We start from the raw sequence: 118,060 nt of genomic DNA, 5'->3' as shown, positions 1-118,060 counted from the left end.
TCTTACTGTTCTTCCTTTTCACTGGAATATACTTTTGCTGGGCACTTTGAAAAAGTGCTTTGGAAGTCCTCCACTGCCCGTCAACTGTCCCACCATAAAATCTTTGTTTCCAGTCTATTTTAGCCAAGTCCTCCCTCATTATATTGCAGTCTCCCTTGTTCAAGCATAGGACCCTGATATTGGATTTTATCTTCACACTATCCAGCTGTATTTTAAATTCAATCATACTGTGATCACTCCTTCCAAGAGGATCCCTGACTATGAGGTCATTAATTATTCCTGTTGCATTACATAGGACCAAGTCTAGGATAGCTTGCTCCCTCGTCGGTTCCAATACATACTATTCATGAAAACTATCATGGATACACTCGACAAAATCCTCCTCAAGGCTGCCCTGACCGAGTTGGTTCGATCAACCTACATGCAGATTAAAAGCCCCCGTGATAATAGCCGTACCATTTTTCCAGGCGTTAGTTATTTCCTTGTTTATTGCCTGCCCCGATATGATGTTATTAGTTGGTGGCCTATAGACTATGCCTATCAGTTACCTTTTCCTCGTAGGATTTTTAATTTCCACCCAATGGATTCAATCTTATTCTCCATAGAACCTATATCATCTCTCAGCACCACCCTGATGCCATTCTTGAATATCAGATCTACACCATCTCCCTTACCTTCCTGTCTGTCCTTCTGAGTAGTCTGGTACCCCTGGATATTTAATTCTCAGGCATGACCATCCTGTAACCATGTCTCCATAATGGCTACCAAATCATATATATTCGCAATGATTTGTACCGTTAACTCATCAACCTTGTTACGAATGCTACAAGCATTCAGGTAAAGTGCCTTTACACTAGCTTTCTTACCCTCATGATTTCCAACATCTGTAATAATATCTCCTGAGTTATCCTACCTTTTTGCTTCTTTCACAGCCTGCATGCAAATCTGCTGCTTACCTTTTTACTTACCATCATAGTCCCTGTCGTTTTCCCTTTCCCTCCCCCCGCCTCCCCACCCCCACTCACTTGTCCTCATGACCACCCTATTTATCCTTTTCACTAGAACCCTGGTTCCAGATCTGTTCGGTACAGATCCCCCCCAGTCCCAAAACTAATGCCAATGCCCCATGAAATGGAACCCCTCTTTCCCAAACCACTCCCTTAGCCATGTGTTTACTTTTCAGTTTTCTTACCCCTGAGCCAGTTTGCACATGGCTCAGGCAGTAATCCTGAGATTCTGACCCTTGAGGACCTGTTCCTTAATTTCATTTCTAGTGCTTGATAATCCCCAAACAGGTCCTCCATCCTAGCCTTGCCTATGTTATTAGTCCCAATGTGGAACACAATGACTGGATCTTCTCCCTCCTGCTCCAATATCCTTTGAAGCTGGTCAGAGGTGTTTTGCACCCTGACACCAGGCAGGCAATACATCATGCGGGACTCCCAATTTGGCTTGCAAAGGATACTTTCTATTCCCCTAATTATAAAATCCACTATAACTACCCTTCAGTTCATCTCGTCTATGCCAACCATGTTCCCAAACTAAACTAATCCCACCTGCCTGCATTTGCCTCATATCCCTACAATTTTGTCCTATTCATGTATCTATCCAAATGTCTTTTAAACATTATAACTGTACCTGGATCCACCACTTCCTCTGGCAGCTCATTCTACACACTAACCACTCTCTGTGTAAAAAGGTTGCCTCTCATGTCCTTTTTAAATCTTTCTCCTCTCACCTCAAAAATATGCTCCTTTGTTTTGAACTCCCCCACCTTAGAGAAAATACCTGGACTATTCATCTTATCTATGCCCCTCATGGTTTTACAAAACTCTATAAGGTCACCCCTCAACCTCTTATGCTCCTGTGGAAAAGGGTCCCAACCTACTTTTATAACTCAAACCCTCCATTCCTAGTGATATCCTGGTAAATCTTTTCTGAACCCTCCCTAGTATAATAATATCCTTCCTATAACAGGGTAACCAGAAGCACATACAATACTCCACTGAAGGCCTCATCAACATCTTGTACAACTTCAACATGAAACCCCAACTTGAAAGGTCTGAGTAATGAAGGCAAGAGTACTAAATGCCTTCTTAACCACCCTGTCTACCTGTGATACAAAGTTCAAAGAATTATGTACCTGAACCCCTTGGTCTCTCTGTTCGATAACACTACCATGGACCCTAGCATTAATTGTATAAGTCTTGCCCTTGTTGTGAGATTATACTCGCTTATTCAGGACTGTCACACCAGTAGAAATTGTTTTGCTCTGTCTATCCTTCGAATGCTTTAGTCATTTTAAGTTGCTGAATTATGTCAAAACTCAAACCTCCATATTCAAGACAATGAGGAAACCTGGTTTTGTGAAGGCCAGTCCTACTCTTCTAATCATGATGAATCAGTCCAAATCACTTGCAACTATTGGTTAGCTTCTAATCTTGAGTGATATTGTGCCTAATCCTGCCTGTGTTACCATCTCTATTTCATAAATGTACAGAGACAACCATGTTTTTGGATGATTTATTATTCTGAAGGACGAGGATTGACTCTCAGATCTTGACCATCTTTTGTTGCCAAACAAAATGTATTCTGTCTGTTTTTGAGTTCAGGGTTCAAACTCAATACCACTTATGGTAGTATATGGAAGCCTGCTTTCTTATCTTGCCCCATGTTTGATGTGGAGTGGGATCCCTCAAGCAGTATACCAATTATGTGTTGCTGAAAAACATGTATTTTGTTGAAGCCTTTGTCTTGCACTCATCAAGACAATTTTCAAGAATACCTGTTCAAGGGGAAACTAACATTTATACAGCATGATGGGAGAGTATAGAACATTTTGCAAGTTGATTTTGATTGGCAGAGGTGTTGTGAATGGAAAATGCACCAAACTTTAAATTTAATTAAATTTTAAAACATTAAATTTAATCAAAACCTGGATGTTAACTGACAATCATCACTAATTGTAGCTGGTTGCAGAAATAATTAGAGATGTCCATTATGCTTGTTCGTGATGACTGATTGAGTGCAAGATGCTATCAAAGTCTGAGAAGATATGACAGAAGATAAGATCATTTGAAATGCAAGTTGTTAGTGACAGTATTTGTATCTAATGAATGAGATTAGACTTTGAGTGCTTGCTGCTGTGTTTGAATGACGTCAGCTTTAATTGTCAATAGCGATATTTGTGAATATTTTGTGATGAATTATGTTCTGACTGTCGAAGATAATCTAAGCAGTGGGTATGGAATGATAACTAGTCCTGTGAATGCATTGCGTGATCTAGAATTGGATTTGTTTAGGATACGTAGTACTCTGTGGGCATGGGGTCGGCGGGGGCTGGGTGGGGGAGGGGGAAGTAATGACTAGAAATTGTACAGATTGGTTTTCACTAACAAGTTGCTATTATCTCTCTAAGTTCACTTCTCATTTGCTTTTTATTCCTATTACAGGCCAATGATGGTGATAAGAAAAGATGCCAGTTTTCTGATGGTATAGTCCTGAGTAACATTTCATTGTCTTCAATATCATAAAGTGGTGCAATCTGCAAGATCACTGAACATCCCATTGTATTTCCATCTGTAGATGGTCAATATAGAATCATGTATTTTGTTAATCATGCATTATATTTGTTCAACACATAAAAAGACATTTTATGGATAGAAATGCACATCTTTTTAATTAGAAGCTACAACTTGAATCTTAGAATGGGAGTTCTTCTATGCTTCAGGAAACAACAGGTTAATAATTTAATGGAATTCTACATGGTCTTCTTTATTTTATCATGGTTACGTAGACTGATGCCACAGGAACAGCACCTGAAGTTCATGTTGATTTCCCTTGTGCCTCAAAACCTCCTTATCTATAACTCCCAGATATTTTGCATAATACTTTTTTCATTTGCCCAACCATCCCAGGACGCCCTCTTGAACAGTTAATTTGTCTTAACAAAGTTCAGCTCCATTAGCAGACATTAAATATAGGCTCCCCTTAATCTATTAGAATTCTTAAACTGATACTGAAAAGTCCAAAAATTATTCAATGTGAGCCAATGTGAAAATGAATATTGAATGGGTACTATTTAGAGCCTTTCAATTCTATCTTGAATATACGGACCAAATGACTGGAAATGCAATCAGTCCTGTTAACAATGAAGAAAGCAATATAATGTAAATACATTAAATGTTTGGAAATTAATTATGTAATGTGCAGCCACTACTGTGATTAATCAAATTACAGGTGATACCTAATTGGGATCAAGCCTTCTTCATTTTGGAAATGACGAACTGTTCAAAGTAACACTGTCAAGGTTATGAAGGTGATTAACAAAGTACCTTTGGGAAATTCAACACTCCAATCCCATGGAAAATAAGCGAAGAAAATAACAAAGCTATGAATAAGAACTTCATGATTTAAAATTGAAGCATATAATTGCATCCATTTGTTTTATTTCTAAAATTAGCCAGGAAAAGTATCCATCCTTCCCATTCCAACACCACCCCTCCCCTTCCCTTCCCACCCTCACCTCCAATCCCCTATCCCACCCTTGCTGAAGCATATTGAAATTATTTAATTCTGTACTGAGTTAGCATAGAAACTGACCAGGGCTCAGTGAATAACTGCCTAATGGACTTCATTCTTCAGCAAAACCATCCTTTCACATTTAAAAGACAATTCCATGGAAGTGTATGCAGAGGTTGAGGGATTCTGTCACTCTGTTAGCAATATCTTTACTACTGGGACAAAACCCTTCCATATCATTAGTAGTTAGTGTTACACTTAGGTTGCTCATGCTGAGAAGCTAAACATAAGTGTAAGATGTTCCTTGCAATTTGGTTAAAGATTATGATACCCTGATCACAATTTCCAGGAAATTGTAAACAAATCATTTAACAGAACTTGCCAATATTAATAAATGGACATTATGTTTCATTCTATTCTTTCACAAGATGTTTGCATCACATGTAAGGCCAGCATTTGTTGCCCATCCCTAATTGCTCTTAAACTGAGAGGCTCGCATATCAGAGGGCAGTTATGTGTCAACTATAGTGGGTCTAGAGTCATATATAGGCTAGACAAGGTAAGGATGGCAGTTTTTCTCCCTAAATGACATCAGTGAACCAGATGGGTTTTTTTTCCAACAATCAATAGTGGTTTCATGGTCAACACAAAGCACTTATTTCTCTACTGGATTCAAATTTCATCATCTGCTATGGCAAGATCTGAACACGTGCGCCTAAACGTTACATGATTAGTAGTCTAATGAAAGTACCACTAAGCTATCATCTCCCAGTTACTAATCAACAGATCCAGGCTAATGCTCTGGGTGTATGGGCTCAATCCCACCACAGCAACAAGTGGAATTTGAATTTAATTCATAAGTATGGAATATAAGATGGGTCTCAGCAATGGTGATTATGAAATGACCATCAGTTGTTGCAAAATCCCATCTAGTCACTAACGTCCTTTTACAAAATAAATCTGCAATCATTACTCAATCTGATGTATACGTAACTCCAGACCTGCAGCAATGTGGTTAACAAATAACCACCTAACAAGACACCCAGTTCAAGGATAATTCAGGATGAACAATAAATGCTGTGAGGCTTATAGCCCGTGGGAGAATTTAAAAATAATTTCCTTCCCATAACTGGGTGCAAATTGGGTTTATGTGAAACCATTCAAATTAATATTTATAAGGTGAAGATTATTCCTTTTGAGTAGTTGGTTATAGTTTCCATTTCAATACTCAACAGCCTATGATTAATGGTAGCTCTGCTGGTAGAACTTTCACCCCAAAATCAGAAGTCTGTAATTGTTTACTCTCTACTGAAGACTTAGGTTCATAATCAAAGCTAATACTCCAGTGAAGTAGAGAAAAAATACTGCACTGTCTGGAGATTCCAGTTTACAGATTTCAAACTTTCTTCCCAGTGAATATACCCCTTGACTAACACCTAAAATAAAGCCAGTCATTATCAAATTAGTTCTGGTGTTTTGAGTGTAAATTTGCAGCTGTGCTTCCTTACATTAAAATGGTGCCTCTACTTCAAAAGGACGACTTTGGTTGTAAAACTCTTTGAGATGTCCTGGGGGGATAAAAGATGCCACATCAATGTGAGAGACAGGACAGAAGAGTGAGGAGGAAAGTTGCTTTTTCATCAAAATGAATTTGAAGGGCAGAGATTAGACATTCAGCACACAAGCAGAAAACTGAGGTCAGTAAATGAAAGAGAGAAATTCATTATAGCAAAGAGCAATTACTGACAAAAGAATCCTGTCACAAATATCAAAACTGCATGGGAATTGATTAATTTGCAGCACTGTACATGGGTGTGGAGTAGAGTGTATGACCAGACTGTTAATTGACATGCAATTTCACTTTCAAATTCTGATAACAATATAATGTGTAATTATGCTGTCTAAATTCTATCCACTGTAAGTTTAAAAACATTGCCACTTTTCCATAATCTGTGCTGTGTATTTTTTTTTCGATTGCTCAATAAATTAAGTCTCACCCATTCAGTGAATCAGCTTGACGGAACTCTTGTGATTTATTTCTGATTCATTCTTGCATGGCTTTCAGTTTTCAACTTTGTATAGAGCTGTGTTCAGAAACTCATGTGTTCCAGGTAAAAGCACAATTGTCCTTCTGTTGATTTGAATGATTAAATGTATTAAAAATATAACATTAATAAGACCATAAGACATAGAAGTGGAAGTAAGGCCATTCAGCCCATCGAGTCCACTCCGCCATTTAATCATGGCTGATGGGCATTTCAACTCCACTTACCAGCATTCTCCCCGTAGCCCTTAATTCCTTGTGACATCAAGAATTTATCAATCTCGGCCTTGAAGCTATTTAGCGTCCCGGCCTCCACTGCACTTTGCGGCAATGAATTCCTCAGGCCCACCACTCTCTGGCTGAAGAAATGTCTCTGCATTTCTGTTCTGAATTTACCCCCTCTAATTCTAAGGCTGTGTCCACGGGTCCTAGTCTCCTCACCTAACGGAAACAATTTCTTAGCGTCCACCCTTTCCAAACCATGTATTATCTTGTAAGTTTCTATTGGATCTCCCCTTAACCTTCTAAACTCCAATGAATACAATCCCAGGATCCTCAGCCATTCCTCGTATGTTAGACCTGCCATTCCAGGAATCATCTGTGTGAATCTCCGCTGGACACGTTCCAGTGTCAGTATGTCCCTCCTGAGGTGTGGGGCCCAAAACTGGACACTGTACTCCAAATGGGGCCTAATCAGAGCTTTATAAAGGCGCAGTAGCACATCACTGCTTTTATATTCCAACCCTCTTGAGATAAATGACAACATTGCATTCGCTTTCTTAATCACGGATTCAACCTGCATGTTTACCTTTAGAGAATCCTCAACTAGCACTCCCAGATCCCTTTGTACTTTGGCTTTATGAATTTTCTCACCATTTAGAAAGTAGTCCATGCTTGTTCTTTTTTCCAAAGTGTAAGACCTCACATTTGCTCATGTTGAATTTCATCAGCCATTTCCTGGACCACTCTCCCAAACTGTCTAGATTCTTCTGCAGCCTCCCCACTTCCTCAGTACTACCTGCCTGTCCACCTAACTTTGTATCATCGGCAAACTTCGCTAGAATGCCCCCAGTCCCTTCATCCAGATCATTAATATATAACGTGAACAGCTGCGGCCCCAACACTGAACCCTGTGGGACACTGCTTGTCACTGGCTGCCATTCCAAAAAAGAACCTTTTATCCCAACTCTCTGCCTTCTGTCAGACAGCCAATCCTCAATCCATGCCAGTAGCTCACCTTGAACACCATGGGCCCTCACCTCACCCATGTGGCACCTTATCAAAGACCTTTTGAAGTCTAGATAGACCACATCCACTGGGTTTCCCTGGTCTAACCTACTTGTCACCTTTTCAAAGAATTCTAACACTCTGTGTGAAAAAGTTGCCCCGTAGGTCTCTTTTATATCTTTCCCCTCTCACCCTAAACCCTCTAGTTCTGGACTCCCCAACCCCAGGGAAAAGACTTTGCCTGTAGCTACGCTGGTTACTCACTTCACCTCTTCGGACACTTGTCCCCTTTATGAAAGAGATCATTTCCCGCCGATGGAAATGGTTGAAACTCGGGCAGAACCCGGAGAACACTCCGCCCTCAAAGGCAAGACCTTTGGCAGAACCGCCAGATCAAATCCGGTGGAGCTACCCGGCCTAGAAGTCTCAAAGTCGGTTTTTGCAGTCTGATTTGCTCCCATCCCCATTTGGAGCACTTCCCATGATCAGAAATGGCTGAAATTTGACCAGGTGAGCAGGAATTCAACACAGCAGTTAATTGTTCTTAGAAAGCAAAGTGAAGTTTTTCTGAAATGAATTCCACTGACTTTAAATTTAATGTTTTTAGACTCAGATTTCCCAGCAATCAACAAGCCCTGCAAATGAAGGGAGACTATTGAGATCAGTATCCCTCCCATCTCCTATTTCCCATCAATTGAAGTTGCTCCTCCCTGCATTTGTAGAGCACCATAGATCCTTGCGAGATCTCGGTTACATTCAAGGCTGCACTATGGATCTAATAGGAATGAGTGTCACAATATTAAATAAAGTGTTAAAGAAACAATTTTGTGAAATAATAATAAACGATACATTAAAAACAATGAAGGAAAGAAAGAAACTCTTTGCATGAATATGTGCATAGATTGAAGAAAGAAAGAAAAAAATTTATTGCAGTAAAAACAATAGTCTCAAATTCATCTGTTCATGATAGCTCCCTGAAATGGTATTATCCCTCTTGGTCCATACATCACCAAGTCTCCCAATAACTTCCTATAGGGGGACTCTCCGGTAATCAGTATCAATGATCTTTCCTCTCTAGACTTTAGTATTCACCTCGACCACTCCAGCTACAGCACCAAACTCTGGAGGCTGTGTCCCTGTAGGTCTGATTTTTGGCTCCTTTCCTGACATTCTGGGGCTTTTCTGGATTTTCCCCAAAAAATTGTCTGTCAAATAAGAGTCCTTCCCAAAGGACTTTTTCTTTATTCTTTCATGGGATCTGGGCATCACTGACAAGGCAAGCAGTTGTTGCCCATACCTAATTGCTCGGAATTAGGTAGCTTGCTATCGTTTGATGGTGTGTTTCATCTTCCACAAGTTAGGTGTCCAAAGTGGATTCCTACGGTATAGAAGTAACCCTTCGGCTCATCGTATCTGTGCCAACCTCCCTACACGAATCCCACTTTCCAGCACTTGGCCAAAAACCTTAAATATTCATGACAGTTCAAGTGCTCATCCATGTACTTCTTAAAGATTGTGAGTTTTCAACCTCCGCTGCCCTCCAAGGCAGTGCATTCCATATTTCCATCACCCAATGGGTGTGAAGGTTTTTCCTCAAATCTCCTGTAAACCTCATGCCTTTCAGATTCAAACTGTGTGCCCTCATCAAACCAACTTCATCTGCAGAGTCTACACTATTGTTGACCGTTCCATGTGCAAGATAATTCATTGTTCTGAATCAAATAAAAATAGAAATTGCTGAACAAACTCACCAGGTTGGACAGTGAACTGGATATAGTTCAAATAGAAAACAGCCTTTATTTTTAACCATCAATGGAGAAAAACAATAGTTTAACTAAACAACTGTCAGAAACACATGGTCTGCTTTGATCTGAATAAAACCAATAGCAAGATGCCTTTCAAGAAAGGCAAGTTCAAATTCAATAATGGAACCACTGATTACATAATTGATTAATTACTTGACTTGAGCAAAGCATTCCTGATGAAGGGCTTATGTCCAAAATGTCAACTCTCCTGCTATTCAGATGCTGCCTGACCTGCTGTGCTTTTCCAGTGCCACCCTTTTTGACTTTGACCAAAGCATATTCAAATTGGGGTATGATTATCCCCTCGCTGCAGGCAGCAAGGAAGGTAGTGAGAGGGGGAAATAATTGGGTGGGTTGACACTGGACAGAAACCTGCCCCCTTCTTGCAATGAAATGCTGGGTGAGATTGTCAATTAAGGGTCTCAACTTGCAACGGACTGGTTTAGTGATTCATATGCACAGTTAGGGCCAACTGGGGTCAGGAATGGAGTCGAAGAGGTGGTCACTAAATGCTACCCCTTGTCTCTGATACCCCTGTTCGCCATTTCTCCACTACAGCCCTCCTCCCACATCCCAGCCCCATGAGTGATAAAATGCCACTGCTGGATCCTGGAAATCTGGGACTTGATCAATAATCTCTCTAGTCTCGAATTTACTGGCCCCTGATAGCTGGCTGTAGATCTGATCCTCTACCCCACACCTGCCACAACCCATGATCATTCACTCTTCCTCCTGCATACTGACTACCTCCCACAATTGAATCCCCTTCTCTGTTATACTGTCAATGCCACTGCCCACTTGCCAATACCTAATTCACCTCCTGACCTAAACATCAAATTCTCCCCATTCCCCAGTTCAACAGCATCCATAAAATCTTCATTGTTGGTCAGGTTTCCCAGCTAATAAATCTGTCTCTCACCCAATTCACCCAACCACTATATCCTCAGCCAATTCCAAGCTCACAGATATTGTCAGGGGCTGCTGATAAAATTTCTATCATTTGAAATAGCAAAAGAACTGTAGAGCATTATTTTCCACATGTACTTTGGGTTATTGAAATGTGACTTTGCATCAACATTTTAGAATAAAGTAATTGACAAGTATGATTACTTGCTCCTAGTGAAAGAAAACACAGTAAAAATTAAGTTAATCTTTGGGTGATAGAAACAGAATCGCAGATTCACCAAGTTGGATTTGAGCATTGTGCCTCCTTAGACTAACCAAGAGGCAATCTTTTGATCAGCAATAACTGTTTCAATGAGCAGCTCCGGATGTTTTATGAACAAAGTGAAGATTTGGACAGATTGTTTTGCTCATCACTGCAAGGCAGATGAACTGTTCTCTGTAGCCTACTTTATTCTGTTGATCTAATTGGACACCACAGCATGACTCATGAGTGTTGTATCATTTTATATCAGAATCATTTATTTGGATGATGAGTAATAAAAGACTTGGCAGACAGTTAGGCTGAAAATAAGAAAAATCCGACATGCCTATCTGGAGCTGATCATCCAGACAATTAACTTTTTCCGCATGATTACTTTGTTCATGGAAACTGTGATTTATCCTTAATGATTTTAACTTTCAAATTGATCCTCCGCTTACTTTTATAAAAGGGCATGTATCTGAATCACTTAATGCAATAGTAGGTCCATGTCCATTCTTTTCATACCATCAAGTGTGAGTTCAAGGATGTCTGGAAATCATGAACATTCATCTGAAGAAGAACTCAGAGAATGGAGTCTGAGACATATTCAGCTATCAGTCTCTAATTCACGATGTCAGAAGTCACACAACACCAAATTATAGTCCAACATGTTTATTTAAAATCACTACCTTTCAGAGCGCTGCTCCTTTGTCATAATTCACCACAGTGGCTTGGTGGTACATCAAACCCAAATATGTGCAGTGGACAGATTCTGCTCATTTCTTATTATTTATTTGTCTTTGGCATGTGGGTAACACTGGTAGTTCCACATATTTCCTCATCCTAATTGCTGCAATTGGTAAATCTACAAAGGAGGATGCACATTTTGCTCAGAGTTCGATCATATTATTTCTATAATCTGGCTGTGCAAAATTGGCCGATATAAAAGACTTCTATTTTTATAGCTTTCTCCAATATTTCAAATTGCCTGAAAACACTTTACACTATTGAAGTATAGGCACTGTTCTAACGTCAGCCAATACGCATGTATCAGGGGAACATTCTGTTCTTTTTTGAAGTAGTGAAATGAGATTCTTTATGTTGGGTGAGAGCACATTAGGCCTTGGTTCGACAGAAGATACCACTTCTGACTATGCAATATCCTCAGCACTGCATAGGCACTGTCAAGCAAAACTTTGAGTTCAAGTCTTGGGGCTTAAAGCTCACAAGCTCCTGACACAAACCAAGAGTGATACCCATTGAGTTACATCTGGCTGTACTTTGTATAAATTAACAGCAGTATTAATGACACTTTGTAAGAATATGGATATGTTCTTACAAGTATTTTATAATGAACATTATTATGACTAAATTACATGAATAAATCAGCGTTCACTTAAACTGTGCTTGCAAATCACAGCCATTGATCATAACGACACTATTGACATTGAAGAACGATAAATTTCAGGGCTGAAAGCATGTTACTCTTAAAGAATTGGCACATATGGCAAATTAAATAGAATACACTAATTGGTTTTGTCTCGAAGAAAGTAATATTGAGCTAGGATAAACCAGAAAAGCAGACACTGCACAGTTGGAAGAGACCGACTTTTTTAATCACAGCATGGGGCAGCCTTAAAAAAAATTTGATTGGCATTGTAGCAAAGGAAGTGTTTCCTTTGCAATAAAGATCAGGACACGGCAGGGATGTACATGACAGGGAGTAACAACTAACAAATTGAACCGCAGCAGTTACATCAAATGGAGGTATGATATCCATATTTGTCCTTGTAATGAAACATAAGCTTTCAACTCTCAGAGCTCAGACTTCAAGGAGAATTGTCATATAGGATTCTGGATAAGTAGCACCAATGATTCTCAAGTATTCCTTTACCTGTAGAAGAGGCAGCCATGTCTTACTCTACATGTAGTCTTATGATGAATGTTCTAAATTTGTAACAACCAATATAGTTAATGATGAAACATAGTAAAGTCATTCATTTTTCAAACTTGTTCTTAAAAAATTATAAAGAAATTATTATCCTCTAATATACTTTGAAAGGAACTCATTAAATGTGCAACACATGGAATATCCTCAGGATATGAATGATGTCACATCAGTGCAAGTTCATTCTTTCTTCTCTCTGCGAGAGCTATTACCTGCTCCATTGATAGCATTATTGCCAGGACCACAAGATTAGAGGCTCTCATCCGATGAAAAGCTGAATTACCTGGTCTATAACTTAGTCCAGTAATTAGGGAACATTGCATTGTCAAAGAAGATCCCTAACAGTATCAAAAGTCACATAGATAACACCTTTAATGAAGTAAATTGTTTCAAGGAGCTTCACAGCAGCATTGTGTCATGCCCCAACATATCGTGAAAGTTCAGTCAATACTTTTAAAATTGGACCCAAATACAATACAGAAACTCTGACATGCCGAAAAGGGATTTGAAGCTTTATAAAGAGTGGATCCCATTTGCACCCCACATAGCCCTATCTTGCTTTTTATGGGCCCTGAATTTAAAGAACTGCAGAGAGTTATACTAAAACAGAAAAACAATTTTTGAAACTTCCAGTCAGTGATCAACACATAGCTTGTGAAGGTGCAGTTTAACAAAAACATAGCATACAATAAGCCTATCAAGGAAGTATTTGAAATAAAATTGGAGTATGTTAATTGGCATAATTTGCATGAGAAACTGACAAGATTACAGCTCACTGAAGCTAATTTCCTGTGTTTGTAGATGTGAAAATAGTCCAAGACAGAATAGAAATAACAAAAATGCATGGCACATAAGAAAGAAAATTAAATGATCAATCTTCTCAAAATATTGTCCATAACTACTTTAGCCCTGAAATCCCTCTTCCACAAGCTCTGCTAGGTTTTCTGCTTTCACTAAATATTTTCAATCACATGGATACCGAATATTAATGCAACAGTCTTTCTGCGTAAATAATAGACTGAGCAGCAGATATTGAAGGTAGAATGTTTATTACTGAATAGAACAATCACTAATAAATACAATTCAGTGAATTGTATAATACAATTTATGAATGCTCTGACATGAATTTCCAGTTCACTCAACTGCAATACTATATTGTTCTATTGTGTGCAAGTATGACTTTTTTTAAAAAGTAGGTTTGCAAATATAAGTCTGGTTAAAATGGTTGGGAGGTCCATGGATATCTCAGATAGTGTGTAATAGAGACGAGATACTACTAGGCTTTTTGCCCAATCTTTAATTAATTATCTTGTTGAGGACAGCAGTAAAACCAGTCACAGTGAATCTGCATGAGCTACTGAATCATGGGGCTGGATTTCATGTTCCCATGGTGTGAATTTAAAATCCAGCAAGTGACCTTTCCCCTCGACCTGTCTGAAATGTTAAGGGTCGGAAGGATGGCCCACTTGCGCTTGGGCCCATTCAGTCTGTTATATATTCATGTAATTACTCAAATGGTAATTCTTATTTTTATCCATTCACAGGATGAGGGCATCACTGGCTAGACCAATATTTTATGCCCATCCCTAATTGCCCAGAGGACAGTTAAGAGTCAAACACATTGCTGTGTGTCTGGAGTCACATGTTGGTCAGACCAGGTAAAGATGGCAGCTTCCTTCTCTAAAGGACATTAGTGAACCAGATGGGTTTTTAACAACAAATAGATGGATTCATGGTCATCATTAGACTCTTAATTCCAGATTTTTATTGAAGTCAAGTTCCTCCAGCTGCTGTTGTGGGATTTGAATCTGAGTGCCCAGGACATTACCTGGGTCTCCGCATCAACAGCCCAAGAATAATACCAGTAGGCCATTGCTTCCCTCAGTTCATAGCCATTTAAAGCTGTTATTGCCCCCATCCAATACAATACCTGCAGTGAGGGATGTAGTGGTGTACCTTCCCTATCTCTAAGCTAGAAGGTCTGGGTTCAAGCCCTGCCTACTCCAGAGATGTGTAATAATATGGAATCATAGAATCAGACATTTCAAAAGAGGCCCTTTGGCTCATTGAGTCTCTACCATGAAAAATATACTACTACCTGGACTAGAGCCCCTTTCTCACACTACGCCCACGGCCTTGATTGCTACAACTCTTCATGTGTTCAGCCAAGTACTTTTTAAAGGTTCTGAGGTTTCCTTCTTTCCACTCTCTCTAAGGCAGTGCATTCCAGACATCGCTGGACAGGTTAATGTATATTAAAAATTTACTGACCTTCAAGCGAATTGGGGACAGAGGTGAGTGCAGTGGAAATCACTAAAGAGCAGGTGCTGGGGAAAATGAGAGGTCTGAAGGTGGATGAATCATCTGGACCAGATATGGACTACATCCCAGGCTTCTGAAGGAGAGAGCTGAGGAGATCATAAAGGCATCGGTGGTGATCTTTGAGGAATCACTGGTGTCAAAGAGGGTTCCCAAAGGACTGGAAAATGGCTAATGTCATATTCCTGGTTAAGAAGGGATGGAGGCAGATGACAGGAAATTATAGGACAGTTAGCCTGACCTAGATAGTTGGTAAAATTTTAGAATTCATTATTAAGGATGCGATTGTAGAGTCCTTGGAAGCGCATAGTAAAATAGGGCTGCATCAGCACGGCTTTGTCAAGGAGAGGTCATGCCTAACAAATCTGTTAGAATTGTTTGAGGAGGGAACAAGCAAGTTAGACAAATGAGAGCCAGAGAATGTGATCTATTTGGATTTATAGAAAGCTTTTGACAAGATGTCATGCGGGAGCCAGCAAAATAGGAGACCATGATGCTTGGGCCAAGATTCTAGCATGGGTAGAGGGTTGGCTGACTGGTAGAAGGCAGAGAGTAGGGATAAATGGATCTTTTTCAGTATGGCAGCCTGTGACTAGTGGAGTTCCACTGAGGTATTTGGGACCACTACTGTTCATGTTATACATTAAATATCTGGACAAAAGAACTGAGGGCGTTGTTGACCATATTGCAGATGACACAAAGATGGTTGGAGGAGCAGGTAGTGTTGAGAAAGTGCGAGGCAGCAGAAGGACATGGACAGGCTAGGATGGTGGGCAAAGAAATGGCAGATAGAATAAAATGTGGGAAAGTGTGTTGTTATGCACTTTGGTAGGAAGAATAGAGGTATAGATTATTTTCTAAATGGGAAAAGGCTTTGGGAATCTGAAGCACAAAGGGACTTAGGAGTCTTAGTTCAGGATTCTCTTCACGTTAACATGCAGGTTCAGTTGGCAGTTGGGAAGGCAAATGCAATGCTAACTTTCATTTCAATTTTTATTATTCATTCACAGCATGAGGGAATTACTGGCTAGGACAGCATTTAATGCCAATCTCTAATTGTTCAGGAGGCAGTTAGACTCAACCGCATTGCTGTGGGAGTAGAGTGACATGTAGGCCAGATCACGTAAGGATGGCAGTTTCCTTCTCTAAAGGATATTAGTGAACCAGATGGCTCTTCTGACAATCAGCAATGGATTCATTGTCATCATTAGACTCTTACTTCCAGATTTGTTTCATTGAATTCAAATTCCTCCATCTTCCATGGCAGGACTTAAACCCAGGTCCCCAGAACATATCTGGGTCTCTGGATTAACAATTCAGCAATAATACACCAGGCCATTCTCTCCTCATTCTGCTCAAATGCAACAGCAGGGATGTACTGCTGAAGTTATGTAAGGCTCTGGTCACACTTCATTTGGAATATTGTGAGCAGTTCTGGGCCCTGTATCTAAGGAAGGATGCACTGGCTTTGGAGCGTGTGCAGAGAAAGGTGACAAGAATGATCCACAGGATGAAGGGCATGTCACACGAGGAATGGTTGAGGACTATGAGTTTGTTCTAAATGAAATTTATAAGAATGAGGGGAGTCCAATTGAAACTTACAGGGTATGGAGAGGCCTGGAGAGTCTGGATACAGAGGGCGTGTTTTCACAAGTAGGAGAGACTAGGATCTGAGGGCACAACCTCAGAGCAAAGGGTTGACCCTTTAGAACTGACATAAGGAGGATTCCTGATGAAGGGCTTTTGCCCGAAATGTCGATTTTCCTGCTCCTCAGATGCTGCCTGACCAGCTGTGCTTTTCCAGCACCACTCTGATCAAAACATAAGGAGGAATGTCCTCAGCTAGAGGGAGGTTAATCTGTCGCACTTCTTACCATATAGGACTGTGCAGGCCAAGTCATTGAGTGTATTTAAGTTAGAGATAGATAGGTTCTTAATCAGTAAGGGAATTAAGGATTATGGGGAGAAGGCAGAGAATGGAGTTGAGAAACAGCAGTCATGATCGAATGACAGAACAGACATGATGGGCCAAATGGGCCAAACTCTGCTCCTGTATCCTATGGTCAATATACCCCTGTTGGACCCCTATAATACACTAATACAGATGAGGCTGAACCAGTGTTTTATAAAAGATTTATCAAAACCTCCTTGTGTGGTTTGGATACTTTGCTCTTGTCAGTAAAACTCACGATCCCATATGTTTCACTAACCACTTTCTCAGTTTTGGTTTTTGCAAGGTAAAATCAACCACACTTCCTTTTCATTTGTCATTCAGTGACCATTTGTATGTTTCGTTTGAAATGTTGGTGGGTTGCTGACATTCCAGCATGAGTTAAAGCCTTCAGGAGAGTAGAATGACTCTAGAGGCAAAGATATAGAACACAAGCCTTGCAGCTTTGAACTACTGGAATTGCTTCACAAAATAGACCAAAGTGCACCCAATATACTGTTCACAAGCTTGATTTACGTATGTGTGTACAGAGAGAATGCATATGTATGTTACAATCCCAGACCAGGCCACCAAATTTATGTTCTATCTAGTTGGGCAGCAGGAAGTATTTTCTTTTAAAATGTAGACCAAGTGTGAGATCCATGGAATTTGCTAACAAAAAGCCACAACATTTTCTAGTTTTGAACAAGGAACAATAAAATTTGTCATACAATGTTACAATAGTTATACAGTCTACAGTACATATATAACCCATTTTTTTAACATCCAGAATTAACATGTAGTAAATATAAATAATGCATGGATTTCACCATGCAAACAAGACAACGTAAAACCTACAACAGCAGTCACATGTCATGGAATCTCTGAGAAGAAAAGACAGATTAATCATTCTTGAGACCGTAATGCAAAGATCAGTATTGGTTACAATAGTGTGAAAATAAAAGAGTTTATTGGCATTCCAGAGAATGAAATGTAATTCACACTGAAGTACATCAAAGACAAAGATGCTCTGTGCTCACAATACACAGTACAGTACCGTTTACAAGGAAGCTCACCATCATCTTTTCCAGAGTGATTTGGGATGGGCAATAAATGCTATCCCAGCAAATGGTACCCATGGAAAAGTAATTTTTAAAAAAGAGTTTCTTAATAGTGCAGGACCAAAATTTAATACCCAAACTTCATGGCAGGCAGAATCCATGAGTCTGATTAACAAAGTGTAGTATCCATGATGGTAAAGTACTTCTTAGTCATCTCAAGCTGTGTGATTGTTATTTTAATCAAACTCTTCAGACATTTTATAAGATACATGGGACTTGAACCTAGTCCTTCTGGTTCATAGGTAAGGACACTGTCACCATACCACAATGGAGCTGTCAATGGATCAGAGCAAGCAATGTCTATCATTTAATCTACAACAAATTCAGACATGGGATGAAAAAAACCCAGTCATGGAGAGTTTTGGCAACCAAAGGTCTAAAATCGCTTTTGTCCTCTCAAACATATACCATAAAAACTGACAACATGTCATGGCTCAAATATTGTTTCTCAAAATGTTATTTTCTGGAAAAGGTTTATTTAATTTATTTTTGAATGGATGTACACTAACTGCTTTAATCTATTTCATTGGGAATCTTCAACTGATTAACCACTCAATGAAATATTGCTTCCACAGATTAGTTTTGGATGTATCCCTAGCATGGTCATACCTTCAGATTCCACCATTGTGAACAATAGACAATTTGCGCAGGAGTAGGCCATTCGGCCCTTCAAGCCAGCACCACCATTCATTATGATCATGGCCTCCATTTGGCCTCCACTTCCTTCTGGGGCAGAGCATTCTATATACCCACTACTCTCTGGGTGAAGAAGGTTATCTTCAACTCTGTTCTAAAGGGCCTACCTCTTATTTTTAAACTGTGTCCTCTGGTTCTGGACTCACCCATCAGCGGAAACATGCTTTCTGCCTCCAGAGTGTCCAATCCATTAATAATTTTACACGTCCTAATCAGATTCCCCTCATCCTTCTAAACTCAAGCCCAGTCGCTCCAATTTTTCAACATATGATAGTCCTGCCATTCCAGGAATTGACTCCGTGAACCTACGCTGTACTCACTCAATAGCCAGAATGTCCTTCCTCCAATTTGGAGACTAAAACTGCACACAATGCTCCAGGTGCGGTCTCATCAGGGCCTTGTACAGTGCAGAAGGATCTCTTTACTCCTATACTCAACTCCTCTTTTTATGAAGGCCAGCATGCTATTAGCTTTCTTTCTGCCTGCTGTACCTGCATGCTTGCTTTCATTGACTGATGTACAAGAACACTTAGATCTCATTGTACTTCCCCTTTACCTAACCTGACTCCATTTAGATAGTAATCTGCCTTCCTGTTCTTGCCACCAAAGTGGATAACCACACATTTATCCACATTAAACTGCATCTGCCATGCATCCATCCACTCACCTAGCCTGTCCAAGTCACCCTGTATTCTCTTTACATCCTCCTCACATTTCACCCTGCCACCCAGCATTGTGTCATCAGCAAATTTGCTAATATTACTTCTCAGGCCTTCATCTATATCATTAATATACATTGTAAACAGCTGCAGTCCCAGCACCGAACCTAGCGGTACCCCACTGGTCATCGCTTGCCATTCCAAAAGGGACCCATTTATCACTACTCTTTGTTTCCTGTCAGCCAGCCAATTTTCAATCCAAGTCAGTACCTTGCTCCCAATACCATGTGCCCTAATTTTGCTCACTAAACTCCTGTGTGGGACCTTATCAAAGGCTTTCTGCAAGTCCAGGTACATTATATCCACTGGTTCTCCCTTATCCATCTTCATAATTACATCCTCAAAAATTTCCAGAGATTAGCCACAAGGTTATGGTCGACAATAACTATCTAGTCTCTTCAACATCCTAAAAGAAGCTATCATATCAGCTCTCACCCCACTCTTTTCTCCTAAGAATGTGATGAATTTGCATAATCACTCCTCATTATCCGAACTATGAATCATTCTGGATGATCCCTTCTGAGTTCACTCAATAATTGTAATATCCTTTTCTAAAATAACACTAGTTATTTTAGTATTGACAGACTTGCCTCACTAGCTCTGGTTAACATTGATCTTTTATTATATCCTGATCTTGATACCTTGGAAACGTCTCTGACTTAAAGGGGCAGCAGCAAAAGAACTTTGAGGTCAGGCATAATCTCATAGAATGTGTGATGGAAGGAAGATACACAATGTTTTCAGAAGGATTTGGTCAGGCTTAATGCTTGGACAAGAACATGGCAGATGAAATATAATGCGCACAATGCAAGGTTAGAAGAACCAAAAATGTAAATAAATGCTTGGTAGCACAGTAATCAAACATTGCTCAAGAGAGTCCAGATGTTGAAGCTTTTCATCTTGCACTTGTCAAAATTAGGATGCAAAACGTAGATTTGAAAACAAAAGGCATTATTTCTACAGAATTAGAAAAAGGTATTGATTGATTGGACCATAATTGATATGGAAATATAGCAGGAACAGTTATTGTTAATCTTAATTCCCAGACAAGGGACATAGTTTCTGATTGGTTTGGATGTTGTCATGGGGATCCAGTAGTGTTTGGCTATTTATATGACCTCATTATTTGACAAAGGTGCAATGTATGTACACATCCCTGACACAAAAGGATCACACTGAGTCCAGCTGATGATCATAATTGCTTTCTGGTGTAACCCTGAGTACAGTCCAGATTATTTGATAAATGATTTCCAATTGCAGAATCATACATACATTTTTTCTGAGGCTTGCAAACACAAGCTGGTTGGGAATAAGTGCCATAAAAATGATCAATATTATGTATCGTTTGATATAGCCTAGCAGTTGTTGAGATGTGTCGTCTACTTACCTGACACCACACTGGCACTGGAAGTCAAATATTACACTTCTCATGTGTTTGGAAGGCAAAATATCTTTTTGGCTTGATGGTAGCAAACTTTTAATGGAGGAAGAACTGGTGTGCCTTTACTTCATGCATGTTGTTTAAATTTTGAGACACCTTTCCCTTTCAGGGTAATCTGCAGGACACTGGGCACTGTTCAGGGCCAAAAGCAGCGGATGGAATGGCTTTGAATACACTCTGGTGATATAAGAAAGATAATTTGATATACGTATGCATTGTCATGCAAGGTAATTTTGATATGACAGGTGGTGACAGCCAACTGGTATCATCACTGAACTGTTAATCTCAGCACTCAGGTAATATTCTGGGGACCGCGGTTGGAATTCTGCCACAACAGATGGGAGAATTTGAAATTTGAATCCAATAAATATCTGGAATTAAGAGTCTAACGAGGACCACAAATCGATTATCAGAATAACTCATGTAGTGCCCTTATGTCCATTAGGGAAGGAAGCTGACCATCCTTACCAGGTCAGGCCTACTTAGGACTCCAGACCCACAGCATTGTTGTTGAGGGGAGTTCCTATTGGGGGGAATGATCTTGAAATCATTATTCCGGGGGTGGAGGGGGTTCCTGTTGGGGGGAATGGTCTCGAGATCATTATTCTGGAGCAGACAGTAATGGAAAGGGCTCCTGTTAGGGGTAATGGACTTGAGGTTATTATTTTGGGGGTCAGGCTATTGGAGGGTGTTCCTGTTGGGGAGAATGGTTTTGTGATCATTATTCTAGGGAAGCGGGTATGGGGAGGATTCCTGTTGGGGGGAATGGTCTTGAAATCATTGTTCTGGGAGGGGGCTATTGGAGGGAGTGCCTGTTGGAGCGAATGGTTTTGAGATCATTACCCTAGGGAAGGGGGTATTGGTGGGCGGATTCCTGTTTGGGAAAATTATCTTGAGACCATTATTCTGGGGGAGGGGGTAATGTAGTGTAGTGGGTTACTGTTTGGGGGAATGGTCTTGAGATCATTATTCTGGGGGAGGGGGTATTGTAGTGGGTTACTGTTTGTGGGGAATGGTCTTGAGATCAATATTCTGGGGAGGGGGTATTGTGGTGTAGTCAGTTACTGTTGGGGGAATGGTCTTGAGATCATTATTCTGGGGTAAGGGGTATTGTAGTGTAGTGGGTTTCTGTTGGGGGGAATGGTCTTGAAATCATTATTCTGGAGAGGGACTATTGTAGTGGGTTACTGTTTGGGGGAATGGTCTTGTGATCCTTATTCTGGGGAGGGAGTATTGTAGTGGGTTACCCGCACTGCCCGGTTCTACCTCCTTCCCAAGATCCACAAGCCTGAACACCCTGGCCGACACATTGTCTAAGCATGCTCCTGCCCCACTGAACTCATCACTACCTACCTCGACACTGTCCTATCCCCCCTAGTCCAGAAACTCCCCACATACGTTCGAGACACCACCCATGTCCTCCACTTCCTCCAAGACTTCCGTTTCCCCGGCCCCCAATGCCTCATCTTCACCATGGATATTCAATCCCTCTATACCTCCATCCGCCATGACCAGAGCCTCCAAGCCCTCCGTTTTTTCCTCTCCAGACGTCCCCAACAGTACCCTTCCACCGACACTCTCATTCGTTTGGCTGAACTGGTCCTCACCCTTAACAATTTCTCCTTTGAATCCCACTTCCTCCAGACCAAAGGGGTAGCCATGGGCACACGTATGGGGCCCAGCTATGCCTGCCTCTTTGTTGGCTATGGAGAACAGTTGATCTTCCGTAATTACACTGGCACCACTCCCCACCTCTTCCTCTACTACATTGATGACTGCATTGGCGCCACCTCGTGCTCCCGCGAGGAGGTTGAGCAATTCATCAACTTCACCAACACATTCCACCCTGACCTTAAATTTACCTGGACCATCTCTGACACCTCCCTCCCCTTCCTGGACCTCTCCATCTCCATTAGTGACGACCGACTTGACACTGACATTTTTTACAAACCCACCGACTCCCACAGCTGCCTGGATTACACCTCTTCCCACCCTATCTCTTGCAAAAATGTCATCCCGTATTCCCAATTTCTCCGCCTCCGCCGTATCTGCTCCCAGGAGGACCAGTTCCACTATAGAACACACCAGATGGCCTCCTTCTTTAGAGATCGCAATTTCCCTTCCCACGTGGTTAAAGATGCCCTCCAACGCATCTCGTCCACATCCCGCACCTCCGCCCTCAGACCCCACCCCTCCAACCGTAACAAGGACAGAACGCCCCTGGTGCTCATCTTCCACCCTACAAACCTTCGCATAAACCAAATCGTCCGCTGACATTTCTGCCACCTCCAAAAAGACCCCACCACCAGGGCTATATTTCCCTCCCCACTCCTTTACACCTTCCGCAAAGACTGTTCCCTCCGTGACGACCGGGTCAGGTCCACGCCCCCCTACGACCCACCCTCCCATTCTGGCACTTTCCCCTGCCACCGCAGGAACTGTAAAATCTGTGCCCACACCTCCTCCCTCACCTCTATCCAAGGCCCTAAAGGAGCCTTCCATATCCATCAAAGTTTTACCTGCACATCCACTAATATCATGTATTATAACTGTTGCTCCCGATGTGGTCTCCTCTACATTGGGGAGACTAGGCACCTCCTAGCAGAACGCTTTAGGGAACATCTCCGAGACACCCGCACCAATCAACCAAACTGCCCCGTGGCCCAACATTTCAACTCCCCTCACACTCTGCCGAGGACATGGAGGTCCTGGGCCTTCTTCACCGCTGCTCCCTCACCACCAGACGCCTGGAGGAAGAACACCTCGTCTTCCACTTCGGAACACTTCAACCCCAGGGCATCAATGTGGACTTCAACAGCTTCCTCATTTCCCCTTCCCCCACCTCATCCTAGTTTCAAACTTCCAGCTCAGCACTGTCCCCTTGACTTGTCCAGACTTGTCCGACCTGCCTAGCTCCTTTTCCACCTATCCTCTCCACCCTCCCCTCCCTGACCTAACACCTTCATCTCCTCCCCCACTCACCCATTGTACTCTATGCTACTCTCTCCCCACCCCCACCCTCCTCTAGCTTATCTCTCTACGCGTCAGGCTCACTGCCTTTATTCCTGATGAAGGGCTTTTGCCTGAAACGTCGATTTCGCTGCTCGTTGGATGCTGCCTGAATTGCTGTGCTCTTCCAGCACCACTCATCCAAAACTTGGTTTCCAGCATCTGCCGTTATTGTTTTTACCTTATTGTTTGTGGGGAATGGTCTTGAGATCGTTATTCTGTGTCGGGGGGGTGGGGTATTGTAGTATATTGGGTTACTGTTGGGAATGGTCTTGAGATCATTATTCTGGGGGAGGGAGTATTGTAGTGGGTTACTGTTTGGGGGAATGATCTTGAGATCATTATTCTGGGGAGGGGGTATTGTAGTGGGTTACTGTTTGGGGGAATGGTCTTGAGATCATTTTTCTGGGGAGGGAGTATTGTAGTGGGTTACTGTTTGGGGATTGGTCTTGAGATCATTATTCTGGGGAGGGGGTATTGTAGTGTAGTGGGTTACTGTTGGGGGGAATGGTCTTGAGATCATTATTCTGGGGAGCGGAGTATTGTAGTGTATTGGGTTACTGTTAGAAATGGCCTTGCGATCATTATTCTGGGAAGGGAGTATTGTAGTGGGTTACTGTTTGGGGGAATGGTCTTGAGATCATTATTCTGGGGGAGGGGGTATTGTAGTGGGTTACTGTTTGTGGGGAATGGTCTTGAGATCATTACTTTGGGGAGGGGGTAGTGTAATGTATTGGGTTCCTGTTGGAAATGGACTTGAGATCATTATTCTGGGGGAGGGAATATTGTAGTGGGTTACTGTTTGTGGGGAATGGTCTTGAGATCATTATTCTGGAGACGGAGTATTGTAGTAGGTTACTGTTGGGTAGAATGGTCTTGAGATCATTTTTCTGGGGAGGGTGTATTGTAGTGGGTTACTGTTGGTAGGAATGGTCGTGAGAACATTATTCTAGGGAAGGAGTATTGTAGTGGGTTATTGTTTGTGCGGAATGGTCTTGAGATCATTATTCTGGGGGAGGGGATATTGTAGTGTATTGGGTTACAGTTGGGAATGGTCTTGAGATCATTATTCTGGGGAGGGGGTATTGTAGTGGGTTACAGTTGGGGGGAATGGTCTTGAGATCATTATTCTGGGTAGGGGTATTGTAGTGGGTTACTGTTTGGGGCAATGGTCTTGAGATCATTATTCTGGGGAGAGGGTATTGTAGTATAGTCAGTTACTGTTAGGGGGAATGGTCTTGAGATCATTATTCTGGGGGAGGGGGTATTGTAGTGTATTGGATTACTGTTGGAAATGGTCTTGAGATCATTATTGTGGAGGGGGAGTATTGTCGTGGGTTACTGTTGGGGGGAATGGTCTTGAAGTCATTTTTCTGGGGAGGGAGTATTGTAGTAGGTTATTGTTGCGGGGAACGGTCTTGAGGTCATTATTCTTGGTGGGGTATTGTAGTGGGTTACTGTTTGTGGGGAATGGTCGTGAGATCATTATTCTGGGGAGGGAGTATTGTAGTGGGTTACTGTTTGGGGGAATGGTCTTGAGGTCATTATTCTGGGGAGGGGGTATTGTAGTGTATTGGGTTACATTTGGGAATGGTCTTGAGATCATTATTCTGGGGGAGGGGGTATTGTAGTGGTTTACTGTTTGTGGAGAATGGTCTTGAGATCAATATTAGATTAGATTACTTACAGTGTGGAAACAGGCCCTTCGGCCCACCAAGTCCACACCGACCCGCCGAAGCGCAACCCACCCATACCCGTACATGTACCCCTATTTTTATTACCTAACACTATGGGCAATTTAGCATAGCCAATTCACTTGACCTGCACATCTTTTAGACTGTGGGAGGAAACCGGAGCACCCGGAGGAAACCCACGCAGACATGGGGAGAATGTGCAAACTCCACACAGTCAGTCGCCTGAGTCGGGAATTGAACCCAGGTCTCTGGCGCTGTGAGGCAGCAGTGTTAACCACTGTGCCACCATGCCACCCACAATATTCTGGGGAGGGAGTATTGTAGTGGGTTACTGTTGGGGGGAATGGTCTTGAGATCATTATTCTGGGGAGGGAGTATTGTAGTGGGTTACTGTTTGGGGGAATGGTCTTGAGATCATTATTCTGGGGGGAGGTATTTAAGTGCATTGGGTCACTGTTGGGAATGGTCTTGAGATCATTATTCTGGGGGGGTATTGTAGGGTAGTGGGTTACTGTTGGGGGGAATGGTCTTGAGATCATTATTCTGGGAAGGGGGTATTGTAGTGTATTGGGTTACAGTTGGGAATGGTCTTGAGATCATTATTCTGGGGGAAGGGATATTGTAGTGTATTGGGTTACAGTTGGGAATGGTCTTGAGATCACTATTCTGGGGAGGGAGTATTGTAGTGGGTTACTTTTTGGGGGAATGGTCTTAAGATCATTATTCTGGGGGGAGGTATTTAAGTGCATTTGGTCACTGTTGGGAATGGTCTTGAGATCATTATTCTGGGGGGGTATTGTAGTGTAGTCAGTTACTGTTGGGGGGAATGGTCTTGAGATCATTATTCTGGGAAGGGGGTATTGTGGTGTAGTCAGTTACTGTTGGGGGGAATGGTCTTGAAATCATTATTGTGGGGGAGGGAGTACTGTAGTCAGTTTCTGTTGGAAATGGTCTTGAGATCATTATTCTAGGGAGGGAGTATTGTCTTGGGTTACTGTTTGGGGGAATGATCTTGAGATAATTATTCTGGGGGAAGGGGTATTGTAGTGTATTCAGTTACAGTTGGGAATGGTCTTGAGATCATTATTCTGGGGGAAGGGGTATTGTAGTGTATTGGGTTACAGTTGGGAATGGTCTTGAGATCAGTATTCTGGGGAGGGAGTATTGTAGTGGGTTACTGTTTGGGGGAATGATCTTGAGATCATTATTCTGGGGAGGGGGTATTGTAGTGGGTTACTGTTTGGGGGAATGGTCTTGAGGTCATTATTCTGGGGAGGAGGTTTGTAATGTAGTCGGTTACTGTTTGGGGGAATGGTCTTGAGATCATTATTCTGGGGAGGGGGTATTGTAGTGTATTGGGTTACTTTGGGAATGGTCTTGAGATCATTATTCTGGGGGAGGGGGTATTGTAGTGGGTTACTGTTTGTCGAGAATGGTCTTGATATCAATATTCTGGGGAGGGAGTATTGTAGTGGGTTACTGTTGGGGGGAATGGTCTTGAGATCATTATTCTGGGGAGGGAGTATTGTAGTGGGTTACTGTTAGGGGGAATGGTCTTAAGATCATTATTCTGGGGAGGGAGTATTGTAGTGGGTTACTGTTTGGGGGAATGGTCTTGAGATCATTATTCTGGGGGGAGGTATTTAAGTGTATTGGGTCATTGTTGGGAATGGTCTTGAGATCATTAGTCTGGGGAGGGAGTATTGTAGTGGGTTATTGTTTCTGGGGAATGGTCTTGAGATCATTATTCTGGGGTGGGGATTGTAGGGTAGTGGGTTACTGTTGGGGGAAATGGTCTTGAGATCATTATTCTGAGGGAGGGGGTATTGCTGTGGGTTACTGTTTGTGGGGAATGGTCTTGAGATCATTATTCTGGGGGGAGGTATTGTAGTGTATTGGGTCACTGTTGGGAATGGCCTTGAGATCATTATTCTGGGGGAGGGGGTATTGCTGTGGGTTACTGTTTGTGGGGAATGGTCTTGAGAGTATTATTCTGGGGGCGGGTTGGGTTAAAGTTGATTCTGCATCATGATGACGTCATAGACGTCAACCAGAACCATCTGTGACATCACTATCCGGCGACTGACGCTTGTGACGCCATCAAGGTGCGCCGGCCGCTTTCTCCTCCGGTTCCCGGTGGCGGCGGTTACTTGGCTCCAGCCTCTGGGCGCGTTTCGTTGTTGGTAAAATCATGAGTTCGCGTTACTGGAGGAGTGGAGGAGGAGGAGGAGGAGGAGGAGGATCAGGAGGATCAGGAGGATCGTCTTCGGCGGGATGGGAACAGTCTGGCGGTGGCAGAGGCCGGGGCCGGCATCCTGCGCACCTGAAAGGCAAAGACATCGGCCTGTGGTACGCCAAGCGGCAGGGCCAGAAGAGCAAGGAGCAGGAGCGGAGCGAGGTGAGAGTCCGCCCCGTTACTTAACCCCTCCCCGTTACCTAACCCTAACCCCTCTCCCGCCCCCACATCCGCCCCCTCCCCCCTCCCGCACCCCACCCGCACCCCACCTCCTCCCCCTTCCCCGCCCCCTTCCCCGCCCCCTTCCCCTCCCCCGCCCCCGCCCCCTCCCCCTCCCCCTCCCCCTCCTCCTCCGCCCCCGCCCCCGCCCCCTCCTCCACCTCCGCCCCCGCCCCCTTCCCCTCCTGCACCCCCACCCCCACCCCCACCCCCTCCTGCACCCCCACCCCCACCCCCTCCTGCACCCCCACCCCCTCCTGCACCCCCACCCCCCTCCCCCTCCTGCATCCCACCCCCTGCATCCCCACCCCCTCCTGCACCCCCCACCCCCCTCCCCCTCCTGCATCCCACCTCCTCCCGCACCCCACCTCCTCCCCCTTCCCCGCCCCCTTCCCCTCCTCCGCCCCCGCCCCCGCCCCCTTCCCCTCCTGCACCCCCACCCCCCACCCCCTCCTGCACCCCCACCCCCTCCCCCCCCCTGCATCCCACCCCCTGCACCCCCACCCCCCTCCCCCCCCCTGCATCCCACCCCCTGCATCCCCTCCCCCTCCTGCATCTCCTCCCCCTCCTGCATCCCCTCCAACACCCCCACCCCCTCCCTCGACTCCAACTCCCCCTCCACCCTACACCCTCAGCCCCATCCAAATCCCTCTGCTCACCCACCCCACAGATATCCCAACCCAATCTAGTCCCACCTACCAGCACCCAGCCCATATCCTTCCAAACCCTTCCTATTCATATACCCATCCAAATGCCTCTTAAATGTTGCAATTGTACCAGCCTCCACCACTTCTTCTGGCTGTTCATTCCATACACGTACCACCCTCTGCGTGAAGAGGTTGCCCCGTAGGCCTCTTTTATTCCCTCTGTCTTCTACCTTTTGAGCTAGTTCTCCCTGTATTCCAAGAGATTTAACCTTGATAATCAGTCTCCCATGGGGAACCTTGTCGAACGCCTTACTGAAGTCCATATGGATCACATCTATTGCTCTGCCCTCATCAATCTTCTTTGTTGCTTCTTCAAGTGAGCCATGATTTCTCACGCACAAAGCCAGATTGACTATCCCGAATCAGTCCTTGCCTTTCCAAATACATGTACATCCTGTTCCTCCGGATTCCCTCCAACAACTTGCCCACCACCGAGGTCAGGCTCACCGGTCTGTAGTTCCCTGGTTTGTCTTTACCGCCCTTCTTAAACAGTGGCACCACGTTTGCCAACCTCTCGTCTTCCGGCACCTCACCTGCAACTATCGATGATACAAATATCTCAGCAAGAGGCCCAGCAATCTAGTATTTAGCCTCTTGATTCCCCTTTGTCATTCATTATATTGTGACTGAATCTCTATTTGCCTTTCTATGCTCCATAAGCCTTAATAACTTTGTCTAACAATATTTACTACAGACCTAAAAGGAGCAATTGTTCCCTAGATCCGCAGCCTTTTGTGGCTGTGTGTTCCAATTTGGCGTCAAGATTAAAGTGGTGCTGGAAAAACACAGCAGGTCAGGCATCATCCGAAGAGCAGGAAAATCAACGTTATGGGCAGGAGCCCTTCATCAGGAACAAATTTCCTGTTCCTCAGATGCTGCCTGACCTGCTGTGCTTTTCCAGCACCATTCGAATCTTGACTGATCTCTAGCATCTGCAGTTCTCACTTTCGCCGAATTGACTTTAACCTTAGTGTGAATCCTCTTGCAAGGATGCCTGCCTTGAAGAAGTTCTCCTTTTCCTCTCTACAAGAATCTGAGAGTCTCTCTCTCACTGCAACCCCCAGTTCATCTCCTCTGCCCTTTCCCGGTGAAGGGCTTTTGCTCGAAATGTCGATTTTCCTGCTTCTCGGATGCTGCCTGACCTGTTGTGCTTTTCCGGCACGGCTCTAATCTTGACTCTGATCTGCAGCATCTCTAGTCCTCACTTTTGCCCTGTTCCAATTTGGCATCAGAGTGCCCTTGCGAAACTGGAGTACATGGGAATGAGGGGGAAAACTCTGGCTGCAGTCATACCTGACCCATTGGAAGATGTTTGTGGTTGTTGGCAGTTATTTGAGGGCATCTATATTAGAGTTCCTTAAGGTAATATCCTAGGCCTGACCATTTTCAGCTGCTTCATCAGTAACCTCTCCATTATAAGGTTGTTCACCTAGGATTGCATGTTGTTCAGCACTATTTGTGACTCCTTAGATACTGAAGCATTCCTTGGACAAATTACCATGACTTGGACACTATTCAGGCTTGGCTGAAAAGCAACAAGTAAGAGTATGGAGTGAGCTGCCAGAGGAAGTGGTGGAGTCTGGTACACTTGGAACATTTAAAAGGCATCTAGAAAGGTATATGAATGAGAAGGGTTTGGAGTGATATGGGCCAAGTGCTGGCAAATGGAACTGGATTACTTTAGGATATCTGGTCGTATTGGACAGAAGGGTCTGTTTCGATACTGTACATCTCTATAACTTGGTTGGTTTGAAGTGAGTCCATTTCAATGCAGGAGCATCTGGAATAAGGTGGGTGAACTTGCAGTGTGGGTTGGACCCTGGGATTTCGAAGTTGTGGCCATTTCAGAGAAATAGAGCAGGGGCAGAAATAGTTATTGCAGGTTCCGGGATTTTGATGTTTCAGCAAGCACAGAGAAAATGGTAAAAGATGGGGTGGAGGGGCATTGTTGTCAAGGGCAGTGTTACTACTGCAGAAAGGACATTTGAGGGCTCGTCTACTGAGGTAGTATGGGCTGAAGTTCAAAACAGGAAAGGAAAGATTACGCTGTTAGGAGTTTTCTATTGGCCTCCAAATAGTTTGAGATGTAGAGGATAGGAAAGCAAAGATGATCTTCGATCGGAGTGGGAGTGACGGGTTGGTTGTTATGGGGAGCTTTAACTTTTCAAATATTGACTGGGAATACTATAGTTTAAAAACATCAGATGGATCAGTTTTTGTCCAATGTGTGCAGGAGCGTTTCCTGACATAGTATGCAGACAGACCAACAAGGGGCGAGGCCCACATTAGATTTGGTACTGGGAAATGAAACCGGCCAGGTGTTAGATTTGGAGGTAGGTGAGCACTTTGGTGATAGAGTCATAGAGATGTACAACACGGAAACAGACCCTTCGGTCCAACCCGTCCATACTGACCAGATATCCCAACCCAATCTAGTCCCACCTGCCAGCACCCAGGCCATATCCCTCCAAACCCTTCCTATTCATATACCCATCCAGATGCCTCTTAAAGGTTGCAATTGTACCAGCCTCCACCACTTCCTCTGGCAGCTCATTCCATACTCGCACCACCGTCTGCGGGAAAAGGTTGCCCCTTAGGTCTCTTTGATATCTTTCACCTCTCACCCTAAACCTATGCCCTCTAGTTCTGGACTCCCTGACCCCAGGGAAAAGTCTTTGCCTATTTACCCTATCCATGCCCCTCATAATTTTGTAAGCCTCTGTAAGGTCACCCCTTAGCCACCGCTCCAGGGAAAACAACCCCAGACTGTTCAGCCTCTTCCTATATCTCAAGTCCTCCAACCCTGGCAACATCCTTGTAAATCTTTTCTGAACCCTTTCAAGATTCACAGCATCTTTTCGATAGGAAGGAGACCAGAATTGCACGCAGTATTCCAACAGTGGCCTGACCAATGTCCTGTACAACCAAAACATGACCTCCCAACTCCTGTACTCAATACTCTGACCAATAAAGGAAAGTATACCAAAGGCCGCCTTCACTATCCTATCTACCGGCAACTCCACTTTCAAGGAGCTATGAACCTGCACTCCAAGGTCTCTTTGTTCAGGATACAATTTGGTTATGTTTACTTTAATGATGGAAAGGGATTAGCATATACCGCAGGGCACGATTATAGCTGGTGGAAGGGATTAGGCAGAATTTAGGATGCATAGAATGGGGAAGGAAACTGCATGGGATGGGCACAATTGAATTGTGGAGCTTATGCAGGGAACAGCTGCTGCAGATCCTTGATAAGTATGTACCGGTCAAGCACAGGAGCCATGGTTTACTAAGGAAGTTGAATCTCTTGTGAAGAGGAAGAAGAAGGCTTATGTTAGGATGAGATGTGATGGTTCAGCTAGGGTGCATGAGAGTGACAAGTTAGTCAGGAAAGACCTAAAGAGAGAGCTAAGAAGAGCCAGGAGGGGACGTGAAAAGTTGTTGGTGCTAGGATCAAGGAAAACCCTAAGGCTTTCTGTAGGTATATTAGGAATGACCAGAGTAAGGTTAGGGGGCAATCAAGGGTAGTAGTGGGAAGGTGTGCGTGGAGTCAAAGAAGATGGGGAAATGCTAAATGAATACTTTTTGTCAGTATTCACGCGAGAAAAAGACAATGTTGTTGAGGAGAGTACTGAGATAAGGCTACTAGACTAGATGGGGTTGAAGTTCACAAGGAGGAGGTGTTAGCAATTCTAGAAAGTGGGCTGGATGGGATTTATCCTAGGATTCTCTGGGAAACCAGGGAGGAGATTGCTCAGCCTTTGGCTTTGATCTTTGTCATCATGTCTACAGGAATAGTATCAGAAGACTGGAGGACTGCAAATGTTGTTCCCTTGTTCAAGAAAGAGAATAGAGGCAAACCTGGTAATTATAGACCAGGGGGCTTTCCTTCGGTTGTGGGCAAAAGATTATGAGAGATAGGATTTATAATCCTCTTGAAAGGAATAAGTTGATTAGGGATAGTCAACATGGTTTTGTGATGGGTAGGACATGCCTCACAAACCTTATTGAGTTCTTTGAGAAAGTGACCAAACAGGTGGATGAGGGTAAAGCAGTCGATGTGGTGCATATGATTTCAGCAAGGTGTTTGATGAGGTTCCCCAAGGTAGGCTATTTCACAATATGAGGCGTGAAATTGAGGGTGATTTATGGTTTGGATCAGAGAGGGTGGTGGTTGATGGGAAATGTTTATCCTGGAGTCCAGTTACTAGTGGTGTACTGCAAGGATCTGTTTTGGGTCCACTGCTGTTTGTCATTTTTATTAATGGCCTGGATGAGGGATGGGTTAGTAAATTTGCAGATGACATAAGGTCAGTAAAGTTGTGGATAGTGCCCAAAGATGTTGTACATTACAGAGGGACGTAGATAAGATGCCAAATTGGGCTGAGAGATGGCAAATGGAGTTTAGTGGGCGGAAGAGTGTGAGGTGATTTACTTTGGAAGGAGTAACAGGAAGGCAGAATACTCTTAAGAGTGGAGATGAGCAGAGGGATCCCAGTGTCTAAGGACATAGATCCTTGAAAGTTGCCACCCAGGTTGGTCGGGCTGTTAAGAAGGCATACGGTGTGTTGGCTTTTATTGGTAGAGGAATTGAGTTTCAGAACCATGAGGTCATGCAGCTGGACAAAACTCTGGTGCGGCTGCCCTTGGAGTATTGAGTACAGTTTGGGTCACTCCGTTATAGGAAGAATGTGGAAGCTTTGGAAAGGCTTCAGAGGAGATTTACTCGGATGTTGCCTGGTATGGAGGGAAGATCTTACGAGGAAAGGCTGAGGGACTTGAGGCTGTTTTCGTTAGAGAGAAGTAGGTTGAGGGGTGACTTAATTGAGACATATAAGACAATCAGAAGGTGAGATAGGGTGGATGGTGAGAGCCTTTTTCCTTGGATGTGATGGCTAGCATGGGGGGTTATAGCTTTAAATTGAGGGGTGATCGATATAGGACAGATGGCAGAGGTAGTTTCTTTATTCAATAGTAGTGGAGTGGCACGCACTGCCTGAAATAGTAGTTGACTCGCCAACTTTAAAGGCATTTAAATGGAACGATAGGCGTATGGACGAGAATGGAATAGAGTCGGTTAGATGGGCTTCAGATTGATTTCATAGGTTGGTGCAACATTGAGGACCGAAGGACCTGTACTGCACTGTAATGTTCTATGTTCCTGACTCTACATAAATGTATTGGCCATATGAGCACGTCAGAAGCTAGGAATATTGCAGAGAGTAATTCTCCCCAAGCTTGTTCACCATTTACAGCCTAAAGTCAAGAGTGTGATGGAGTACTTCCCACTTGCTTGGATGAGTACAGCTTTGACAACACTTAAGAAACTTTAAATTATCCAGAACAAAGCAATCTGTCTGATTAGCATCACATCGGCAAGCATTCAATCATTTCACCAATGCTTAGTAGGAGCAGTGTGTACTGGTTACATGATGAACTGTGGAAATTGACCAAAGCCAATTGTACTGCACCTTCTAACCCCATAACCACTTCCATCTAGAAGGATAAGGATAGCAGATACATGGGAACACGACTTGCAAATTACTGTCCAAGTCACTCGCTATCCTGACTTGGAAATGTATCGCTGTTTATTGCAGTGTTGCTGTGTCAAAATTATGGAATTTCTTCCCCAATGGCATTATTGTGTACCTACAGCACTTCAGTGGTTCAAGAACCAGCTCACTATCTTTTGCTCAAGGATAACCATGCATAATAAATATTGGCCTGTCCAACAGCGTCCAGGTTCCTGAGAGAATTTCAAAAAACAATTGTGAAATCTTTAATGTGAGGGAGTGTTTCCTAATTTTTCTTCTGAAAGGCCTCACTGTAATTTTCTCTCGTTTTTTCCTGATTTTTCTCCGCCATTTCAGTAGTTACCTCAGCAAATTAAAACAAAAAAGTTGCCATAGTCTCAATATTTCATCCTCACTAACTGGAGCCCCTAGGGGTGTGTACTCAGCTCCCTACTGTACTCCCTGTATACCCATGACTGCATCGCTAAATACTAGACTAATGCCATTTACAAGTTCACTGATGACACCACCATAGTCGATTGAATCTCAGATGGCGATGACACAGACTACAAATGGGAGGTGGAAGACCTGGAAAAATGGTGCACTGAAAACAACCTAGCTCTCAATGCTGGCAAAACCAAGAAACTCATTATTGACTTTTGGCGGGATGTTACTTATGCCCTCCCTACACGTTAACAACACAGAGGTGGAGCGAGTGAGAGTGTCAAGCTCCTGGGAGTGGTCATCTACAACAAGCTTTCTTGGACTCTTCATGTGGATGCACTGATTACAAAGGCCCACCAACACCTCTTCTTCCTCAGGCAGCTGAGGAAATTTGTTATGACGGTGAATACCCTTGCCAACTTTTTTTAGATGCGCCATCGAGAACATTCTGTATGGATGGCGGCTGTATCATTCAAGATCAGAGATGGGTCACAGAGAGTGGTGTACTCAGCCTGGACAATCACATAGGCCAACCTCCCATCTATAGAGTCCATCTACTAGGCCCACTGTCAAGGAAAGGCCGCCAGCATTCTCAAAGGTCCATCCCACCCTGGCAATGTTTTTCTACAACCTCTACCATCGGGGAGAAGGTACAGAAGCCTGAGCACGGAACAGTTTCTACCCTATTGTTGTTAGAATACTGAATGGACTTGCAAACTCTTAACATTCGCCTGTACCTGTGTTTTTTTGTTTTTTGCTGCTACTTACCTATTACTTACTTATCTTTGCTATTTAACTGTGTGATCTGCCTGTATTACTCGCAAGACGAAGCTTTTCACTGTGTCGCGGTACTCGTGACAATAAATTCAATTCAATTCAATTCAGAGCCTGTTTTAAGTCATTAGAAAGAGACAATGGCGATAAGTTTAATCTGAGGGTCACCACACCTCAGGTGAGGGGTGAAGATGAAAAGGCAGGGCCTAATATTAATATCAACATTGATCTCATGCTGTTCAGCCAATTGAGCTAACTGACTCCTGAACAAGTGTTCTACTTATGATTACTACAGTTAGTAGATTGATCGTTTAATTGTGCTCTCAAATAAAAGAATACTGCTGGAATTCTGAAAGCTAGAAGGTGCTGCAGAAAAATAGCCAGCTGGCATCTCTGGAGAGTGAAACACAGTTAACATTTCCTAAACTTGGCAATCTTAACAATTTTAATTATTCTTTGCATATTCAAGATGCTACAGTTTAATTGTGGTAACATGTTTACCAATATTGTTCTGCCCTTTCTGCCTTATTGTAGAGGGCAGTTGTGCAGATGGATGAAGCAAGAGAGGAGCACATCACCCGACTGCTGAATTCTGTCCAGACACGGGGTGATTACAAAGACCAGCGTGCCTCAGTGTCAGCTGACTCTAGCAAGAACTGGAGGTAAGTAGATCAGCTTTTATTTTAGAAGTGTTTCTCTAAAATATAGCCATTTCGCATTCAATCCTCTATTGGGGTACACATTAGTGTAGTGGTTTGTTGAAAAAAAAGTCTTCCTTGTCAGTAAGCTACAGGAAGCTCATGCTGAGACTAGTTCACGGCAATATAGCAGTCACACTTGAAAGTTATGTACCCTTTTCCCATGTTAATTCCTGGGTTGGTGTGGTATTCCATACACCAACCTGGAGGGAACATTGTGGGCAAAGCCCTCCAGCCACTACTAAAATGAGCAATAAGAATAAATCGGATGGGTTTCCTGGTATCGATCCATATACCCAATATGACAAAAGTACAATCTGCACAGACAACTTTACAATGTCGTTCTCACTAACATCTGGGAACTCATGTCAAATTTGGGAGATCTGTACCACTGATTTCTCAAGCAACAACCTGACAAAGTAATATTCACCAAATCAGCAACACCAAAGAGTAATGACTATAGGCTGGTGAGCCTAACATCTGTCATAGATATATTGTTAGAATCCATTAAGGAGACTAACACGATGCATAGAAAATCATAAGGTCAGGCACAGTTACCATGACTTTGTGAAAGGGAATAGGTGCTTAACAAATTGATTTGAGTTTTTAGAGGGAGTAACATGGTAGGTGACAGAGGTGTACTTGAATTTCCAAAAGGCATTTGATAAGGTTCCAAATCAGAGGTTTCTGTGTATTTAAGTGTGTAGGAGTAACATGTGAACGTAGATGGGGGGGATTGGCTAACAAATAGAGATTAATGGAGATTTTTCTGGTTTGCGTTGTAACAGGGATCAGTTTGGGGCTTCAACTATTTCCAATCTATGCACCACTGTGAAACAATAGAGAGAATACTGGTTGAGACTAGAGCCAGGTCAATTATGTTCTAATGATGCAATTTACCCGATGGCTGAATCGCCTCCTTAATCCTACTCCTAAATTCTGTGTTCCTATATCTCACAGCTACAGTCCCAACTATCTCTACTATTCCAATCCCTGGTTCAGTCCTGCACCATTGGCAACACACTGCAGTACAATAGAGAGGAAGTGATTCTGGGAGTTGGACATTAATTCCAAGTCTCGTGGTAAAGTCACACTGGGGCAAAGAAATCTGTTGGTCATCACCTCCTGCCTTCCCTGCTGAATACCACTAAGTGAATGAGCATAACCAAAGAACAGAACTCTCTTGGGGAGGTCTACAAAATCTTGCTTTCAGAGTAAGGTTAGTCTCAACTTTGCTGCATTGCCCCACAAAAGATCGATTCATAACACATCCAGCAGTAGGCATCATTGTCTCAATAATTTGTAATTTTATGGTTTAGGATTTTCTTCATTCTACTGTCACCATTTTAAAAAAAAGGTAACACTTAACCCTAATTCAGTGAGGCATGCAGGAGAACATGCTCGGAGCAATATTTAGCATACCTAAAAATGAGGTGTTTGATTGATGCAGCTACAAGATAGGACTCCAACATACTAATTTGTGGAAGCAGCATGCTGCAGACAAAGCTAAACTAAAAGATTTTGTGTGATCAAAGGTCTACTTGAGTATTGATGAAGCATGTGCCCAAGTCGCCGTTGATTTTTGGCTAAAAGCGCCTTCGTCTGTCACAATTCATTGTTCATGAAAATAATACACACACAAGCAAACTTGGTAAAATCCCTGTGCCACATCAAAGGCAGTGTGACGTTTTCCAGTGGCGTGATCCTTCCTTCCCCAATCCCTGATCAGCATTGAAATCACAGACCCAGCCAGTGTCAGTGCTTCCATTTTAGTGGTTTGATGAGGCTCTCTCAAGTGGGAGCATGTCAGAGAGTAAATTCAGGTTTAATGTGACAGTTGGATTTTGGTGGGTGCACTTTGTTCATAGGACATTTTGTTTGCCTGCTGTTCGATGAGTGTAGTAAAAACAGATCTCAAACTGAGTACCGTGCTCCATGAAAGACTAGAGGCCTAATGGCCAGTTGAAAATTCATCAGACTGGATAAAGGAATCTTTTCAGCTGTGGTTTTTGAATGTTCATAAACACATGTATTTGAGGGCACTGATCAAGTTTTTCCATAAATCGCATTACCTTTTATTTAGAAGTAAATCCCTCAAAAACGTTACCTGGGTAAAAGTTGATACTAACTTTTTGCTTAAAAAATGGATCACCAAACCTCTTTTGGTGCATACATAAGTCCTGTTCACAAAAAGGACGATATTCAGTTCAGTTTTCATTGGCTCACATTTTGCTTTTAATCATTAACAAAGTGATGAAAAGTTCCATTGTTGTCAAGTGGCACTGAGTCGTCAATAATCTGCTCACTGTGCTCTGTTTGGGTAGGCAAGAACCATATCTCAACACCATATCTCAATACAATTTTGGTCTAAACGTAAACAAGGTGTTCCGATCAACATTGAACAGAAACTTTGTATCACCCTTTACATTAATTGTGCCAGCAGTGCAAGTCAGAAGATGGGAATTCTGCAACGAGTATTGCACCACCTGACTCCATAAACCTTGACTCCCATTAGATGGCACAATCGTAGTTAAGGGAATACTCTTAATAGTGAGTAGCACTCCAACAGCAGCCCAGAAGCTAAACATCTGTGTATGACAAAGCAGTCTGCTTCAGGAATAATCCATCTGTCACCTGAAACATTGTCTCTCAGTACCGTCAGCATACAGTGGTTGCAGTGTGTACTATTTGCAAGATGCACTACAGCAACTCACTAAGCATTCTTCAGAAGCACCTTCCAAACGTAATCTTACAACCATGAAGATCAAGAGCAACAGGCACATGAGGTTAACACGACTTCCTTCGGTGCTGGGTTAAAATCTTGGAATTCCTGCCTTACAACATAATGGGAGTATTCTTCAGATCAACCACTCTTGTTCAAGAGCTCTACTTTCATAAACACAACTTGTGGGCACTAAATGATGACCTTACCAGTGAGGCCCACATTTGTGAATGATTCGTATTTCTAAAAATTGTAGGAACTTCCAGAACACCTTACTAAGGTGTTTGTCCCCATATCTGGTCTAGTTAAAAGGCTTTTAAATTTACTGTGAGGTTGTTCTTGGTCCACTTTTTATTTGTCTACTTTAAATGTTTGCCCTCCTTTCCTGCTTACCATTTCCAGATGGATGCAAATGCCACTCTAATTTCGTTGGAAGTATATTTTATGCAGTGCGGTGATAAGTTACTTCCTTTGTTTTGTCTTAACCTGACATGTTGAAGCTGGGTAAATATGAACTTCTGTTCTATTAATCTTGGCCTGAACACTCAGGGATGATATGGGATTCACCGCAGACCTGGCTGATAAGGGTGTGTGCATTATGCCCTCCTGGGATGCAAGGCTGAATTTATTTTAGCATCTGATGCATTTTGCCAGTGAATCCTCAAGGGGAAGGTGACAGATGTTTGTGAAGGAATCTGTACTGAGGGGCGATCTGTTTTTGGGCAGTTGAGCAAGAGTGAGCATTGTTGATTTAGTTTTGGTGAAATCTGATGGGTTTTGTGGGGGTTGGGGAAAGCAAGTGCTGAAAGTATGGAATTAAACAGCAAATGTTTAAAATACATATTGAAGTGGTTAACACAGATGGAGTGTCTGTCTGTAATGTTAACGTACCTATTCAGGTACTCACTTATTTACATTTCCAAATAAGTCTGTCCAATGTAACTTATTAATGACAGTTTTTCCTCTGCGGGTCTCTGCACATATTCCAGGCTGGCACTTTGGTTCAAAATAATTTGAGAACTGCATTATTTGATTTGCTACCTTTTGGCTGAAAGGTTGGCAAGGGTACCCTGGACCTGTTTGCCTGTTCAGGCAGGTGCAAACGTTCCCATGGCGGAATTCAAAAAGGAGGGAGTTCTGACTTTTAATTAAGATATATCCTTCAACCAACATCAATAAAACACATCATCTGGTTACTTATGTCCACAATGTTTGTGGGACCTTGCTTTTTTCACATTGACTTGCTTTTCCCTATATTACAACAATTCAAAAAATATGATGTGTTGTGTAATGTTTTGCAATATCCTGAGGTTATGGAAAGCACGATAAAAATGTTCTTTATTTATCCGCCACCATCACTGAAGCAGATTAGCTGGTTTTCTAACTCATTACTTTCTCTAGCAAACTTTTGATAGGTTTCTGAATATAATTTCTCCCCTCGCCCCTTCCCACAACCCACAGGAGTGCATGTCCCTCTACATCAACCATCAAGGAAATTAAACCAGAGACCAGTGCTGATCTAGAGTACCTCTTTGAAACCATTACTCAGGATGTGTTTTTGGATGAAGAACTGCGGGAAGACCTTATGAAGAAGAAATCGAGCTTGAGATACCTGGATATGAAGGTAATAACGTTAGTGTTTTGATCAGTTAAGATGATGGCATGTCACAAAAAATAAATGGTGGGGAACATAATCAATCCATGGTCTAACCAGTGAAGCCCAACCCTTAATAGTTTGTCATCCTGTATTTCTTTCCTCTCCAAAAAAGTGTCAGTGATTTGTAACCCATTCCATATTACCAGTGTGATATGACGTGTAGAGTTGCTAGCTGCTCAGAAGGAAATTTTATATACTGGCTGGTGCAGTTGGTTAAATGCACTCTACTTTCACCTTGGGATTTAAATTCATCCAGATTCACAAACGAAAATCATCTTTGGTCTGTTTGTAAGTGGTCCATGTGAATTGAGCTCGCAACGGTTCCTTTGTGGTCATCTATGTCACACAGCTGTACATAATTCAAAAGCTTCTTTCAGAGCACATAGAATTCTTGCAGGAAATAGAAAGGAGATTAAAACATCTTACTGAGACAATTGAAAGGCAATCTTCAGAGGAATGTCATTCAACTAGAGTTGGAATCACACATAATAAGAGGTCCTTTGGCCCATTGTGCCTATGCTAGTTCTTTGAAAGAAGTATTCAATTAGTCCCATATCATCATCTGCTATTTCTGAAGACCCTGCCGATGACTTCATGGTCAGTTCATGTAACGTACCAGGTGACCACTCAATCCATTATTTTGTGTTTGTAGTAACATTTGATAGAATCTAGTGTTATTTTAACTAGACAACCAGATGGTCAGAATGATGAGCAATCTTCAGTAAGATTTTTTTAATGGTTAAATTTTAATATCTTTGAAAAGCTCTTGTGTAGAGGTACCAATTGGATCTGAATATATCTTAGTAAAAGCTTCAAGAACCTGCAAGCACCATCAAGCTGAAATTTCCCACAGAAAATGGTGGCAGTATTGTGCCATTCCGTCAACTTCTGTGAAGAGGAAAAATCTGACAATAATACGAGCTGAAGAGTCTAAAACTGGACTGTTTAATTTCTCTTTGCAACTGAAACATCAGTAACAGCTCTCGCTTACAAAGTTCCTTCAATATAGCCATAAAAAAGTCCCAATGTGCTTCACAGCAATGATGAAACAAAAATAGGCTTTGGTACTAAACCACCTAGGGTAAAACATGTACCGTTTAGGGAGGGAATTCCGCAGTTAAAGGCAGAAACAACAGTGGTGAAGGAAATCTGTGACTGACTAATGAATTGCTTTTTTTTATTTCCAATAGATTTATTTCTGGGTTTAGTTTTGCTTTTCCTGGTGCTGGCCACAGTCTGAATCCAATCAGCCAAAATAAAACATTGGATTGACATTGTAAAAACTAGACATATAGAATTTATTTCACAACTGTGGAGCACTTTAGTCAGAATCTAACTTCCTTGCTTTAGATGTTTATATATGATGGCAGTAACATTGTAACTTCTTAATCTATATTATTTCTATTTTATTTTCTCCAGAGATTTCGGGAGAAACTCCCTTCTTACGGTATGAAGAAAGTAAGTGATTTATCTTTGTATTAATTATCTTAAGTGGGCAGTTTGCTGTTGTATTTTAGAAAGTATACAAATCAAAGAAAGCCATGAAGTTTGCTGGAGCACCATATCTGACTTTCCCAGGGAACTCCCTCAATCTGATGGTAACACTGAGGTAATTTGGCTCCATAGTGTTTATTTTTATATACCTCATAGAATTTCACAGTATGGAAGGAAGCTGTTTGGCCCATCGTGTCGGTATGGTTGGCCTCATTCTCAATTGCCCTCTGAATTCGTCAATTTCAAATATATATCCTGCACTTTATTTTTTTTTAAATGCCTCTGTAGAATCTACCTTCGTCACTCTCCCAGGCAGTGTATTTGAAATCCTACGACACTGAATTACCATATATACTCGAGTGATAGTCCAAGTTTTTGACTAGTTTTTAAGTTAAATTTATTACTTGGATACTATCTTTGAGGTGCTGAAACTCATGCCTGTCAAAATTCATACCGTAACATTAGCAGCAGCCCAATATATCTGTAAATGAATACAGAAAAAAAAAATGCATTATGGTAATTCTGAACACCTGGAGCAGAACACAACAGCCAAGAACTTGAAGACCGGGACTGGAGGGAAACAACTGGCAAGCTGGAGCGTAATGTGATCGCTGGCACACTGACTCATAAACATTGATCTGTTATCTGTGAAGAACTAGGGCTGGATTTTACAGGAGATATATGAAAAGTTCCAGATTATTTGGCCAAAAAAAAAAGAGGATCGACTTTTACAAGAGATTGACTACTACTCTAGTATATATGGTAAAAGGTTTCTTCTTATCTCTTTCCTAGCTGTCTTGCTGACAGTATTGACATTGTGACCTCTAGTTACTGAAGTACCAACTCGTGGAAACATAAATCCTTCTGTACCCTGTGAAAATTATTCATAATTTTGGACACCTCAATAGAGTTGCCTCTTAATCTTCTCTGCTTCAATGAGAATAAATCCATTTTTTCTGAAATTTGCATGAATCTAAAATCATTCATTCATGCTATTATTCTAGTAAACTCCATTGCCTTTGCCTTTGCTTCAGGGCTTTGACATCTTTCCTTAAATAATTTGTTTTATAGTATATATTGATGTCCCCATAGTTGCAGTCATAGTAAAGGTTATTAATCTAACAACAGTAACTTTGCTAATGATGAGCAATTGAATTGGATTTTTTAATATTTACAGACAGCCATCTTTTTTTAAGAGGTAATCTTGCACAGACAGCTGGGGAGATGATCATATGGAAATTCATAAGGAAGTTGGGGCAAAGTAAATGGAAGAGATGCTAGTTTTAGAAAACAGGTAGGAGTATGCCAAAATAATCAAGGAGAAGTTTTGCAATCCAAGCCCTAATATAAATCAATTGACATCCGCTGTAGTAAAACTGGATATAGTAAAGCCAATTGCTGCAAGTTAAATGGCAGATTTATTGCAGTTGTAAAATGTTGGAGGAATCTTCAGAAAGCAGGACATTTGAAAAGGAAATTGATGTTAATATTGGCAGTAATACAAAGAACATATTTTGTTTGAAGTTACTAAGAAGGGAGAAATAGTTCAGGGTAGTCATGAAAATTCTTTTTGTAAATATTGGCAAGGAAAATCAGCTTTTTGGACGGTCTGGGTTTTTATCACAAAAAGAGGAGATATTTCGTTTTGCTTTGAATCAAGGAAATAAGCCATTTAAAAATTGAGATACACTTGAACAAGCTGGTAATGGATACTGGCTGATGACAGTTTTGGTGTTCCAGAGCGTTCACAGAATGTTTTGCAGGTATACACAGAGCTTTCAAACCAGTCTCGTGATGAAATATTATTGGATATTGTGTAACCAATTCCAGTAGAAGCATTTGACTTCATTCTGGGAAATGACCAGGCAATTTCTAGGAAATTGGTGTCAACAAGGATGACGGAAGGACCAGCAGAGATATTTTTTAAAAAAGCTGCAATGTTACGAGAGCTACACGCGGATTGTTTCGGACTCTGGTGTGGCTAGATCTCAGGCCCGTAGATTTTCTTTCTTTCATTCTATGAAGCAGGGAGATGTTTTGGAAATTTATTTATTAGATACATTTTTCAGAAATTTAACTGAAAAGGATGAAGGTAAAGCCAATGAGTGTGATGTATTTAGCCCATCTTCTATAATGCCACAAACTGATTCAGCATTGATAGAGTTGTACTAGAAATTGAATCAGAATCCATATCAGTGTGTTCTTTCTTGAAAAGCAAAATGTTAATGAGGAAACAAAGACTACTTCAAACACCAGCAGATGAGGAATGAACAGTGATTCATCAAGTAGTAGTTGCATCTTAGTATTGTATTTTACATGCATGGCTCATGAAATTCCAAAGGTTGGACACTTGGGTATTAGGAAAACACAGGCTAAAATATTGAAACCTGATTATTGGAGAAAATGAGGACTGCAGATGCTGGAGATCAGAGCTGAAAATGTGTTGTTGGAAAAGCGCAGCAGGTCAGGCAGCATCCAAGGAGCAGGAGAATCGACGTTTCGGGCATAAGCCCTGACCTGCTGCGCTTTTCCAGCAACACATTTTTCAAACCTGATTATTGGCCAAGATTGCATGAAAATGTGGTAAGTTTACGAATAAAGCCGTTTGTATCTTTTGCTTATCATTCACAGTTCCAAGATGCATTGAAAATGTGATATAAAATTTTAATCATGATTAGAACTTACTGTCAGGAATTCTTTTGTTATTGTTCTCCATTGTGGATGTTCCTAATGAGTCCAAGGATTTAGTCCTTTGAACTACTATTTGGGCAGGAAGTGAAAAGACTCACCTTTTAAGTTAAAGAAACATTCTTCAACCAGAGACTCCGAAATTATGCTTCTAGTCTATATTGCGAATTTGGCCAATGGATGTGATTTGGCTAAAAAGCATCTGAAATGAGCATAACAGTGAAACCTAGAGCAGATAAAAATGCTAAAGTTTGAAATTTTTGCAGCTGCAGCTAAGGTACCGAAGGGGCTGTGTTACCTGAAGGACACAGGAGCAGGAGTATTTCGTTTGGGTAATCGAATTCTGAGTAACACAGTCAGCCACGTGTCGGGACCTTGCAATCTTTTTTCGAAAATTTGAAGTTCAATTAATTGAATACCAGATAATCAAAGTTCCTGTGTGTTTGTGTTTCTATCTTTCTCTGGGGAATCATTAAAAGCAAGGTTCACAAGGTCTTAACAAATCAAAAAGAAATTGAGAGATGTGAAATATGTGGTGAGTACTGAAGGAGAGAAATCAGTGCTTGTAATATTAATTTGTTAAGTATATACGATGACAGATGGCGTGCTTCTGGTTTATCTTTCAAAGACGCTCTTGCAGTTAAACTTAAGAGGGCTATTATAGAATTTTAAATCAGTTTCTTTGAATAGGCCAGAAAAAATGGTTTTGCTCATTGTGATACTAATGTGGAGGATGCATTAACTGTGAGACATCTTTATAGACTCAATCGAGAGGGCTTAGCTCAAGTGAGGGGATTAAGTGCATGATGGACAATATTATTGAACCAGATCAAGGTAGCTGAACATAAACAATCATGATGGAGCCAAATCAGGGTGGGTCACAAAGGTTGTGAAGCTTCTCGCAATGTCAACAAGATAATAAAAGTGGGCTTGTATTCTATTACGAAATTGGAAAATGCTTTGAACAAATTAGTCATGTATGAATATCACAAAAGCAAAAGGATACTAGCAAATTCCATTAACGAATATAGCCAAAAAAAATCAGCTTTTGTAGCATTGGGTAGAGTTGATCAGTGCAAAGTCATGCTGTTTGAAATTTTATTGTGTTTTTTGAAGAAATAGCAAAGCGGATTGATGAGAGCAGAGCGCTTGACTTCAGTAAGGTAATCGACAAGATTCCCCATGGGATGTTGGTTAGCAAGGTTAGATCTCTTGAAATACAGGGAGAACTAGCTATTTGGATACAGAACTGGCTCAAGATAGAAGACAGGGTGGTAATGGAGGGTTGTTTTTCAGACTAGAGGCCTGTGATCAGTGTAGTGCCACAAGGATCTGTGCTGGGTCCACTACTTTTCATCATTTTAGATAAATGATTTGGATGTGAGCATAAGAGGTATGGGTAGTAAGCTTGCAGATGACACCAAAATTGGAGGTGTAGTGGACAGCGAAGAAGCTTCCCTCTGATTACAACAGGATCTTAATCAGATGGGCCAGTGGGCTGAGGAGTGGCAGATGGAGTTTAATTTAGATAAATGCGAGGTGCTGCATTTTGGGAAAGTAAATCTTAGCAGGACTTATACACAGAATGGTAAGGTCCTGGGAATGTTGCTGAACAAAGAAACCTTGGAGTGCAGGTTCTTAGCTTCTTGAAAGTGGAGTCACAGGTAGATAGGATAGTGAAGAAGGCATTTGGTATGCTTTCCTTAATTGGTCAGAGTATTGAGTGCAGGAGTTGGGAGGTCATGCTGCAGCTGTACAGAACGTTGGTTGGGCCACTGTTGGCATATTGCATGCAGTTCTGGTCTTCCCATCGGAAAGATGTTGTGAAACTTGAAAGGATTCAGAAAAGGTTTACAAGAATGTTGCCAGAATTAGAGGATTTGAGCTATAGAGAGAGGTTAAATAGGCTGGACTGTCGGAGGCTGAGGGTTGCCCTTCTAGAGGTTTATAAAATCATGAGAGACATGGATAGGGTAAATAGACAAAATCTTTTCCCAGGGTTCAGGGAGTCCAGGACTAGAGGGCATAGGTTTAGGGTGAGAGGGGAAAGACATAAAAGAACCCTAAGAAGCAACTTTTTCACTCCGAGGGTGGTATGTGTATGGAGTGAGCTGCCAGAGCAAGTGGTGGAGACTAGTTTAATTGCAACATTTAAAAGGCATTTGGATGGGTATATGAATAGGAAGGGTTTGGAGAGATATGGGCTGGGTGCTGGCAGGTGGGACTAGATTGGGTTGGGATATCTGGTCAGTCTGGACAAGTTGGACTGAAGGGTCTGTTTCCGTGTTGTATATCTTTATGACTCTAAATGAAAACACATCAGTGTTCCAACAATTAACTAGTAATGTTGTTGAAGGATTACTTAACTGTTCGTTACATCAACAAATAGGCTGTTGGTAGCCAAACCTAGTAGGAACATTTACATCTTTGGCTGAACTGTTTGAGCAGCTGCAGAGAACCAGTTTGGATATAAGACCATAAGACATAGGAGTGGAAGTAAGGCTATTCGGCCCATCGAGTCCACTCCGCCATTCAATCATGGCTGATGCGCATTTCAGCTCCACTTGCCAGCGTTCTCCCCGTAGCCCTTAATTCCTCTAGACAACAAGAACCTATCAATCTCGGCCTTGAAGACATTTAGCGTCCCGGCTTCCACTGTACTCCGTGGCAATGAATTCCACAGGCCCACCACTCTCTGGCTGAAGAAATGTCTCCGCATTTCCGTTCTGAAATGACCCCCTCTAATTCTAAGGCTGTGTCCACGGGTCCTAGTCTCCTCGCCTAACAGAAACAATTGGCTAACAATATATCTGGCTAAGTGTGCATTTTCCTTGGCAAAGCTGATTTATTTGGGCTACACTGCAATAAGGCCAAGCAGCACCATAAAAATGTTAAAGTGCAGGCTGTTTTGGAATTTCCTGTGCCAAAGACAAAATGCTCGATTTTTGTTTAATTTTGGCATGAGTGGTTTTTGTTGCAAGATTGTTTTGGACTTCTTTGCTGCATGTTTAATAGGTTTGTTGAAGAGAGGCAAAACATTTGATTGAATGCAAAAGTGTCAGTGTTTTTGAAAACATGAAAATTGTACTGACAACCACATTGATTTTTAATTGTGTTGAATTGCACAAGACCATTCAAACTGGCTGTCAATGCCAGTGACACTGGGACTGTTTGTTGGAAGATGACAAAATGAAGATTGAATGGCTTGTGATTTGATTTTTCAATGAAACTGACTGCATGTCAGCAAAATTATTTTACAGCGGAGATAAAGATGTTTCAGTCTTGGCTCTATAGCATTTGTCACCTATAGTGTGGAAGATTCCATTGTTTATTCTGATTGCAATCCTTTAATTTTCTTGGAAAAATTTGGGATAAGAATTTAAAATTATTCAGTGGAGCTTAATTCTGCAGCCATATAATTTGAAAGTTCTTCATGAGCCTGGAAAACAAATCTTAACAATGGGCACTTTATCAAAAGCACATTTAGAAGGACAGAGTGATGGAGTGCACATAGACTTATGCAAAATATAGTTGCTGTATAACTCCTTGTATGCTTAATGTTAATATATTACTACTGTTAGTGCGACATGGAAGTAGTTCTAAACGTAAGTTTTGCTGAGTAATAAATGCCTCTGAAACTTAGATCACAGCTCCCCAAAGAAAAATGAAAACATAAGGTGTGTGATTTATATTTATTTTAGTATCATTTTGTTTGGAGATTGGATTGTGAGCTAGTGGTGTGTTGGTCTTTGTCTATTGATTTTATTGATTAAATAGAAGTCTATTGATTAAATTGATTAAATTTGTAAGTAGCCATGACCATTTTGTTTAAAATGCAGTATGACAGAGGGAGTGCTGGTGGAGACTGAGATTTTATTTTTGTTGGGAGAGTTTTTACTTCTGAGACAGAACCAGGTCTGGTATCGCTCATTAGGCTTTGGCTAGAAGATTCTGGATTTTTTCTGACTTTGGGAGGTGACACTGATACCATGAAGAAAGCCCTTTCAGCTCAGATTGGCAGAAGTCATGGCTAAAACCAGACAGTTGTGCCTGAAGAACAGGGACAATATTGAGCCATTCAGAAATCACATCCATCATTGTATGTTTAGTTTTAGTTTGAAAGTTCAGATAAAAAGTGGGGTTGGTCTAAAGCCCTGAATGAGTTATTTGAAGGGTGGAACATTGAAGATCAGACATATGAAGACTTGAATAGCCCATCAGATTCTTGAGACTGGAAATTGAAACCACAGTTAAATAAGGCCCTGTCGGGTATGGTGGAGAAGGGAATTCCCTCCATCTGAGTACTGAGCAAGGGTGCTGTTGGGCAATCCATAGGATTGTATTTTACCATGAGTTTCAAAAATTTTAAATTTGAGTTGTATGTAAATAGCTTGGTTTATTCTATTTTGTTCTTCTCATTGGGAGAATAAATGATTGCTTAATTGTTAAACTCAAATCTACAGCATTGTGTGCTTGTGCTTTAGTGAAAGACCACCTTGTTTAAAGCAAAACAAAAAGAAAATGCACAGTGTTGTCCCACCAACAACACTGAGATAAAGGTCCAACCATTCTTTAAAGGTGTTGAATTAGTAATAAATATTTTGTCAGGACACTGGAATGAACTCCCCTCTTATTGTTCAGGTTATGCTGTGGGATCCTTTGCACCTGTTAAAGGGGCAGACAGGGGCCTCAGTCTTATCTGAAAGATAGCGCCAATAGGAATGAAACTCAAAAGTAGCACAATAGCATTGACAGGCTTCAGACAGAGGCAAGAATTTGGATCCTACAATAATCAGATTGAATAACAAGCAATGATAATTTGAGTGTGAGCACCGTAGTATCTTGAATGTAGGCCTTGACTAACCTTGTATTTTCTTTCATACTACATTTGCACTGCAGGAAGTTGTAGACTTGATCAATGAAAATCAGGTGCTTGTCATAAGTGGAGAAACAGGTTGTGGGAAAACCACACAGGTGACCCAGTTCATTCTGGATGACTACATTGAGAAAGGCAAGGGTTCTCTGTGCAGGGTTGTGTGTACCCAGCCTCGACGGATCAGCGCAATCTCGGTAAGTCTGGCTAATTGTTTTGGCTTTTGTTTGTTTCAAGTACTTGATTTGGCTAGGATGTCCAGACAGTAGCCTGTGGCCCATGTGCTGCATACAAGCCTTGGTTTTTCACACTGCGCTCCAGTAACTGATGCTTAGTGCACCGGGGAGCAAAGTTATCATCCAGCAGCACAGATCAAGCACTGGCTTTTAGAACGAGTTCGGTTTCCAAAATATGAATGTATGAGCACAGTTTAGAAATTACCTTCTAAATTGGCAGTGCACTTCATAGATTTTTTTTAAAAACTTAATTCAAGCAAATAACTGATCTTTGAGGAAGCATTTTAGTATAATGAGAATAAATAATGATGCATTTTTAATTGTAATAATTGAAAGATGCCTTTTCTAAACTAAAGCAGTCCTTAACTTTGACATACACAAAAGCATCAAGTTAATTTGTTTGGACCCCATAATGTGGGCACATATGAGGTTGTGCACTTTAGCAGGACCAATAGAGGAAATGATTGTTATTTAAATAGGGAAAGGTTGCAAAAAGCTACAGCATGGATTTGGAGGTCCTCAAGCATAAGTCACGAAGCTAGCCGAGAAGTTCAGGTGATGGGGAAGGCAAATGGAATAGTGGCCTTTAATTCAAAGGGAATGGTGTACAAAAATAGAGAAGTCTTGCAGCTAAAGCTTTTCAAGATGCTAATTAGGCTACAGCTGGAATACCATGCATAGTTTTGGTTTCCTCATGTAAGGCATTGGAAGCAGTCCAGAGAAGATTCACTCGGCTGCTCACAGGTTTGGAGGGACTGCTTCAGGAGGGGAGGTTGGGTCTGTACTCATGGGTGTTCAGAAAAATGATGGATGACCTCATTGAAACATATAAGCTTCTTCTGGGTCAAATTCCTGCAAATCCTAAGATTATAGCCTGGAGTCGTGTCATTTTCTCAATACTAATTATTGCGTGAAAGTGTTGTTAGCTTTGAAATAGTTTTGCTGCTAAGTTTACCATTCTGCAATCCCAGTGCCTGTTTACAAATGAGGTCTGGTCATTTATGTTCTGACATAAATGGCAATGTTCCCAAAGAGCTGAATGTGGATTTGCATGGTCCAATTTAAATGGCAGCAGTAAGTAACATTACCTCTTGCAGTTCAATTCACCCTGTAAAGCTCTTTTCCTCGTGGAGAATTAAGATTCACTGATGTTTTTAATTTTCTCTGGGAGTGTGTGTATCGCTGGTAAGGTCAGTAGTTGCCTATCTAAAATTGTCCTTGAAATGAGTGGTAGGATGTTTGAGGCAAGTAAGAGGCAACCACGTTACTGTGACACTGGAGTCACGTGTAGGCTAGACCAGATAAGTTTGGCAAATTCCTTTCTCTAAAGGGCATTGGTGAATTGGATGGATTATTGTGACAGGTAATGATAGCTTCATGATTCCAGAATGCATCCATTGAATGGAACTTCCCCAGCTGCCGTGATGGGATTTGAACCTGTATCAATAGAGCATTCTCCTCTGCCTCTGGACTCCTGCTCCTGTGAAATTGCCATCACCGCACTGTTTATTCCATTGGGTAGATACAGAGAAGTTTCTGAGGAGGGATTTGAACACAAAAAAAAAACTTAAAATTAAAGCCAGGGCATGCAGGAGTGAAATCGGGAATCACCTTTTCAGTAGGTAGTGCAAAGCAAGTCAGCCCAGGAGCTCTTTTGGACCTTTCAAAACTGAAAACAATGGATTTTGTTTGGGTGAGAATATTGTGAAATAATGAGCAAAGGCTGTAAGGTTAGGGCTGAATGGCCTACTCTTATTGTTGCCTGTAAGTGTTGTTTTATTTTTGCACTTTCAGATAGCTGAGAGGGTCGCAGCAGAAAGAGCTGAAGCCTGCGGTGAAGGGAACAGTACTGGCTACCAGATCAGGTTACAGAGGTTAGTACCACCTGTTTGTTAACTCATGGGAGTTGGATTAAGGCATGATTAGTGCTCGTGAATTGTTCATTAGGATAGAAGTTGGCCATTCAGCCTATTGAGCCTACCCCACCATTCAGTACGATCAGAGCTGATCAATCACTTCACTGCCTTTTACCTGCCACGTCCCCTTAGTGGCATTGCACTTAGTGCCCCCGGTTTTAGCCTTCCCAACCAGGGGAAACATGTGCATCCACCCTAACTATCCCATTAAATATTTTGTAAATTGTTGTGAGTCATTCCTCGAAGCTATGGAGGATACAAGCCCAGTTTGCCCAAAATCTGTTTGGAGGGCAGTCTTGCCATCTTGCGATCAAGTCTGGTGAATCTTTGTTACACTCCCTTAATGGCAATAGTATCCTTCCTGATTTAAGGAGTCCAATATGCATACAGTACATAATCTAACTCAGCTTCTCTCCAGTTGCATCAAGATTTCACTATAACTCAATTGAAATCCTGTTGTGAATAAGGCTAGCATTCCATTAGCCTTCCTAATACCTTGCTGCATCTGCATATTTACCTTCAATGCATTACTGACAAGGGCACCCAGGACCCCTTGCTCATCTACACTTTCTAACCTTCTGCCATTTAAACAAATATTCTGTACCTTTCTTCCACTTCCCAAAGTAGATAGCCTAATATTTTTCCACATTACCTTCTCCTGTCACATTATTGTTCATTCATTAAGCCTGTCCAAAACCTCTTGAAGCAGTTGTCTATCTTCCTCACCACATGCATTCTTTCTTAGTTTTGTATCATCTGCAAATTGGAAAGTATTACATTTGGCCCACCTCCAAATGATTCCTGAGGGCCTGAAGTACTGGTGCTTGCTATACCCCACTGCTCGCAACCTGCCAATGCAAGAAAGACCCTTTTAATTCCAACTCTTTCAGTTGTGCCACGGATGAACTTGGTTACCAGATGCTGTACAGTCTGTTTTGATATAATATGATAGTTCCATTCCCATGCAAGCCCCGTTATAAGAAAATAGAGTAATAGCAGCACCATCCAAACCAATGGGACTGGAATTGCATTGTAGCCAATATAGTTAAGAAAAGTTCGCATTCTATAAATAATGGTCTAAATTCTTCAGTTGTGTTATAGCCAATCTGCATTGAAGAAACTTGCGTTCTAGCAGAACTGACTCTAGTTCAAAGCATCAGGTGCCGCCCAATAATGTGTACATGTCAGGTGATTTGAGCGTGTCCATTGATCAAATAGTTCCTTTTGGTTTGTGATCAGGCAAACTAAATGCGTAACAGCAATAGCACTAGGTGAGATGGTTTCTATTCCTCTAGTCACTATTGTTATCCTGCCTGTTTTACTGGTTATAGATCTGTAAACTAATACATGGCCTGACGAAGAGAAAAACTGCTTGTATTTGCAAGAAGCAAGCTTCCTGTTGGAACATCACTATCTGGAATTGCATGATGTATATTCACAGTACTTCTCAGTTGACATCTTTAATAGAAATGTAAAGGACATTGATTAGGCCACCTTTGGAGTGCTGTGTACAATTCTAGTCTCCCCTGCTACAGGAAAGACGTTGTGAAACTTGAAAGGGTTCAGAAAAGTTGTAAAAGGATTTTGCCAGGGTTAGAGGGTTTGAGCTATAGGGAGAGGTTGAATAAGCTGGGGCTGTTTTCCCTGGAGCGTCGGAGGCTGAGGGTTGACCTTACAAAAGTTTATGAAGTCATGAGGGACATGGATAGGGTAAATAGACAAGGTCTTTTCCCTGGGGTGGGGTGTCCAGAACTAGAGGGCATAAGTTTAAGATGAGAAGAGAAAGCTTTAAAGGGACCTAAGAGGCAAATTGTTTCATGCAGAGGGTGGTGTGTGTATGGAATGAGCTGCCAGAGGGAGCGGTGGAGACTGGTACAATTACAAGATTTTACAACATTTGAAAGACATTTGGATGGGTATATTAATAGGAAGGATTTAGAGGGGTTTGGACCAAATGCTGGCAAATGGGACTGGATTTATCTTGTATATCTGGTCGGCATGGGCGAGTTGGACTGAATGTTCTGTTTCTGTGCTGTACATCTCTAACTCTGGCATTCTGCTTTGGGAAAACAAACATCAATTGTAAACAGTGAGAAAGAATTTGCATTGAAATCATAGATGATCTGATGACTCCGCTTGCGTTCTCTCCCACTCTGTCTCCCTCTCTTTTCTTCCCCCTCCCCCACTCTTACCTTTCACCCACTTTCTTATCATGAATCAATTAATCTCTGCCTTAAGTAATCAAAGACTTTCTTCCTTCCAAAGCAGAGTTCCAAAGACACTCAATTCTCAGAAAAAGACTCCTCGTCTGTCTGTGTTAAATGGATGATCTGTTATTTTTAAACAGTAATTTTGCGTTCTAGGTTCTCGTGAGAAAGGAAGCATCCTTTGCATATCTATCCTGTCAAGACCCTCAGGATCTTTTATGTTTCAAATGCAGTTGCTTCTTGATAAAGTTGCCAAACAATAGCCTATTCTCCGAATCATACTTACAATGTTCCAGACAACACCATCGGTCACCTTGGATATGCCCTGTCTCACTATCAGTACAGATGTGGTATCTGTGTAATACACGGCCAAACAGGGATTGTCCTGGAAGTCCTCAGCACTGACTGTGGACCTGTGAAGCCCGATGGCACCAGGTCAGAACATGGTCAAGGAAACATCTTGCTGATTACAATGTGATTGTGAATCAGCACCATTTGGAGAAAGCACTGAGGATGGAAAGGGACTTCACTCTCCATCCCCAAGAGTGGCTCAGCAGCACTGCTACTGACTGAGCTTAATGAGTCCTAAAGGACTCACCTGCTGGATCTGCCATGTCTGTGGCAATTGGTGAAGAAATTAAAAAGTAAAAAGTACTTGATCTCATCCTATCAGATTGACCTGCTACAGATGTATTTGTCCTTGACATAGTGACCATCGCACAGTCCTTTCAGAGGCAAAGTCCCGTCTTCATGGTGAAGATATCCTCTGTGTTATGAGGCACTACTGCTTTTCTAAATGGGATAGAGTTTAAACAGATTTGTCAACTCAAGATTGGGCATGAATGAGGTGCTGTGAACTGTCAGCAGCAGCAGGATTGTACTCTGATATAATGTCGTAACCTCAAGTCCTGACTTATCTTCATTCCTCTGCAACATCAAGCCAGTGATCAACTCTGGTTCAATGAAGAGTGCAGGAAGGCATGCCAAGAGCAGCACCAGCAGATATAGCAATGACAAGTCAGCCTGGTGAAGCTATAACACAAGGTAAGCAGCAAGTGATTGGTAGGAATAAGCAATTCTACAGCCAGCTAATAAGATCTAGGTTCGCCAGTCCTGTTACATCCAGTCATGAATGGTGCAGGAAAATTAAGCTGCTCATCAGCAGAGGAGGCTTCACAAATATCCCCATTCTCTAAAATGGGAGAGCCCAACACGTTAGTGTATTTGCAACAAACTTCAGCTAGAAGTGCCAAGTGGATGATCCATTTCGATCTGTTTCAGAAGTCCACAGCAACAGTTGCAGGTTTTTGGCCAATTTGATTCACTCCCCATGATATCAAGAAATGGCTGAAGATACTGGATCCTGAAAGGCTATTGGTTCTGCCAGCATGCCAGGGAAAGTACTGAAGGCATGTGCTCCAGTCTTGCAGTTGTAGCTAAGGTGTAGCAGTATGATCACAACACTGGAAAATGACCTAGGTTTCTATTCTCAGCTATTAGGAGAGTAATGGAAAGAGACATTAACATTGTCTAGCAGCACTTGCTGAGTTTGTGTTTTGCTAGGGCTTCTCAGCTCATGACCTTAGTTCAAGCTTGAACCAAAGACCTGAGCTTCAGAGATGAAATGAAAGTGACCGCCTTTGCTACCAGGACCATGTTTGACCAAAATCAACATCAAGTAAACTGAGCAAAAGTGGAAACAGGAAATGTCTCTGGTCGTAGTTGTACCAGTGTAAAGCAAGAGTGGTTGTGGATGTTGGAGGTTGGTTATCTCAGCTCCAGAACATCTTTGCAGGGGCTTGTCAGGATAGTGCCTTAGCCCAAACATCTTCAGATGCATCATCAATGACTTTCAATGTCTTTCTGGTCAGAAGTGGGGATGTTTACTGGTTGCATAATGTTGAGCACCATTTATGACTTTGCATATACTGAAACAGTTCATGTCCAAATACAGCAAGAACTGGACAATATTCCAACTTAGGCTCACAGGTAGCAAATAATATTGATCTCACATAGGCAGTGACCATCTACAGCAAGAGTAAACCTAACGATCATCCCATTACGGTTTGATGGCATTACCATCACTGAATACTCACCATCAGCATCTAGAGTGTTACCACTAATCAGAAACCAAATTGGGGTATTCACATAAATACTGTGATGACAAAAAGCTGGTCCATGGCAAGTAATCCTGCTGTGAGTCACTCATCACCCAGGCCCCAAATCCTACCCACCATCAACAAGGCACAGGAGTGTGGTAGAATACACTTCGATGAATGATTGCAGGTCCAACAACACTCAAGAAGTATTATGCCATCCAGAATAAAGTAGCCTGTGTGATTTGCACTACATCCACAAACACTCACTCCTCTCACCAACTATCAATAGCAACAGTGTGTACGATGTACAAGATGTACAATAGAAGTTCACCAAGGCTCATTAGATAACACCTTCCAAATCCATGATCGCCCCTATTTAGAGGGAACAAGGGCAACAACTACATGGGAGAACCTCCAACTGCAATTGCCCCTTGAAGCCACTCACCATCCTGATTTGGAAATGCGTTGCTCTTTTATCACTGTCACTGGGTCACAATTCTGCAACTCCCTCCCTAACACATTGGGTGCATCTACACCAAAGAAATTTCATCAAGAAGCTCATCAACCCTTTTCCCAAGGGCAGCTATGGATATGCAGTAGCCCAACCAGCAATGTCCACATCCATGAATGAATAAAAATCTCTCTTCTGAACTTGTGGATATTAGTTGAGCTTTTCTCCATTCCAAGTGTTAGTTTAGTGCACTTGCTTATCACCTCAAAGTTTTCCAAAGTGCTTTAGAACAACAAAGTACGTTTATTTTTAAAAGTTCCTGCAAACGTAAAATATGATAATGACCACATAATCCAGCGTCTTGATGTCATTCGTGAGCCATGTATTGACTAAGAAACTGCAAATAGGACTGATCATAAAGTTGATTGTGTGAATGGAATAATTATAGAACAACCTAGTATCCAATGTCGTTTCGAATGTAGAAGCGAATATTGGATTTTGAGCACTGCTTTCTTTTCGCTGTTCTTCCTGTGCAATGATGACCCCTTGCACTGATTAATGAAACTATATTAGGTTTTTCATTATGTCCTGAGTTTGACCTGAGATGTTTTCAGTTCAGTTGTATAAATTACTTTCAGTTAATGTTCTGCACATAAAAGGTTTCTTGTGAATCTTTTTGTGAATTTGATCAGGATTATGCCAGACTTTCTTAGAGTTGTGTTTAATGGCTCATTCAGTCTATATCAGCTGTAGCAGTCTGTATCAACTGATAGCACTCCTACCACTGAGGAAGTTGTTGGTTCGAGTCCCACTGGAGCATGAAGTATAGGCTGACATTCCAGAGCAGTACTGAAGAATGTGCTGTACTGTATGGAATGCTTTCACACAAAATACCAAATCTAGTCCCTATTTGTGTGTTCAGGTGAACATAAAAGACCCATTCACTATTTTGAAGGAAAACAAGGGAGTTTTCTCAAGTGTCTCCCTTTATCCATTCTTGCACTGAATTTGCTTTCTCTCTGGACCTGAGCCCACCCATTTATTTAATCTCTATATATTCTAATTGTCATGCCTCTTTGCCACTGTGCCAGTGCACAGTGAAATGTCACTGGGTGAGCAATTGAGAATCCAAGGACTTGGTATCGAATCTCACTGTGGCAGATGGTGAAATTTGAATTTAATAAAGTCTGGAATCAACAGCTGACATAATGGTGGTCAAGTAATCACTGTCAGCCATCAGGGAAAGAAAAACCTCATCTGGTTCTCTGGCCTCCTTCAGGAGAGGAAATTTACCATCCTCTTGGCCTGATCTATGTGCAACTCCAGACTTACAGCAATGTGGTTTTTGCTTAACTGCCCTCTGTGCAATAATATTGGCCTAGCCAGAAATGCCTGCATCCTGGGAATGAATAACTGTTTGAAAGAATTCCTGAAATGTGGAATGTTTGCTTCTGTCATCCTGGCTGTCAAAGGAACTTCCCTGTCATATACTCGGCCCCCCCAATTCATTATTCTGGGGTCCTCGTACCTGCAACTGATTTGATGGCCTTGATGTTGGCTAACTGTGTTGTGGATATCTTTATCTAATTGTGTAACCAGATATGTAAGCTACCAGTTGTCCAATGATATTAACCTGATGTGTTTGAATTAGACCACTAGGTGTGCAGATATATAAATGGAACTTGCACTCAATACAACCATCTGTTTACATGATGTGTTGTCCCACAAACAGCGCTGTGATGATCTGTTTTTTAAACTGCTGGTTAGAAGATAAAAATTAAACTGAATTCCCCTCCTCCTCTTTGAAGTGGTATCTTGGGATCTTTTGTGTACTCTTGAGGGGGCAAACAGGGCCTGGGTTTAACATCTCACCTGTAAAATGGTTTATGGGCTGTGCTGGTATTGCACTAGAATGTCCGCCTAAACTTTAGTGGTCAAGACACGAAGTGACACATTAACCTGCATTATTCTGACACAGATGAGTGGTACCCACTCAGCGCTGCTGCTACTGAATTTCTCCTTCTGTATCAATTGATACAGACTGCTACAGGTGATAGAGACTGAATGAGCCAATTAAACACAACTCGAAGAAAATCTACAACAAGGTTCACAAGAAACCTTTTACGTGCAGAACACGTGCTTTTAGTTAATTTATACAACTGACTTAGGAGCTGTTTGATGGAAAGTATGTTTTCCAACGTTTATTTAAACATTTTCTGTCTTGCTTAACAGCCGCCTGCCACGGAAACAAGGTTCCATCTTGTACTGCACGACTGGAATCATTCTCCAGTGGCTACAGTCAGACTCGTAAGTACAGAACTAATTATTATGGTATATAGTTCATTTTATTCAGGATAAGTTCTTAATTATATATCCCCAATTCCAAGCATCACCTACTTACTCTCTAATTCCAATTTGTCTCTCAAAATAATATAGTTGGTGCAGTCTTAATAACACTTAGTTTAAAAAAAATCTCCTTTCCACAGTCTTCTATCTACTGTCAGTCACCTTGTTTTGGACGAGGTCCATGAGAGGAGTTTGCAGTCAGATGTCCTGATGACAATTGTGAAGGACATCCTGCCTTTTAGGCCAGATCTGAAGGTGATATTGATGAGTGCAACTCTAAATGCTGACAAGTTTTCAGAATATTTTGGTAAGTAGGATTAGCAAATTCTTGTTGAGACTTCGGTGAACTCAGTCTGTTGGTTTTTTAAAATTAACTATTATTCAGCACTGAAGGAAACCTATCTTGGCTGTTTGAGAGAGCAATCCGGTTAGTCTCTTTACTGTTCCTCCAGAGACCTGCAAATTCCTCCTCGTCTATGTCTCCTCATTCTTCCGAATGTTTTTTGCCGTGTGTATAATGTTTATGCTGTCATTCTGCCTGGTAACCAGGGTGTCTGATTTTGGGGCATAACCAGTGAACCTTCATAAACCTTGGTCAAACAAAGCATTTGCAGTCAGTCCTTCCTTTGGTTACACAGATTAACTCTTAACAGCTGTGCGAAGTGGTTTAGCAAGCTACTCCCATACGTCTTCCTTTCTTTTTAGTAAGCTTAATGGGGCATGAGGGTGTGTAGGATGTGTAACAAAGGTCAACCTCGCCAGCAATGTTTATATCCAGAGAATGCATGCAGTATCAATGTAACAAGAATGTAGAATGAAGTGGATACTTTGATCTCGGGCTGTGTTTTCCCAAAATCTGGAAAGTGCAATAAAATGGTTCAGCACTCTGTTGTCTTGATACTGAAGTTAAATTTACAGCAAGAGATTCATCTTTTAATTTTCTTTCCTGGGGTTAGAATGAAGATTTACTAGCAAAAAGCATTTTGTTTTTTTTTAATATTGTGCAAGCTATTTGCTTGTGATTCTGGCTTCCTGGACTTTTTGTGGGTGTTGGTCAGAATGATTGGACTGTTTTGGTGGAATTGTGAGCTTACAAGTGGAAACTCGCTTATTGCTGTCACTGAGCATTGAGACACTTCCAGGGTCAGGCACTGCTGCTGTTGGTTTCACTGCACAAGCTGACCATTGGTTGTGCCTTTGGTATAAGAGATGTCAACAGCAGCTCTTAAAATCTGACCCATGGTGGTAGTCCATTAGCATAAATAGGAGATTTGCCAACTAATAGGAGAGTTGGGATAAGGGGCCGTTTTTAGAAAGGAGTTGAGTGCCAAAGAGGTTAGTTCCAGGGCCATGGTTATTTACTATATATATTCATGACTTGGCTGAAGCAAATGAATGTATGTAACCAAATTTGCATATGAACCAAAAATATATTGGAACTAAAGTGGTGAGGGAGATAGATAGGTTAAGCAAGTAGGCAAAAACTTGGCAGATGGAATATAATGTGGGAAGATATAAGGTTATGCACTTGCAAGAAGAAAAGAAGAGCTGAATATTATTTAAATAGTCATAGAGATTTTCAGCGTGGGAACAGACCCTACGGTCAAACTCAACTGTGTGGACCAGATATCCTAAATAAATCTAGTCCTATTTGCCCTGTATCCCTCAACACATTTCCTGCTCGTATACCCATTCCAGATGCCTTTCAAATGTTGTAATTGTACCAGCCAGCACCACCTTCCTCTGGCAGCTCATTCCATGCATGCACCACACTGTGTGAAAACTTTGCCCCTTAGGTCCCTTTTAAATCTTTCCCCTTTCACCTTAAACCTATTCCCTTTAGTTTTGGACTTTTTTGTCCCCCCCCTCCCCCCCTACCCTGTCTTTTACCTATCCATGCCACCATGATTTCCTAAACCTCTATAAGATCACAGCCCTCCTCTTCCAATGCTCCAGAGAAAATAGCCCCAGTCTATTCAGCTTCTCCCTATAGCTCAAACCGTCTGACATAAAGATGTTTGTAGCATCCTTGTAAATCTTTTACAAACCCTTCCAAGTTTCACAACATCCTTCCTTTAGCAGGGAGACCAGAATTGCACACAGTATTCCAATAGTGGCATTACCAATGTCCTGTATAGCCACAACATGCGTCTCAACTCTTACACTCAATGCACTGACCAACAAATGCTGGAGAAAAACTTGCAAAAAGCTACAGCACAAAGGGGTTTGGGAATCCTCATCCATGAATCATAAAAAGTTAGCATTCAGTTTCAGCAGGTAATTGGGAAGGCAAATGAAATGCTGGCCTTTCATTCAAAGGGAATGACAGTATAACAGTCATTCCAAAGAGTATAACAGTGAGAAGTTTTGCTAAAACTACAAGGCACTAGTCCAAGTAGAATTGAAAGAATAGGCAAAATGAATGCATGGCTTGAGAGATGGTGCAGGAGGGAGGGCTTCAGATTTTTGGGACATTGGGACAGGTTCTGGGAGAGGTGGGGCTTTGTTAAATTGGACAGTCTACACGTAGGCAGGACTGGAACCAATGTCCTAGGGGAACCTTTTGCTAGCACTGTTGGGGAGGGTTTAAAACTAATATGGTGAGCCGGGGTTGGGGGACGTGGGAACTACACTAGGTTAGTGACAGTAAAGGGGTAGTAACTAAAACCTGTAAGTAAGGAGAAAATGTAGTCAGTGTAACGTAGGGGAAGAGTAGACAGGGAGCAGATGATGAATGCAAAGGGACAGGTGGTCTGAGGTGCTTTTTTTTAATGTGAGATGTGTACTAGGTAAGGCAGATTAATTTAGGGCTTGGATTACTACCTGGGAATATGATGATATTGCTATTACTGAAACTTGGTTAATGGAAGGGCAAGATTGGCAGCCAAATATCCGAGAATATGGATGATTCAGGTGCAATAGAGAGGGAGGTAAAAGGGATGGAGGAGTTGCATTACTGGTCAAAGAAGATATCACAGCTGTGCTGAAGGAGGGCAGGTGGAGGGCTTGAGCAGTGAGGCAATATGGGCAGACCTCAGAAATAGGAAGGGTGTGGTAACAATGCTGGGGCTGTACCACAGGCCTCCCAACAATGAGCATGAGAGAGAGGGACAAATAAGGAAACCGATTATAGAAAGGTGTCAGAGCAACAGGGTGGTGGTGATGGGAGATTTTAATTTTCCCAACATTGACTGGGATTCATTTTGTTTTAGAGGTTTAGATGGAGCAGAGTTTGTAAGGAACATCCAGGAGGGTTTTATAGAGCAGTGTGTGAATAGTTCAACTCTGGAAGGGGCCACACTGGTCCTGGTGTTGGGGAATGAGCCCAGCCAGGTGGCTGAAGTTTCATTAGCGGATTACTTTGGGAATAGTGATCATGATTCTGTAAATTTTAGAATACTTCTGGACAAAGAAGAGAGTGGTCCCAAAGGAAGAGTGCTAAATTGAGGCAAGGACAACTATAGCAAAATTTGGTAGGAGCTGGGGAATGTGGATTGGGAGCAGCTGTTTGAAGGTGAATCCACATTTGATATGTGGGAGGCTTTTAAAGAGACGTTGAATAGAGTGTAGGACAGACATGTCCCTCTGAAAATGAGGTATGGAAATGATGAGATTAGGGAACTATGGATGACTGGTGAAATTGAGACTAGTTCAGAGGAAAAAGCACACAAAGCTTTGGAAGAACATTAAGGAAAGTGGAACCACTCTGAAACAAAGAAATAAGAGTGCTCAAAGGAATCATGAGATATCTTTAGCAAACAGGGTTAAGAAAAATCAGTCTTCTATTCATATATAAGGAGCAAAAGGGTTGGCCCACTCAAGGACAAAGGAGAAAGTTACGTATGGAGTCAGAGAAAATGGGTGAGATTCTTATTGAGTACTTAGTGTCTGTATTCACCAAGGAGAGGGACATGATGGATGTTACTTTTAGGGATAGCTGTTTGATTACTCTGTCAAGTTGGCATAAGGAGGGAGACAGTATTGTGTTCTCTAAAAGTCATTATGGTGAACAAATCCCCAGATCTGGATGGGATCTATCGTAGGTTACTGAGGGGAGCGAGAGAGAAAATAGTTGGGGCCCTAACTTTGCAGCATCCTTGAGCATGGGTGAGGTCTTGGAGGACTGTGGAGTTGCTAATGTTGTTTCCTTGTTTTAGAACAGTAGTAGGGGTAATCCAGGTAGTTATAGACCAGTGAGCCTGACATCAGGGTAGGGAAGGTGCTGGAGAAAATACTAAGGGTTAGGATCTATTTACATTTGGAAGGAAATAGCCTTATCAGTGATAGGCAACATGGTTTTGTACAGGGAAGGTCATGTCTTACTAACTTAATAGAATTCTTTTGAGGAAATGACAAAGTTGATTGAGGAGAGAAGGGCTGAAGATGTCATACGCATGGACTTCAGTGAGGCATTTGATAAGGTTCCCCTTGGTAAGCTGATGGAGAAACTGAAGTCATATTGGGTCCAGGATGTACAAGCTAGATGGGTAGAGAACTGGCTGGGCAGCAGGAGACATTAGCAATGAAAGGAAGTTTCTCAAAATGGAGAACTGTGATCAGTGGTGTTCCACAGGGATCAGTGTTAGGACTACTGTTGTTTGTAATACACATAAATGATGAGGAGGAAGGTATAGATGGTCTGATTAGAAAGTTTGCAGATGACACGAAAATTGATGGAGTAGCAGATAATGAAGGGGACTGTCAGAATGCAGTAGAATATAGATTGATCGGAGAGTTGAGTGGAGAAATGGCAAATGGAGTTCAGTCCAAGCAAATGCCAGATAATGCATTTTGGATGATAATTTAAGAGAGAACTATGTGGGCGCCACGGTGGCAAGTGGTTAGCACTGCTGCCTCAAAGCTCCAGAGACCCGGCTTCAATTCCCGCCTCAGGCGACTGTCTGCACATTCTCCCCGTGTCTATGTGGGTTTCCTCTGGGTGCTCCGGTTTCCTCCTACAGTCCAAAAATGTACAGATTAGGTGAATTGGCCATGCTAAATTGCCCGTAGTGTTAGGTGAAGGGGTGAATGTAGGGAAATGGGTCTGGGTGGGTTGCGCTTTGGGTTGGTGTGGACTTGTTGGGCCAATGGGTCTGTTTCCATACTGTAAGTAATCTAAAAAAAATCTAATCTATACAGTAAATGGAAAATTGATGTGCAGAGAGATCTAGGTGTTCAAGTCCATTGTATCCTGAAGTTGGCAAAGCAGGTCGATGGAGTTGTCAAGAGGGCATATGGCATGCTTTCCTTCATCGGGCGGAGTATTGAGCACAAGAGTCAGCAGGTCATGTTACAGTTGGAATACTGCATACAGTTCTGGTCACCACATTACCAGAAGGATGTGGATGTTTTGGAGAGGGTGCAGAGGAAATTCACCGGGATGTTGCCTGAAATGGAGGGCGCTAGCTATAAAGAGAGGTTGAATGGATTAGGATTATTTTCATTAGAAAGACAGATTGAGGGGGGACCTGACTGAGTTTGACAAAATCATGGGAGGTATTGACAGGGTGGATATCAAGAAGCTATTTCCCAGAGTGGGGGACTCAGTTACTAGGGGTCACGAACTCAAGGTGAGAGGGGAAAGGTTTAAGGGAGATATGTGAGGAAAGTTCCTAATGCAGAGGGTGGTGGATGCCTGGAGCGCGTTGCCAACAGAGGTGGTAGAGGCAGGCATGATAGTGTCATTTAAGATGTACCTCAACAGATACATGCATTGGCAGGGAGCAGAAGGATACAGAACCTTAGGAAATAGGCGACAGGTTTAGATAGAGGATCTGGATTGGCGCAGGTTTGGAAGGACAAAGGTCCTGTTCATGTGCTGTAATTTACTTTGTTCTTGTTCAGGCTGCAGCTAGAATACCGTGTACACTTTTAGGCCCCTTATCTAAGGAAAGATGCATGGCATTGGATGTAGTCCAGTGAAGGTTCATGAGGCTGATGCCAGAGATAGGTTGGGCCTGTAGTCACTTGAATTTAGATGGCAACCTTATTGAAATATGCAAGATTTTTTAAAGACTTGAAAGGGAAGATATGGAGAGGTTGGTTCCCCTTGCTATAGAGTCATAGAGACATACAACATGGAAACAGACCCTTCGGTCCAACCTGTCCATGCCAGCCAGATAATCCAACCCAATCTAGTCCTACCTGCCAGCACCTGGCCTATTTCTCTCCAAACCCTTCCTATTTATACACCCATCCAAATGTCTTTTAAATGTTGCAGTTGTACCAGACTCCACCACATCCTCGGGCAGCTCATTCCATACACGTACCACCCTCTGCGTGAAAAAGTTGCCCCTTAGGTCTCTTTTATATCTTTACCCTCTCACCCTAAACCTATGCCCTCTAGTTCTGGACTCCCTGACCCCAGGAAAACACTTTGTCTATTTATCCTATCCATACCCCTCATGATTTTGTAAACCTCTATAAGGTCACCCCTCCGCCTCTGACGCTCCAGGGAAAACAGTCCCAGCCTGTTTAGTCTCTCCCTGTAGCTCAAATCCTCCAACCCTGGCAACATGCTTGTAAATCTTTTCTGAACCCTTTCAAGTTTCACAACATCTTTCCGGTAGGAAGGAGACCAGAATTACAAGCAATATTCTAACAGTGGCCGAACCAATGTCCTGTACGGCCGCAACATGACCTCCCAACTCCTGTACTCAATAATCTGACCAATAAAAGAAAGCATACCAAACATCACCTTTACTATCCTATCTACCTGTGACTCCACTTTCAAGGAGCTATGAACAAGGTCTCTTTGTTCGGCAACACTCCCTAGGACCTTACCATTAAGTGTATAAGTCCTGCTAAGATTTCCTTTCCCAAAATGCAGCACCTCTCATTTATCTGAATTAAACTTCATCTGTCACTTCTCAGCCCATTGGCCCATCTGGTCAAGATCCTTTGTAATCTTAGGTAACCTCCTTCGCTATCCACTACACCTCCAATTTTGATGTCATGTGTAAACTTACTAACTGTACTTCTTATGCTCACATCCAAATCATTTATGTAAATGAAAAAATGTAATGGACCCAGCACCAATCCTTGTGGCACTCCACTGGTCTCAGGCCTCCAGTCTGAAAAACAACCCTCCACCATCACCCTCCGTCTTCTACCTTTGAGCCAGTTCCATATCCAAATGGCTAGTTCTCCCTGGGAGACTCTAGGACCAGAGGACATAATCTCAGAATCTGGCTTTGTACATTTTAAGATAGATGAGGAATTTCTCCTCCTAGGGTTGTGAATCTATGGAATTCCTAACGTAAAGGGCTATCGAGACTTGGCCACAGACGATATTCAAGCCGAAGATATGGACAGATTTTCAATGGGGGAATTATTGGTTGTAGGAAAAGGCAGGAAAAGGCAGGAAAATGCAGTTATGGAGTTAGGGATTATCCTCTCATTGAATGCGAGGTATGATGTGGAGGTGCCTGTGTTGGACTGGGTGGGCAAAATTAGAAGTCATGTGACACGAGGTTACTCGATGTACATAGAATCATAAAGATGTACAGCATGGAAACAGACCTTTCGGTCCAACCCGTCCATTCGGCTTGCTTGAGGTCACCAGCTTTCGGAATGCTGCTCCTTCCTCAGATGAAGTCTGAAGACTGGAACTTCACCTGATGATGATTTCAAATAAACCTATTGGACTATAACCTCATGTTGTGTGACTCCTGACGTTATTGAATGACAGAGCAGACTGAAGGCTGACTGCCTACTTCTGCTATGTCTTGCCTCTGTGGTCTAAATAACTCTTACTTCAAAGTAGCTTTCAACCCCTCACCAAAAGTATGAAGCAACACTGCAGTCTCTGCTTTTTGAATGAGTCCGTTAGAAACCAAATAAACGTGTATAAACAACTAATTCGCTAATATTCATCAAGTTTATTCACACTGAATTGGGTGCAATTGGTGGACTCTTGCCATTCCAGTTTCAGAGTGTGGCCATATTTTGGGGCAATAACTGTTTGCATTTCTGGACCTTTGAACTCGTGGGAAAGATCATGGTGGGCGGCACGGTGGCACAGTGGTTAGCACTGCTGCCTCACAGCGCCCAGAGACCTGGATTCAATTCCCACCTCAGGTGCCTCTCTGTGTGGAGTTTGCACATTCTCCCCGTGTCTGCGTGGGTTTCCTCCCACAGTCCAAAAATGTGCAGATTAGGTGAATTGGCCATGCTAAATTGCCTGCAGTGTTAGGTGAAGGGGTAAATGTAGGGGAATGGGTCTGGGTGGGTTCCGCTTCGGTGGGTCGGGTGGACTTGTTGGGCTGAAGGCCTGTAAGTAATCTAATCTAATCTAATCTAATCTACTCCAGTCTAAACTGCAACTCACTTGCGTTTAAAATTCTGCTCTGTTTAAGACCATTCCATTAGATTTGGCCCAGGTTAAAATGGCGTCTGGGTGGCAATACTATCGAAGTTCTAAGGAAGGGTTGCTCCATCCAAAAAGTTAACTCTGATTTCTCCCCACTGATGCTACCAGACCTGTTGAGCTTTTTCAGCAATTTTATTTTCTGGCTTACAGCAATAACCGTTCTTTCTATTTTTATCCCGTAGAAATTTCGATATTAGAATAGATTTTTTAGATTAGTTTACTTAGTGTGGAAACAGGCCCTTTGGCCCATCAAGTCCACACCGACCCGCCGAAGCGGAACCCACCCAGATCCCTACATTTACCCCTTCACCTAACACTACGGGCAATTTAGCATGGCCAATTCACCTGACTGCACATCTTTGGAGTGTGGGAGTTGAGTGTTCTGCTCCGGGTTTTCACTTCTGAAACGTAATGGCTCCAGGTAACTTGTGACAAATAAATACTGGGGGTTGATATAAGTTTCTCTTCATTGTTCAGGAACGTGACGGTTTGCTCCATTTTCTTACAGGCACCTGTCCCATGCTGCATATTCCGGGATTCACCTATCCAGTGAAGGAATACATCTTGGAAGATGTGATTGAGTTGCTCCAGTAAGTCAGTTTGTTAATGACCTGGATTGGCCTTCTCTTGAAGTCATTGCTATAAGGCAAATACAAGGTGTTCTGTTTCCTCTGTGTGTAGAAGGGATAGAGACATTTACCTTAATGCAGTTGCACAGTGTAAACATTTGGCATTGGATTTTTTCCATTTATTTAAGCATGCAACTTGGTGAAAAATATACAAAAGGCATTTGTACAGATGTTAATTAACTTTATCATTATCTGCTTTAACGCTTATTTACATTTTGATTCAGGTATCGTCCACAAACCCAAGAAATTCGGAGACCGTCCTCCAAGAGGAGATTCATGCAAGGTTGCATGTTTCGACCAGAGAAGGAACGAGTGGAGGAAGAATACCAGCAACAATGGCCAGAATATTTAAGAGAGTTGCAAGGAAGGTATGCAGTGACATTAGCCAAATCATTTCTATTGACACCATGAATCCCTCCCAGGCCCTATTTCAAAAAAACAAATCATCAGTCATTTTCATTCCAGTTAAAATGCTTGAGCTGGAGTCGGATACAGATGTGTGCAGTACCTGAACCTTTATGTACATATTGGATGCCACTTTGCACCAGGGTTCTCTTGAAGTGCCCTGGATGGATTCTGCTGATTTGGCCACTAGCAAGATTGAGCTTTAATGTCTGGGCCTCTTCAGCACTGATCCTTTCAGTATGTTGCTCTTTTTTGCTCTCGCTTCACCCCCAATCCACAAAGTACAAGCATACAACAACCTACAACAGCCTACCAAATCTTTTCTACCCCCTTCTACAAGAAGAAAAATGAGGAGGCCTTCAATGACTGGCCCTGGCCCTTTATTTGGTGATATCACCCTACTTCAATGACTTGGCTAATGACGAGTTGTCCATGTACCACATTGATTGTTTGCCTGTATCTTCACTTTTTTCCTCAAGATCCAAACTGATGTACCAACCTACTGCAAAACAACGATAACAGTAAATGCTGGAGCAATTCAGCAGGTTTGGCAGCATTTGTGGAGAGAGAAAAACAGTTAACTAAATCTGAAAGGACTCCTGTTAAGGCTGTAAAATTCTTGAAGATAGTTTGAACATCATTTTTGTGTTGTATGCTGGTATATGGCTGACAGAGCTGAATAATACTTCGTTCAAAGCAAAAACTTTCAAAGACAAACATGTAAAAGTAACAGAAAAGATATTTGACAAACATAGAAAATAAGAGCAGGAGAAGGCAGTCAGGCTCTTTTGAACCTGATTTGTCCTTCAATATGATCATTGCTGATCATTCAATTCAGTACCCTGTTCTGTTTTCTCCCCATACTCTTTGATCCCTTGAGACCTAAGATCAATATCTAAGTCCTCCCTGAAAGATTTCATTATTTTGGCTTCAACTGCTTTCTGTGACAGAGAATTCCATAGGCTCACCACAATCTGATTAGATTAGATTAGATGACATTTCAGTGTGGAAACAGGCCCTTCGGCCCAACAAGTCCACACCGACCCGCGAAGCGCAACCCAGAAAATCTGGGTGCAATAATTTCTCCTCATCTTAGTCTGAAATGGCCTCCTCATCGCCTTGTACGGTGACGCCTGGTTCTGGATTCTCTGCTCGTCAGGGAATGTGAACTTTAAAATATACTGCTTTATCTCTGTCCCCTTCCCAATGACATCCTTCATTGATTAATGTGTTGATCTGTGTGGTGGTGTCCACATCTACTGTTGATGCACAATACTTGATGAGATTTGAACACATTGCATCTATCAGCTCAATCTCTTAATTGTTGCTTTGACTGTAAGTATGGTATTTGGAGCAGTTTTGGCGCAGCCCATTTTGGAGCAAAGAACTAAGATTCACCAGGAAGTCGTCCGGTTTGGAAAATTAGATTACTCTGCAGTGAATTTGTGTATTGGTACTTCCTCCATTGGAAGAGAGAAGAATGAGATTTAAAAATGAGAATTTTAGAATTCATTATGATGTTGTAAGGGTGGTTGGAAGTCATCAGTTAGAAATAATACTGACTAAGCAAGCAGAGTGGATCAGGAGGAATTTCTTTACACGGAGAGAAGGCTGTTGGATCAAGACTATCTTTAAAAGGTTTTTATCACAACCAAAGGAAATGGTTATGATAAAAACCTTGTAAAGATGAGTTATAGGCCTTTGAGAAGGGAGCAGAATACAAGATTATTATGGAGCATTCTAACAAGGAGTCAGATGAATGGCCTCATTCTATATGAGAAAGTTGTGTAGTTTTCGATGCTTTTCCCTGCTCTAAGCATGTGACTCATTTTCCGACCCACTTGCCATTACGGATTATGGAGATTCTGGTGACAGCGCTGAGAATTGAGGTAGATGTAATTTCTTTATCTTCCTTCCTACACTGCTGTTCTGTTTTCCACCCCTTCTGCAGGGAGACATTTGTTATTTCAGTATTTGATTTGAACTGTTCATCAGTGCATTATGTAATAATATTGAAGTTATCAGCCACTTATCTCTCAAAAATGTAAACTTTTGGCGTAAAAAGATTTCACAAGTGTGCTGAATGAGTGTGTGGTAACAGCTATGAACATTGGTAGCGTGATTTGATTTCTTTTTAATGTTTCACTTCCCTTCTAGATATTCTGACAGTACGATTGAAGCCTTGGAAGTTCTGCATGATGATGATAAAATAGACCTCAATCTGATTGTAGCCCTCATAAAACACATTGTTCTTCTTGGAGAGGTATGTTTGTTTTTCTTAGCGAGCAAATCTATGTATTTTGAGTTGTAATCTGTTCACAGTTTAGTGGCAAATGTTTAGATGTCAGTGAGCTTGTACTGAGGTGAAAAGACAGCTATTGACTCTTTATTTGCGTACCCAAGTTTTCATTTTATTTGACCTAATATGAGCAGTTACAGCATTCCGTTTTCAGATCTGTCAAACCCTAGCTTTATTTCTAATGTGTTGTTTAAATACTGACAATAAATCATTTTGTTTTTAATGCCATGTAAAAACGCTACTGCTGATGTAGATCTGGAAGTTCATTTGCGACTACTTCACTTCTTGAGGTTCGCATTAAAATTCTAGGAAGCCAGCATCCATTGGAGAGGCAACACGCATCATTTTTTCCTCACGATGCCTATTTGTGATCCTGTGCAACTTTGTATTTATCTCATTCTGTTGATCAGTGTATTGCAAGGCAAACACGTTACTTCATGGAATGCATACCATCAATTATTGAACTAAAGATTTTCTCAATCAATGTGTCGATCATTCCCTGTCAGTACAAAAAAAAGCCCCAAAGTTAATCGTAGCACCACATATAAAACGGATGTGTATTTCTTCCCTTGAACATGGATGCATATGCCTTCATCCTCACTCCATACACTCACTCATTTGCTGTTTAAAATTAAAAGTGCACTTTGGGCATTGAGGGAGACCAAGTTAAATTATGAATCATTCACATCAATTATTTGATATCGCAGTGGCCTCCTGCTGTGAATATAAGATTGAGCATGTTGATTTACTGTCCTGTGATACATTTCTTTTCCTATGATTTAGAATCTCTCCATGTTATAATTGCTGCCGCCTTGCCCTCACTGTCTATTCATTATTCAAATGAGTGGATTTAATGCACTTAGAAAGACAAAATCCTTTCAAAATAGGCCCAGGTAACATTTGTTGAAAAGAATGAAGATTGATGTATGACCAAAATGCAAAGAAAGAAGAGTTGGGAATGCCACTGTGTTTAGATGTTTTAAGTGTAGCATCTGCGTATTGAAGATAGAGAATTTCATTTTGCTGGTCTTCGATGTAACTTGCCATTGATTTATATCAGCAGCATGCTACTTGCTGAATGACCCTTTGGTCATGTTCAAGTCTGATATTTGATTTCACCTGTGTCTTTTTTCTTCAAGATATTTAGCTCTTGGTCAGAAGGGAAACTTTAAAATTTTTCAAATTCAACATTAAGTTTTAAAAAACCTGGAAATCGAGAAACTCATCAGTAAAAGTGACCGTGAAGCTGAGGGATTATTATTAAAACTTAATTGGTTCATTAATACCCATTTGGGGAGCCTGCATCTTTAGCTGACCTCGGTTTATACTTGAATCCACTCTCTGACCAATATCATTGACCTTTAAGCTCCCTCTGAGGTGGCCGAAATTCCAGATGAAGGGCTTTTGCCTGAAATGTCGATTTCCCCTGCTCCTTGGATGCTGCCTGACCTGCTATGCTTTTGCAGCATCACACTCTCAACTAGTAAACTCTCAGTTGTGTGTGGGCAGCTAGTCATGGGCACCAAATGTCATCCTTGCCACGAATGCTACATCTCAGGAGTGAATTAAAAATAAGACTTTGGAAATCTGGTACAAGTACAATAAGCCAAGTATCCCTCTGTGCTTCAGAATTTATCCAGCTTATTAAAGCAAAACAGGTGTTGATAGAAATGTATTTTGCTTGTGGAGTTCATTTTTATCACCCAAGGTTGGTTTTAATAATGTTCAATTTTCCTGTTTTGTCCAAGGGTTGTGAGAAAGTTGTCAACCGCAGAGGAATAAAGTACAGATTCCATAATGTGCTCACTTTCCTGAAATTGACTTTGCTGTATTTATTTCGATTGAGGGATAATACTGCTTACCTCCATCCTATGTGTTTATGTAACATTTAAAAAGCATTTGGATGGGTATATGAATAGGAAGGGTTTGGAGGGATATGGGCTGGGTGCTGGCAGGTGGGACTGGATTGGGTTGGGATATCTGCTCGGCATGGACAAGTTGGACTGAAGGGTCTGTTTCCATGCTGTACATCTCTATGACTCTAATAATTAGTATAACTGACAAAGCAGCTGTAAACTCCATCAATATTATTTGATCAAGGGTTAAAGTATCCTATTGAAGATCTTCACATTTGTTTGAAGACCTCCAAGTACACTTTCAGTTGCCAGAAATCGGTGGAAGCTCAAAATGCTGGAGGTGTTTAGCAAACGAGACCGAAGACAGCTGAGGGATTTTTGTGTTATCGTATTAATATATTTGATTGGAGATGGCCAACGGGAAGATTGAGATCCAAGTGAAATAATTCTACTCCCTATCATTGTAAAAGCTGCCCCTTAACTTCCAAAAGTAGTGGGAATGGGAATCCTGGTGACTAGATAAGGGCAACATTACACTGGCAGTGGTCCATTTTTAAGATCTTTTTGTCTTCAATATTTCTGATCTTTCTGTTGACTTCTTCTAAATAGTTTGCCTCCTTGAGTATCCATTTTCTACAGGACCTCGCAAACATTCATTGCTGTCATCTGGGAATATGCAACAATATGAATTAATAAAGGTTGAACATAAATTGAGGTCAAATGATCTGCAATATCTTTAGGTTTTTCTTTTTATTTATTGTATTCCGTAAACACTGAGACTAAAATACCAAAGCTATTCTAACACTGTTTTTACGGTTTGAGTTATTGCTGTTTGGAAGCCAGTAGTTTGTGGTGTGAATATAAACCAGTGAGGTGCTCTAGTTTATCGATTTATTCACTGTGATATATTTTCCCCTGCTCATGATCTGACATGATAGAAGTGCTGAGATTTCAAGATATTACAGGCTATTTTAAAAAAAAATCTGTCAGGCAACATTTTTACAACATCTGTTTTTGTTTGCAGCAAACCTAACAGCATATTTACCTGGATGGTGACTTATTTTGCAGGAGGGTGCCATTTTGGTCTTCCTTCCTGGATGGGACAATATCAGCAGCTTAAATGACCTTCTGACTGCACAAACCATGTTCAAATCAGGTAACAAGATTGCAATACCATTTTATGATGAGGGTTAATCTTTAGAGAATTGTTATGTCTTAAGTTTTTTCTGCAAATGAAATGTTGTTTCTGATTTATTTCCACAGGAAAAGAATTTTTACATTGAGCACCAAAACCCAACCTGATGCCCCAAAATGAGTAGTACACGACTAGCTTCGTACCCGCCGCAGGGTAGCCTCCATTCAGGATTAAGTTATGTTTTAAAATTTCCCTGTGCGAGGAAGGTTAGGAACTCATTGAATCTCAAACCTTAAATGTTCATAGTACTTGGACGGAAGAGTCATTGAGTGCTATTGTATAGAATTTACTTAGCAATAACCTGCTCACCAATGCTCAGTTTGGCTTCTACCAGTACCACTGAACTCTTAATCTTGTTATAACATTGGTTCAAACATGGTCAAATGAGCAGAACTTTAAAGGGAACATGAGACCCTTGGCATCAGTGCCACAGTTGAGTGAATGTGGTATCAAGGAGCCTTGGCAAATTAGAATAATGGGAATTGGGGAAAACTCTTGGTTGGAATCATAGCTAGCACACAAGAAGATGGTTGTGGCTCTTAGAGATCAGTCATCCTAGCTCCAGGAGTTTCTCAGGATTGTGTCCGAGCCCAACCATCTTCAGCTGCTTCATGGATTGCTTTTTCTCCACCATGAGGTCAGAGGTGGGGCTATTCATTGATGAAGCTGCTATACCATTTACTGACTGCTTCAGTATGTGGAGTCAAATCCAAATGCAGGAAGACCGGGACAATATCCAGATTTGGGTTGACAAATGGCTAGTAACGTTACTGCCGCAGAAGAATCCCGCAATGTTTATCTCCAAGAAAATCTAACCCCTACCTGTTATCATTCAGCGACATTAACATTGCTGAATCCATTGTTATTAACATTCTGCAGGTAACCAATGACCAGAAACTGAATTGGATCAACCATATTAATACAGTGGCTACAAGAGCAGATCAGAGACTAGGAATTCCGTAGCGAGTAACTCACTACTTGACTACTTGATGCCTGTACGCCACCAATATAGTACAAACTAGGATGCTCTGCAGATGAAAGGAATTTTTTCGGCCTTGTGCCTCATCTGTTAAACAAAAGCTTGACGGTCAGTCTTCCCTGCTATGATCCCCAACGACATATTGACCAACCAAAATTGAATTCAAAAAGGCAAATCAAACCAAACCACAGTTTTGAGGGAACACTCCCTTTACATTCTCTGAGTGTGCCTCAACCAACCTGACTCTATCTGCAATGGATATTGTTGCCTTTTTGAAATTTGCTATTCTGTCTCTGTCCTGGTAAGTATAGGATGGAGAGCTTCAGCAGCATGATCACTAAGTTCTGTCCTTCCAGGTGACTTAAATTCTGTACTGTTATTCCCCTAGATCGGTTCGTGATCATTCCTCTCCACTCTCTCATGCCTTCGGTGAATCAGACAGAGGTATGGTACTATACATTAGACGTTACTAAACCAAGCAATATGTGTATTTCCTCACCATTTAAAGAATTGTTTCAAGTGGTTCAAATAGCCGAATTATCTTGGGCAGAATGTTTTGTCCATCTTTGACTAATTTCCTGATCAAAGCTGCCATTTTGTTCCTTTTCTTCCTAGTTATAGAAATGTTCAGCACGGAAGCAGACACTTCGGTCCAACTTGTCCATGCCGACCAAGTATCCTAAATTAATCTAGCCCTGATTTGCCAGCACCCGACCCATATTCCTCTAAACGCTTCCTATTCATATACCCATCCAAATGCCTTTTAAATGCTGCAATTGTACCAGCCTCCATCACTTCCACTTCTCTGGCAGCTCATTCCGTACACGCAGCATCCTCTGCATGAGAAAGTTGTCCCTCAGGTCTATTTTAAATCTTCCCCTCTCATCCTAAACCTATGCCCCCTAGTTCTGGATTCCACCACCCCAGGGAAAAGACCTTATCTGTTTATCCTATCCGTGCCCCTCCTGATTTTATAAATCTCTATAAAGTCACCCCTTGCCCTATGCTCCAGGGAAAACAGCCCCAGCCTATTCAGCCTCTCCATGTAGCTCACAGTTCGAGGTTATCTGAAAAAAACATAATTTGTCCATCTGCCATCTGGCCCATCCTAGCAGTGTTGATTTTATAAAAGAATTATCCATTTAGTTGTACTTTCCTGGTCATTTCCATTGGCCCTGTGAACCTTGACTCCTTCACGTGTGTGATCATTTTCCTTTCAAAAGTTGGTTGAATGTACTTGTTCCTTTGAGCAACACCTTCCAAATTGTCACAACTCACTGTCAGGGAGAAGCTTGGCACTTAACCCCCCCAAGCTGTGGATACTGAAAATCCAAAATAGAAACAGAGAAAGTTAGAAATATTCAGCATGACGGGCAGCGTCAATGGAGAGAGAAACAGTTGATGTTTGATGTCTGTGATTTATGGTCAGGACTAAGATGTGAATTCTGTTTCTCTGCCTATACATGCTACTGGACCTACTGATTACTTACAGCATTTTTTGTTTTTTTAAGTCTAGTTACTGAGCTGTTCAACTACAAAATTTTTGTTTATTTGCACTATCAAAATAGTTTATGATTTTGACCATTTGTCAACCTTCTCTCCTCTGCTATGGGGAATTAATTCAAAATAGTCCTTTCAAAAACTTGGCACTCGTTAGATGGGCTGAACACTCCCAACCTGTGCTGTAACTTCCTAATCCATTTTGGTGGCATTTTTTATTGCAAAATATTATGTAATGCATCTTAAAGCTTGTTTGACATAGGATAATGTAGAATTCCTTCTCATTGACCCCATTTCTCTGCAAACTGCTTATGAAATAGGTGACACAATGTTATAGTTTGTTAGTATTGCAGAAACCCATGTTCCTTACAGTCAAATCTGGCATCTAATGTTAAACAATATTTTGCATTACAAAAAGTGGTTTCTTAATTGGAGTTAATCCTTGGAGGGACATGGTAAGTGACTCTGTAGCTGTGTCCCATTCTGGTCACCTGGTTATGGGAAGGATATTATTAAGCTGCTCAGGAGCGATTAACCAAGATGTTGCTGGGTATGGAAGGTCTACATTGTAAAGAAAGATGGACTTCTTTTCACTGGAGTGTAGGAGGTTTGAGAGGCAACCTTTAAAAATTTACAAAATAATGAAGTATAGATAGGGTTAATGGCAGTTGTCTTTTCCCTAGGACAGGCGATTTCAAGACTGGCGGGGGGGGCACGTTATCAAGATGAGTCGAGAGACACCTTCTTAAAAAATGGCAGATTTTTTGCACAGAGCATGAAATGAACTTGCTGAGGAAGTGGTGGATGTGGGTACAATTACAATGTTTAAAATGCACTTAGATAAGTCTATGAATTGGAAAAGGTTTTGGAGGAACATGGACAAGGATCAGGCAGATGGGACTTGTTTAGTTTGGAATTATGTTTGGCATAGATTAGTTGGTCGGATGGGTCAGTTTCCATGCTATATGACTCTGACTGTATGACAATATGCTGATTAATATAGGTCCTTAGCTTTAACTACTGTCTGTCTGAATAATTCTTTTCTCTATGTTAGATGTCAATGTTCACGCCCTGTGCAAACTGGTTCCAAACCATATTGAAATAAGCTGCTTGAACTGCGTTTTAATATCTTCTTATTCTTGAGATCTTTACTCAACGGTAAGTTTGAGCCATGTTGACACAGCCTCCACCGCACGTAAACTGAGGAAGCAGATTCAAAATCTACCTCAACCAGAGATGGGATCAAGCCTCACGCTATTGGCACACTAGTTGTCCAGCCAAATGAAACATTTGGTCTTCAGGGAATGTAGCAACATGCACTTTTATATCCATAATGTTGCCTGAAATTGTGGGCAGTGATGTTTTGAGCTTTGATTTCTTTCCATCACATAACTGCCCAGGAATGTCTCCTACTCTGAATATGGTATGGATGTGATTGGCCAGGATTGGCAGGTTGTTAGTCAGTCTATTTGACCACATTATGAATGTAATTTTGGTCATGGAGTCCTGGAGCAGAACTAGAACCTTGAGCTTCAGGCCCAGAGGCAGTGAAGCTACACATTGTGTCACAAGGCCTCACTTCACTGTTTTTAATTGGAAGCATAGAAATCTGTCAGTGACATTGAAGATTGGTTCAAGACCATCTTTAGTATGGGTTGATGTCTATGCTTTTTGAGGAGAGTTAATGTATTATTGTTTGAGAAGTTGAAGTCTGAAGTAGAAGATTGATGTACAGCTTTAAGTTTGATTTATATTTCTATATTGTGTACCATAAGGGGATTTATTAGTTTAAAAGTTTGGTTTTAAATTATTTCTATAAATGGAATTGGGGTGTCTGGAGATTTGATTATATGCATTTAAATAAGATATTTAAAACATATAGAAATGAATATTCACTGACTAATTTTTAAAAAAATCAAAAAGTAAACTGCTGTTGACTAGCAACTGAAGTCCTGTAACATAATAAGTTAAGACTGTCCAGAACAAGCCAGACAGAAACTGGTTGAGTCAGAGAGCAAGGTTCCCTGAATAGTAAGGGTGTTAGTTAAGCAGTCTCTGAAACAGTTTGGGCTGGGCAAGATGTCCTGAAGTGCTTCAAAGAAAACTTCAGAAGCACAAGATTGTGAAAGTCAAGGATTTAAGGAATCCATGTTAATTAATAAATGAGCTGTTTCAGCGGTTAAGGGTTTCAGAAAATGATCTTAATTAAAGAAGATAGCATTGAGTGAATGCAGAAATATGACAAAAGCTTTAACATGAAGTAGCGCTTTTCTGAAGTTTGTGTGTCTGTACTTCTGAGGATAAAAAGGTTGAAACTACCTTTCTGCTTTGAGATAGAACTATTTCAAATAGTTCCTGTGTAATGCAGCATAGTACATACTTTTTCCTTTTGTTTATCATAAACTTTTATGTTCTTTTGTTAAAAATAAATTGGCAGCCTCTTGTGAATATGTTGAGTGACAACAATGATAACAAATAGCAGAAATGAAACTCATGGTCTATCAAGGCAGGTTTCACACTGACGTTATTGATTTGTGTAGTATTACCATTAGTAGGGATCATAACAGTATCTTCCTGTTACTCTGTGTAGAGAAGTGATCATAAGAAATAACTCGTCTCTAATAAATAACCAGAAAGAAAAGAGCATTTTTGCGATGCAAGAAAAATTTGAGGTAACACTCTCTCCCCATGTTAACAATGAAAAAGGATCACAGAACTATTTAAGATTCAGCTGATTAGTCTTCTGAAGCTTCCTGCGAAATATATCTAACTCCTTTATTTTACAAGCAACAGTTTAGGGTGTAGGTTTGCTCGCTGAGCTGTAGGTTTGATATCCAGATGTTTCATTACCTGGCTAGGTAACATCATCAGTGGCGCCCTCCAAGTGAAGCGAAGCTGTTGTCTCCTGCTTTCTATTTATATGTTTGTCCTGGATGGGGTTCCTGGGGTTTGTGGAGATGTCATTTCCTGTTTGTTTTCTGAGGGGTTGATAGATGGTATCCAGATCTATGTGTTTGTTTATGGCATTGTGGTTAGAGTGCCAGGCCTCTAGGAATTCTCTGGCATGTCTTTGCTTAACCTGTCCCAGGATAGATTGTTGTCCCAGTCGAAATGGTGTTTTTTTTTTGCAGTTGCAAATGGAATATCACTTTTTGTAAAGAACAAGCAACAGTTCTTGCAGATGTGTGGATATCAAAGCCTAACGTCTTTGTGTTAAAAACATCTATTTAAATATGCAAAGCCTTTGCTTTCAATTGTATGACAGCTTAACTTTGGTAAAATGTGCGTATGCTGGACACCAAACCAGAATAGTCGGCCAACTAAACTCACGTATTGTTGCATTTATTTTTGCAGAAATTGTCAACAACTCTCATTTTCCAGCAAATAATATATCTCTTTGGTTTCATGCATTATTGCAAGAAATGACTGACTGAGACATCTGAAACCTGTTTCTTATCCCTTTGCTTTACAATTAAATTGCATGCTGTCAACAGATAATGATTTGACTGTTGAATATACAGGAGACTCGGTATAATTTAGGATGGTTATATTCTCAGGTTTTCAAGAAGCCACCTCCGGGAGTTCGCAAGATTGTAATTGCTACCAACATTGCAGAGACAAGGTAATAGAACTTGCATTGTTGCAGTGGCAGTGGGAGATGTTTCTGCAAATGACATTTGAAATTCCATGTAATCAGACTGAAGGGCAAAAAAATACTCTGTTCCCTATTGAGTTCCCTAAAATATTCCCTTTTAAATGTATTCAAGTTTTCATTTTGCCTTGGAACTTACATGAGGTTTACAGCTTAGGGAATTTCTTGGAATTCTCTAAACTGTTTCTCAATAAATTTGTCTTAATGCCATGATCTTGAAGCAATGATGTGTTCATGAATTATTTGCTGAATGTTGAATTCAATGAGCTCTTTATAGTACACATCAGGTGAAAAAAAAATTGTCCTTGCACAATGATTTTCACCACTGCAGGATGTCTCGAGAGGAGCTGTACAGAAAATGAAGTGCAAATTTCTTTGTTGCTAGATATGCATCTTTATGTAGTATTTGGTTGTCTTCAGATACACTTAATGAAGAATTAAGCTCTCGCAGTTGTACTAGTACTAGATCTTTGATTAATATGAATTACTTTCATTTTGTTCCCTGGTCTTTTTCCCACATCCTGGATTTTCTTTTCTTTGTTTTGAGATATTTAACTGGTTCAACTTAATGGAAAAGCTCATACAGTCCATTAGAAGGAAGGAGTTCAGTCGGCAAATGGTTGCAGTTGCAAATGGAATATCACTTTTTGCAAAGAATATCTGATGCATTCTTAACTAAGCTTGATTGGGACCAGTGATCCTTGAGTTTTGTCTCCCCCTCAAAAAGGATCATCCTTTAGAAATTTTGTCTTTCAGTTTTGTACCAGAAGCTTTGGAATATAATGTTAAGTGATTTTCTTTTCTAAACAAATATTCAGCATCAATCCATTATCAGCCACCTCAGACAAACTATTGTGTTGAAATTCATCATATCCCTAGAAAAGATTTTTCTTTCAAATTCACATCCATTATCTTGATTACTGTCTGCTGGTCTCACCTAAAGATCTGAGATCTCATTGCTTTTCTCTGTGTGGGCAGTTTTTTTTTAAAACTCTCATTTTTTTAATACAAAGCTAAAATCTCATATCTTTACATGAATGATGGGAGGCATAAAAGAGAAATTTTTGTATTTGGTATCATAATTCAGGTCAGGTGAATTGGCCATGCTCAATTTCCCATAGTGTTAGGTGCATTAATCAGGGGTAACTATAGGGTAGGGGAATGGGTCTGGATGGGTTACTCTTCGGAGGGTCAGTGTGGACTTGTTGGGCCAAATGGCCTGTTTCCATACTGTAGGAAATCTAATCAAATTTTTTTAAAATTGCTGTATTAAAGGATACCTTTATAGGATCAAAATGTCCTTTAATTTTGTGGTACTAAAGTTTATTTTTAAATCAAAAACTGATCAGAAGCAATAAGTTGTTGACTTTAAGGTGATGAGCAAGACCAACTGTTCGGTATAGTGGGTATACATGAATTTGTATATAAAATGTACCATTAATGTGTTCACTTCATAGGATGGTACAACAAATTAGGAAGCTGTTTGCCAATTCTTTGATTACATTGATTTGTCCCATTCCCTTTCCAATGCTTCTAACATTTTTATTTTTAGGGCTATATCTCAGTTTCTTCGGGAGTTACTATTGAATCTGTTCAACCCCCTTTTAGATGGTGCATTCCAAGTTGTGCCTCTGGCATAAAAGTAAAAGTTCTCTAGTTTTAGAAGTCAATAAAGCAATTCATCCGAGAGAGCTGTCACTTTGGCACCACTGATTTCTATCCTTGATAATATACATTATTGGGTGGCATTTCAACGTGTTAGCTAACTGCATCAAGAGATCTGTACATAAATGTCATCAGCCATTCATCTGTCTGACTGTCTCTTTGTAAAGTGTAAAAAAGTTGAAGACTAAAGATTTTAATATCCCTTGGTTACCTAACTTGTCATTTTGACAAATTTGAATACTTGTCTTTCAGCTACAAAGAATACATAGTTATGTAAGACTTGTATAATTATCAAGGTGGGTGCTCACCTTTCTATCAGACGGTCCCTGTGGAGACAGAAGCAGAGTCAGCATGACGTTTCAGGCAGCTCAAAGGATAATGTAAATCTATAACTGTCTGTCCCAATAGGCTGTTGATGCTGGAATTCAATCGAGAATTTTAAAACCAAGGCAGATGAATTTTAGTTAGAAGGATTAAAAGTTCTGTGACATAGGAATGCCACTCTTACCAGTTTTGCAATCAAGTGCCACCATTAGAAAATTGTAGGCACATTTGTGTTTTGGTTAGAACTCCGTCTGCTGTACTTCCATCATACCCCGAAGCTTCAGGGGATATCGCCCTCCTGTATCAATTAGTGTGAAATCTTTCATTTTTCCCTCACCACCTTCCACATTAAGATCTCTGAATTAATTTGCTGTTTGCCAATTTAATGTTGTTTTATACGGTACTGAAACCACAGTATTCAGAGAAGGGGCTCTTTTTCTTTTGAATATTTCACTGGCAATATTTCCATTGATTTAAATGTGTGAATATGAATATGTTTGTGATGATTGAGTTTTGTAAGTTATCTGACTGTTGGTTAGTAGCCTCAGAAGCTTATTTGGGAAATCAATTGACAACCTGCAATTGGTGACAACTTGCTTGTGTTCGGATTCTGAAGTGGCAGAGTTGAAAATTGAATTGCATTGAGTGAACAATGGAAGAAGCAGGTGGTATAGCTCAGCTAGTCTGGACTGGTGTTGTACTCCACATGCACCAACCCCCAGTCTTTTAAACTAACGCTATCAGGTTGTCCTTCCATTTCATTCTCCTGCAAGCTGATTGGAATCCCTGAAATGCAGACGTAACTTAGTGGAGAAGGAACCAAATTCAGATAGTAAGAAGGCAGCAGTGAATGCACAAATTTGCACAGTCCCCTTGAGTTGTGCATCTACAGTTTTAACTCTCTTCTTTTCTCCCTCTATAAAAGTACAAACTGGTAATCAGACTGGATATACTCTGTTGACTTTTAAAATTAATTATGACAATTGTTTTACGCCAATACATGGTAAATGAAATTAAAAAGTTAAGTGTGCGAATCTCAACTGAAAATCCAAATGCAGTCATACACATTAGGTCTGTTAGTATTTAAGGAGAACAAAAAACGATTAACATTTTGGCGTAAGTTCCTCTAAAGAATGAACAATAGACAAAAGGTGCAGGAGTAGGCCACTCTGCCCTTCGAGCCAGCACCACCATTCATTATGATCATGGCTGATCATCCACAATCAGTATCCTGTTCCTGCCTTATCCCCGTAACCCTTCATTCCACTATCTTTAAGAGCTCTGTCCATCTCTTTCATGAAAGTATCCAGAGACTTGGCCTCCACTGCCTTCTGGGGCAGAGCATTCCATATGTCCACCACACTCTGGGTGAAAAAGTTTCTCCTCAACTCTGTTTTAAATGGCCTACCCCTTATTTTTAAACTGTGTCCTCTGGTTCTGGACTCGCCCATCAGTAGAAACATGCTTCTTGCCTCCAGAGTGGCCAATCCTTTAATAATCTTATGTCTCAATCAGATCTCCCCTCCTCCTACTAAACTCGTGTTTATAAACCCAGTCACTCCAATCTTTCGACATATGATAGTCCCGCCACTCCAGGAATTGACCTCGCGAACCTACGCTGCACTCCCTCAGTAGCCAGAATGTCCTTCCTCAAATTTGGAGACCATAACTGCACGCAATACTCCAGGTGCAGTCTCACCAGGGCCTTGTACAACTGCAGAAGGACCTCTTTGCTCCTATACTCAATTCCTCTTGTAATGAAGGCCAGCATGCCATTAGCTTTCTTCATTGCCTGCTGTACCTGCATGCTTGCTTTCATTGTCGTGATGTACAGGACGATCTAGATCTCGTTGTACTTCCCCTTTACCTAACCCAACTCCATTTAGATAGTAATCCGCCTTCCTGTGCTTAACATTGTGTGCAGTTAAGCTCTTCTCCAAGCCATGAGCGTTAAATCTAAGCTAACACTCCCCTTGGCAAGACTGAGAGAGTGTTCAATTTTTACTCATTCTCCAAATGGGAGGAATAGTAGACTATTTTTTGATTTATACATCAGATGAGTCTTTCTGCTGAGGCTAGCATTTATTGCCCATATTGAATTGTCCTTGAACTGCCATTGTGAACTACTGTAAGTCTTTAGCCTAATGATACTGTTAGAGAGGGAGTTCCAGGAATTTGGCCCAGTGACAATGAAGGAATGGTCATATACTTCCAATTCAGAATGGTTTGTGACTTAATGAGAATCTTGCAGGTCATGGTGTAAAGACTGTATGTTTTTACTTTTCCGCATTTGTAATTGTGGATTGAAAAGGGAAAAGAACAGTTTTAAAAGCTGAGAGGGTTGAAAGATCGCACTTTTAAAAAGGAAGTTAACTGGCACTCATAAGTGTTGTGTGTTCAAGCATAGGCAGAACTTAAAAATGTGTTGCTGGAAAAGCGCAGCAGGTCAGGCAGCATCAAAGGAACAGGAGAATCGACGTTTCGGGAATAAGCCCTTCTTCAGGAATCAAGTTTTCAGACAAGATGAAGCCAAGGTGTATGTACAAATGCATCTTTGGCTTGCAACAAATAGTAGATTAACCTGTGGAGTGGTAACCAGTTATTGATGATGATGATAAAGGCCTTCTGTCTCCTAACAACTTGATTGACTCCCAGGTAACTGAACAGCTTGTAGATGTGTGTGTTTGAGGTAGAAGTCATTGGATCTGTGAAAACACCTGCGGTAGAAAACCCCTCAAGCCTGAAGAAAGCCAGTTTGTTTTTTCCTCAAAAGTAGTTGTAAGCTGTGGGTTTTAGAAGTCTGAACAGCTGCCTTCTGCCTCCTGTAAGCAAAAGTATCTGGGGAAGGAAGATCACGTAGCAACATCCTGACAAGCCAAAACAAAAATGATTTCAGTGAACTCTGGGGTCAGTGAGAATTGACCTTGGGGTTAGAGTGTAACTAGTACAGTTATATGTCAGGCTCATCATTGTTTATCTCTAGTTAGAATCTATCTATTTGTATTAAATAGTCATTCTTATGTACAGACGATGTGGGTCTAAAAGATAGGTGAATTGGAGAAATTTGTCTGCTTTTCAGAATCAGTAACCCTTGTCTCAACTCCGGGAGTAATGGAGCTTGATTTGTAGTGCACTACCCCTGTGAGGCATAACACCGTGCAACATTTTCTCCAAGCTGCGTGGCCAAGTGCATGTCCGACCTATTTGAGGTTCCGTCCACAGTGATTGGGGTCAACCCATGGATTGTGGCATTGACATCTAGTTCCGGAAGTTGCTGCCACACACAGACCACAAATACCTGCACAGACAGAACATTAGATGGAATGCTGACACCATGCATCTGCTGCCCTTGTCCTTTTAGGTCATAATGGGTTTTGGAAGTATTTCTGGAAGGAACCTTAGTTATTTAACGTAGTGCATCTTATAAATGGTGCAGGCTGCTGCTACTGTGCATTAGTGGTGAAGGGCGCATATGGAGTTTGGAGTGCCAATCAAGTAGGCTGCTTTGTCCTGGATGGTGTCAAGTTCCTTGTATTGTCGAAGCATTCCATCACACTCATGACCTATGAAGTCTTCGAGTCATACAGCACAGAAACAAACCCTTCAGTTCAACTCATCTGTGCCATTCAGATATCCTAAACTGATTTAGCCTCATCTGCCAGCATTTGGCCCATATTCCTTTTAGACCTTTCCTATTTATGTTCCCACTTAGATGCCTTTTAAATGTTGTAAATGAACTCGCCTCTACCACTAACTCTGGCAATTCATTCCATTCATGCACTACCCTCTGCTTGAAAGGTTGCCCCTCAGGTCCTTTTTAAATCTTTTCCCCTCACCATAAATCTACGCTCTCTCTAGTTTTGGACTCCCCTACCTGGAAAAAATACACTATCCTGAAAAAAAAAGTCACATAGCATCTATGGGGAGCTGGCCAATTGAATACTTCGGATGGCCAAGCCCCTGGGTACAGTTGTCTTTCTCTGAAAGCTTCCACTAGTTTCTAACAAGTATAGAGCAATTAATTCACTTGTAAAATATCTGATTTATTAATTGAAAGTCATAGCTTGCAACAATTACTGTCTGAAAAGCAATTTTGTTTTCCATGATTAAGCTGCTGGAGAGAGCAACTACACCCACTTCTGTGCCTTTCTCTGTGTGTCTTGTCTCGGTATCTTGCTTCCCACTTAAATTTGCTAAGTTAGCAATGAACTAAATCAACTCCTGGAAACAACTCCTTGGATCCTGATTGTCTGCACTTGGCAGGAATCCAAAGCCATGAAAAGAGAGTTCACAATAGCTAACAAATTCCTGTAAAATTACGCAGCCATTGTGGTAAATGTTTTGTTTTAAAGTTCTTTCTCCTTTCAGTCTGCAGTTTTTAAAGTCCCAAAAACAGACCTGGTTCTTAAACCAAAACCAGATTACAGAGGAACCTCGATTATCGGAATACCAATTATCCGAAAATTGGATTATCCAAGTGAGATCTCAATGTCCTGATGGAAACATTACATCAGAGACGTGTTTCCAACAGTGATCACGTCTTTTGTTTACAATGATTAAACAGGCACTGTCTCCAAATGACTGACCTCCCGCTCTCTCTCCCCACACTTTCCTTGACGTTATACAGAGGCGTGTACCCTAACCCCCTCTTCCCCAGATAATCTCTCCAACATTGTCCTGTACAGGGCAAAGGTGGAACCTGTCAAAAAGTCGCAGCAAAAATGTGTGTGTGTGCGCGCGCGCGCGCTGTTTGGAGACCTATCCCACAAAGGCAACTGCAGCAATCTTGTTGGTGTCCAGTCCAGCTGCCCCGGAGAGGGGGCGGGTGTGTACGGGGTTGGGGCGCGGTGTTGGAGGATGGGTAGATGTTGCACGGGGTTGGGGGCGGGGTTGCACGGGGTTGGGGGCGGAGGACAGTGCCTCTCACTCTGTGCTGCTGCTGCTAGTCTCCTGAACGGTAAGCCGACTTCTAAAACTCTGAGCCTCAGAGGAAAGGCATTTAATCGATTAACCAAGTAATCGATTATCTGAACGAAATAGTACCCGCCCATCATGTTCAGATAATCAGGGTTCCCCTGTACTTGGGTCATCCCATTTCTTTTCTGTTTTCTGACTTTTTAATGCTGCTATTGAAAGCATCTGTAAAGCACTGATAGTCCTATAAGAGACATGAAAAGCTGCAAAATGGAAACCTGTTTTCAAAAGGCTACTTGTGTATTCCCCCCAACATTTCTGCTACGCACTGATGTATAACGTGATATGTATATTCAAGTTTGAATTTATTGTTGATGATTTTGAAGTATGTAGCTACGGTTTTGTTACTGAAACAAGGATATTTTAAAGATAGTGGAATTTTTTTAATCTTTCAGCATCACTATAGATGATGTGGTCCATGTGATAGATGGAGGAAAGATAAAAGAAACTCACTTCGACACTCAAAACAATATCAGCACAATGGCAGCGGAATGGGTCAGCAAAGCTAATGCCAAGCAGCGGAAAGGTCGAGCTGGCAGGTAGCGTAAGTTTGTCAATGTGTGTTAGATGAAATGTCACATAAACAAGTTATCTACAGTGCGCACTGCAGTCTGTGGATATTTGCAGAGTTAAAGGTCACTGCCGTTGACTGGACTTGAAAGGAATATCACAGATGTCATTTGCTCGTTTTGGTAAAATTGTTGTCAGCGTGGGTTATTCTGCTAAGCTTTCACAGCACACTTAAAACCTTATGCAATTGTGTCTAGCATTAAAGTGTTTCAGCCCATTTTGCTAATGTTAATGCAAACTCTTCAATTGGAGCTGATTTGTTTTCATCCCACTTGTCTGTGCTTTCTTTATATCCTTAGACTTGTTTTAAAAAGGATGTGTAACAATCCTTACCTCCATATGCACTGGTGCTGGAAACCGGGTTGTACTGATGCAATAACTAGCTGAAATGTACAAATGTAGTGAATATAAATAATTTGAAGTCTTCATCCACTGAAAAATAATGGCAAAGTAGTCTGCTTCTGTCATGCAGCTGTGTATCAGAGCCTAGTTATGACAGAGGTTAACAGGATAAACCCAGATGATGTAATTAGATGGTCAAAATCCTTCCTTTAGTGCTGGTCGTGCAAGGAAGCTGAATCTTGCTGTTCTAATTAATTGCAAGATAAAGGTCAATGATGTGTAGCTGTGTTTCATATTATGTTTCAGTGCATTAGCATTTAACATAGTTATGCTTCGATTGAAAGTTACCTGTGATTCAAATTATTGAATTAGTTACTTATACTGCACATTACTGTTGCTTCCTGTTCTAATTTGAAGGCTATTTTAAAATTATGAATCATTGGCATTTGACTATCTTAAATTTTGTTTTCTCCTCTTGTAGCACAGTAAGCTGCCTCCAAACATCCTAGATTTTGATTAGTCCTATGTGTAAGAAACTTTCTCAACAGTTGAGTGAACAAAACTTTATTTCCAAAAATAAGTTAAAATGAGCTACTTGCAGAGTGTAAGCTGCACAGGATATCTAAATTTGAGTAATAGTGCATTCACATTGCAACTGTGCCGTTGGAGCAATGCATCACGCTTCATATTGGCATGCTGTTTCAGTGCAGAAATGTCTAAATCTGGGCCTGAGGCCTGACCTGATGGGGCACTAGGTAAAAACTTAAGTCAAGTCCTGTCTTAATACCCAACATTATTCTATATAAGACAGGAGTCATGTCCACGTGAAACCCAACTTTGACCTTCAGTCTTGGTAGTCCCTTGGGATCAAGGATAACTTGCTTCCAATCAGTTTATTGAGTTCTGAAATGGCTGATAAATATGTGATTGAAAGACAGAAACAGAAATTGCTGGAGAAACTCTGCAGGTCTGGCTGCATCTGAGGAGAAACTAGTGTTAGCATTTTTGAATCCAGTCTGATTCATCTGATAGTCACTGGCCTTGAAACGTTAACCGTTGTGTCTCTGCAGATGATACCAGACATGCTGCGTTTCTCCAGCACTGTCTTTGATTTCTATCTCCAGTGTGTGCAGTTGTTTATTTTAGTGTTATCTGCAAAATCCTCTACAAGTAGGCTGGAGGCACTAGAAGGATTTGACAGACCAGATCTTATAAAATTTGTGTAATTTCCCTACTTCGCTGATTTTGCATCTGTGTGAAGTTGTTGGTGTGCTTGATGCCTTCCTGGCTGCGCTGGTTGGTGTTACTGTTATGTTACACTTCTTCTGAGATGCTGGAGACATTCCTAAGGTGTTTCCTCTCCACTCCTGGGAGTTTGCTGCTGTGGATGAGTTCTAAGTAGAACAGGTTTTTGGGGAACCCAGAGTCATGATGCTGGGGAAGTTGACTTAGGTGTGGATGCTGCTTCTAGGCAGCTGTGCTTGACACCAGATTGAGGAATCTTATGAAGAGGCCACTGATGGTAACTTTCCAATGTGTTTACCTATTTTCAGTTTCAAATGCAAAGAGGAATGTTGGTATCACTACTGCCCAGTATGCCATGATCATAACCTCTAGTTTGAAAACCTGATCTTCAAATTCCCTTCTCGATTGGCCAAAGATTGAGCAGGCGTATTGAGAATGATTTTGATTTGATTTATTGTTGTCACATAAAGCTAAGAACACTGAAAAGTTTTATTTTGTGTGCAATACGCAGATCATAACATACAAGGACTTCGAGATCATAGTGTTTAGACCGGGTGAGGCATACAAGGTTATGGCTTTTGGAGCTGGTTGGAAGGGGACCTTAGATTTCTGATTGAATAACTTGGACTCTGACAAAGTGTTTGAAGTCAGCATGCTCCATTATGTATGTTACCTGTCCTAAATCCAATTAAAATTCCATTGATAACTCTAGATAATGCTTATTCTTTGAGTAGTGAGAGTGAAAAATGTTATACTGTGTAAATAATTTCACTACTTTCCACTTTTTCCATTCTCTCACTTTCTACTGTCTCCAGATATTGCATAGGTCAGGAGCTACAAGAACAATTCAATCGAATAATTTGGTGTCCAAGAATTCCTAAAATCCATATCTGTTCATTCCAACACTTTTTTAAATTAAGGCTCTTTTTCTCCAAAATTTTTGACTCCTGCTCTTCGGTTTCCGAATGAGGTGGTTGTAATTTGACTGCCCCTTTATCTAAGCAGTTATCCAAACTAATAATACAGGTGAATCTGTTGAAATAATCATGGTGTGATGATCATGATCCTGAGATGATCCTGTTCTTTTCCAACTCATTGGTAGGGTCAAGCAAGGAAGAGGCCTGGTGTCACATCCATATTTTGTTTCAGCACTGCAGTTCTAGGCTTCAATATTACAGTTGTCTTATAAGTGCTATCTTCCCCTCACCAGTTGCGAATATCATTCAATGGTAGCAGGAAGAGGTCATCTGGCCCATTGTCACTATCACGGCCACTTCAAAGCATTATCTGAATCATTTCATTTATTCTACCTTTGCTCTGCAAATTTTCTCTTGTGGATGTTACTGTAATCCCACTTGTCCACTGATTGTTATCTGCAGATCCATGTACATGCAAGATCAGTCTCAGACTTAATCTAGAATTTTCCAATTGACTTGTCTGAACTGATCATAAAGTCCTTTGGATAGTTACATTGGAGTGGTATCCATGTTTTGTTATCTGTGGAAAGTCCATGCTTTATTCCCTATGAAAAGCAAGGATTTGATGTATGAAAGGATGAAGGAACTGATATCATTTTGAATCATAATATGCTGTTTCAAAGAAATGCTCATCTTTTTCAATCCTTATTCTTTCATGCATCACAGTTCCTTAGAGTGCGAAGTTTAATTATGCAGCTTCTTAATGTGAAGTACTTGCAAATTCTGAAAGCAAAAATGCCTGTCGGTGAAGCCTGTTGAATAAGCAACAGCTAAGGTTGTAAAACAGTGGTGCGAAGTTTGCTTACACTGCACATTGCAATCAGTGAGCTGGGATTCATCGAGTATAGTTTTCTGCCTGTTTCTTGAGGCTGATATACAGAATGGATTGTGTTCCACTGTCTAGAAGGGGCAATAACTCTAAGATTGCAGTTTTAATGAATTAATCTGCAGATGGAGAGACTGCAGCTTGTCTATCTACCTTGTTGATATACGCTAAGCTCTTGATTGTCTATTTTTAGGGTGCAGCCAGGTTCCTGTTACCACTTGTACAATGGTTTGCGGGAGAGCCTTCTAGATGATTATCAGCTTCCAGAAATCATGAGGACTCCACTTGAAGAGCTTTGCTTGCAGATCAAGGTTAAAAAATTTAAAGTATCTTGTCTGGTTAAAGTATCTGGTTGATAAATTTAAAGTATCTTGTCAATTGTCAGCCAGACAGGTCAATTAATGTGTGAATATTGTGACATTATCATTATTTTCCTGAATAGGAGCATAGAATAAAAGCGAAGACCTCTAGAAACCTCCTAAGTCCTTTTGACTTAATGATTCATGATCCTGTCTTCCTAGCACAGTTTGTAATGTTGATGTGAAGAAGCAAGCAAACCTTAATTCAGTGTGTTCGTCACTGATTCTGATCTTCTGGATTGAGGGATTGGAGTAAAATTTTCTATTGTATGCTTTCCCTTATTAACTGTGCACTGTTTCCCACTTTTGGTTGCTCAGAATGTTAAATATTTGTGTGGTGGTAAGGGTGAAGAAATATCTTAGTCATGTTTCAGTTATTGTACTGTCTCCAACAGGTTTGGTGATCTACTGAGGTACTGATTCTCCGCTTTCATAGCCTGATGGTTATGGTGTTGGATGAATCCAGTCATTGGAAATTTAGATCCTGCCCTGCTAGTAAACCTCAACTTTTTTGTTGTTTAGAAATCTGTCTGACTCGACCTTGAATATATTCAGTGACCCAACTCACACTGTTTTCAATGTGTACATATTCCCTTCTCGTGGTGAAAAGTCTTCTGTTGCTTCACTTGAGAGTGTTTGAAAATTGAGTTTGAGGTACTATGTACAAGCTACCGGAGATGAAAGAAGGCACTGTTTTTAAAGAGCAGGAAAGGTTCAGTCAGGTGGAGTAATTCACGGCAGGCATTCTGAGTGAAGAGCTGTGATGGCTGGAAGGTTTGCCAGAGTTGAAGTTTATGAAGAGCAGAGTCTCCGAGCTCCAATTTAAAAAAAAGAGAATGCACCCTAACGTGACTTAGTACTAACAATGCCGAAGGGGTTCCACGAATCAATAATATATTGAGTCTGTGAATTGGCTGATTCTCCTTTTGTGTGCATAGAATCCCTACAATGTGTGAATAGGCCCTTTGGCCCCAACAAGTCCACACTGACCCTCTGAAGAGTAACCCACCCAGACCCATTCCCCTATATTTACCGCTGACTAATGTACCAAAGCTACACATCTCTAACACTATGGGGAATTTAGCATGGCTAGTTCACCTAACCTGCACATCTTTGGTCTGTGGGAGGAAACTGGAGTACTCAGAGGAAACCCACGCAGACACTGAGAGAATGTGCAAACTTCCATACAGACGTCACCCGAGGCTGAAATTGAACCCGGGTCCCTGGTGCTGTGAGGCAGCAGTGCTAACCACTGAGCCACCGTGCTGTCATTGCGATATATAGAAATGAAAGCAAACTGATGGGAAAGATAAAGAAAGAGGAGGTTTCATGTATAAAGAACAGGTCAGATCGTTTTTCTCTAATTCACCATTTATACTGATGTCAGTCTGCAGTCATTGGGTGATACAGCATAAAGTCAGCTGGAATTCTTCAATTTTTCGAAGTTCTTTTGCATAGCATTAAACTTTTGACTTTTTGGGCTGTTTATTTAATAGAGTTAGAGAGATGCCAATCCATTTTGGCTGCAGATATGTGTACACAGTTGCTGCTCCTTCAAAACATGTATCATTTGACTTTGATGTTGATGGTTGCAGAATACAGTATACTTAGCTCGCTCATTCATTCACATTTTACATAGCTGTAAATTTAAATAAATTTGACTCCTGGAGGTTATGAGACTGCCTTTTCCTGTTTTGGTTTTTAAGTGAAATATCTACTGTTTGTATTTGAACTGTTTAAGTAAAAGTTTTACAGATTAAATGATATTCCAATTTTATGTAATTAGAGCATTTAAAGGTGTAAGTAGTAATTCAACCAGAATTTTCTCTTATAATCAAAGTTTATTCAAAAAGAAAATGCAGGTTGACTGAGGAATCTTCAATCGTTGTGTGGGACATTTTTTATTAACCAATGGCTTTTAATGTTGCCATAGATTTTAAATCTTGGTCGAATTGCCCAATTCTTGGAAAAGGCAATGCAGCCTCCATCGAAGGAAGCTGTTAACCTGGCTGTGACCCACCTTAAAGAGCTGGTAAGTATTTGCTGACTAGTGTGGGATGGACAAGTCAGCTAATAGGCAAGCGTAGCTCCTTCTGTTGGTTAACTGTAGAACTGCGATTTACCCTTTGTCACCACAGTGACTGCATCCATGCAGTTCAAGTCCTGAGTGTTGGGACACAGCAAATCAGAGCTCAGTAGACTTTTTGTTGTCTCTAGTCTCTACTAGCTCTTTGATAATATGTCCATTTAGTCTGACTTTCCTGCTTTTCTCAGTCACTGAATTTTTTTTAGGCTATCAAATGTTTTCCAAATAATTCCCTTTTGAAAGCTACACAGTCATAGACAACCTCAATACAGAAAAAGACTCTTCAGCCCATCAAGTCTTTGTCAATGAGAAGCAAGCACTTAACTTTTCCAAATGCATTTTTGTCCTATAACCTTGTATGTTTTGGCATTGTAAGTGTATATGTGTAAATACTACTAAAATACTGAGTGTTTCTGCCTCTACCACTTTTACAAGCAGTGAGTTTACCACCCTCTGGGTGAAAAAGGTTTTCTTTACATCCCCTCTAAACCTCTTGCCCCTTGGCTTAAATTCATGCCTCTTGGTCATGATCCTTTCACCAAGGGAAAGGATTCCTTTGTAACCTATATTTGGCCCCTCAATTTTATACATTTCAATCATGTCCCCCCTCAGTCTCCTCTACTCTAAATAAACCATCTCTCTCACTAGCTATAGCTGTCCAGGTCAGGCAACATTCTGATATATTTCCTCTACACACACCATTGCAATCACATCCCTCCTACAATGTAGACTTCAGAACTGTGCTGAATATTCTGTGATCCAAACAACATTTAAACAGTTACAGTTTAACTCCCCGTTCTTAAATTCTATGCCCCAGCTAATAAAGAAAGTATCCCATATTCCTTCCTCACCACTTTATCTACCTTTCCCACTACCTTAAGAGACCAGTGTATATGCATACCAAGGTGCCTCTGATCCTCAGAACTTCCCAGGGTTATACCACTCATTATTTATTTCATTCCTTCTTTATCCTGTCTAAGTGCATCATCTCATACTTATTCAAATTGAATCAAATTTGCCATTGATCAGTCCATCTGCCCAGACTGTCTATATCATTTTGGAATCTAAGGCTATCCTCACTATGTATCACCCTACTAATTTTCATATCATCCACAAGCTTAATCGTCAACCTTCCTATATTCAAGTGTTAACTCACCTATGTATAACAAATCAGCAAGAGCTCCTACACTGATCCTTGTGGAACTCCACTGGACACAGGCTTTCATTCAAAAGCGATCTTCAACTATCACCTTTTTTCTTACTGCCACTCAACTAATTCTGGATCTATTGAGCCAAATTTCCCTGGAATCCCAGTGGCTTTTAACTTTGCTTTCAGTCTCCCATGTGGGATCTTATCAAAAGCGTTGCTAAAGTCTATGTAGACTACATCAAAAACCTTACCCTCATCTCCACACCCGGTCAACTCTTCAGAAAAATTCAATCAAGTTCGTCAGACATGACCTCCCTTTCTTTAAAAAAAACATGCTGGCTGTTCTTAATTAATCCCTATCTCTCCAAGTGCAGATTAATTCTGTGTGTCAGAATTGTTGTTGAATCTTTCTTCTCAGGCAGTTTGTTCCAATTCCTAACCATTCATTGCATAAAAGATTTTCCTCCTGTTGCCTGTCACCTCTAATGCCAGCCACCTCTAATCTATGCCATATTGCTAACCACTCCAGGGATGTTAGAAACAGTTTGTTTTTATTGACCTCGCTGTTTGAACTAACATAAGGAAATGGGGTGAGTCATGTACAAATAGGAATTTCTCCCATTACATCCTGGAGCCACTGGGCAAAAATGGGATTTGATTTATCTTGAGAGGGCAGCATGGCTGAATATTGCTTCAGATTTATCTCCTAAGGAGACTCTGTTTTGTGACTTAGTTGCCCTTTCGTTTTGTTGTTAGCCTTTTGAAATTTTTTAGTCCCTTCTATATCGCTATTCCATTCACTTGGCAGCTTGAGAAGATGTTGTCTGCAAGATGCACTGTAGTGACTCAGGTTATTTCCACACCACCTTCCAAACTAGCAACCCTCACCATCTGAAAGGACTTGGGCAGCAAGTTCTTCAGAGCACCACCTCTTCCAAGGACCCCTTTAAGACACATGCCAGCCAGCTTTGTACTAATCACGATGCATGCAGGCACCACCACCTGTGGTGAGGTTTGCAAATCCAGCATTGAGCTATTTAATCCTCTCAGGACCCATATGTCTGGAATGGAAGAAAGATTTCTAGGGACTGCCTAATTTGAGTCACAATTTGGGGAACACAGAAATGGCAGAGTCACTAAATCGATACTTTGCTTCGGATTTCATGGTGGAGGAAGTGAGTACTATCCCAACAGTAATGCAGAGCTTGTAGAAAGGGAGAAACTTATTACAATCATATGGAAAAGGTACTGTACAATTTGTTGACATTGAAGGCAGACAAGTTCCCAGGGCCTGATGGTCTACATCCTGGACAGTTAAATCAATTGGCATTAGAGATGACAGGATCCATTGGTTATGATATTCCAAAATTTGCTGGTTATTCGGAGAAATGTGAGGTGGTGTATTTTGGGAGGTCTAATGCAGGTGGGAAGTATACAGTAAAAAAATAGAACTAGTAGCATCAAAATACAGAGGAATCTAGGCATACAGGTCCACAGCTCACTTAAAATGGCAACAGAAGTGGGTAAGGTGGTATCGCAAGTAGATGGCATGCTTGCCTTCTTTGATCTGGCATAGAATATAAACATTCACAGCTGTAGAGAACATCACATTTGGGATATTGTGTACAGTTCTGGTCACCACACTACCAGAATGAAGTGGAAGCTTTGGAGCGGGTACAGAAAACAGTTAACCAGGATAATGCCTGGTTTGGAGGGTGTTAACTATGAGGAGAGATTGGGTAAACTGATTGATTTGTTTCCACTTGAATATTGAAGGATGAGGAACGACCTGATAGAAGTTTACAAAATTGAGAGGTATGGCTAAAATTAATAGTTAGTGCCTTTTTTCCCCAGGGCAGAAATATGAAATGCTGGGGAACGCAAGTTAAGTGTGAAAAGGAGTAAGTTTCAAGGAGATGTGAGAGACATGTCTTTTATACAGAACATGACAAGTGCTTCGATTATTCTGCCAGAGGAGGTGGAGGAACTAGATACAATAGCAACACTTACAAGTCATAGTGAGTCATAGAGGTATATGGCATGGAAACAGACCCTTCACTTAAACTTGTCCATGCTCACCAGATACCTTAAATCTTGTCCCATTTGCCAGCATTTAGCCCATATCCTTCTAAACAGTTCCTAAATATACCAAACCAGATGCCTTTTAAATGGTGTAATTGTCAACAGCTTATAAAATGGTAACTATTGCTCTTAGAATTCTAGGAAATCAGCTCCAACACTGAAAATACCTCAAAAAAGCGAAGCTCTTACAGCCACAGTTTTTTCCTGTCCTCCATCTTGGATGAGTTTCTCGAAAGATATTTGAAGAGGCAGGCAATAGAGAGATGTGGCAAAGGATTTTTAGTTTAGCAAGGTGTCATGTGTCAGTGTAGTCTTGATGGGCCAAAGGACCTGTTCTATGCTGTTTTTTCTTTGTGGAAGTCCAGCAATTTGACCCAGTGGTGATTAAGAACAGCCAATATATATCCTAATGAGGATGATGTTACTTTGAGGGGATGCCTGAGGTGGTGTTCCCCTGCAAACTGATCCTGTCCTTCCAGGTTATCAATGTAACATGGTTTGGAAGATGCTGTTGGAGGAGACTGAGCAAGTTGCTGCAATCTATGTTGGTGGTGGATGGAGTTGTTGGTTTCCTTTTCAGCTGCATGTCTCAAAACTGACCTAAAACATGGAAAAAACTTTGAACCACATGGACAAGCAGATGTTTATGACTGTAGGGATACGAATTTTAAATTTCATTTTTTTTCCCTTTCTGACAGAATGCTTTGGATAGGAATGAAGAGCTTACCCCACTTGGGGTCCATTTAGCTCGCCTGCCAGTGGAACCCCACATCGGGAAGATGATTCTGTTTGGAGCATTATTGTGCTGTCTGGATCCGGTTCTCACCATTGCAGCCAGTCTCAGCTTCAAGGATCCATTTGTGATCCCGCTGGTAAAGTGTTAAAATTATTGCCAAGATGATGCAAGAGCTAAAGCGAACAAAATCAGAAACTGCTGGAAAAACTCAGCCACTCTGTGGCAGCGTCTTCATTGGACCTGAAATGTTAATAGACAATATTAACTCTGCTTTCTCTCCACAGTTGCTGCCAGATGCTCTGTTTTTCCAGCAATTTGTTTCTGATTTCCAATATCCACAGTCCTTTTGGAGTTTTCTTTTGTTTCAGATCTAAAGGGGTTACTTTTAGAATTTGTTGCATAGGCTAGCTTGTGCTCCCTTGTATGTTGAAGATTGAGATGATCTAAAAGCTGAATGAAATGATTTGATACAGTAGGTAGTGAGAAACTAGTTCCCCTGATGGGTAGTGTGCAGAGCAAGAGTCCAGACCCATTAAAATAGAGCAAGATCAGTTAGCAAGCAGTCTTTCATGTGGATTAGAGGAAATCTGAAACTCCCTCCCTGAAATCATGTTAAGAAAGGTAGTAAGTTTCAAAACTAAAATTGGTAGATTTGTATTGATCTAGGATAATGGAATGATACGGGAACGTGGAAGATGGATTTAAAGCACAGACTTACTGTGCTGTAGTTGAGTGATTGAACCTACTCTAGCCTAAATGGTGCCCTCCTTGTCCTCTGTACTGATCAGATTTGCTTGATGCCTTTACAGATCTATCGTCAGAGTTGGTTATTACTTGTACATTTAATCTTTTTTTGGGAAGTGTTGATGTTGGTCTATCTCTATTTATCTTACTCAATGATTGCCAACCCTTTTCTGGGCTTATTTCAATCCAAGCATTGCAATACTGCATTCAGGCTAGCTGAGTAGAAAGCAATGGTAACACAACTCTCTGATCACGTTACCACAATGCCTCAGTATTTCACACATTGAATTACATCAGTTGTGGAGTCATTTTCAGTATAATCGAACAGCAGAGGGGGCTGTTAAAATACATGCTATTTTAGAGGTCTGCTTCGATTTTTTTTTGTTTGAGGATGCAGGATTTTTCTCCCTAACAGCATTATACAGAGCAAGAGTTTTATAAAAAGTTAAATGTTTCTTCAGTTTAACCTGTTTTTGTGCTGCTCACAGGGTAAAGAGAAACTGGCTGATGCAAAACGCCGGGAATTATCGAAGCAGTCTCGGAGTGACCATCTGACTGTGGTAAACGCGTTTAAGGTAGGCACTGCTTAAATCTGCAACAAGGAAAATGCAGAGACAGATCTAAAAAAAAGAAACTGCTGACATCTCAGTGGCAGTTAGCATCTTGTACGTAAGATCAGTGACTGTTTGAAAACTATCTTATCAGGGGCATATGGAGGTGCTGTCCTTTATATTAAAAAAAATTCTGAAACTCTTTATTAATATTGTCCTCCGAAGTTCTTTTTGTATTTTCGTTTGAAGTGTAAGACGGCATCTGTGACATCTTTCGTAGCCTCAACAATGAACTAGCTAAGTTTGAGTTGCAATCACTGTAGCAAACACACTGGGCTGTTTGAGTGCAACAAGCTCCTAAGCATGCTAATATGATAACTGGATCATCTCTTTGACATTGGCTGAGTGACAGATATTCGCACCAGCACCGTGGAGGATTCGCTTGTTCTTCTTTGAAATAAGGCTATGCAACCTTTACATTCACCTGCGTACTGATGGATCCTTGGCTTCATGTTGCATCTGAGAAACCGTGGGATGCACTCCACTGAAAGATCAGTTTTGATTTTCAGCCTCTGCATCTGAGTGGGACTTCTTCTGAACTCTAAAATTGGAGTGCATCCCACTAAGTCGTGGCTAACATTTTCACTGAGGACTGGGATGAAAAAGGGCACAGTAACATGGAGTAATATATTTCCAATGATTGAGAAATGAAAAGTCAGAGTGCAGCAAAACTCTGATTCTGATGAATGCTAATAATGAGAGAGGATTTTGCTGGAGGTGGTAGGGGGAGCAGAAGGTAACAAAAAGACTTGCATGTGGTTCTTAAACTCTCGTGGTGAGGCTTGAATCCAGATTAGCAGATTCCTGTTTCCGACCAAATAAAGAGTGGGAATCCCAATAAGATTTATTTTTCATTTCCTCTTGCCGCAGGCAAAATTTCCAAGGTCAACCACACTCCCCCGTGCTTATTTACCGGTCAGTTTGTTCAATGAATTTACTGAAATGCAGAAAAAGAGTCATTGCAGTCAAAATGTTAACTGCTTATCTCTCTACAGATGCTGCCATTTGTGCTGAGTTTCTTCTGCACTTCCTGATTTGATTAGAGAAAATCTCCAGCATCTGCACTTACCAATATATTTATATTGGTTCTATATTCCATGACATTTCATTTTCTCCAATGCTTTGGCAATTGCACTGCAAGATTTTGTTTCCTATTTCTGTGAAAAGGGAAAGCTGGTGATTTCTCTTGACCACTGTAGACTCTGAAACCGGTAAAGGTGGCGTTGGGCTTTTCTGTGAATTGCCCGTCTCTGTGACTTGCATATAGTGTATGATCATTCTGGCAGGGGCTTGATAGGTGAGCCCAGATCCCAACTGTGAAAGCTGCCATAAAGCGGTGAGAATTGGAAGATAATAATCAGCAGTGTCAAATTAGCAGATACATATAACTAATTGTGTATCACTTCTCATTCGTTTCCATGAGTTCATTACCATATGAATTAAGAGCAAGAGTAGGCAAATCGGTCCATTGAGCCTATGTGACCATGATCCTATCTTAACCTGGCCTCAACTCTACTTTCCTGCCTGATCCCCATAGTCCTTTATCATGCTTTTCATCAGAAATGTATATCTGTTTCTTTCTTGAATCTATTGATTGACTTCTGCTTCCACTGCACTCTGGGGCAGTGAGCTCCACAGCTTCACAACCCTCTGAGAGTTGAAGTTTCTCCTCATCTCAGTTTAAACCGACTTCCTCTCACTCTATATCTATGACCTCTTGTTCGCGATTCTTCACAAGGGGAGCATCTGTTCAACATCCCCCTTTAGCATTTTATATACCTCACTCCGATTCCCCCCTCATTCCTTTGAACTCCAGTGAGTACAAACTGAGAGTCATGGAGGTCTCAGTGATTTGCTTCTTGGTGAACTTTTGCTACTTTCTTTATCTATTTTTCAAATAGGTTTGGCAAGAATTATAAAATATACTTTAGGTTGACATCACCGTACATGTTGCAAAACAACTTGGATTGCTGTGTTGAATTGTGCTGGTACTATCTGTTTCATACTGTGGGACAATGGATGCCACCCTCTCATCTTGGCTTAATGACTTTGGTTGTTATCCCGCACCTTTGTTACCTAAATTTATGCTGCTTCTGTCTCTGCCTCTGCCTCCTGTCATTCTGTTTGTCTGGCCTTGGATGGAATTTCCAGTCTTTCCATGCAAAAATTCCCTTGAACCTTCCTTTTCTTTTACCTGAATGATATTCTGTCGTGAGTTTTTGACAGATTGTTCTGTTGAATCTGTCTAATTGATGAGTGCTGCTGCTTTCAGGGCTGGGAAGAAGCGAAAAGGAGAGGTTTCAGATCAGAGAAGGACTACTGCTGGGAGTACTTCCTTTCTCCAAACAACCTGCAGGTGATGAATCTCTTAAACTGACTTTACTCCTCCAGAATAAAGAGGAATTAATGACAAATGTTCAAAAATATGAGGGCTTAAGTAGACCAGATTTGGGAGTAATTGAATGGGTGGGTCATTAACCAGGGGAGCCAGATTTAAGGTTATTGACAGAATCCAAAAGGGATATGAAATTTCTTTTTATGATCTGGAATACACTGCCTGTAACAGATTTATTCATAACTTTGAGAAGAGATTTGGAGATGTAATTGAAAGTAAATTTTTATTGGCTGTTGGTAAAAGTTCGGGAAGAATGAGACTAATTGGCTCGCTCGTTAAGGGAGCAGATGCAGTGAGCAGAATGGCTGCCTGCTGTGCTGCATAATACTGTGATTTGAATGAGGACATGAGAGGAGTCATGTGGCACAGTGGTAGTGTCTCTACTTCTGAACCATGCGGCCTGGATTCAAGTCCCACTTGCTCCAGAGGTTAATTTAGAAAGTAGAAACTATGGTCCTAGGCCACAAACAGGGACAACCAAAGGTTGGGGTTAAAATAGTATTTAAAGGATCTGACAGAACTGAAGGAAAGTGAAAAGTATGACGTGAGTTTTAAAGAATGTACTTTCTGTAGTTCGTAGCTTTCTGTTGAGTTTTGAGGATGTCAGATCAGTTATGAGGAACTGAACTTTCCCTAATGTGACTATTCAAGTTTTGGCTATATCGTACAGATGAGTTGACTGAGGATTCTTGGTCAGACACCAGTTGCTATTATCTGTGTGGAATCCCCTCATGGCAGTTATGAGGTCTTGAATACGTTGGAGGATTGTTTTGAAATAACCTTTTGCTTATTGTGTCACTGCAGATGCTTCATAACATGAAAGGTCAATTTACTGAACACCTGCTGGTGGCTGGCTTTGTCAGCAGCAAGAATCCCCGAGATCCCCAGGCAAATATAAATTCAGGTAACTGACAGGAAAAAAAAGCCTTAGTAAAATCTCAGTAAGGATGACAGTTTTGTGTGTGTGTGTTCAGTCTTCTGAAATAGTATCTGTTCTGTTCCGACAGAAAACGAGAAGCTAGTTAAAGCTGTGGTATGTGCGGGCTTGTATCCGAAAGTGGCAAAAATACGACCAAGTTTCAGCAAGAAGAGAAAAATGTGAGAAAATTAACCTTTCACATGCAATGTAACCTGACAGATTTGGACCTGAGTCAGAAAGAAAAGAGAATCTCACCTAAATCCAGCAGAAAATTTAACTGAAATTTCTTTCTCCAGCGAGTTTTTAGGATGAGGATCTTACAATCCTAGGGTATAGTTGATGTGGAGAATTTGAATGTCTTTAAAGGAAACCATGATGTGGAGGCACTGGTGTTGGACAAAGTTAAAAATCTCTCAACACCAAGTTATAGTCCAACAGGTTTATTTGGAAGTACTAGCTGTGGAGCACTGCTCCTTCATTGGGTGGTTGTGCAGCTGGATCATAGCAAAATATTATAGTGTCATGTAACTGAAATGATATATTGAAAAACCCTAGATTGCTGCTAAGTCTTTCGTCTTTTAGAATGGGTTGCAGATTTCAGTTCATTTAATATGCTAGTCCCAGAACTACGTTTAAGTCTGACATCTCCCTTAAACCTTCCTCCAATCACCTTAAAATTATGCCCCCTTGTGATAGCCATTTCCGCTCTGGAAAACGTCTCTGACTATTCACTCTAACTATGCCTGTCATCATCTTTTACACCTCAAACAAGTCACCTCTCACCCTTCTTCATTCCAGTGAGAAAAGCCTTAGTTCCCCCCAACTTACTTCATAAGACATGACCTCCAGTCCAGGCAGCATCCTGGTAAATCTCCTTTTCACCCTTTCCAAAGCTTCTACATCCTTCCTATAATGAAGCGACCAGGACTGAACACTGTATTCCAAGTGTGATCTCACCAGGGCTCTATGAAGTTACAGCATAACCTCATGGCTCTTAAACTCAAACCCCTGCTAATGGAAGCCAGCACCCCATGTGCCTTCTTAACAACCCTATCAACCTGGGTGGCAACTTTGAGGGATCTATAGACATAGCCCCCAAGATCCCTCTGTTCCTCTACACTGCCAAGAATCCTGCCTATACCTCTGTATTCTGCATTCTAGTTTGACCTTCCAAAATGAATGACTTCACATTTTTCCAGGTTGATTTCCATCTGCTCCTTATCAGACCGGTTTTGCGTCCTGTCAATGTCTCATTGCAACCTTCAACAGGCCTCCACACTATCCACAACTCCACCAACCTTCGTGTCATCAGCAAACCTACTAACCCACCCTTCTACTTCCTCATCCACGTCATTTAAGAAAACATCACAAAGAACAGATCCCTGCAGAACACCACTGGTCATCAAGCTCCAGGCGGAATACTGTCTATCTACTACCACCCTCTGTGTCTTATATGCCATTCAATCCTGTATCCAGACAGATAAATTTCCCTGTATCCCATGCCTTCTTACTTTCTGAATGAACCTACCATGAGGAACCTTATCAAACACCTCGCCAAAATCCATGTACACCACATCCATGGCTCTACCTTCAATGTGTTTTGTCACATCCTCAAAGAATTCACTAAGGCTTCTGGGGCATGTTCTATTACTGTACAAATATATGCATTTAGGCTGTTAAATAGCTTTTGGCTTCCAGACAAATATTATACAAAATTCAAGCTTTCTTTTCTATTCGGAATTAGAAATTTAAAAAGTCATTCAACATGTTTTAATTTTCAGGTATTTGTCAGTGTTTAAGTAATCTGCTTGTAACATTTCTGCTCACTCCAAACAAAATTGCAGAAGTGAAAGGAATGTAATAAATACAACTTGAGCTACTTTGTCCTTTGGTGTGTTAGTTTCCAGTGAGGCCTTCCCAGGTTATTTGTTGGTCAGTTCCCTCTGTGTTAGATTTCCTTCAGTTCTCAGATGCTGCTGGAGGTGGAATAGAGGTCAAAAAATATGTACTTGTCCCACTCACTTTTCCTGTGAAATGATGGCTGAAGAAGATAACAGAAGAAAGCTGTGATCCTTACAATCCTATTTTCCCCATTAGAGAGTCCTTCCCTTTTTACCAGATTTCCTATTTTCTCATGAAGGCTGCTCTTGAGGCTTCTGCAGGGATTAAAGACACTGAAAACCTTCTGGTAACTTGCACAAATGTCCAGTTTTAGCGAGATTATCAACATCCTGTTTGAGTATGATGAGAAAAGAGATGTTAAGATTCTGCCTCGATTTTTACTTTCATGACCTTTACTTTCATGAATTCTCAGCACATGGACTGTTTTTTCACATCTTCATCCATGAGTGCACATTCACATAGTCCCCCATTCACATATAGTCATATCTTCTCATTGCAGTTGAGGTCAGTGAATATCATTCCAGAACCCTGCCTATCTTTTCCTTTCTCCCTAGCCTAGCTCAATTATTGGAGGCTAGCACCTGCTGTCAGATCAACTCACTCAACAGAGATGGAGAATAGAACCCAAGATCTCCCAGCCAGAAGGACTTAGACTTCACTCACAGTCAAGCCACTTACTCTTTATTACATTCTCTAGGGTGATAACTGATAGGAAATCAGTACATTTTCCTTTTGGATACGTAGAAAATGCTTACTAAATACTTTAAAATTTTAAGTATTTGGTGATGAATTTCCCTGATCATTTCGCTCTCCACTAAACTAATGGATAAGGTGCTCAATTTCTTTTAGAACTGTAAGCTGAGTCTTGACAATTCTTCCAGCAAAGCTTTGGTTGATAATCTGGTTGACGCATCTTTCATGTCCCAGATGAAATTCAACCCCACTGTCAGGAGCTCATATGTCATTACTGCTGTAAGAATCTTACCTAAATTCCCAGCACCTTGTGACCAATAGTCCTTTCTTTTGTGCTTTTAGGGTGAAAGTCTTTACCAAGTCAGATGGAAGAGTCAACATTCACCCAAAGTCTGTTAATGCTGAAGAAGGTGAATTTGAGCATAACTGGCTGATCTACCATTTGAAGATGCGGACAACCAGTGTGAGTGTTCCTATAAAAGACTCTCTGGCTGTCCTTGTCTGCTGTTCTGAATCATTCAGAATTGTTAGGAGTATAATTATTCTACACATATTAGGGGCAGTTCCACAATCTGCTGCTCCTTTTGGGTGTGGCCTTTGTAACCGGAGCCTGTGATATTGTCCTTTGGGGCCCATGAGGAGCAGTGTGTTGTCTGTCCCCACAGACTATTTCCCCCTCAGTGATGGATTGTGTTATCACATCAATGGGTTATGGTTTTAGTGAAATACATTTAAATGTAGTTTTTTGTATGACAGTCGTCTGATCTCTGCCTTCCTTTGGGAAGTGTCTCTCTCTCTGTCTCTCCCCCCTGCTGTCTGTCTCTCTCTTCCCTCACCCCCCCCACCCCCCGCCACCCCACCCCCGTCCCCCACCCCCGTCGTCTTCTTCCATTTCCCTAAGATGTAAGTTCAATCTGACGACACTGACACTCCCAGTGTGGGGAAAGGTACTCAGTGTTGGAGTTGTGCTATCTTGGGGTGACATATTAGGCTGAGACTGGGCTCTCAATTGCACTACTTTGAAGAAGGATAGGGATAACATCTCGCCTGTTTCCTGGCCAATATTTACCTTCTCAACAAAACAGATTATCTGATCAACATCAACATCCTATTTAAGTATGATAAGAAAAGAGATATCCAGATTCTGCCTCAGCTCCATGATCTTTACTTTCCCACATTCCACCTTTTATGGGAGCTTTATGCAGTGCCCTCTTTCCTTTTATTATAGCAGTAAGCGTGCGGCATGGTGGCTCAGTGGTTAGCACTGCTGCCTCACAGCGCTAGGGACCCGGGTTAGATTCCAGCCTTGGGTGACTGTCTGTGTGGAGGTTGCACATTCTCCCCATGTTGGCATGGCTTCCCTCCAGGTCCTCCAGTTTCCTCCCATAGTCCAACGATGTGCCAGTTGGGTGAATTGGCCTTACTAAATCGCCCATAGTGTTCAAGGGAGTGCAGGTTAGGTGCATTCGTTAGGGAAATGTAGAGTAATAGAGTAGGGGAATGGGTGTAGGTGGGATACTGTTCGGAGGGTCAGTGTGGATTCTTGGGCCAAATGGCTTGTTACCACACTGTAGGGATTTTGTATTCTTTGTCCTGTGAACTTCAAGTGTACTATTTTGGCAGTAAATTGCTTTGGGACATCTTTAGGTTGCATATACACTTATAATTATCATCACTTTTTAATCAGTTAATTAAAACTTGTATAAATGGAAGTTGATCTTTCTTGAGTTAGAGGATAGAATTCCAGGTCTTGGAGGATTATTCCTGAAGCACAACAAGACTATTCAGATCTAGCCACACTTCCTTTAGTAATGTTTTGAGAAAGCGGAGTGTCTGAGACCATTTGTCTTTTTGGGATGCATATTACACCCTCCTCTTTCTGCAAAAAATGAGTGTTTAAAATGCAAATAGTTGGGAAGAGTTTATTGCTAACTTGTGTTTGATGCACATCTCATCATTAAGGATTTCTCAACTAAGGGTAGGTCACATTTGAGAGTTAAAATGTTCCCTTGTAATCAGTAATCTTGGGCTGTAAAATGAAAAGGGTGATAGTCAATCAGCTGCTTGTTTCACACTCCACCAAACTTTTTGAGACTTGGTAAATGTCATGGAAGAAAGTTGAGCAGATACAGAATGGGCTGATTTGCCAGCACCCAGTTTCTGCTACCCTACCATGGAATTTAAAAGAAAACATTAAGAACGTTCTGATTTGAAGTTGAAAAAGTAGCAGTGCTTCCCCATTGGATTCTATCCAAGATGAGTTATGCCTTTTGTAGAATTTGCAAATTGACTGCCTGGGACGCAGTGGGTATACTGACGCTAGATTTTGTTCCCATCCTTACCCGATCTCACTGTGCATTTGGAACTCAAATGTATTCTGATGTCTGGCTCTGACTGCACTATTGAAGGAGCTCCCGGGTATTGCGTGAGTCAGTTTGTATTGTTGCTGGGATGTTGACATCTTGACTGTTTTGCAGATCTACCTGTATGATTGCACGGAGGTCTCACCTTACTCCTTGCTGTTCTTCGGAGGAGATATTTCGATACAGAAGGAGCAGGACCAGGAGACCATCTCTGTGGATGAATGGATTGTGTTCCAGTCACCATCCAGAATTGCCCATTTAGTAAAGGTAAAATAAAAATTGGGGAATTATTTTGTGTCAGTAGGTTGAAGTTCAAACTGATCTTCCTCTTTCAGTGACTGATGCTATCCTGCTGTGCATTTTCAGTTTGTTTATTTATTTGAAGAAATTTCATTGTTATTCTTGGAGTTGGATCAAGACATTATTATTCTGAACCTTAAGGAGAACTGCCTGTAAAACATTTTATTTTATAGTTTTTTAAAGTATTGTTAATAATGAGAATGTTTGACTGAATAACTAGTGAGAACCTGCTTCCAATGGGAGGAGGGTCAGTGCGAAGAGAACATTAGTTCATAATAATTAGCAAAACCCCACCAAGGAGATGCTGCCAATTTTATTTCAACACAGTGAGGTGCTCCAATCTGGAATGTGTTGCCTGAAAGTGTAGTGGAAATAAATTCAGTAGTAACCTTTGACAGGGAATTTCGTAAATACTTGGAAAGGAAACAAATGGTAATGCAATAGCAAAAGAGTCCTGTCAAAGTGCTGGTACAAGCACAATGTAGATTAGATTCCCTACAGTGTAGAAACAGACCCTTCGGCCCAACCAGTCCATACCGACCCGTTGAAGAGCAATCCACCCCCCTCTGACTAATACGCCTACTGAAAGGCCATTACCTTACTTTAAAATTCAATGATTATCAACAAATTTTTGAGATAGATAAGAGGTCTGTGATTGCTCAAGTCCTTGTGTTTGCAGACAATTGAGTCAATCAGGCTTTTGTTTTCCTAATTCAGTCTTGGAATGTAACTGCCATTGGCAGGACTGGCTTTTTATTGCCCTTGTTCAACGGGCTGGCTCATCATATCTCTTCAGAGTGCAATTAAGACTCCACTCTGTTGGAATGGGATTGGAGTCACCTATAGGTTCAGACCAAATAAGGACAGTGGTTTACCTTCTCTAAAAGCCACGACCTGGGTTATTCAAGACAATCTGATGGTGTCATTTTATTGCTCACTTCCAGATTGCTTTAAAAAGAAGTCAGATTTTCAAACCACCATGGTGGGATTTGAACTGTCATTTTTTGTAGAATGATGCAGCACAGAAAGGGGCTGTTCACCCCATCATGCAGGCTGTTTGAACAAGCTTCTGAAATAATCCCGCTGATTCTGTAGAAATTTAGTCGTACCTCAAATTGAGCAGGCAGAAGCTTTTTTATTCTCCAGAGAGATGGTCTGTTATTTGGCCACTGAAGGTTATAGAAGTGATCTGATAGATGAATCTGAAGATTGGTTTAATTTGTGGATGAGGCCAGTTGTGCATTTAAAAATGCAAGATGGTGATGTTGCCCAGATATTTTTCTATTGTGTGTCAGACAAAAGACAGGGAGCCAGCTCAGAATTTAATTAAACAAAAGTTTCTTTATTGAATCGTAATATAAAACATACATTCATTGCAATATTTACTACTTACTTAATTTAACTTCAGCTTTAACTCACTTCATTTAACTTCACTTTACATTACTTTACTTAATCCCCTTTAACCCAACTCTAACTTTTAAAAGTTTGGTTTGAAACAAATACTACCCGATTTGAGTGAAGTGGCCAACTGTGTTTTCCATGTAGATCAGATTAGATTCCCTATAGTATGGAAATAGGCCCTTTGGCTCAACCAGTTCACACCAGCCCTCCGATGAGTAACCCACCCAGACCTATTCCCCTACCCTATATTTGTCCCTGACAAATGCACATAACACTATGGGCAGTTTAGCATGGCCATTTCATGTGACCTGCACATCTGTGGAGGAAACCCACGTTGATACGGGGCGAATGTGCAAACTCCACTCAGTTGCCCGAGGTGGTAATTGAACCCAGATCCCTGGTGCTGTCAGGCAGCAGTGCTAACCACTGAGCCACGGTGTAGATCTTGCTTCATGGATCTTTGTTTTCTCTGAAGGTGACTTCAGGGCATGTGCCCCTCAAAAGTAGTCTTGAAGACTTCTCACGTGAAAAAAGCCTATTGTTATGCTAACCTATCAGAAAATGTGCTCCATTTCCAAAATGTTCTCTGGCACTCAGCCAATAAATTAATCAAAGCCTGATCACATTGTTTGGTCTCAGCCAGTGGAGTTTACTGGTAAACAATTCCCAAATGTCTACACTAAGTAGTAAACTGATAACATCATGCTCCATATAAGGTTGTATGGTGCCAATTTGTCCAGGGACAACTATAAAACCTACCTTATTTGGTCAACGCAGGAAACTGCAAGTCCTGGCTGCAGTTTTAACTGAGGTCAGAATTTAACCTAGCTTGACCAAAATTCCTGGCATGATTGGAGCTCCTAACCAGTCCAGTAGCCATTTCTACAGCTGGCCACATGAATGCGGTGACTAATAAGATTACAGTAATTTTAGGAAAAGCATCTCCTCGGAGTGGTTAAAGGAATACTGGAATTAGGAGTTGGCTATTTGACCTGTTGAGTCTGCACTGCCATTTGATAAGATCTTGATGGACCTGGCTGTGGTCTCTAATCCATCTTCCCATCTGCATCCCATAGACTTTGCTCCCTTAAAAATCAGAAATCTGTTGAACTCTGCCTGGATTAGACTCTGAGGCAGCCATGATGTAGAAATGCCGGTGTTGGACTAGAGGTGGACAAGGTCAGAAGTCAGACAACACCAGATTTATTTGAAATCACAAGCTTTCAGAGTTATTAGACTATAACCTGGTGTCATCTGACTTCTGACCTGGATTAGATTCAATCACCCAAACTTCTTTGTGTTCAGGGTGAGTCATCCACAGACTAATGAACTTCTGAGAGATTAATATTTCTGTTCATCTCATAAAACTAAAGTCTGTACCATGTGACGCACTTGATGGGAATATCAGAGGTAAAATTAAGGGAAAGGCAACGTGGGGGAGAAGGGAACAGATGGATGTATTTTATATATTAGTGATTGCAAATTCCTGAAGCCTAGTGATATCTTCCTCCTTTCATGGATTTTAAGGTATTAAGTCTGCCACTTAATCTGGAACCCTCAGCAATATGCAGATTTGTGTTTGTCCACAAGTGCATAAGGGGTTGGTACTGCAGTCCCAGCAGTGGAGGTTGACTATGCAGAGGCCCTAGCTTTTACTGAACCTGTTTAGCTAGGACCATTCTCAGTTTGAAATCAGGGTTTGCTGCGAGGAATTTGTTTGTGACTTCCTGTATTACTGTTCCTTGATACAACAGATGTCTGCTGGTAGAACTTGCTCAGATTGTTTGCTCCAAATGGGACACCAAAATGAAGGTGGGGCAGTTGGTGTGTTGAACAGGTATTTATGGAGTGGGCAAGTGAGGAACACTGCGGACTATTTCAACCAGCTTGTGTGATTTCATTAGTTGGAGGCAGATGTGTATGGGGAATGATATTTGTGAGACAAAGAACAAGGGGCAGTGAGTTAAGCAGAAGGTTTCTGTTATAGTGCACCTCATTATATTCAGTTCTGTGTCAGCAGAATGTGAGATACCCTTTGCTAGACAGGTGCCCAGTTATCTTGTAAAGGGTGGCAGAGCAAGTACTGAAGGAGGAGTGGTGTGACAGTGGTGTGCCAGATTGATCCAGCAAGTTTGGATGGTAGGTTGTTTCCAGTTTTGCCATTTGCTGTTTTAGATTAGATTAGATTAGATTCCCTACAGTGTGGGAACAGACCCTTCTGCCCAACAAGTCCACACCGACCCTCCGAAGAGCAAAGCACCCAGATCCATTCCCCTACATTTATCCATGACTAATGCACCGAACACTACGGGCATTTTAGCATGGCCAGTGCACCTAATCTGCATATCTTTGGATTGTGGGATGAAACTGGAGCACCCGAAGGAAACCCATGCAGACACTGGGAGAATGTGCAAACTCCACACAGACGGTTGCCTGAGATAGGAATTGAACCTGGGTCCCTGGCACTGTGAGGCAACAGTGCTAGCCACTGAGCCACCATGCGCGCCTGCAGACATTTCTGGAAGGATAGAGTTCTACCTGGTATCACTCCCAATCGTGTTTGCCTATATGACTGAGTTAGCTGAAGAGAGTTGATGAAAGCTTGTTCACTCAGAGGGTGGTGGGAATGTAGTGCCTGGTGGGTAATTAAAGCAGGAAACCTCACAATCTTTAAAAAGTGCTTGGATGAGCACTTCAAGTGTTATAAGCCTCTGGGCCGAGTGTGGGTAAGTGGGACTTGTCAGTAGTATATTTTCAACAATACAGGCTTGATGGGCCAAAGAGCCTCTTCAGTGTAAGATCCTGTGTTGGAGAAGCTGAAACGCTGGCATGGGCCTGTTGGGTTAAATGACCCACTGCCATGCAAAAATATTTTGTCACGCTGTCAAATAGTTTAATTATGTTCTTAGGTGAAAATCCAATGGCTTTCTGCTCCTGGTCAAGAGCCAGTGAATCCCCATAGGTTTTAGACATTGAGAATGTGATCAAGTTCAGTTTATGATGTTCATCTTGCTCAGTTCAAGAGAGCTGCTCTGGTGTCTAACCGGTGCTTGTAAAACCAAAGCCTAATAAGGGCTGAGTTTAGAGAAACTCGCTAATCCCATCCCATGTGCTGACAATTCCCTGAGCAGTCAGCAGTCATCGTGAATACCGTATTCCAAACATTGGTCAGCAACTAAATGCGAATAATGATATCAGTAAAGAATTGTTTTAACAATTGAATCACCGCGGCACCTGTCTTTTTTTATTTCAGTTTGAACATGGGAATGGAAGGAGGCCATTCAACCCCTCGAGCAGCTGTTTTATTTTCATATACACACCCATCTGATTTGGTTACCTTTAATATTTTGCCTACCCGAAATCTCACCAATCCTAGTTTTGAAATGTGCATTTTGACTCTCCCCCTCAACAGCTTGTTTAAGGAGAATGTTTCAGATTTCCACTACCCTTTTGTGAGGCATTGTTCAAAGCCTGAATGGCTTTGGTCTAACCTTTAGGCTTTACTTCCTGTTGTTCTGTATTCCATGCAGTAGAGAATATAGCTTTGATATAGGAACCAGTCCAATTAAAATGTTCTTTAGTCTACTATAATTCCATGCCAATACAAATTTTGTTCATAATACCTGTTGTCCTAAATTGGCCCTTTTAGCTGGTGAATCTGTTCTGTGCGACTTCCTGAGGTCAGTGCCCACAACTCAAATGTATTGAGTGATTAGGAGCAATACGAGTCAGCATTGTTTCTATGACAGCCACAGATAAAGCACTCCTTTTATTTCGGTTAAATTGTACTTATTTCTGAAATGTGAAACAATGTACAAATAGGTAATCGTAGCCCTCAAGTTTTCAAAGTCCCATTTGAGTTGGTTTGTGCTCATTAACATAACTATTGCCTTTCCAAACTGATCATTAACCATGGGCTGCCAGCCTGATGTATGAATTCTCAAGCCAGATGCTAATTCAGAGTTAACACTCTCTCAATTTTGCTATGCGCTTTGTGGATTCTTATCAGAGCTGTGTGTTATAGTTAGGGCCACAGTGACAACACTTGTCACATTCTGTCTTTACTTTCATTGAGGGGTTTAGTTTAGGAACTCATTACGACTCATTTTTGTGGAAAATCCAACAGGATTGATAGTGATTCAAGAGCAGAATGGAATTCAAAATCACTGCTGTTGGCACTGAACAGATAATATTCAGGAAACTCAACTGATCGCAACAGCACTATATTTGCTTCTCCCTTTCCCCTGTCCCTCAGTTCCTGAACCCAAATATTCTTTGACATGTGGTTCTTCAAATACTCTATCTTGCCCTAATTACCCATACTTCACAAACTTGGTGTCAGAGACTATGAAGGGTGCCATCTCCAATCTCATTTCTGTCCTATCTTTAAATTCACATGCATCTGCTTCCTGCATGGGTCACTGGGTAGTGATGAGCTGGGAATGCTTGGCAGGATATTTTATTTTCACACAATCCCTTATCCTGGTGTCAGGATGACTGATTGCAGCATTCACAACACTGCTATTGCTTTGGGAACTTAAATCAAGTCAGACCCAGGCTAGCGAAATTGTTTGAGCAGAGCAGGAACTCACTTCACCACTGACACATCGGGGAAACTTAGCATAATATCGGCAAAAGCAATTGGACAGAATCACGTGAGCTTTTCCAACAGTGAACAACTGTTGTTATAGAATATTTCTCTTGTTAGTTATTTTAATTTTTATGAAGAAAACATGACTTCTGGCCAAATAAATTTGTTTTAATCACATTTCAATGAAAAGCTGTGCTGGTCATTGTAGATACGAGCTGATTAATGTGCACTTTTATTGATGCTGAGGCCTTTTCCTCACCATAGGATCTGAAAAGGGAGCTAGATGCTCTTCTACAAGACAAGATTAAGAAGCCCCGACCTGTGGATTGGAATAATCGATCGAAAGACTGTGCTGTCTTGTCAGCAATCATAGACTTGATAACCACACAAGACACCGCCAGTGCGAAGAACTACACGCCCCGATTCCAGAGCTACTGAAGTTGCAATACCTGCAGTTGATTCTCCAAAGAGGTTCAGGCTGAGCCTAAAATGATTTTAACGTAGCTCACCAGTACAGAGTTGTTTTGTGTTATTAATGTTTTTGGCTAACAGATCAGAGGTTTAGGAGAATATATCCAAAAGTCTCATTGGTCAAACAGCGTTGACCTGTGCACATTGAATAAAATGCCTGATGTTTTAAAAAGTTTAACTACATTATGCTGTCGAGTGTAAATCCTACTGAGAAGGTGGTCATTGACAGTATACCAACGTGTTACACCTTGATGATCGAAGCAAATCCATGAGATAGCTTAGTTCTTCATTTGTCAGAAATATCTCTAAATTAATAAAACTTGCTTTCCAATTCTCTCTTGAAACAGAGCACTTCCATCCCAGAGCAGATCAGATGATGAACTCCTATTAATACTGAAATTAAGGCTAAGTAACTTGGAGTAAAAGCAGAAAATACACAGCAAATCTAAGTGTCAAGGGTAATATTTGACAATAGGCCCTTAATTGCAGCCCATGTGTTCTGATGGAAAATTATACATAAGAGATTAACCTTTCTTTTTTACAGATTTTGATGCATGTACTGTCTCGTTACAGCATGTGCAGTTCTTATTTTCTGACCTGACTACAGTTATATAATTGGAGATGCTTTCTCTGAAACCTCAATTTTTGTTTACATTATTCAAAAATGATAGAGCGATGACTTCACGCTACCTGCTCAGTTAACCCTTATCTGGGATGAGGTAGCATAGCACTGCATTGTTTATTTTTGTATTGAATTTAGCCATTATTATAAAAACAAAATAATAGAAAACACTGATGCTTTGGAAAAAAATGGTTAGCAGATGTCATCTGTTGCATGCAAAAAAAATCCAAAAGACCAGTCAGACCATCTGTTCGAAAGACTCTGTTGAGTTATCCTAAGTTACCTTCGCTGAATCACCCAGAGGCTCCTCCATTTTTGTTGCCATTAACAGGAACCGTGGGGGTAATTTTAACTGTCTGGATTCCTAAAGAATCAAGTGGAATGTCAGTCTCGCACCAACACCCTCACCTGCCAACTACCAAACCACCACCGTCACTACTTCCTAATATTGCTGCTCTTTAAGTTCAGGTGGGTATGAGACTGGGCAGATATTAAAATCAGTCTGATACTATCAGCTCCACTGTGGCTGGCTTAGGTTTAACCAGCCCGCTATGGTTCAAATACCTGAGATCAGTGTGATCCATTTTTGCTTATGGGTCTAAGGATAGGAACAGGGCTATTTCGGCCCTTGAGCCTGACATTTGTAGATGTCAGAATTCCTTTGACCCTAAATGTAGAATCTTACTCCTGACCCAAATCTTTAGACTGTTACCTTTTCATAGTCTGTTACCTTTCCCAGTAAGTGGAAATAGTTTCTGTCTGACTGTTTTGATTTTATCAGTTTCCCTTAGTTTCTAGAAACCTTTGAAATTTCCCCTCAACCCTCTAAATTCTAAGGGGTACAGGCCTAATTTCTTCAAGTTCTCCTCATAATTTTACCCTTTCAGCTTAAAGGAGTTTTTTTTTAGTTCAGGTTGGATTTAGCCTTCCTTTCGAAGTGCTAGGTTTTGCCTTTGGGACGGCCTGTCTTGTATATGGGCCGTAACTTGCCATTGGTTGCGTGTGTGCTAAGCACTTGAGGTTATTGTGACTTAGAGACCTCCTTTCAGAGCTCCAGCATCGCCAAGGATTGTTGCTGAAGCCACAGATCAAGTGGTCTCCATTTGGTTGTGCCATACAATGGTTAGATTGATTATGGTCCCTGCTGTTAGTGCTGTTTTGAATCCACTGAGTAAATGCTATATGAGACTCTTCCTCAAGAAATTCCTAAACTCCTGTACAAGACACCAGCGCATAATGTAGAGTAATTCAGGAGTATTTGTGGGGTAGATAATCATCAGAGATTAAATGCTAATCTGCCTGTGGCTTCAACAAAAGTAAAATTGTACAGATGCTGGAAATCTGAATTTAAAAATAAAGTCCTATGGAGACAAACAGAGAGATAATATTTGATGTGACTTCTTCAGAACAGTTCGAGAGAAGAATGGTATTGGACTTAAAAGCCCTAACTCTTTCTCTCTCCACAGCTGCTGCCAGACCTGCTAAGTTTCTCCAGCATTTTCTGATTTTATTCCTTTTGTTCCAGAGGATGTTCCAAATCACTCAATTCAAAGAATATTAGGTTTTCAAAGTGTCCTGTTCAATGTCTGTTCCTGAACCAACTTTGCCAGAAGGGGATTTAACTGGTTGCTCAACTCATTGTCACTTGTGTGCTCTTGGAGTCCACAAAATAGCTGATGACCATATGCTAAAAAAACAACGATTTGCTAACGTAATGCATTTAGTAAAACAAGTATTTCAAAATGCCTTTAGGAAAAATGGCATTGCAGAAAAACAAATCTTAGTTTTAGTTGATTTTTAAGAATTTATTGTATCATGATGCACTGAATATGTTCGCCTGAATCTTATTTAGAGATTTATATTGACTGTGTTTCAGCTGGGCAGGGTCTAATAAGGGATAAATCCCATCACCTATTTTGTCATTTCCGATGCATTGACGATAGATTACCGCTTCAACTCAGCTACCCAACAAGTCGTCGCTACAGTGACAGTAGGAACTGTTGATACACAACTCTCATATCAGGCAACAGGCGGATTGTTAATGTCTTTGGAGTCATTCCTCAATTTCTCATGAAATGTTGGCAATCATTGTTTTCTCAAAATGTATGTTTAACTCCAAGTGGCTTGACCACACATTCCACAAAAAAATGACAACTTGAGCTTCTCCCCTTCTAGTCTTTTGCTAAACTTGATGACTGGGTAGGAAGTTCACCTTTCAAAGAAGCAAGGTTTAGTTTGATAATTCTTGAGATTTCCATTAGAATTCTGATTTCTGGATATTTAGTGCACATCAGTAACTCTGTTCCCTTTTGTACTAGTTCAGCTGGTATGCCAACCCTTGTACCCAATAGTAGTCCAATACTATGCTGCCAACAAAATAACTGAATCGCCCAAGCATTTCTCTTTTAAGGAAATCCTGGAAATTGGGTCAAGAGAACAGCTAGTGCAATGTCTTGTTCGTGTATGTTTGTGAAAGGAAATTGAGTGAAAGTAAGCAATATTGAGGATAATTGTTAAGCAAAAAATTGAGGGTCCTTACATTAAAGGCAAATCTACTCCTGTACCTGTGTTAATGAAATGTTCAGACCAATGAGGTTACAGTCTGCTACACAGTGTTGTGTTAGGGTGCTGTCAGAATGCCAGGTGCCCTCTGTTATGTTGTAGTCAATCATTCCTAGTAAGTGAATAAAATACAAAATGCTTTTTTGTTTCAGATGCTGTTCTCGGCCGTATTTATTTGTGACCATTATTTGATGTAATGGCTGTTCTTTTTACATAGTCAATGCATTTGTATGGTTTTCTCCATTAAAGTCCTTACCATACCTAAACTCCCTTTTGTTCTTTGCCTACATTCACCACAAGCTGCCTGCCACATCTGAAATAATTAAGGAATGATGGAATGTCTCCAAGGTTTAGAGGTCAGTGGACTGGAAGGTTTGAATTTGTTTCCTCAAGTCACTAAAATAAGAAATTCAAATTTTACTTTTGTTAATTGCAAGGAGACAATGTACTTTAACAGTGGATGGTGAGTGTGATCGTGTAATTTCAGGAGGCGGGACAGTACAGATTTTAAAAATCTGAAATAATACACGTGATAATATTCAGTGCCACAATATGTGGTACAAGATGTTGAGTCGGGTGGTTAGGCTGCAAACTGCGAAAACAACAAGGTGAAAGACAGGTAGAAAGGCATTAAAAAGAACAGGGAGAAAGGCAGGATGGAAAACTACAAAAGGAACTTGGGAGCTCTTTGTGGATGGACGGCATTCTGAGAAAAATCCTGTGACATCACAGAGAAACCAGAGTTCAATGGTTGGTTGGTATGTTTATCATTTATTATTAAAAACCCACATAGTTTTCAGTAACATTATTAGTAATGAGGTCTGCTGACAGTAGTAAAGCTTATTTTGATTAGTAAGGATTACTAAATTAAGGCAATAATACATTTAATGCAAAGTGGCGGGGCAAATGATGTGTTGCAATATTTGAGAATTGATGGGCATAAATGTTATCCACAGCTTGAGGAGCTTTGGCTCAGGGTTAATAAGCTAAAACAAACAGATTGCTGGGGAACCTCAGCTGGTCTGGCAGCATCTGTGGAGAGAGAAGCAGAGTTAAAGTTTCAAGTCCACTATGACTTCCTCAGAACAATGAGTTGGAGACACAATAACATTCATCAACTTACCATCAGTGAGCTACTTGGATACTTCATTCCAGGATGTGGTCACACCCCTTAAGCTGGGTCTTTTGAACAGCCCAAGGCCTGCATAGTGTAGACTAAACTCTAATAACTAGAATTTCCTCCTTACACCCCTCCCTTAGAGTCTTGGAGACGTACAGCACAGAAACAGACCCTTCAGTCCAACTCATCCAGCCTGACCAGATGTCCTAAACTAATCTAGTCCCATTTGCTAGCACTTGGCCC

The 118,060-nt window shown here is 41.2% G+C and overlaps 1 protein-coding gene across 2 annotated transcripts; it reads left to right on the top strand.

Moving 5' to 3' along the window:
* Positions 1-27,720: 27,720 nt before the first annotated feature.
* Positions 27,721-116,963, top strand: dhx36 (DEAH (Asp-Glu-Ala-His) box polypeptide 36). Of its 2 annotated transcripts, XM_072572088.1 has the most exons (25): positions 27,721-28,019; positions 36,049-36,176; positions 40,396-40,558; positions 42,011-42,049; positions 49,673-49,843; positions 51,677-51,756; positions 58,788-58,862; positions 59,042-59,208; positions 67,781-67,862; positions 68,126-68,269; positions 70,464-70,569; positions 73,530-73,617; positions 75,024-75,079; positions 79,693-79,757; positions 87,146-87,289; positions 90,904-91,021; positions 93,003-93,101; positions 97,086-97,259; positions 98,356-98,442; positions 100,751-100,834; positions 101,678-101,777; positions 101,881-101,971; positions 104,730-104,850; positions 106,865-107,017; positions 113,307-116,963. In XM_072572088.1, exons 1-25 carry the CDS (start codon positions 27,813-27,815, stop codon positions 113,478-113,480), a joined length of 2,916 nt encoding a protein of 971 aa, XP_072428189.1. In that variant the 5' UTR covers positions 27,721-27,812; the 3' UTR covers positions 113,481-116,963. The 2 variants fall into 2 exon arrangements, with proteins under 2 accessions (XP_072428189.1, XP_072428190.1); XM_072572089.1 differs by lacking the exon at positions 87,146-87,289.
* Positions 116,964-118,060: the final 1,097 nt, after the last annotated feature.

Source organism: Chiloscyllium punctatum, chromosome 6 (genome assembly GCF_047496795.1).
Source record: "Chiloscyllium punctatum isolate Juve2018m chromosome 6, sChiPun1.3, whole genome shotgun sequence".
Classification (NCBI taxonomy): Eukaryota; Metazoa; Chordata; class Chondrichthyes; order Orectolobiformes; family Hemiscylliidae; genus Chiloscyllium; species Chiloscyllium punctatum.
The sequence above is the reverse complement of the archived record's forward strand: the minus strand, read 5'-3'. Positions and strand labels throughout refer to the sequence as shown.

Coding starts and splice junctions, on each gene's coding strand:
- dhx36 (XM_072572088.1), top strand. CDS start 27,813: ATGAGTTCGCGTTACTGGAGGAGTGGAGGAGGAGGAGGAGGAGGAGGA. Junction 98,443..100,750: donor CTGTGGTAAACGCGTTTAAG/GTAGGCACTGCT, acceptor TGCTGCTTTCAG/GGCTGGGAAGAAGCGAAAAG. Junction 101,972..104,729: donor TTCAGCAAGAAGAGAAAAAT/GTGAGAAAATTA, acceptor TTGTGCTTTTAG/GGTGAAAGTCTTTACCAAGT.